This window comes from Labeo rohita, chromosome 8 (genome assembly GCF_022985175.1).
Source record: "Labeo rohita strain BAU-BD-2019 chromosome 8, IGBB_LRoh.1.0, whole genome shotgun sequence".
NCBI lineage: Eukaryota > Metazoa > Chordata > Actinopteri > Cypriniformes > Cyprinidae > Labeo > Labeo rohita.
The window spans coordinates 35,905,633-36,043,427 of record NC_066876.1 but is presented as its reverse complement, the minus strand read 5'-3'; the positions used below and the strand labels follow the sequence as shown (position 1 = coordinate 36,043,427).

The 137,795-nt window shown below is 33.5% G+C and overlaps 3 protein-coding genes across 3 annotated transcripts in view; 1 reads left to right on the top strand and 2 right to left on the bottom strand.

Annotated features, from left to right (window-relative positions):
* Nucleotides 1-16,630: 16,630 nt before the first annotated feature.
* On the top strand, nucleotides 16,631-104,007 carry dock5 (dedicator of cytokinesis 5). Its single transcript, XM_051117137.1, has 51 exons — nucleotides 16,631-16,764; nucleotides 24,528-24,611; nucleotides 30,695-30,735; nucleotides 30,855-30,910; nucleotides 33,811-33,907; nucleotides 34,078-34,226; nucleotides 34,467-34,602; nucleotides 36,521-36,678; nucleotides 36,922-37,003; nucleotides 37,557-37,686; nucleotides 42,250-42,322; nucleotides 42,520-42,662; nucleotides 44,835-44,960; nucleotides 45,165-45,289; nucleotides 46,071-46,169; nucleotides 49,173-49,245; nucleotides 49,629-49,732; nucleotides 51,547-51,727; nucleotides 52,086-52,183; nucleotides 52,267-52,356; nucleotides 54,659-54,759; nucleotides 54,995-55,129; nucleotides 57,677-57,792; nucleotides 58,132-58,198; nucleotides 58,744-58,850; nucleotides 58,956-59,092; nucleotides 61,356-61,451; nucleotides 61,733-61,831; nucleotides 62,165-62,335; nucleotides 66,184-66,284; nucleotides 66,395-66,453; nucleotides 66,722-66,876; nucleotides 68,865-68,950; nucleotides 75,102-75,258; nucleotides 75,430-75,470; nucleotides 75,561-75,651; nucleotides 76,171-76,290; nucleotides 77,341-77,430; nucleotides 80,757-80,861; nucleotides 81,406-81,547; nucleotides 83,625-83,706; nucleotides 83,783-83,867; nucleotides 84,640-84,726; nucleotides 86,539-86,715; nucleotides 86,944-87,027; nucleotides 89,297-89,434; nucleotides 92,827-92,993; nucleotides 98,156-98,300; nucleotides 98,503-98,653; nucleotides 102,151-102,272; nucleotides 102,429-104,007. The coding sequence occupies exons 1-51, from the start codon at nucleotides 16,722-16,724 to the stop codon at nucleotides 102,528-102,530; spliced, it is 5,604 nt and encodes a 1,867-aa protein (XP_050973094.1). The 5' UTR covers nucleotides 16,631-16,721; the 3' UTR covers nucleotides 102,531-104,007.
* A 9,810-nt stretch (nucleotides 104,008-113,817) lies between these two features.
* On the bottom strand, nucleotides 113,818-114,886 carry LOC127169642 (uncharacterized). The gene is given in 1 exon segment (XM_051117152.1): nucleotides 113,818-114,886. A coding segment is annotated over 1 exon segment (1,023 nt). The 3' UTR covers nucleotides 113,818-113,863.
* Nucleotides 114,887-122,038: 7,152 nt separating this feature from the next.
* vsig8b (V-set and immunoglobulin domain containing 8b) overlaps nucleotides 122,039-137,795 on the bottom strand; it is a 16,793-nt gene continuing 1,036 nt past the window's right edge. Inside the window, exons 2-8 of the mRNA XM_051117149.1 lie at nucleotides 137,681-137,786; nucleotides 132,662-132,831; nucleotides 130,548-130,749; nucleotides 128,416-128,565; nucleotides 128,048-128,170; nucleotides 125,425-125,563; nucleotides 122,039-123,533 (exon numbers count right to left, since the gene is read on the bottom strand). Of these exons, the coding sequence (XP_050973106.1) occupies nucleotides 123,287-123,533; nucleotides 125,425-125,563; nucleotides 128,048-128,170; nucleotides 128,416-128,565; nucleotides 130,548-130,749; nucleotides 132,662-132,831; nucleotides 137,681-137,756 (1,107 nt within the window). The 5' untranslated portion in view covers nucleotides 137,757-137,786 and the 3' untranslated portion in view covers nucleotides 122,039-123,286. The remainder of the gene's footprint in view (nucleotides 123,534-125,424; nucleotides 125,564-128,047; nucleotides 128,171-128,415; nucleotides 128,566-130,547; nucleotides 130,750-132,661; nucleotides 132,832-137,680; nucleotides 137,787-137,795) is intronic.

Below are 137,795 nucleotides of genomic sequence, written 5' to 3'. Positions count from 1 at the left end.
CATTTGACAAATTTTAAGTTGCTGTAACTAATTGCAGCAACATTTTTACAGTGCGCATGCATTAACAATTTTTATTGTAAATATTCATGTTTGATTTTTAAATTACAAATATTCCATGTTAGAATGCGTGGCGTATTTGCTTGAATATTGCACTTATATAATATTTTGAGCTAACTGTTTGTGCATCACATCTAGTACCTCATCCGTCTTATAAACTGTACATAGTATGTGTAATATGTATAATATGTTGATCTAGCTGTTTGTGCAAAATCTCCAGTGTCTTATACGTCTCATATATCCCTGTTGATTTCGTGATAGGGAATCGCCTGCCGCAGTGGAACACTAGAAGCTCGGATGTAATTGTAAGGCCCAACAAAGTTGCTTTTTGCCGGTTCTAAAATTGCACAGTCATGCTTTTGGGTGCTTAGACAGTGCGCCGTTGATGCTTCAACTCAGGCTGCGAGCCAACAGCAGGCTGCAGAGATGCTGAGTCAGCGCCAGAAAGACTGGAGCGACCGATACAAGGAACACAGCACAGCTCGATTACTGGAGCAAAGAAACGCGAATGTAAGACAGATAGTACTACACGATATTTAAGTATCTGTTTGTGTGTTTTCTACGCTGCAAAACAGTATACTGATACTAGAAAGATGCTTGCATTTTTGGTTTGCTATCTTTGTGTTCGTGAACTTCTGGAATGGTGATTTGAGTATTGCATTTCTCACTCAAACCCAAAGGAAGCGAACAGAGTCTTCACCCGGCCGTCAGCATCTCTCTCCTCCCGTCTGGCTGACAGCACTGCTTTTCCTGCAGACTCACACGCGCGTTCTTCCTTCAGGTCGTCTACACATTGCTGGGTGTAAATCACAGGCTCATAAAGCTCCGCCCCTCTGCAGCACACGATTGCACGAGGCTCAATACTCACCGACCACAAAAGTAAGGCCGATGTCTCATTTACACAGCCTGACAGGCTCGAAACCCTGTGTATGTCAGTGTAAGAAAGATAGTATTACAAAACACACATTTGTTTTTTTCTGCAATGTTTTTATACTAAGCTAATGATATTTTATACCCTCTAACACTAAAGTTGCTGCATTTTTAGATTTTCATCAGCACATTACTGAAGCTGTTTAATAAGCAGTTTTTCTCGTGAGGCCCGTTAGCTGCTTATCACTGTGGGTGATTTCAGATTTTACTAGTCTTCCAGGGAAATGTGCTCACAATAATGAAGGCAAAACAGAATGTTCTTGTTTTGTACCTATGCATAATAAATTACAAACTACAGGGTAATAAAATGGGCAAAGATGCCTCCTTTAAAAACAATGTGCATTTACTTAAATTGTAACATGTAAGTTTAGCATGTGCAGGATGGTTATACATGAGGTTATGTGAAATGCAAACATTTCCTGATTAAGGATTTTTTGGGATTTGATTTAGGATTTGATCCAAAATACAGCAAAAGCAGTAATATTGTGATTTTTTTTACTATTTAAAATAACTGCTTTCTGTTTTAATATGTTTTAAAAAGTAATTTATTTCTGTGATCAAAGCTGAATTTTCAGCATCATTACTCCAGTCTTCAGTGTCACAGGATCCTTCAGAAATCATTCTAACATGCTGATTTGCTTTGCAAGAAACATTTGTCATCATTATTATTATTTAAAACAGTTGAGTACATTTTTTCAGGATTCACTGATGAATAGAAAGATCCAAAGAACAGCATTTATCTGAAATAAAAAGCTTTATGCACTATTACGCACTAAGAAATGATAGAAATTAGTACTTTTATCTAGCAAGGATTCTTTAAATTGATCAAAAGTGATGATAAACACATTTACAATTTTACAAAAGATTTCTATTACAAATAAATGCTGTTCTTCTGAACTTTCTATTCATCAACGAAACCTGAAAAAATATACTCATCTGTTTTCAACATAATTAGAATTAGAATGATTTCTGAAGGATCGTGTGACTGGAGTAATGCTGCTAAAATTCAGCTTTGAAATCACAAGAATAAATTATTTTTGAAAATATATTCAAATAGAAAACAGTTATTTTAAATAGTAAAAATATTTCAAAATTGTACTGTTTTGCTGTACTTTGGATCAAATAAATTCAGGCTTGGTGAGCAGAAGAGACTTCTATTAAAACATTAAAAACTGGTATGTGTATATATATATATACATATATACATATATAATCCTGAATAATAATAAAGACAGTAGTAACTAAGAACTTTAGACAGTGCTGCAGTTCCATTTAAATACAGACTGTGGGTTTACTGTCATATTCAATATAATGTTTAACTGCCCCATGCTTGAAAAACAGCTGCTCCACATCTTCACAATCTGTGCTGAAATGTTCCTCTCTCACTCAGATCAGACTGAAATGATCTGGAGCAGAAGCAACACAATTTTTTGACAGATTTACTCTTACTGTTAGGTTTTGTGCTGCTGATAATCCTTTTCATCCTTATTGCATGACTGTGCACAGTTGGCCATATGGGCCATATTTTTGAGCACAGAACAGTTAACGCTAATGTGGACAGGCATGTGTTGATGTTTTTGCTGGTCTGACATCAGGAAGTTGCAGAAGTTCAGAATGAGACATTTTTGCAACTTTGCAGCTTGGATATAGATGAAGCATACAGTATGTTTTCATACAAAAAAATGGTATTTTAGATTGAGGAAACTATAATTCCTCATATTATGGTCATTGCATATTGATCTTTACACACTCACCTATGCAAACTCAAATCACTAGCAACCTAATGAACTATTAACACTGTCACTAACAATACATCACTACCAAGAGACAAAATCAATATCTGATATCGTTACTGTGGATGTTCCTTGTGTTTTTATGATCTTCTGTAATCAAATGTCTCCTCAAAAGAACAGACCTTGAAACAAGCATTTGAAGAGAATCTTTTTTTGTGTCTGTCCTTTGTGTCTCGCTGTCCGTCTGTAGTGTGTATGTATACAGCGCCCCCTATTGGTATAATTGCATGAATCGGAATGCATTACTGTACTAACGCAGGATTCACAAACATCAAGTTTTCAAAGCATTTCTCTTTTTGTTAACTGTTTAATATGTCATTAATTAATTGTAATTCATTGTTTTTCACACACACACACACACACACACACACACATGTTTGTTTTTGTGAATTGTGGGGACTTTCCATAGACTTCTATAGATTTTGTACTGACCAAACGATATTGTCTATCCCCTAACCCAACCCTAACCCTAAACCTAGCCCTCACAGAAAACATGTTTGCATCGTTACACTTTCAGATAAACATCATTTACTATTTTTAATCATTTTTTAACATTGTGGGGACCGCAGGCCGGTCCCCACAATGTCAAAAATTTCAGGTTTTACTATCATTGTGGGGACATTTGGTCCCCACTATGTAGCAAAAACAAGTACACACACACACACACACACACACACACACACACACATGTCTGGTTTATTATCCTTGCGGGGACTCTCCATAAGTTTTTTATACTCTCCACACTGTATTTTCTATGCCCTTACCCTAACCCTACCCCTAAACCTAACCCTTACAGAAAACTTTCTGCATTTTTACTTTCTCAAAAAAACTCATTCTGTATGATTTACAAGCTTTTGTACCCATGGGGACCTCAATTCAGGTCCCCACGGTGACACTAGTCCCCATGAGTCTGTGTGTATTCAGGTTTAGGTTCCCACAAGGATATAAAAACAAGTCCACACACACACATGTTGTGTTTCCATGTTTTATGGGGACATTCCATAGGCGTAATGGTTTTTATACTGTACAAACCATATTTTCTATCACCCTACACCGACCCTATACCTAAACCTAGCCCTCACAGGAGACTGTGCACACTTTTACTTTCTCAAAAAAGCTCATTCTGCATGATTTATAAGCCTGTTTCCTCTTGGGGACCTGAAAAATGTCCCCACAAGGTCAAAATTTACTGGTATTACTATCCTTGAGGGGACATTTGGTCCCCATAACGTGATAAATAACAGGTGCACACACACACAGATACACACACACACTCACTCATGTTGTGTTTCCATGTTTTATGGGGACATTCCATAGGCGTAATGGTTTTTATACTGTACGAACCGTATATATATATATATATATATATATATATATATATATATAATGCTTTCTGGATCTGGACTTGGTTATTATGCATAATAATAATAATAATAATAATAATAATAATAATAATAATAATAGGACTATTACTATTGTGTATTGTAATAATAATAATAATAATAATAGGACTATTACTATTGTGTATTGTAATAATAATAATAATAATAATAACATAAAAGGGCTAACTATTACTATTACTGTTATAAATAATTATAAAATTTGATTTCTTCACATTTTATAGGTACACTACCAGTCAAAAGTTTTTGAACAGTAAGATTTTTATTGTTTTTTAAAGTCTTCTCTTCTGCTCACCAAGCCTGCATTTATTGGATCTAAAATACAGCAAAAGCAGTAATATTGTGACATATTTTTACTATTTAAAATAACTGCTTTTTATATATATATTAAAATGCAATTTATTCCTGCATTTATTCCTCCTAAATTTTCTAATATGCTGATTTGCTGTTCAAGAAACAATTATTTTTATTATTATTATCAATATTTAAAACAGTTGAGTACATTTTTTCAGAATTCTTTGATGAATAGAAAGATCCATCAATCCGTTCTTTGATTGATCCAAAGATCAGCATTTATCTGAAATAAAAAGCTTTTGTAACATTATACACTATACCATTCAAAAGCTTGGAGTGAGTGGAAATAAATGATAGAAATTAATACTTTTATTTAGCAAGGATGCTTTAAATTGATCAAAAGTGATAATAAAGACATTTATAATGTTACAAAAGATTTCTGTTTCAGATAAATGCTGTTCTTCTGAACTTTCTATTTATCAAAGAAACCTGAAAAATCTACTTAGCTGTTTTCAACATAATAATAATAATAATAATAAAATGTTTTTTAAGCAGCAAATCAGAATATTGGAATGATTTCTGAAGGATCATGTGACTGGAGTAATGATGCTAAAAATTTAGCTTTGAAATCACAGAAATAAATTACATTTTTAAATATATTCAAATAGAAAACGGTTATTTTAAATAGTAAAAATATTTCAAAAGTTTACTGTTTTTGCTGTACTTTGGATCACATAATTTTTTTAAAAAACATTAAAAAAACGTACAGTTCAAAACGTTTGACTTGTAATGTATTTTTGCGCTTTCTGGATCTGATCCTGGTCTCTTTTGAAAAACTGTTTTTTTTTTTTTTTTTCCTCAATGTGACTAACATAGTTAAATATAAGTATAATAAACACTTAATACTACCACCACTACTACTAGTACTAATAATAAAGGGACTAATTTGGCTAAACCAAGACAAACTACTACTATTACACATAATAATAATTATGTTTGTATTATTATTATGTAACTAGATTTGCTCACAGTTTAGTGTTTTAATGCTTTAATATATTATACAATTATCCTGGTCTCTTTGAGAAACAGATCTTGATGGGACATCAATATAAATATTAAATGTGTAATAATAATAATCATAAATATTTAGTAATCATTTATTTTTGCTTGCCACCACTTAAACATCCTAATTCAGTCATGAATTAGCTAACATTTGGATATATTTTGGGAAATTGCATGTGCACAATAATATACACAGGAAGATTTAATAACAAAAACACGCTTTTTGTTTTTACACATTTAGGAAGCAAAACACACAATAAATAATGGGCAGTGTCACTTTGCGCATATGATATGTATCATGAGGCGGAGGTGTCTGGGGTAAAGCTGTACTATCGTCCTGCTGCAGAGCTCTTATGAGGTATTTAATGCTTCTGCCAAAGAACAGAGCGAGTGTAACTTCATTACTGCAGTGGATATAAATCTCCCACAAATGCGCGTGTGGCCGCCTCTAGCACACGCGCACACACACAAGGAGAGCTACGTCTAAGACCATTGAGCCCTGATGATTAATAACCTCTACATCTGCTCCAGCTTTCATTGTAATTTCCATTATACGGCTGTATCGGGACACCTGTCTCACTCGCTCCTTATTATTGCTGCTTCACTGAAACTTGTAAAAACAGGATAACCTTGGGTTGCATGTGAATTATTTACCATGCATTTGGTGCAAAAGATGCTGCATTCTGTCTAGCTCCACCACTGTCACCTGACCTTTACCCTCTATCCAGGACCTGAAAGGCAACACCCAGAATCTGCAGTGTTTTCCTCCTCTCTCTCCCTCTCTGTCTCAGTGCGATATTGGCAAGCGCAGTTACAGATGAGGAGAGGTGGTCCCACTTGTGACGTGGATCTGTCCAGCACTGCATTGCACCCAGACCACACCCCACAACACAAGAGCGGCCACAGCCACACCGCGCACACCTTCAGACGGGCGCTGATGAATCGCTGCCTATATTTGAGCCAGTTGTGCTGCAATGCTGCTTTGGAGCGGATTGGCACGGCTCACTAAGTTCACGAAGTTCAGTTGGTTTATTCTGCCAAGCTCCTGTGTCATCTGATCTGGGTGCTGAAATGCTCAATAATGCACAGTGGTTGTCGCTGAACGAAGACAGCATTTATAGGGTGGTGTTAAAAGCAGTAAAATGCATTAAAGTAACAATGAGCTACTGCTAGGAATGGGCTGACGAAGACAATATTATAACAAAGCATGAGCTTGTCATGCATAAACACACACAAACTTTGTGTGTGTTGAGGTTAGATTAAGTTTCAAACTTTTTTTTTTTTTAATAATAAATGATCTAAGAAGCAATAATGCACTGAAAAATGTTTGTGCAGGAATTACTTTAAAACTGTTTTTGCTCAGAAATTGCAAGTAAATTGCACAATTGCAAAGAAATTACAAGTAACAACTTGAATGAATTATTTCATTTTTTTTTTTTTAAAAAACGGAAATAATATGTTTTTTTTTTATAAAAAAATGTACTCAAACTATGGAAAAATCACTTTTTTTAACAGTGTACTAGTAAGTGCACACCTTTTATCCCTACTCTGGTGCATTATTTGTTCTGCACTGTTTGTGCCATGGACTTGAATCATGTGATTTTTTTTTTTTTTTTTAAAGAGGCATGCTCTAGGCAAATAGACTAGTTGTAAGTATTTTGGAGTATGTTTTACAATGAAACACTATTTGTGATCATGGACCACAAAACCAGTCATAAGTAGCACGGATATATTTGTAGCAATAGCCAACAATACATTGTATGGGTCAAAATTATCGTTTTTTTTAAATTCCAAAAATCATTTGGATATTAAGTAAAGATCATGTTCCGTGAAGATATTTTGTAAATTTCCTACCGTAAATATATCAAAACTTAATTTTTGATTAGTAATTTCCATTGCTAAGAACTTCATTTGGACAACTTTAAAGGCGATTTTCTCAATATTTTGATTTTTTTCCCACCCTCAAATTCCAGATTTTCAAATATTGTCCTATCCTAACAAATCATACATCAATGGAAAGCTTATTTATTCAGCTTTCATGTGATGTATAAATCTCAATTTAAAAAAATTGACCATTATGTTTTGTGGTCAAGGGTCACATTTCAGTCTTTCTACTTCAGTGATTCAGTTACTTGTCAATTCTGTGTATTATTTATAAAACTTATAGCAATTTCTCAGTAAAAATGTTTTCTACACCAACTTTTTTCAGCATACAGAGTACTTACTGAAAAACAACGTTGTAGAATTCACTCAGAAACAATTTTCACTCAGTAATTGCTAGTGCATTTCACAAAGAATTACAAAGAAAAACTATGGCAAGTAACACATTGAATTAAATGTGTAGTTTTTAAATTTGTAACAGAAAGACTGAAAAAACAGCTTTGAAAATCATTTTTACAGTACAGTGCAAGTTTTGCACTAACATTTATGTATTTGATAGACACTTTTTCAGTAGTGTCTTTCCAGGGAATAAAATCCATAACCTTTGATGAACTTTGCAATGTTAACCATTTTTGAACTGAACTGAATTAACATTGAACTAAATTGAACTGAATAATGATTCAGTTCAGTTCTGTTTATAACTAGAACTGAGTTTCATTAGATTTAATTTTCATTCATCAAGTTATGGTAACATTAAGTTCTGGAGGTTGGAAACATAAAAAATGTAAAAACTAGGGCTGTCAGTCGATTAAAATTTTTAATCGAATGAATTACATGATGTGTCGATTAATTAATCTAATTAATCGCAAAAATAAATTTGACTGAAAATTCCCACATAAGATTATATAAAGCTATTTTTGTGTTAAATAAGAAAGTATGAAGTAGACATTAAAAATTGTAGCTTTAGAAAGAAATATTTTGTTGATGCCACAATATTTATAGCACATGAACATTTAGGCTGTAAACTATGGAACATATGAGAAGATAATTTGAGAAACATCTCAGTATTTTTGTTCATATAATGAAAGTCATGGTTTTGTTGCCAACAGTCTTCAAAATACTTTCTTTTATGTTCCACAAAAGAAAGGTTTGAAACGACATAAGGGTGAGTAAATGATGACAGAATTTCTTTTTTGGGGGGTGAAGCATCCCTTTAATGTTCTGATACTTTAAAAAAGAAACTACATCTGCCAACAGGTGGCAGTAAATGTTTTTATGAGTCATTCACTCAGTCGATTCAATTCGTTGAAACAATTAATTCAGGAATTAAGTAAATGGCTCTATTTTTGAATAGGCCGATTCATTCAGAAACCAAACACCACTCGGAGACCCGCAACAATTCTGCTATGGCTTCAAAGGCAATATGTTATCTGTAAAAATGAGCAAAGATACATAATATAATGCTTGAAATATAACACAATATCAATTTATTTTTTGCTGAACTGTTGTGTAAAATCACATTTAAGCTCGTTGTAGATCGGGACAAAATCAGCACTCTTGCTGCCAGTGTGATGTTGTGATATGTAATATATATATATATGAGACAAAACACACAAAGGGGCATTTTTTGCAACAGTATCTTGAATTTTAGGGCATAACTGCATTTGTGGAGTTGTTGCCTTGCATCATATTTGTCAACTATATTAAAATAATAGAAGATGATGTACAGGTCTGGGGGTGGGGTCAGCGTGTTAACTGCATTAAAATATTTTAATCATGTTATTTTTTTTTATAACTATTTAATTAAGTTAACATGTTAAACTGACAGCCCTAGTAAAAACATTTTTTCCTTGGTTATGTGAATGAATATTAAGGGAATGTTCAATGCAATAATTTTGCAAACATTATAGAATGTTACATTTGAATGTTCTTTGAACATTCTAAAATAAATACATAGTAACAGAAAAACAAAAGAATATCTAATATGTTTCATTAACACTGCATTATAAAGAATGTAATTAAAGACTACATATAACTTTAAATGAACATTCTATTAAAGTTACTTGAAGAACGTTCATCAAACATCTTGCCAGAACATTAGGCAAGTTCTGAGAATGTTCCCTGTTAGCTGGAAAGTGCTATATAAATAAATGACTTGAATTGGCATTGCTAACACCAACACTGTGTGTAACTGCCATTCACAGCTTTTGCAGAAAATGTAAAAACAGAGGGGATTTGCCCTTGACTAAACGCACAGAAACACTAGACTCAGGCGCAGACGAAAGAGACACGAGAATCAATACTGAACAATGTAATTTAGCATTCCGCAGTGTAAATGTCATTTCATAAATGGATGGAATGTGAAATTTTAATCAATCCCAGTTTTGGATTCCAAAAGCAGACGGTTGCCATCGTTTTGAAGGAGTTAGAGGTAGAGCGGTCACATCCATGGAACCGGATCAACCCCATCAGCACTTCCGAGCCCAGAAACGCTGCATTTCCTTGACAAGATTTAAGGTCGAAGTGCTGAGCCTTTGACTTCCACTGAGATGTTTTAGCAGAAAGATGCTGCTCTGGCCGAAAGCACCGGCCTCGGTCACGCAAGCACTTACGGATTGGATGTGCCCGGCACTGCTGATCAATTCAGTTTAATGGCAGGGAAAGCGAGGTGGGGGGGCCTGGAGGAGAGGAGAATTTCAATTAGAAACTGTGCATGTCCTTTACTTTTGTAAAGACATCCTGTATGCTTGCTTTCTTTTTTCTTTTTGTTAAACTCGATTGTCAAAACAGCACTTGAAAAAGCAGATTGCATGAAACCTGAACTTTGCTTATGCTTTATGCACTTTTACAAGCAGATGAAAGGCAGTACTTGCTTTAATTCAAAGCTTTCGCTGAGCTTTAATGGCACACTTCATCAGATGTACTTCACATGCACCTTCATTCTCTTCATTTTTGATAAGTATATTCTTGCTTTGATCCAGCCCATATCACCACTGTCCATCTTATCGTAAGATAGAAAACCTCTCGCAATGAGAGAAATGGGATAGAAAAAGGCAATGAGAATGATAAGAAAATCCCAGTTATTGTTTTCAGATTTGCAAAGAAATTTGAGCATGAATTCAAACATTTCTCATCAGATTCATTTTATAGCTCTGCATACTATTAATTCATGTTTGTTTACTTAAATTGTTTTTAACACTTTACAAGGCCCAATTAATTTACATTAACCAACAATGAGAAATACGTTTGTTACATTATCTTATGTTATCTCTTGTTCATGTTATCTCAATTTTATTTCAAAATTGTATGAGTATATGTTGAAATTAACATTAATGAATGTTTTGTTAAAGGGATAGTTCACCCAAAAATGAAATTGGAAAATGTTTACATTTCTTTATTTTGCTGAATACAAAAGAAGATATTTTGCAGAATGTTTGTAACCAAATATTTGCTGGCTCCCACTGACATCCATACTATGTTGTTTCCCCATACTATGGAAGTCAGTGGGGACTAGCAACTGTTTGGTTACAAACATTCTCCAAAATATCTTCTTTTGTGTTCAGTGGAAGAAAGAAACTCATACAGGTTTGAAACAACTTGAGGGTGAGTAAATTATGGGTGAATTATCTTTTTAACTAATGCAGTCAACCCAGAGCTGCCAACTTGTAAGTTCAGCTTGGAGTGAGATTTTTTATTTTTTTTGGTTTTGGAGGGGGGTTTTGGATACTTTTTTTTTTTAGCACCATTTTAAACTTGGTTCAGTATATTCAGTAAATTCAGTATTTGCTTGCATTTATTGTGTGTACTTATACAAGTATCATTAAAAAAGGATGTAAGTTATTAACCTTTTAATTTTCACATTTAAAAATATAGTGTTTAATCATTTCTAAATATTTATTGAAATGAAAAACTTAACAATAAGTAAGCAGGTATGACCTGCAATATTTTAGATACATGTATATTCAGTAAAGAGCCATACAGGTACCTAGTGGGTAAACCATGGCATTACAAATGAAAAATGATATAATTTGCCTCTTTGCATTGGAATTTAAAACCCTTGTCTCTATTTAACCTTAAATACTACACTAATTTTAATATATATATATATTTATTTATTTTTTATTATTACCATTTGTATAACCATCGTTTTTTTTTTTTTTTTACAAATACTATGGTTAAACTATATGGTTAGTGTAGCAAGACCATGGTCAAATTGTGGTTACCATGGTTTAACTACAGTAACCATGGTTTTTTGGGTTTATTTGTAATAAAACCATATTTAATTTTCATAAGGGTTGCCTCTCCATCACTCTCCAGAATAAAATTATACTGTAAATGTCATTGACGTAAAAATCAGTGCATAACATGCTGTAATGTTTACCACAAATTGCTGCAAATACCTGTGTACCCTGGTGAAAAAAACAGCATATGCTGGTACACTGTAAAAAACAATTTGTTGAGTCAACTTAAAATAATTTGTAACCTGGCTGCCTTAAAATTTTAAGTTCAGTCAACTCAGAAAAAGTTTATTCAACTTGAAATGTTAAATTATACTAAGTGACAGCTTAGATATTTGAGTTGAATCAACTTAAAATTTTAAGGCAGCTGGGTTACTTACCCATCTGTTAAGTTTAGCAAACACAAATATCTAAGTTGTTACTTAGTACAACTTAACATTTCAAGTTGACTAAACTTGTTTTAGTTGACTGAACTTAAAATTTTAAGGCAGCAGGGTAACAAATTATTTTAAGCTGACTCAACAAATTGTGATTTTTGTTTTTTACAGTGTAGGTATGTTTTGATGCTGGCATAAACCAGCTAAAGACCATCTTAAACCAGCAACAAAACATACCTAACCAGCATATGCTGTTTTTTTCACCACGGTAGTGAAGCTGTCGTCTCTATCCCACTTAAACAAATTTAAGTTTACTGTCAACGCTGGTTTGTTTTGAAAGCTTCGTAAATCACGTGACCGCGTGGCGGCGACGCCGGCGAGATCAAAGCTTGTCGCAGCTCTGTTTTGTTTAATGGCTCTGGCGTTAACAGAAGCGATACATTTTACGATTTACGCCACATTACGTGCGCCAAAACGGTGTTTATCGTTTGAACTTAGTATTAAAAGTTACAACATTTGAAAGCTGAAACTTTGTGTAAAATCGCAAGCAGCGTTGCCGATTTTGCATGAGATTTACAAAGGCAGATGTGAGAGTTGGCAACCCTAACCAATGTTAACAAATGTTAACAAATGGAACCTTACAGTAAAGAGTTACAATATTGTTTCTATTATTGCATTATTTATTTACATTTTAGGAGAAGCATCCAAAACTGATTCTTACAGTAAAGGTATCACAACTCAGAGCTCCAGTAAAGTCACCTATTGAGGTAGGCTACAAAAGAGCAACTGAGCAATATTTTTTTCCCCTTGCTATAAAATAAATAATCTGCGTAAGGAAAGATCGACACTTGACTGAAAATATCTGTTGAATGTGCTATAAATACTAACACCGAGGGGGAACAAACCTTGATGACCCAATAGAAAAATGAGGAGCAAGCACTTGATTCTGCTGAGGAAACACAGGCCATTGATTGCCGAGAAAACTGATTTTTTTTCCCCTTCTTTTTTTGTAACCAGCACAGGCTGACGAGAAGATTGCTGAAGAGGTCGAGACAAAACCAGTGCGTGAGTTGGACTAGAAATATTAACATAAATATGTGACAGGAATAATGTGATTGTAAACAGTTATTTGGCAGTGGCAGGAAACATCCAAATCCTGAAAATCTTGAACAATGGGCTGATTTCCACTTAATTGTTGTATCAGTCAGTCAAGTATCCAAAACCTTAAGTATTTTCATACCTTTAGCCTCTCTTTTGATGAAAGCTTTATCGCTTAACCTTATCTCTGTAGCATATAAAAATGATCCTTCTGCAGATGTTGAGTACAATAACTCCCCCTACTGGACACTGGCAGCACTGCTTTAAGTCAAAATTGTCATACCAACGTATTACCAGAGACATACAGGAGACATTTTGTATTGTTTAAATATTTACATATTTTTGTCCACAGAAATGTCAATATATAAATACAAAATGTAAAAGTTTGTTTTCTTTCTAAAGGGTGTTTGTGCAATACCAGTAAACCATGACCAGTGATTTGTAAACAGATCTGGATTAGATAATGCAGTTTTGCCTATTTTTCCCCTTTATAATGCAGTTAATAATACTTGTTAAGAAATTAAAACAATCTAAATATATATATATATATATATTTTTTTTTAATAGACAAAAAAATCTTCTACTTCTACACTAACTAGACTAGTTTCTTGTCCAGTCCTTACATTATTTTTTTTTCTTAGGAGTTCACAGATATCTTCCTCTGCTAACTGTGTTTGTCATCTGTACTTTAGGCTACTTTGGGTTTGACTCTGTGAATGAGTCTGAAGGTTTTGTGCGATGACTAAAGGCCACATTCCTCACTGATTAGTCAGTTAATGACTAAAGAGGTAAAAATAAAAAAAATAAAAAAAGAAAGAAAGAAAAGGAAAGTAAAAAGTAAACCAGTACAAAGTACCTTTTTTTTGTTTTGTTTTACAATTTAACACACAATTGGAAACATATATATATATATGCATTCTGTGATGTTGACAGGTCATGACCATCAGATTCATTTTATGCTGTTTGTGACTCCAGAAGAGCATCCAGGTATTATCTTTAACCTTCAAAGTAAAATAAAATTAAATAAAAATCATACTACTAATCAACTATTCATTTTTTTTTTTTTTTTTACAATTTAAAATTAGGCATAAATGGTTAAAATATATAAATGAAATGTTTTCTAGGTGGCATGACCTTCTGATTCAATTCATGGTGTTTATGATCCAGAGACTGGAAGTTCAAGTATTGTTAAAGTATTGACTCGCAGAAAACACTAGATGGCGCTCTGTCCCTGTCAAAAACAAAGACTAACAATACTTGAGCCCTTTGGGGGCCTGTGTGAAATGACTCTTAATTTGACATTTTGTCATTGTGCCTGATTCATTCTGTATTTCAGTTCTCCTCTTTACATCTAGAGTTATTTGACATTTGTCACTGATATGTTGACATATAAAGGGCACGGAAGCAAAACATAAAATATTCAGAGCATTTTTATCTTGTTTTAAACTACCTTTTAACCTTAAAAAAATAAATAAAAAACAAATATACCATGACTGTTTGGTGGAGTTTGTAAGATTCAACCAAAGGATGAGTAGCCAAATTTAACTACACAATAAACACCAGTACTATCATTTAAAGGAATTATAGCCTAGGCCTATTGACCAAATGTGCTTCACTCGCAGGCGTTTGCTGAATCATCCAAACCTTGAATTGGTACAAAATTGAAGGCAGAACAATAAGCCAGAACAGAATGACAGAATGTTCTCTCAACACATTTTGTTGGCAACAGAAGGTCTGTGTGTTTGCAGAAGGATCATGGAATTTGTTTTGTCCAAATAATCCGGAGACACAGAAGTGGCAATCATATGAGGTGGGTAGTTAGTTAAATCCTCACTTAAACAGCTGGGGTCCTGTAGAAACCGGGGGGGATGGGGAAGCCGGCCCTCCTCCCTGTTACAGCACTTACTGTAACTGTGTTTTTTCTGTTCTCTTGCATAAAACTATACAGAACCTGACACGTCATGGAATGTTTTTGGTGTCAAATCCTTGTTATGCCTATAAACTTACACACGACTACACAAACACATGCACTCACAGAGAGACAGACAGAGAGATGTAGCAGTTGCTGTAACAATAGAAGATTCCAAACATTCCTTCCCATCTCGACTCATTCTGGCGCAGTTCACCGTCTGTGAAAATATTCCAGTAATAATTAAAGCCTTGTACTACATGCAAAGTAATATTGAAAAAAGAAGACAGCAGTTTTTCAAAGTAATACATTTGTTGGATAATCTGAGGGAACTGTACACAGAAAATAAAATATAAAATAGATAATAAATAATAAATAGAGACATAAAAAAATGCCTAATCAAATGTTTAAGGAATGCATTTATTTATGCATATTTAAGTCAGTCTTAATGTATTGTTATTGTTTCATACATTCATTCATTGCAGGACCAAGTGAAAACAACAAACAAAAAAGATGTAGTTTCCCAGGAAACCTTGACACAAACATTGTGAAAAGCACTTTTTAAAAGAGGAATGTTGCAGACAGTAAACATGATAGAAAATAAATACAGACTACATACGTTAGACAAAGTAAAAATAAATCAGTTATGCAACATCCTGTAATAAAACAAATTAATGAAATTGAAGTGCCACAACTTAGGTAATAATATAATATAGCGTAATATAATATAATATAATATAATATATGCATGTATTAAATCTAGAAATAACTATCTATCACTCTGTAATCCTGTAATAAAACAGATAAATTAAATTTCAGTGCTACAAATTAGGTAATAATATAATATAATATAATATAATATAATATAATATAATGCACGTATTACATCTTTAAAAAGCAAACAATTACAAATATTCAAACGTTTAATTAATATCTATTTAAAGAAACAAAATATAATATAATTAATATAATATATGCATGTATTAAATCTAGAAATATATTCCCAATATATGCTAACATAACAGTTCTATCTATCTATCTATCTATCTGTCGCTCTGTAATCCTGTAATAAAACAAACAAATGAAATTTAAGTGCTACAAATTAGGTAATATAATATAATATAATACAATACAATACAATACAATATAATATAATATAATATAATATAATATAATATAATATAATATAATACAATATAATATAATATAATATAATAATTATAAGAGAAATATGTTATTTATGTGCAAAATATTTTTATTTATATATAATATAAATTATATAAAAATTATAAAAAATACATATACTTGTCTATCTATCTATCAAATAAATTATTGAATATTTGTAACTATTTGTTTATAGGCCCTATTAGTTAAACGGAACCGTTGCGTAATGTTAACGTTAAGTATTTAAGTATTTCGTATTTTTAGTATTTAAAAAAGAAAATGAATACTTTTAGTTTTCAAATAAATAAATTTCCCATGATCACAGACTTTACGGCCTCTGTGTGTGTGTGTGTGTTTGAGAGAGTGCGCGCGAGCCCGAGGGCGCGTCACACACGCGCGCAGCGAGCGGTTCTTTGCGTAACACCGGAACTGTGATGTGCGGACCGCTGCAGCCCTACAACTCCACAACACTATTACTGTTCATATGATTTATTTCACTTCACTCAAGTGTTCCTGCCATGACGCGCTGGATTCCCACTAAAAGAGAGAAATATGGAGTGGGTGAGTGACTTTCAACGCGCTTTTGTTAGTTTTTACTCAGTGTTTCACTCTGGAAACTTGCGTTGGAGTTTGAGGAGCGTTCAGCCGCACCTTTACCTGGACACACACAACACGCGCTTCTGATACCTGTATGAAAACTTGCCCGTTTTTATACATAAACTACTCAGACGCTTTAACACATTAACAGGATATAGATTTGTTGACATATTTTGTAAGAGAAGTTTGGATGGGTGTCACATTGCACTTTCGGGTCACCAAACAACACATTTGTTTCACTATACTTTGTTTATAAGTACACAGTAGAGTCAATGTTGTTCCTGCAGGTTTGACAGAACAATACAATTACAATAAATACAGCAACAGAGCCGCCGGTGTTTCAGTGATCTCAGCCATAAACAGCATTTCCCTTCCAGTCACTTTAATCTGTGCACATGAGCTCAGGTTAACACACCCATAAAATCAAACAGAATGAACTCTTCTATCTCACATTGCAGCTCACTGGCTGGGTTGTTTTGCAAATGTACTTTATTATTGTTTGTGGATTGATAAGGGCATTTCGATACTGTACATTTGTGGTTAGTTGACATGCTGCTTCCAATCGCAACTATCCAATTTATGTCACATGCTTCAGTTGAATTTACTGAATTCTCAAGACAATTATAGTGTTTGCCTGTCAAATGAAATCAACTTTATATGCACAAGATATCATAACACAGTAAACGCTCTGCTGGTCTCAAGCAATTTTTAAGTCCTTGTTTTCTTCATGTTCTTTTTTTCACACACACACAAAACAGAAAACCCTTGCCTTTGAAATAACAATTATAGAGACTAATTATAGAGCAAATCTGACAGCTGTCAGCTTATACATATGTGTACATGCATATGTCTATATATCTACACTACCAAAGTGTACTAAGGGTTTTTTTTTTTTTTTAAAGAATTGTCTTCCGCTCATCAAGGCTGCATTTATTTGATCCAAAATACAGCAAAAACAGTACCTTTTGAAATATTTAAAATAACTGTTTTCTATTTGATTATATTTTAAAATGTAATATATTCCTGTGATTTCAAAGCTCATTCCTCCAGTCACATAAGGCTTCTAATAATGTTCTGATTTGCAGCTCAAAAAACATTATTATTGTTATTATGTTGAAAACAAGTTTCTTTGATGAATAGAGCGTTCAGAAGAACAGCATTCATCTGAAATGGAAATCTTTTGTAACATTAAAAATATCCTTATCATCACTTTTGAACAGTTTAAAGCATCCTTGCTAAATAAAAGAAAACAAATGTAAAAACCGGTTTAAATATTAATAATAAAAATGTTTCTTGAACAGCAAATCAGCATATTAGAGTGATTTCTGAAGTATCATGTGAAGATCACTGAAGAGTGGAGTAATGAAAATGTAGCTTTGATCGCAGGAATAAATTATATTTTAAAAATATATTCAAATAGAAAACAGTTATTTAAAATAGTAAGATTATTTCAAATTTGCACTGTTTTTGCTGTACTTTGGATCAAATAAATGCAGACTTGGTGAGCAGAAGAGACTTCCTTAAAAAAAACCCATTAAAAATCTTATACTGATAGTGTATACCTATTTTTCTCTTGATTTTAAAATGTATTATTTATTATTTTATTTATTAGTTACTGGACAGTCAGTGTATAAAAATATAAATAAATGCTGGACTAAATAATTATGAAAAAAACTGCTAGAAAGTTTAGCAAGATTTTGTTCACCTGACAGGCCTAGAATATAGCATTATGTCATACTGTGCATGTTAGATAACAAACTGAGAACACATTTTAATATTTGGACCACATTTGTTGACCTTTCTGGCCTGAGCGCTGCTTCATTTCTGATCCTGGCTCTTGCACATGTATTTATTCTGTTGCTGTGGTGCAATACTGTACTTACTATTCATGCCAAGAGCGGTCAGCTGGCCAGTTTAACGCACACAGGGACGATTGTTGTGGTGGAGTGTTCTTAAGGGATATGTAATCTGTTGGTCAGACATCAAGCGGTCTGGTTCCTACTGGGCTGATTTTCCCACCCCTGAAAACTTTGACATACATTTGAGGAATTTGAATTAAAGCTGCTTTTTGCGTCCGATGAGGAATTGGTAATAAAAACATCTTTTTTGTGCATTGTTTGGTATTGCATTTCTACAGTTAGCAATATATTTTGTAAAGGATTTTAATTTTAATTTTAAAGTTAATGTATGTTTATCACACTATACTTTGAGTTATGTCACTCTGACATTAAATTACAGAAAACTAGTTAATGCTGAAGCCAGTGTAATCAACCTTTCTGTATTTTTTGCTTATTTATAAGGTCATAGAAATGCTGTCATGGATTTTACTTTCACTATTGGAGCAAATAGGAACACAAGTATTATATTTCTCGTAATTTCCATTCACTACTCTAGAAGTGCACCCGACAACTTCCACTTCTGAGAATATTTTTTTTTGCGCCTGAACTCTTGATCGCACACATTTGTGTTGTTTTTGCACCATAATGTGCATGTCACTATAACCACAAGGCATTAGTTACACTGTGCGATCTCAGATCTGTTCTCTGAAATTGCCTGGTTCATCGTTGCACTTGAGCAAAGCGTATGAAAACGCTCATGGCAACATGACAAGTGGCAGTGTGCTAGTGTGTGGCCTGCCTGTCAGTGATGTCATAGAGAAGTGTATACAAAGGCCGGTCAGAATGAAGCCTGTTAGCACAGCCCACATCCCAGCATGCACTAGGCCTCAGCACTGTGACACCTCTATGGCCCATTTGGCCGAGAAAACAAATCACACGCTCAAATGGTGCCTAGTGTGTGAACTGAATCATTGTCTGTGATGCCTGGACTGTGATAAAAGTCTTAATATGGCATTTTTGCCTTAATGACATGCATTTCTTAGCTGAGCATTTTAAATGTAGCCAGGGGTGATGAAATTCTTTGTTTGACACTCCTTCGTGAGGCCTGGATTTGTTTGGGTGTGGACAGGAAGTTTCATGCACCTGTATTATAAATGATTAATCTGAGCGAACGAGACCGAAGTTTATGGGCTGATTTTACGAGTTGTGGAAGTTATGAGATATGGTGGCGTTTTTTTTTTTTCTTCACTGTGGCAGATTGTAATGAGCTTGTTTTGTGGAGACTTAGCTGCAGATTAAACGGAAATGGAAAGTTGCTTCATACTTTTTTTGCCGTGAAAAAGAAGCGGACGGATTTATCAGTTGAGTGTGTTTGAGATCTGCAGTGCACTAGTGGAAGCATGTTGTGAAACGTGGCCTCAAGCTTTTCGGTTTATCTACGAGTCTTTATTTGAACTGAACAATATGCATGCCTGAACAAGGCCTGAACCATTTTCCCTTGGGCTGAGTGTCAGCACGCTGCAGATAGCGTGGCATTGAAAAATCTCATTCTTTTTTAGCCGTAGTTTATCTTTTTTATTGTTTAATGCGTCAGCTGGAGGTGGGAGATTTAAGTGAAAAAACACAATGTGGACACTATGGTTCAGAAACCTCTTATTTATTAGAGCAAAATTACAATAAAATCAGTAAAATTGTGAAATATTATTAAAAGTTAAAGTAATTGTTTTATGTTTGAAATTTATGGCTAAAATGTATTTATTTCTGTGATGCAAAGCTGCATTTTCAGCATCATTGTTTCAGTGTCACATGATCCTTCAGAAATCATTCTAATATGCTGATTTGCTCAATAAATATTTTTTATTAATATCAGTGTTGAAAACACTTGTGCTGCTTAATATTTTATGGAGACCAGACTATGTATTTGTATTTTTCAGGATTTCAGTATGTCATTAATTTGAATTTTTTTTACTGCCCCTTATGATAAATTTATTGCATTCTTGCTGTATAAAAGTAATTTCTGTGATCATTAATTGCAACATGACAATCACAGTCAGTGTATAAACATACAGAAATAAATGGTTTCTGGATTCTGAAGTTGTGAAAGATTTGGATATACTGGACTAAATTTATAATTCTCATAATTAAAAATAAAATATAAACTAAAATCTATAATTTTGTCAGTGTTAAATCAATTCTGCTATGCTTAAGTGAGTTTAGGCATCTCAAAATGATATTATGATACACTGCTGTTTAAGGTTTTTAGTCTCTTTGCTCATCAAGGCTTTATTTATTTGATCAAAAATACAGAAAAAAACAGTAATGTTGTGAAATATTATTGCAATTTCTAATATTGGTTTCTTATTTGAATCTACTTTAAACTATAATTTATGTCTGTGACACAGCTGTGAATTTTCATCAGCCATTACTCCAGTCTTCAGTGTCACATGATCCTTTTAATATTTTTCAGAAGCTTTTTTGAAAAGTTTACTTTAAATTTTTGATAAATAAAAAGTAAAAAAGAACAACATTTCAAAATAGAAATCTTTTCTAACAATATAAGTCTTTACTATCACTTTGCTATCACTTTTTTTCCATTTATCACTTGCTGAATAAAAGCATTCTTTTCTTTAAAAAAGAAATGTACTGACCCCGAACTTTTGAATAGAAGTGTATATTATAACACAAAATTTCTATTTTGAATGAACACTGTTCCTTTTAACTTTTTATTTATCAAAGAATCATGAAAAAAAGTATTGCAGGTGCCAGAAAATATTAAGCAGCACTGATAATAAATCAACATTTTATAAGGATTTCTGAAAGATCATGTGAAGGTGAAAATTCTGCTTTGCTTCACAGGAATAAATTATATTTTAAAGTATGTTAAAATAGAAAACTGTTGCTTTTAAATTGCAATAATATTTCACAAAAATAACATTTATTTTCTGTTTTTTTTTAATCAAATACACACAGCCTTGATGAGCATAAGAAACCTCTTTGAAAACAATAAAACATTAAACTTACTGATCCTAAACTTTTGAACAGCAGTGTATATTTAGATTTTTTTTTATTTGCTCTCAAAAGGTTAAATGTTCGCTGTACTCTTCTGTTTCCTTTTTAGCTAGCTAATTGCAGAAGTAATCTGACGTCTCAAAAATAGATTGACATTAGCATCCACAATTAAATTTCCTATAAAAATAACCAATGTAGTCCTGATATATTGTGTAGCCCTAGTTAATCTACATCTTTGGAACTGCTTTTATTTTTACGGTTATTCACTCAATTGCATAATTATAAATGTCTTTACTGTCACTTTTGGGGGCAGGGCTTAGTGACAGGTTTTAAAGTGACCGGTGTGTATTGCATTCTTGCATTGATATATGATACTGGGAAGTTATTTTAAATAGGTTGAGGTTTATCACCCACCTCCAGTAGCAGCCATGCATGTTTCAGTGATTGCATCTGTATCTGAATCTAACATGTATTAGGAATAAGGATATTACTGTGCTTAGCTTTCCTAGATTGCATCTTTGTTCGCACATACGCAGTTTTTTTTGTTTGTATTCAGCAGATGGAAAGCAGTGTGGAGGCAGATGCATGGCACAAGGAAATCTTGCACTCCCACTAAGTGTCCTTCAGCACTGAAGAGGGAGGGGAAACTCAGGCCTTCAGTCTTGTAGTGTAGACATGCACTCTCAAGTTCATCTGCAGTTCAACAGCCCCAAAAATGTTGCTACTAGTAAGAGGAAAGCACTCAGCACCTCTCAGTACATTCACACACTACGAATCAGCACTTGCAGAGTGTCCATGTCAGAAGCTGTTTGTGCAAGCCGATATTTCATCCAAGTACAGCACAGACTCTACTATTGTCTGGTGTAACCCTTACAGTATGGTGAAACTGACTCTGATATTTTTTAAGAGGTGTTTGCCAAGGCAAGCATTGCTATTACTATTGCTGGCTCTATCTTTATTAAATTATAGACTACAGACTTAATATGGGCTCTTCTGAATTAGGCCAGCACGATGAATCAAAATGAAACCAAATTCCTGATATGGCACATTTGTTAAATAGAAAAGGCTGTGATTTAACTAAATAACTATGCAGTATGCATCTGCTTTTGAGGTTGTGTTGCTTTTATGTGCATTTAAGAATGCAACTTGCACCAACCACCTTCCCATACTTGCAAATGAGAGGTGCTTATCAACAAAAGAGAAGCTTTAAGAGCTTTGTGTTTTTTTTTTTTTTTTTTTTTTTTCCTGTCAATGGTTTGATGGTTTATCATTGAAAATTAACAAATTAAGACTGTCATAAATCATAGAATTGTAATTTTACAGTTGTAGTATAAATAAAAATATTATTTTTAATGATTTCTTGTTTTTATTTTACAGTAGTTATACTAATTATTTTAATTATTGTGTAGTTAATTTTGTATTTAGTAATTTTTTTAGTACAAATAATACAATATACTATACAAATAATACAATATATACAAAAATATACAAATCAAAATATACAAATAATAATAATCAGGGTTCATACAAGGTGCTTTTGTCACAGCACATATCTTTTCACGCAACATTCAAAAAAATACCTTTTTTGTTTATTTCAGTTAATGTCAGAATTGAGCTAAGCATGCAGTAGTACTGACAGTGTCTTGTAAACATGGCTGAAGATTTTGCGTCGCAAAATAATTCACTATTTCAAAGCGCTCCAATCGGATCGTATATCGTAAATCATTTGTTTCAGATCGGGACTTTAAATTATGCAATTTAGATTGGAACTTTGCGTATCATGAATCATTTGATTTAGATCGGAACAGGTTTGTGAATCATTTAGCGAATTGAATGATTCAAATGAAATGATTCGCAGTACACAATTTGAAGTCCCAATCTAAATCAAATTCAGAGCATGTATCGCAAATCAGTTGATATAGATCTGAACTTCGGAGCAGGTTTGTAAATCTTTTGCTTTAGATCGAAACTTTGTATTGCGTATTGCAAATCATTTGATTCAGAATGGAATTTTGGTGCGGGTTTGCAAATCTTTTGCTTTAGATCAAAACCTTGGAGCGTGCATCGCAAATCATGTGATTTAGATGGGAACTTCAGAGTTCGGATTGAGAATCATTTGTTGTAGATCAGAACTTCGGATCAGGTTCACGAATCTTTTCATGAATCTTTTTGCTGATATTTTATATACGTATATCTTTTTTCTTAAACGGTTGAAAACATCAAACCATTAATACAGTACAGTTACAAAAACCAACCAAAAAAAACAAAACAAAACACAAATGCACAGACACATATCCCTTTGTAATACTTTAGTATTAATAGCTCACACATGCTTCACTTTATTTTTGCCTTTTTAATTAGTATTTCTCTTTTTTTAGAATTTGAAATGGAACACATTGTTCGATAAGTGAGATCTCTGATCGAAGTCCTTGAAAAAGTAGTTCTTGAAAGTCCTGGAATTTCATTTTTTATTGCAACCACAGTTTATGTCAGAAAATTCGCTATTAGATTTTTTTCCCCAAAGCATGCACACCCTAGCAACTACATAGCAGTGCCATTGCATTGGCTTGTTTTCCAGGGGAAAAATCAACTCACATTATCTTCTGAAAATCTTTTTTTTTATTGTAATCTCATTGGGAGTTTGTTTTGCATTTGGCTGTTAGTTTTGAAGATTTGAGTCATACCGATAGACGTCAGACATGTCAACTGGCTGTTTCCCTGCAGAACTTGAGAACTTTCTACTCAAGAACTTGTTCAACAGTTGGTGCGCTGTCATTTTTTTTCTCTCTTTCACAGGACAGACAGCAGCCTTGTTGTTTTTTATTTTTTGGTTTCTCTTTGCTCTCTGCAGTCTGTGACACCCTTTTGTCTCAATTTCAGCTATCTATAACTATGATGCCAAAGGAGAGCCAGAGCTGAGTCTTCAGGTGGGGGACACGGTACACATACTTGAGACGTTTGAAGGTGAGTGTCGAGTTCCAGCGTGTCTTGACACGTCCACCCACACTTTCTTATAGCTTGTTCACACTTGCACTCAACATAATCTGGGGTATCCCAGTGTTCTGCTGAAGCTCTGAGGAAAGAATGTACTTCAAACTAAGATGATTTAGATGGTTTAAGGCGCTTATTTTTTATTTTACCTAGAGTCCAATGTTAAAATGTTAATGTTTTCCATGACCATTTTTTATCTTCTCTTTGACCTTCAAGCTCTGTTTACTATTGGTCTTAAAGGCATAGTTCACCCTAAAATAAAAATTCTAAATATTCAGAAGAAAGCAATCAGTATAGGTTTGCAACAACTTGAGAGTTTAGTGACAGAATTTTCATTTTTGGGTGATCAATCGTAAGTGCTGAATGCTCATGTACAGTACCAGTGAAAAGTTTGGGTAGATTTTAAGGCTGAATTTATTTAATGAAAATCAGTAAAATATTATAATTTTAAGGGGACCTATTATGCAAAATACACTTTTGTAAGGTGTTTGAACACTGGTGTGTGTAAACAACCAGCCTGTAATGATAAAAACCCACCCACTACTTTTTTTAATCATCTGTGTAAATCAGAAGCAGTGTCTGAAAATGCTGTTTCAGATATCCCCCTTTTGTGACATCACAGTGGGAATAAGCGCCGCCCATGACTAGTGATGATTTGCCTTATTCGCATTGACCCCGCTCTGATTGAACTGCACATAATCCGTAAAAAAAGTTCAAAGTATCATTGCTATAGCTCCTATTTGCACACTGTCTGCACTAGGGATGGGCGATGTCTTATCGTTTTCAATACACCGGTAATAATAATGAGTCTACAGTAGCACGTGTGCAGTACAGTTTTGCATATGAGCCTGTTTACTAACCTGTTTTCCAATAAAGGTGTCATTTATTGATGTGTTTTTTCTCTAAATTAACTTCATAACATAGTCGAGTGTTTGAAATAACCTCTTGCTATCAGCCGATGCAATCCGTCGGGATTTGGACAGAAATCATGTCCATGTATGAGCGAATGTATTAAACACTTATTAAGGTCATTGTAGTATGAAGCAGGGTGGGGGTGAAAGTCATAGAAGTGAAACGAGGACGCTGGAGGATTGCAAATAAAGCACGAGCACAATACACAACTCAAAAGCAGTGGAGCTTTTATTATGCCACCGTCGACCGCTTCCGCTTCTTCCGGTCATGCGTATGTAGGAAAAAGCAGCTCTGTTTACTTCTCAATTCTCAATATAATATTGAACCATTCGGTACGACATCCACGGTTCAATACGCGCTTGTGAATTGCGTTTTTTTTATAACTTCCTTGTTTTATTTCTCTCGGAATTGCTGTATATTTGCCCGTGATTTCACGTGCTGAAATGAGGAAATGCTTCCCCGTTTATATCTGAAAAAGCAACACACGCCGAGCATCTTTCATTCTAATGACATGCAATGATAAGCCTTTCTAAACCTGTTGTCCAACAAAAGAGTTATAAAAACAAAAACTATTATAACTTGTTTTTATTTCACAACATCAGTTAAGTGTTTGAAATAACTTCCTTATGTGATCTGATGTGGATTCGTATCTCAGAATGAGACAGACAATAAATTCTATACTCATATTCTGTGTGTAGATTAGCAATGGCTTATGAAAATACACAAGATGGCTTGAAGAACACAGATAAACCATATATTATTGCAGACAAGTGTTTAGTGTCCTTACATTTCATCATTCAAAACGTTTAATGTTATATCTTGTTTTATTCAGTAAAAGCAATAGACCAATTATCTCTTTGTAAACATTCGGGATGCGCACGCAGCATGGTTGCAGGAAACCCCTTTACGGCTAGAGAATTACATGGATATGGTATAAATGACTGATTTAAAAAGAATATAGGTTATAATGATTAGATGTCATTTTCAAAATGTTATTTGCATATTACAAGGGCTTGTCACCCAGCGATAAGCACTGTTATTCCACGAAATTGACGTTAGATAGTGGAGTAGTCTTACAGATCCGAAACAGGGATGTTTCTTTTGTGGGTGGTTCAAGTGGCAGTCTGTGGAGCCTTGGAAGAATAAAAAAAAGGTTAATTTAACTTTATATTTCAAAATTCTGACTTTATTTTCTTAATTCCGAGATTATATCTCACAACTCTAGAGGAAAAACAACTCGTCATTCTCTCTTTTCCTTTTGGCTCAGAGTTTATATCCCACACTTCTGGCTCCCCCCCCCCAACAGAATTAACAAACTCACGAGTTATAAAGTCTGAATTAGGAGATGTAAACTTGCATTTGTGAGAAAAAAGGTCAGAATTGTAAGATAAAATAAAAAATGTTATGTAAAAATGTTAATAGTAATAGTTTTAAATAATATTTCATGCTGTAACTGTAGGGCTAATACAGTACATCCCCTATGATCAGCATATGTGAATATTATGTAGACCTATTGTTTAAATCAAATTAATGCTTTAAAAGCAGAGTAATCATAGCAGTTTTCATCCATAGTATGTCTGCTTAAACATCTGGGTTTAGTTTCAAATGGCGTCTTTGACTACAGTATTCTATAAAAATGACTTGCATTCTGATTTTGACATCAAAAGGCACAAAAATATTTTTTTTTCTCTTATTCCATGGATTTTACCCATTTATCTCCACTTGTTACCAGTGTTTTTCTGCAACCACTATGTGCGTGAAGCTGCAAATGACGTCACTGTGACGTCTACTCAAAATTGGTCTTTAGCGGTGCCTTTATCCATATTAGAGAAGCTGGAATGGAACGTTATCAGTGATTTGTGGATTTTCTGCACGAGGGCGCCCTCTGGTGTCCAGTATGGATGAAACCCATTCTATTTTGCGTAAAAATTAAAAAATAATACCTCTCTCAAAAGAAAAACTAAGCAGATATATACTAAACCACGCTTTTTCCAGTGTACAGAGGTTTACGGGAGTATTTTGTTAATTTGTTGCAAAAAAAAAAACACACTGAAGTGGCAAGATATCAGAACCGAACCGAACTGAAAACCGTGGTTAAAAACCGAGGTACGTCTTGAACCGTGTACTAACTGTATTGTTGCATCCCTAGTTGATAGTACTGTTATAATGCTATTCTGTGCGTCCGTCACCTGTTTAATAAAATGCATAACATTAAAGTGTCTTTGGGGTTTCCATGTTTTCTACAACAGGGCTCTAGACTAAAGTTTTGCACTGGTTGCACTGGTGTGCCTAACTTTTTTTCTTAGGTGCACCAGCACATAAGTTAGGTGCAACCAAATTTTCAACCGCATCGTATTTAATAGCTATTTACAATTATTCTAATTCTTATTTTTGCATGATGAATAGATGGTTCATTTTTAACAGCAAATTCAGCTGATCTCTACATCCCTGCACACTTATATAAGCTTATAATCACTTGTGCTTTTAAGCCAAATCCACGCTTAAAAGAATAGCGTTAACTGACATCTGGACGTGACTCTCCACAATCTCTGATGAAATCAGTTGGCTGTTTGAACGCCTACTGGATTATTGGACAAAAGTTTACAGGGGTTCACTCAGTTTAAGAAATTTCTGATCGTAAAAATCTAATTATTTACATTTTAATGTATTGATTTTGTTAAAATGTACTGATTCAAATTAGTAATCAATAATAATTCTTATTTTAATACTTGGCGTGGCTCCCTTGACATGCTCTCGCGTATGAACAGGCAGCAAATCCGGTGCGGGCGCATCAGGCGCAATCATCAAACATATTTCAAAAGAAGCTGGCGCCACGGTCCTTATCGTCTTTACTGGGTGATTTGAGCGAATATTTGCATTTTTTCACATAAGATTTAATTAGAAATGGTGGCCTGTCATGATTTTGGCTAATGCAGGACACTACTGAATGATGCGCATCAGAGGGGATTTAGAAGTGGGTATACGCAAAGCCGACTGATAAAGAAATGGGTATACGCAGGTTCTGCACTGCATTGCATATTACCCTACTCAATAACATTAACACAGGCGTAACTCGCTTTAAACTTTATCTGGAATGTCACCTTTTCTGTCACGACTTTTCAAACAGACACACACATACACACAAATGAAATTGTTTGCCTGATGAAAAAATCCACCCGCGACCCACCCGCAAATAATCAGAATGCATTTTTTATTACCCGACCCACCCGACCTGCGGATTATCCGCAGTGCCCGCGGATATAACCACCATCCGCGCATCACGAATTGCCGGCCATGGTCTTCCTACACTCCCTTCACTTTCTCTGATTGGTTTAGATCACGATACGGGCCTAATGTGTGTCTGTTGAACCACAGTCGTGGAGACTTTTTTTTTTTGTTTTTTTTTTTTGCCCTCGAACGGCTGGTTGCAGCGGTGCGACCTCAGATTTTTTTGTAGTCGCACAATTGAGAAATTAGGTTGCACGTGTGACCAAATTGGTTGCACGTGCAACCAAATTGGTCGCACGTGCAACCAAATTGGTCGCACTCTAGAACCCTGTACAAAATAACACCGGAAAATCGAGGGTGTATGACATCATTGGCAGGCGACGTAATGACACGGTCCATTGCACTAGTTAAAATGGTTTATATCCAGAGAAATAAGCATTCTTTGAAACATTTGGGATGATGTAAGTACAAGTCAGCAAAATATATAACACTGTTCTAGTGGTTTTTGGATATTTTAAATAAAAAAAAAAAACTTGCATATTGTGCCTTTAAAGGTATGCACACAAAAAACGTTTTTTTTTTTTTGTTTTATGCTCACACCCAAAGAATAGCAAATTTGACATGTTATAGTAAAAGATCTGTGGGGTATTTTGAGCTGAAACTTCACAGACACATTCTGTGGACACACAAGAGACTTTTATTGTGCATTGTAAAAAGGGGCATAATAGGTCCCCCTTTAAAATAACTGTGTTGTGTTTTAATATATATAATATATAAATTTTATTCCCATTATACAAAGCTGAATTTTCAGCATCATTACTCCAGTCTTCAGTGTCACATGATCCTTGAGAAATCATTGTACTATGCTGATTTGATGCACAAGAAACATGTGCTGCTTAATATTTTTCTTTAAACCATAGTACTTTTAGGATTATATGATGAATAGAAAGTTCCAAAAGATCAGCATTTATTTGAAATAGTAATGTTTTATAAAGTTTCACTTATAAAGTGTCACTTTTGATCAGTTTAATGAATAAAAGTGTTAGTTTCTTTTTAAAAAATCCCACTGACCCCAAACTTTTGAATGGTAGCCTGAACACCATTCAAAAAGCTTTGTGATCACTCAAACTATTCTTGGGTGTAAGAAGAAATGTATGTAACTAGATTGCATTTATAGTGTAAATGAAATTACATCCTGATGAGACAATAGAAAACAATGATGGACCGCCTACTCACCTGTCAATCAAGCATTGTGTTAAATCAAGTGTTTTTAATGTTGTTGTCCACATGCAGCTTTAAAAGAAAGCAACCATCTGATCTCAGAATTTCAGTCCTTCTGAGAAGGACTTTGAAAATTAAAATTGTATGACGTGCATGATTTTTTTTTTTCTAACCGAGTAACAAAATGAGTAGCAAAAGAGCATTCTTGTACTGCAAAAGAGAATGGTGGGAAGTGTAATTAAAGTCTCGCTAAATTAATATTTTCTGGCAGGCTTTATAGCTTTTTTTCTTTAACAGCATACAAAATGCACACAAGCTAAATTGTACAGTCAACATTTACTAAGAAATTATTATTTTTACTGGTATCAGTCAGCTTCCACCATAATTTTTTTTTTTTTTTAACTTACACGCCATGAACTCAAAAAGTCATATCTTAAAGACAATACAGAATGTCTAGCTGTTAATTATGACATTGTAGTGCTTCCATTCATGTCTCACATCTTGTAAATATTTTCCATTTCCTTTTTCAAGAATGGAAAAATCTGATTTTGCTGCTTATGACTACCCAAGTTTCTCTAGTGATTTTGCTAACGCTGAACAAACAGAACATCTGCCTTATTCTGTTACATAAATAATATAGAACGACATCTGCCATGTGGCTTCATCTGTCTTTTTTCTCTCTCTCCTTCTCCCAGGGTGGTACCGAGGATACACACTACGACAGAAATCACAAAAGGTGTTGGGATAATTATCATCCTACTGATAAACTGACAATCTAATCATTACCTGACATTCTGCAGCAGGCGGAATGAATTGCGTGGGTTCTCACAAATGCTTCTTTGTCTTATTTCAAAGGGCATTTTCCCTGCCAGCTATATTCATCTGAAAGAAGCGAAAGTTGAGGGAACAGGGTAAGAGGCAGATCATGTGTTAATTATGCTTTATAATTCATTAATGGCAAATTGTCAATCACTTAATTAAGCGTGTGCTGTCAGAGGAATCCACAGTGACCGTCATCTGCCGTTGGCTTGTGGTTTTGCTTATTTACCCTCGGAGATCCACCGTAGCACAATTGTAGCACTTGTTCAAAGCATTTAAATTATGCATAATCCATAAATATGGGTTAAAATACTCTGAAATGTATCATAGCAACACATTTGGCAAGAAAATATAGTCTGAATCTTCCAGCATGCCAAAGTCACACAACATGGTCACTGCATTGCTAACACAATTGCTAAGTGTTTTGGATCAAATTTAGCAGTCTTCTATGTAAGTGTTTGACCGGAAATATTTTTTCCCACTTCTCAACATGTTTAGTGATAGAAGATTAGTGTTGTTCCAATATGTGTATATATATATATATATATATATATATATATATATATATATATCAACCTGTGTAAATAAGAGGCAGCTTGTTGCAGAAATGTGGACTGAGTATATTTAGTCAATAATATATAAATTATTCCAAATGTTTTTGATGTAGCCTAATGAAAGTTTATAGAGCGTATGATGGGTGTGCTGAGATGAGCATACCTAAGTTTACTAGGAAGTCTCATATAGAGGTCAGTGAAACTGCTCTAGGCCTCTAACTGTGCATTTTGAGGTAGTTTATGGAAGGTTGGTGAGGTGTATGAATATTCAGGGCTCATGAAATTTTACAGAGATGAACATAGTTATAGCATCCTAGCTTTCTGAGATACCTATGCTGTATGTTTGTATAAAGCAATTGAATAAAACCTAACTTGCATGCCCTGAAATTCTCACACAGTAGTGAATGTTACAGGAATAATTTGGTTACACTTTACAGTAAGATCTCATTTGTTAACATTAGTTAATACATTAACTAACATGAACTAACTGTGAGCAATATGTATTTTTACAGCTTTTATTAAAGTAATAATTCACCCAAAAATGAAAATTACCCCGTGATTTACTCAGCTTCAAGCCATCCTAGATGTATATGACTTTCTTCTTTCAGGCGAGTACAATTGGAGTTATATTAAAAAATGTCCTGGCTCTTTCAAGGTTTATAATGGCAGTAAATGGCTGTTAAGATTCTGAAGTCCAATGAAGTGCATCCATCCATCATAAAAATACTCCACACAACTCCAGGGGTTTAATAAAAGCCTCCCAAAGAGAATCAATGCGTTTGTGTAAGAAAACCAGTCTTTTCTTTGCTTATATCAAAATTCTCCTACGTTTTTATTCACAAATATATTTGGCAGAGATACATTTGAAAATCTGGAATCTGAGGGTGCAAGAAAATCTAAATATTGAGAAAATCACCTTTAAAGTTGTCCAAATGAAGTTCTAAGAAATGCATATTACTAATCAAAAAATAAGTTTTGATATATTTATGGTAGGAAATATTTAATATCCTAATTGTTTTTGGCATAAAAGGAAAATTGATCATTTTGACCCATACAATGTCTTGCTGGCTATTGCTACAAATATACCCATGCTACTTAAGACTTGTTGGTTTTGTGGTCCAGGGTCACATTTCTCTTACACAAATGCATCAGATTGCTTCAGAACGCCTTTATTAACCCCCCGGAGCTGTGTGAAGCACTTTTTATCGTGAATGGATGTACTTTATTGGACTTCAAATTCTCAACACCCATTCACTGCTATTATAAAGCTTGGAAGAGCCAGGACATTTTTTAATGTAACTCCGATTGTATCTGTCTGACAAAAGAAAGTCATATACACCTAGGATGGCTTGAGGGTGAGAAAATCATTTTTGGGTGAACTACTTCTTTTAACCTAAAAATAGTAAATTTTAGTTCACAGTGCATTAACTAATATTAACAGATATAACTTGATCTTAAAAATATGTTAGTATATATGTGACCCCGGACCACAAAACCAGTCATAAGGGTTATATTTGGTCAAGATACAACTATTTGAAAATCTGAGGGTGCAAAAAAAAAAAAAAAAAAAAAAAAAAAAAAAAATTGAGAAAATCACCTTTAAAGTTGTCCAAATGAAGTTCTTAGCAATGCATATTACTAATCAAAAATTAAGTATACATATATTAACGGTATGAAATTTACAAAATATCTTTATGGAACATGATCTTTACTTAATATCCTATTGACTTTTGGCTAAAAGAAAAATATTATAAAAAAATAAAGAATAATTTTTAACCATACGATGTATTTTAGTTAGACTAGTTTTGTGGTCCAGGGTCACATACTGAGAATAACTTTAATAAAAAAATAATAAGATGCAGAAGCATTGTTAATTAATTCATGTCAACTAATATAAAAAGTTAACAAATGAAATCTTATTGTAAAGTGTTACCGATTAAATTTTTTTCAGCGGTTTTAAAAGTATTTTGGCCTTGTTGATATAAAAAATATATATTTTATATATAATTTTTATACATTTTAATATGTATTTTTTTTATTTTCATTATACAATTGTAATTATAATTATAACACGTTACATATGAAATATACTTTTTCAAAAGATATCAATATTTGTTACATGATCAAGTAGTGAAGCCTCTCAGCTTTTTGTGACTATCCTTACTAAAATATTTATTATTATTTATTATGCTGAATTGTTGTGAATTCAAAAATACTGTTGTACTTTCACAAAATACTGTTGTAATTATAGTCCTAAATGTCCAGTGCTGCAATTTTGCAAATTATTCCTCAATGCGAATTTTGCAAATGAAATTTTTTTTTTGTTCCTAAAGAAATTTTAAAAGATAATAGGTACTATTAAGAACTGCGAATGATCTTTTTATACCTGAGAGCCTAATTGAATCATGTTTTTCTTCTAACTTTCTGTTGATGTGTAGGAAACAAGAGACTGTCGTACCTACAGATTTGCCCTTGGTCCAGGAGCTGGGCACCACGTTACGAGAATGGACACAAATATGGCACAAGCTCTACGTGGTACGTGAACCCAACTGTGTCACATTTGCGGTTTGTTTGAGGTCACCAAACCACCGTTTCAGCTCGACACAGAGCTTCCCACGATGTGTTTGATCAACAAAGACAAATCCCATCCGTAGTGTTTTGTAAGCCGTGATATCGTTGTAATCACCTGTTCGTCTGCACACCAGAGCAACAAGACCACGCTGTTCCGGAACGTTCAGCAGATGGCCTACAGCCTGATCGAGTATCGCTCGCAGATTGTGTCCGGCACGCTTCCCAACGACGACCTTGTCGAGCTCAAGAAGAAAGTCACAGCAAAAATCGATTATGGGAACAGGTGCAATTTTGCTTCCTGTGCTTCCTCATGTTTTTTCACCAAGCAGATATTTAAATAACTTTTCATTTGAGAGGTCTGATTGTCTGAATATGTGATTCACTGATACCATGAAGCATATATTTTGAGTTTACCCAATTTAAGTTGCTGGAATGCATTAAAACTGTATATTATTGATTATTATAATACGGTAGGGATGTGTTAGTATTCCTGTGTTGTAGAATTTGTCTGTCTGTCGCACAGGATCCTGGGGCTTGATTTAGTGGTGCGCGATGAAGCAGGAAACACATTAGACCCTGAACGCACCAGCACGGTCAGTCTATTCAGGGCTCATGAGTCAGCATCACACAGTATTGATGAGAGGATACAGGAGGAGAAGGTAAAAGATTTGTTTTTGCTCCGTGCATTATCAAACTGGTACTAGGTATCAGCATACTGTATATGCTGGTACTAGGAAAATGTTTTCTTTTTAGTTGCATGTTGAAGCCCGGGTCCAGGATTAGCACATGGCTATTGCCAAATTGGATTTGATGAGTAGTTAAAATAGTTGGCTCTTAACTATATAAATGCATTGTTCGAATTGCAGTGTAAAAACGGCAGGAATCGCTGATTGAATCAAAGTGATGCAGACGGTCTGCTAAAGGAAAAAGTTATTTACTGGTTGAGTGAAAAGTTATTTTGCTGTTTTGAGGTTTGAGAAATATAAATGCGTGTGTGTGTGTGTGTATATATATATTGCACAAAACTACCATAGGCCACAAAAATGAAGATAAACAGATGCATAACAAACAATTCTTTATTGTTAACAAACCTTTAACATAATAATAACAAACCTTGCATGAGAGCTTTTTTAATGCATTTATTTATAATAATTTTTTTTTTTCAAAATTAATCAACATTAATTCAGTTCACTGTATTGGTGTGTTGTTAAAACCTTGTTTTCTAAATATTAAATATCATTTATATATAATATATCTTTGGTTTGTTGCAAAATTGGTCTCAAAATCTTTTTTAAATCCTTACTCTTTTGTGTAAAAACTACAATAAATTAAGTTTTAATAAATTTCCTTTAATTTCCTTCCGTTAAAGCAGCACTCACAGACTTTTACTTCCAAGTGTTGTTTTTTTTTTTTACTTTTTAAAGTTCATGCATTTGGCAGATGCTTTCATTCAAAGGAACTTGCATTGCATTTAGGTTATACGTTTTTTTTTAGTTCATGCATTCTCTTTGAATTAGCACATGGCTATTGCCAAATTGGCTTTGAGTAATTAATATGCAGTAGTTGGCTGGTAACTGTATAAATGCATGGTTCGAATTGCAATGTAGAAATGACAGGAATTGCTGACTGAATCAAAGTTATGCAAACGATTTGCTATATGTATGTACGTATAACTTTTTATTGCTTAAAACTACTATAGTCCACAAAAAAATGAAGATAAACAGATGCATAACAATTCTCAGAAAATAACTGATGATAAATACTCTCTGCGAAGTTGCATTTAGAGAAGCTGCAAATATAAATTGAAAAACTATTAAAGTTATAAATGTAAAAAAAAAAAAATCTAAATAAACTTGTCAGTATCACTAAAAAACTAGCCGGCTGGTAAATGACTAGTAGAGCACAGTAATAAAAACAAACAAAAAAACAAAATAATAATGCAAAAGACGTCCCATGGCTGGTAAGAAATAATTATGGCTGTTTTTTTTCTTTAACAACTAAACTTAAAACTGAAAGGTGGGGCAAAAAGTTATTTTTTGACCTTCCATGAGAACTTTCTTTATACATTTCTTTTTTATTAAATAATTAATCTCAAAATTAATCAACATTACTTCAGTTCACTATATTGGTGTGGTGTTAACTATGTTTTCTAAACATTGAATTTATTTATATAAAAGAAATCTTTAGTTTGTTGCAAAATGGAATCAAAATCTTTTTAAATCCTTATTCTTTTGCGTAAAAAGTGCAATTTTTTGCAAAAACTTAATGAAACGAAATAAATTTCCTTTCAACTTTAAAACAACACTCACAGACTTTTTTCTCCCAAGTGTCGTTAAAGGTTACATTTAATTAAAGGTTTATGGATTTAGCAATGTTTTTTTCATTCAAAGGAACTTACATTGCAGGCTATACATTTCATGGATTCTCTGCGAATTTAACCCATAACCTTGGCATTGTTAGTGCCATTCTCTTCCGTTTCAGCACTGTTTCAGTTTGTTTTGAAGATGTACAGATCTTCAGTCAAACGATTCACACCTTGTCTCGAATCATAAATTTAGCTGTCTTTTTTATCGGTAGATGCGGCTTCAGAACCTGGAGAAACGACGTCAGACGCTATTCAGCGGCGTGCACACGTTCAGCCTTCTGATAAATCTCAGAAACTTTGTATGCAACATCGGCGAGGACGCTGAGCTCTTCATGTCATTATACGATCCTGACAAATCTGAATTTATTAGGTGAGTCAGTCTCTTTCTTCTGATTTTTTTTTTTTCTTCTCTTTGTTGTTTTTTAAAAAGCAGAAGGAGAATATTGTATTATACACGCTACGTATGAATTCCTGACAAGAAGTGTATGTGAATACTTATTTCTTTGAAAGCAGAAGTATATCGGTATACATCACAATGAGCAGCTAGTGAGCTTCTGTCAGTTTCAGTGGGGAAAAGGTAGTTTTTGTGACACGCTTTGTCTTTTCCTATAAGTGAAAACTTCCTGGTACGGTGGGACAGCACTGGCATGCCGAAAGAGATAGAAAAACTCAACAACCTCCCTGCACTCTTCACGGTAACAAAGATCAAAAGAATACTTTTTCTCAGGTTTTTACAGTCCCATATACTAGCATTCAACAGTTTGGGTTCAGTAAGATTTTTGAAAAAGTCTCTTATGCATACCCAGGCTGCGTTTATTTGTTCAAAATACAGTAAAAACACTTATATTGTGAAATATTATTACAATTTAAAAAACTTTTTTTCTGAATATGTTTTAAAATGTCATTTATTCCTGTGATGCAAAGCTGAAATTTTACCATCATTACTCCAGTCTTCAGTGTCACATGACCCTCATCCAAACTCATTTAATGTGCATTTCTTTTCAGGATTCTTTGATGAACAGGAGGTTCAAAAGAACATCTTTTATTTGAAATAGAAACCTTTTATAACATTGTAAAAGCCTTCGATTCACTTTTGATCAATTTAAAATGTCATTGCTGAATAAAAGTATTAAAAAAGGTTTTGAACCCAAACTTTTGAATGGCAGATCTAAAAATGAGGGGGAAAAAAGCATTGAGTTTCTTTTTTTGTGCTAATGAAACAATTTTCTGTGGCATCTCTGTGTTTAGGATCTGAGCAGCAGTGACCTCATCAGACAGCGTCTCTTCCTGGTGTGTCAGATCATTCGTGTGGGCTGCATGGAGCTGAAGGAGGGAAAGAAGCACACAGGAGGACTGAGAAGGCCGTTTGGAGTAGCAGGTTCTGGACTTAGAAATAGATTCTTTATTGTTAGTACAGTTAGTATAACTGTAGACGGTCTAGAGGTTTTACTAGATCACATTTCATATGTGTTATTTGTTTACAAACGCCAACCAACCTTGAAGGTAAAGTAATTTTTACGCCACTAGCTTAGTGTTGCAAAATTGCACAGAGTATTTTTCAGGCAGATTTTCCAAACACTGACCCTCACCGACTCGCCCTCAGGCTGCCCAAGTTGTAAATGAGTTTGTTTCCTCATCTGAACAGATTCTGATAACTATAGCATTACATCACTCACCAATGGATAATCTGCAGTGAATGGGTGCCGTCAGAATGAGAGTCCGAACAGCTGATAAAAACGTCACAATAATCCACAAGTAATCTACACCACTTCAGTCCATCAGTTAATGTCTTGTGAAGTAAAAAACTACATGTTTCATTACAGGGTTTTAACTTCAAACCATTGCTTCTGGCCATAATCCATAATAACGCTTTCTCCAGTGGAAAAAGTCCATCCCCTGTTGTCCTCTCACATCAAAATCCACCCATGTATTTGTTTAGGAGTGTTTTGGATTTTGTTTGTAATCGGTGCTTGATCTGTGCACATTTCTCTTCTCTTTTTTAACTGGAGAAAGCAACATTAGGGACTCATATTTTAGCCAGAATCAACATTTAAAAATGAAATAAAAAAGGTCTTGATGGATTTGTTCTCTACAAACATGCAGCTTTTCATTTCACAAGACTAATTGATGGACAGGAGTGGTGTGGATACTTATTTGGACTCTCATTCTGACGGCACCCATTCACTGCAGAGGATCCATTGGTGAGCGAATGATGTAATGCTAAACTTCTCCAAATCTGTTCCCGATGAACAAACAAACTTGGAAGGCCTGAGGGTAAATTTTTAATTTAAAAGTTCTTCCACCTCAAAATAACAATTCAGACAGCTTTACAGCTCAAATAACACGCATTTTGTTCTACTGACGAATGCATCTAAGTGCTTTAAGAACAACAACACCACAAATATTTCAGCTTTTAAGCGGTTCAGCTGTCTTGGCTCTTGGGCTTCAATTCTAAGTGCATTACTACAAATGCATTTTTGGTCCGTTTTCACGACCTTGAGGGATGAGTCAACTTTGTTTTGTGTGGTGTTAGATCTTAACCCTACAGATGACATGTGTGTGAACAATAGTTTAATTGCATCAAGAGAGTCACACCACACTACTTCTCTGGTATTTTGATAACAGCACTTTTACTCTTGTTCTTTCAGCACTACCTCGCATTGTCAAATAACTGAGCAGAAGACGTTATTTATCCATATTGCCAATTTTCTGTCGAAGAGAATGACATTTTCCGAGTCAAGCGCACACATGTGTTGCACATATCACTTTTTCTTCTGTTTGTCCTGTTATTATATATCAGTTAAAAATAGTTTTCAGCCCTGCCAGTAGCTGAAAGGCCCAACGTTACTATTGTTGTCTTTCCTTGTTGGGTGAGCTCCAAAACGTCATATGAAATAGTTACATTGTCAGTAGATGTTTGTATCAAACCTACAGGCCACCTGCATTTGCTGAAAATAGTGTTGCTTTTTTGTTTCAAAAGGATGTTGTGTCAAATGGTTTGACCCTTTTTTGCTGCTGAGTCACTTTACGCAATAACGTCAGGTTGAATGCCTGCATTGTATTTTTCAAGATGAAAAAAGACGTTTTTTACCATAAGTTTTAAAGACACATTGCATTATGTTCAGCCTGTGGCTTTCTTAAACCTGAGCGTAGACAACAACTGATTTACCTTGTTGTCCATTTTTCATGGTTGAAGGTATGCAGTTAAAGAGCTAAAAGACATTGCACAAGGAAACCAATGAAAATTTGCTGAAAATGTACTCAAGAGGTAGATTAGTTTGTTTCTTGATCAGAATAGATTTGGAGAAATGTAGCATTACATCACTTGCTCACCAATGGATCCTCTGTAGTGAATGGGTGCCGTCAGTATTTTAACTTTAAACCTATATTCTGTAATCCATAATAATGCTTCCTCCAGTGAAAAACGCTATCCCCTGTCCTCTTACATCAAACTGTACAGATAGTGCTTGATCTGCATATTTCTCTCCAGATTCAGATTAGATGACTTTTTCACTGAAGAAAGTAATATTATGGATGGAGGATTCATATTTTAGTTAATTCTCTTAATGATGGATTTGTTTTTTCAAACATGTAGCTTTTTGCTTCACAGGTCATTAATTGATGGAGTGGTGTGGGTGTGGGTTTCTTGTACAATTGAGGTCAAAAGTTTACATCCCCCTATCAGAATCATTAAAAATGTTCATTCATTTACCAAGATAAGAGGGATCATACAAAATGCATGTTTTTTTTTTTTTTTTTATTTAGTGCTGACCTGAATAAGATATTTTACATAAAAGATGTCTACATATAGTCCACAAGAAAAAGTAATAGTTGAATTTATAAAAATTACCCAGTTCAAAAGTTTACATCCCCTTGATTCGTAAAAGGGTCATCGGATGCTTATTTTCAAGTTGATATGATTCTTTAAGGGTCTTAATGAAAAGTCTATAACATGCTTTGGTTAAAATTTCTCAATGGTAGTGTAAATAACACCGTTTTTACCATGCCAAAATCAACTCTGCAAAAATCATCCTGTTTTGGTCAAGGTTGCTTTAAATGTTAATGAGCTCTGCTCACCCCACTCCTCTCTTTTCTTTGTGGAGTGACGAGCCTGTTTACTTCAGCTGCATTTAGCTGCGTTTAGCTGCTAAACTTGCTAACTAGAATGTTATTAGGAAAGGCGATCGCAAAGATTCATACAAAAAACTTTAGCTGTAAGTGAAGCTGGATCACGAATGATTCGCATGAACATAGACGCATATGTAGGTCGGTAGGCGCATTCCCTTCACAAACAAATGTAATCCACTGCATCTTTAGCGGCTCAGATGTCGGGAGTAAATGACGACCACTATGTTCATTATTACATCCACAACACAACACCTCAATCGGAGATATTCTTGTCTAACTTACATCCCTGCTCTGGCATCGAAACAATGGAGGTCAGACTGTTACAGCTGATCTGAGGCAAGACGCTCATGTCAATCAACTATCGTGGGAGCGGCCTCTGTCAGTGTGACATCCGAGAATGGCTCGATTTTAAAAAAAAAAAAAAAAAAGGGGATATTATTTTTACAGTTTAATTAAAAACTACTACATGGATTTTTATCATTTTAGGGTAGATGTGTACAGACACTGCCAACACGCATTAATGTTCAAACAGCATGTAAAAGTGAACTTTGCAATGCATTACGAGTCGGCGGGTTAAACTATTAGAATTTGAAGATCAGGGTAAATTTAACTTATTTTATCTTCTGGAAAAGATGTAACTATCTTCTGTAACCTCTGAAGGGCAGTACTAAATGAAAAAATTGATATTTAGGCAAAATAAAAAAATAAAAAGTACACATCTACAATCTGTTCAAAAGTTTTCACCCCCGGCTCTTAATGCATCATGTTTCTATCTGAAGCATCAGTGAGTGTTTGAACTTTCTGTAATAGTTGCATATGAGTCCCTCAGTGTGAAAAGATGGATCTCAAATCATACAGTCATTGTTGGAAAGGGTTCAAATACACAAATATGCTGGAAAACCAAATAATTTTTGGGACCTGAAGGATTTTTCTGAAGAACAGTGAGCAGTTTAACTGTTCAGGACAAACAAGGAACTCATGAACAACTATCACTAAACAAAAAACTTTCAAGTAACAACACAGTAATAAGAATCAAGGGGATGTAAACTTTTGAATGGGGTCATTTTTATAAATTCATCTATTATTTTCTTTTGCGGACTATATGTAAACGTCTTTTATATGAAATCTTATTCAGGTCAGTCCTAAATAAGCAATGCATTTTGTGTGATCCCTCTTATTTTGGTGAAATAATTAACATTTGAATGATTCTGAAAGGGGGATGTAAACTTTTGACCTCATCTGTAGATTATTGTGATGTTTTTATCAGCTTTTTGGACTCATTCTGATGGCACCCATTCACTGCAGAGGATCCACTGGTGAGCAAGTGGTGTAATGCTAAAATTCTCAGAGTCTGTTCTGATGAACAAACAAACGTATCTACATCCTGATGGTGTTTACATTTTAAGCAGATTTTCATTTTATTAGTGAATTATTTTATTAATTTCGAACAAAAGCAGTTATTGGTAGCAAGCGTTTTCACAGAAAAGATGCTGTTTTCCTAGATTTAACAATGATGTTGAGTCTTTTCATTTGGTATACCAGCTTCTAAATCAAAAGCTGACATTGAGGTTCCTATAGACTCAAAATGAATCTCTTATCAACAATGAAACACATTCTAGGAATTATGAGAGGACAGAATGAGCGATTTGTGCCACATGTCTTACCTTCAAATACATCTGAGAACAAATACTTAAAAAATGTGAGATATTTGCTCTCCCTCTAAGGGAATGTGAACAATATTGAATGTAGTAATTAAATGTAATGTATCTGTAGTTTGGATCGGCACTAGCCTTATGTTTCTTTGTGTCTGCAGTTATGGATATCACAGATATTGCTCATGGGAAAATTGATGATGATGATAAGCAGTATTTCATCCCGTTTCAACAGTGAGTATGTCCTTTATGAGATTACAACATCCTTCATTTGCATGATTGTGGTTTCTCTTTTCATTTTTTTTTTTTGTTCTTTTCATGCATTATTGTTTATTTTGGGCAGAGTCCATCATACACTGTTACCCCTAGGCAATATTTAGCTTTTTTTTTGTTCAATTTCGTCCTCCTCCTCTTGGACTCTTTTTTCCTAGGATTGCCATGGAAACGTACATCCGTCAGAGACAGCTAATCATGTCTCCTCTCATCCCGTCTCGTGTCATCGGCGAGAACGAGCCACTCGCTGCCGTCTTCAACAAGGTCATCGCAACGCGAGAGGTCAACCACAAAGGACAGGGTAAATCCAGATCAATAGGGCAAAAAATTAATCTTTGCTCTTGTGTTTGGGGAGAAACGTGACCTTAAGAAAGATTCATGGTTGTTGTATGAAAGTTTGGAAAGTTTGAGAATGAAAACAGGATCACTTGATATAGTCAAACTGATTTGCATAGCAACCGAATGAGATGTGAAGATTCATGTCCTCCAGGATGTTTCAGCTGTGAATTTAAATATCATCCAATTTTTAAAATTCTGTCTTTTTTCAAAATGCCCTTTTCATACTGTATAAAATTGGTAAGATTACTATAGCTGTCACTAATGATTAATACCAACCCGACCAATTTATTAGTGTATGAAATTAGACTTTTTTCGGTCACATTTTGGGTAAACTTGGAATTTTATTAATTTATTTAATATTAATTTTATTAAAAAAAAAAAAAAAAAGTCCTAGAAAAGGTCATTGCTAAATCAGCCATGGAAATGCATTTTTTTTTCTTTTTTTTGCATAAAAATGGTTACAGTTGATTTTAAACTAAAATGCATTTTTTAAATAAGTATTTAAAAGTCCAATCATGTGTTAATTGTAAACGTGTAAAAGACAATAATATATTTCTATTTTAAAGTATTTTAGAAATATTTTGTAAAGCTATCCTGCATAGCAATTTCAGCATATGTGTACCTCTTTTTTTTTTTTTTTTTTTTTTTTTTTTTTCCTGATTATGCTTTTTCTCTCCTTTAACACATTTACAATAAGGTGTCATTTGTTAACATTAGTTAATGTATTAGCTAACATGAATGAACAGTGAACAATATATTTATTACACTATTAATTATTCTTTGCTGATGCTAGTTGATAAAAATACAGTTGTTCATTGTTTGTTCATGTTAGTTTGCAGTGCATTAACTTGTGTTAAACACAATGTGTGATTTTAATAATGCATTAATAAATGCTGAAATTAATATAAACTAGAAATGAACAATACTTCTACAGCATTTATAAATCTGAGTTAATGTTCTTTAATTTAGTTAACTAATGATAACTAATAAGCCTTATTGTAAAGTGAGTAATGTATTGCTTATCCACTATTTATAATAGTGAGAATGGTGCAATATTCAGACAGAATAATCTGGGACATTGTTTTGCATTTACTGTAAATTCACACATTTAGGTAATGTGTTTTATATTGAGTTCGTAACTGAGTTGAAACTTAAAGAAGTAGTTCACTTCCAGAGCAACAGTTTGCAGATAATGTACTCACCCCCTTGTCATCCATGATGTTCATGTCTGTCTTTCTTCAGTCGTAAAGAAATTATGTTTTTTGAGGAAAAGATTTAAGCATTTTTCTCCATATAATGGACTGATATGGTGCCATGATTTTGAACTTCCAAAATGCAGTTTAAATGCAGCTTCAAATGATCCCAAATGCGGTTGTAAACGATCCCAGCCGAGGAAGAAGAGTCTTATCCAGCGAAACGATCAATTATTTTCATCAAAAAAAATATAATTTAAATACTTTTTAATCTCAAACGCTCGTCTTGTCTTTTTCGACATACCCTAACTGTCATGAGCCAGAATACACAAGAACGATTTCTTTACGACTGAAGACAGAAAGACATGAACATCGTGGATAACAAGGGTGTGAGTACATTATCTGTAAATTGTTGTTCTGGTAGTGGAGTTCTCCATTTAATGCATTTTTTTTTTTTTTTCACTTTTTAATTTATTTTGTATTATTTTATATTTTAGTCATTGATTCTGTTTTATATTAAGTTGCAATGTTTTATATTGAGTTGAAATTCTTTTTAAAATATATTTTTATTTTATTTTATTTTTTAATTTACATTTTTTAAAATTTATTTAAAATTATTTTTTATTTTATATTTTAGTCATTGATTCTGTTTTATATTAAGTTGCAATGTTTTATATTGAGTTGAAACTTTTTAAAATGTGTATATATATATATATATATATATATATATATATATATATATATATATATATATATATATATATATATATATATTATTTTATTTTATTATTTTTAATTGATTTTAAATGATTTTTTATTTTAGATTTTAGTCAGTGATTCTGAAATGATTTAGTTTGTTTTAAGCAATTCGGCTCCCTCAGGGCTGGAGTTTGTCTGACGAGACCCGTCTGACCCTGTAGCGGCATGTTTTCTGCTTTCAGGTTTGTTTGTGACCCTAAAGCTGCTCCCTGGAGATGTGTTTCAGGTTCAAAAAGATTACCCTCATTTTGTGGATCGCACAACAGCTATAGTCAGAAAAATGGGCTTTCCTGAAATTATCCTGCCAGGTTGGTCTGCACATCTTTCAGATGGTAACATCTCCGCCTTAATAGCAGTGCTATTAAAGTTTTTTTTTGACCCACAAGGCCCTCTTTAGTAAATCCGCTTGCAGTTGTCTCTTCATCCTGTTCCTCTAATGACCATAACTAGTCAGTCTTTTTGTACAGTTGAAGAACAAACACACAGTTAATGCAACCATCATGTCTCTACAGGTTATGTGAGGAATGATATATATGTTACGCTGCTTCAAGGAGAATTCGATCGCGGCAAGAAGAAGACCCCTAAAAATGTAGAAGTTATAATGAGCGTGTTGGATGAAGAAGGAAATCCCATGGAGGTACAAAAACCCCGGAACATTAAATATTAACTAACATTAATATCCAGGCGCAATTAGGCGATTCCCACACCATCGCTTAATAAAGTGTACTTTCTTGTGGATCCGTTAAGTGAATCCTGATTTAATATAAATGTCACATAGCAAAAGCTTTAATTACATATCTTTGCGTCAGTAATTTGCAAGTGTACAAAAACCCACGGCTCAACTTTTTTAGGAAATACCACCAAGGTCATTTTAATATGAATTAACAACTAAAAAAAACCTTCTCTCATTCCATTGTCCTCAGTTCTTCTCGTTTATGTTGACTAACAGTTTTCACGTTTGCTATTTAGCATGCTGCGCTCATCCACCCCCTTTATCTCTGTGTTTTGACAGCAGAACTGTTGCTGGCATAAAAACAGCTCGCAGATCTTTCTCCTTTATGAAACGGCTGCCGTCTTTAAATGTCCAAACACACGACACAGAAAGCTTTTTGCAGCGCTGTTCTTGCCAAACGCTATTTTGAGATATAATGCACATTTAAGTGTGCCCTGTTTACACGGGAAAGTACAAGAAACTGAAATGCTTTTCCTAAAAAGATCTCTTGTCTTTCAGTCTTGTTGTTGTTTTATGTACTGCACATTATGCAACACACATTCCTTCAACTCAAGCTGTGTACTGCCAACTTATGGTCTTGTTAACTTTGAACTTTTACTGCTGCAAACCACTTACTGTACGAGGAAAGAAAAACTATTTTCTTGCAGTAGATGTTTTTTTTTTCACGTTCTCATTCTCTCTTCAGAAAGCCGTATTTCCTGGAGCTGGTTATGAAGGGATCACTGAATACAAGTCTGTCATCTACTATCAAGTAAAGCAGCCCTGCTGGAATGAGACGGTTAAGGTACAAACACTGAACAAAAATAAAAGCAAAGACATCTGGGTTTAGGTTTTTGATGTTTTGAAGCCAAAGTCCCTTTCATACGACTCTCACCAGACTTCTCTAATGCAAAGCGTCATTATACAGTGCAGATCTGTATTATGATGCAGATTTATCATATAGCGTGCAGGTCAAGCGCTGTAACCTGTTCAAGTTCAGCAATTTGACCTTTTGGAAGCACAGCCAAATAATAAACAAATGCAAAAGCGACTAATTCCACAGCCATGCATCCTAAAACAATTCTGTGGATTTGCCAAAAATATGATACATTTTTAGGTGTAATATTACATTATTACCTAATTTGATGATGGTGTTTAAAAAAAAAAAAAAAAAAAAAAAAAAAACATTAGTAAAAATTTTCCATCATGTACAGCTAAGCAAGAAAAAAAAAAAAAAAAAAAAAATATATATATATATATATATATACACACACACATTTTATAAATGCATTCAACTTTAATGCTTTTAACAAAATCAAAAGCAGTTTCTGTGTATATTTAACTGCAAAAGAGTGAAAATAATATGTTAACATACTCCATTTAATGTCAAAGAAATTCTTTCCCTTTTTCCATAAAATTTGTAGTTTTCTATCTGTTTAGATGTCGTAAAACACCCACAGATGTTTGCATTTTTTGTTTGCAGACTCATGTTTGCTTTTTTGTTTTCTGTCTCTAGCCATAATTCTAACTTTGAAGTCAGGATTAGGCATAAAATAATGACATACATTTGAAAATCAGATGAGAATTGAACAAATAGTTGTAATTGGCTCAAATCAATTAGATTTTTAATGTGTTTTTAAAGACGTCTTTTATGCTCATCAAGGCTGCGTTTATTTGATTAAAATACAGAAAAAAAAAACAGTAATATTGTGAAATATTACTGCAACTTAAAAGAGTTTTTTCTTTTTTAATATACTTTTAAATAGAATATATTCCTGTGATGCAAAGCTGACTTTTTAGCATCATTACGCCAGTCTTCAGTGTCACATCATCCTTCAGAAATCATTCTAACATGTTGATTTATTATTACAATTATTAATGTTGGAAACAGCTGTGCTGCTTAATAGTTTTTGGAACATGTGATACGTTTTTTTCAGGATTATTTTATGAATAAAACGTTAAAAAGAACAGCATTATTTAAAATAGAAATCTTTTCCAACAATGTACACTGACATTCAAATAATTTTTTTCTTTCTTTGAAAGAGATTAGTACTTTTATTCAGCAAGGATGTGTTACATTGATAAAAAGTGATAGTAAAGACGAGTATTGTTAGTAAAAATTTCAATTTTGATCAAATGCTGTTCCTTTAAACTTTTTATTTTTCAAAGAATCCTGAAAAAAGTATCACAGGTTCACAGAAAAAAAAACAAAAAAACGAAACCCAACATTGATAATAAATCATCATATTAGAGTGATTTCTGAAGGATCATGTGACAGAAGACTGGAGTAATGATGCTGAAATTTCAGCTTTGCATAACAGAAATAAATTGTTTTAAAGTATATTAAAATAGAAAAACGTTATTTTAAATTGCAGTAATATTAAATGGAACTTTGATGAGCATAAGAGGCTTCTTTAAAAAATAAAATAAAATCTGAAAATTAGACACAATTACAGGCTCTATTGGGGCATTTTATAATATCTGGCAGCCTTTCTTAAAGGGGTCCTATTATACTCTTTTACAAAGTCTTGATTTTGTTTTGGGGGTGTACTAGAACATGCTTTCATGCTTGGTGGTTCGAAAAACGCATTATTTTTAACATAATTTACATGATTACAATACATTTCTCCCAGCCTGGCATGTAAGGCTCGATTAGTTCCAAGTTTAATGAAGGCCCGCCTTCCAAAAAACAAAACGTGTTGTGATTGGTTAGCTGTGCCACTGCGTTGCGATTGGCGAGCAGCTTAGGCGGGGTTTCAGTACTGTGTTTAAAGTGATTAAAGTGATTCTTACATTTTAAATATGGATATTTTTCTTACAAAACCGCATCGATCATTGAGATTTGTAACTCTGTAGATCTTTTTTTTATGCCTAAAGATACACACCACACACTGACTAAAGTTCAAAAGGTGAAAAAGCATAATAGCACCCCTTTAACTTTTGTTTAGAAAATGGAAGCAGACAATATGGTAATGTAAAAGAAAGAAGGAGGAAATAAAGGAAGAAAAGGGGAACTTGTATTATATGTTTATTTTATACTTTTTTTTTTTCTTTACAGACGTTTGATTATGTATACTGTCTATATGTCTGGTATTTGAGGTGATGAGAGCTAGTTATTTGTGTGTGTGTGTGTGTGTGTGTGTGTGTTTTCTGTATAATGTGAAAACAAATAAAAAAAAAACATTAAAAAATTTTACTGATCCCAAACTTTTGAACTTGTAGTGTATTTTATCGGCTAGTAATTGGTTTACAAATGGTTGTCGAAAGCAAATATTCTACAAAATGCGTCATATTTTGTGAGAACTTGTGACACATAAGAGCAAGACAACCACTATTTTTGGAATTGGCACCCTAAAAAATAAATATATCCTTTAAATGTATCCTTTAAAAAATATAAAATTATTAAGATAAGTACTGGATTTTATTCAGCAAGCAAGATGCAGGGCAGCGTAATTTGTGCAACTAAAGTTGATTGACAATTTGAAATGCATGTTGTTAGAAAAAGTATGTACTCTTTAAGCTTTTTGTCATGTATTAAAGTAGTTGCCAGGATAGTGTCTTAATTCAAGCAAGAACAATATGTTCCGTCTTTCATTTGATTGCACTATTTTTACTCCGTACACCTGCCACTTTCATGCTGCCTGGCAAGAAAAATATCTTTCTGACAATGCTTTTCATGTCTGGGTCGATGTGACTCCTGACAGTTGTGTTAAGAGATGTGTTTAAGCCTTTTTGACGTGAGTCGTGTTAAAAAAGAACTTGAAGCTACACCGGTGTTCGTATTCACTTGTTCTCTTCTGTCCGTCAGGTGGCCATTCCCATTGAGGATGTATGTCGATGTCATCTGAGGCTCACCTTCAGACACAGATCTTCTCAAGATTGTGAGTCTCATACCTTATGACACTGAAGTACAGTAACTAGAACTGTGTATAGAATCTAAGGACTGTGATATTTGCTGTCTTTTGGGTTTCATTAATGCATTACTGCAGGGGTTCTCAACCTTTTCATGCAGGTCACTTTTGTAGAGTGCGTTGAACTTTTTAATGCACAAGAAAACCTGCATATTTTGTATGTAGGTCCAACATAGGGCAAACAATTATGCTTGAAAAAGTATTTTACAAATAAAGAATATATAAGCTGGAGTTCATACAGATCTCACTTGACCACATTAGTATTTTTGCTGACCCCACGCTGAGAACCTCTGCGCTATTGTGTATTCAGGCTTGTTTTTAATATGAATTTCTTTGTGCTTGTATTTCTGTAGCCAGAGATAAGTCAGAGAAGCCTTTTGGCATGGCGTTTGTTCGCCTTATGAAGTCGGATGGCACCACACTTCCAGATGGAAAACATGAACTCATTGTCTACAAGGTGGGCATCTTTAAGGAACGTTCTTGGTTCCGTGCAAATTGAGCTCAATTGACAGAATCTGTGGCATAGTATTGATTGTCAAAAATGTGTCATTTCTATGGTTGAAATATGAATCACTGCTACAGCATGCTTTAGTGAATGGTATTTTTAAAACATTTTTATCAGTTTTATGCAATTTACAGGAAAAATTTGTCTGCTTACTACATTTAAGCAGGCAACTCTGAAATTACAAAACAAGATCGTTAGAGATCATTATTTTACAAAACTCAAAATATATGCAAATACTTTGTTTTCGAACACTAATTACTGAGAACATCTAAAAAGAATGTTAAGCATTTTAAGAAAATCAATTTTTTTTTATTTTAATATAAATTGTGGTCGCACCACATGACAATTTTTTTTTAAGGCTATGGCATCAAGATGAAAAAACATTAAAATCACTTAATTTTACTTTTCAGAATGAATCTATGCTTAATGTTTGAACAATAACAACAAATGTCATTGTTTTTTGTATTTTAAAATTGGCCTGTCGAAAATCCTTATACGTCAGTGACCCATATATATTTAGTTTTTTGAAGAAAAAAAAAAATCAGGTGAAGCTATAGCCACAAAATGTAACAATTATGCAAGTTATCATGAATTTAGTGTGAAATAATTGCCTAATAACCTTTTCTGTGCAACATTATATCCAGTTTTGCATATTTCCAGTTTTACATCCAGTTTTACATATTTGATATCATGAAAAAATAATAATTAAAATGTTAAAGTGGCAAGAACAACTTTATAGCTCTTTAAGTTTTCTACAGGAAAATTGTGTACAATTATCAGCTTCACATTTTTGCTAATTGTTTTACATAAAACAATAAAAAAAAAAATATATATATATATATATATATATATATATATATATATATATATATATATATATATATATATATATATATATATATATATATATATATATATATATATGTATAATTTATTTATTTATTTCTTTTTTGTGGTTATCAGCATCATTTTTGTTTATTGAGCTTAACTTGCATAGATTTTAATTGAAACTTCTGTTATTTGCTCATTTATGATGTTTCAGATTTGCTATAAATGAAGCATTTTCTGTAAACTTACTGTTGTAAAAATGAATAAATTGTTGTTGGAAGAATAGTACTTTAAAGTACTTTTCAAAAGTTTGGGGTCGGTGTGATATTTTAAATATTTTTAAAGTTTCTTATACTTATTTGAAATATTTGAAAATTGTGAAACATTATTGCAATTTAAAATAACGGTTTTGTATTTGAATATATTTTAAAATGTAATTTATTCCTGTAATGCAAAGCTGAATTTTCAGCATCATTACTCCAGTCTTCAGTGTCACATGATCCTTCAGAAATCATTCTGATATGCTGGTTTGCTGCTTCAGAAACATTTATTATTATTATAAATGTTGAAAACAGTTGCTTAATATTTTTGCTAATATTTTTGTGTTAATATTTTTGCTAAGTACAGTAGCAACATTTATTTGAAATATAAATCATTTGTAACATTATAAATGTCTTCCTTAGTCATTTTTTCATTAATTTAATGCATTCTTGCTGAGTAAAATAATTTTAAAAATTAAAAAACGTTCTTTGCTGACAGCTTTTTGGTTGCTAAAACTCATCTTGACTATAACCTTTAGATCTCTTCAAACATTTCTGGACTTCCCTTTAGACTTGCAGTATCTGTTCTTGTTTCATTTGAGGTGGCCTTACTCTTCCACAGGACAGCAATGTATTAAACATGCAGTGCCACTTTAAATTCCTCTTCTGTTCCTACAGGTGGATGTGAAGAAAGCTGACGACGCCAAGACGTATTTGACTCTGCCTGGTTCATATGCTGAAGTGGAAGAGAAAGAGAGACAGACAGGGAAGTCCTTCCATCATGGCGGCATTATTCCCATCACCAAAGACAGCTTCCAGATCTCCACCCTCACCTGCTCTACAAAGCTTACACAAAACGGTAGGAGTCATGTCCAATAACAGTATTTTTCACCCAAAAATGACAATTTCTGTTATTTGTCCTCATGTCTTTGCAAACGCGGCATGTACCGACGTCTCCGCATATTGAACTTAGAATGGTAGATATAGTTTTTATACGCATTACCTTCAGATTTCAGTCTTTTCCTCATGTGGTGCTGTCGCACGGCTTCTGAAAATGTCTTTTTGAGTTTGAAGCAACAAGAGAGATGAAAGTAGATAATTACAAATGGTTTTTTTTGGCCTAAACTATCACTGTACAAGTCATATGTACCGTATGAGACAGCAAAGTTTGTGCAGAAGTTGGCCTTCTGTAACTTTTTTAATTTCCTCTGACTCAGTTGACCTTCTGGGGCTTCTCAACTGGAGATCAAACACTGAGAGACTTGAAGAAATTCTTCAGAAACTGATGGAAGTGGAAGGAGGGGAGATTATTAAAGTAAGGGTCTGAGAAAACACAACACTTGGCCTTCTATAAAATGCTGCTTTATGATCTAAAGTTTTTGTTGTATGTTCCTCTAGTTCCTGCAGGACACGCTGGACGCTCTCTTTAATATCATGATGGAGACCTCTGAGCAAGAAACCTACGATACACTAGTTTTCAATGCCTTGGCAAGTATTGATTATTTAACTCGCTCTACTGGAGTTTCTCCAGTAATGGAAAACCTGGATATATCAGGGAACCTATTAGAATGAATTTCATGTAAGCTTTTATTTAACTTTCTTGCAATGATTTTGTCCCAACAAGCTACTTGATTTTAAGTATTAAGTAAGTAAGAGCAACAGTGAAAGTGTTGCTTACTTAGAAAAAGCTTCCCACACCATGACTTTTCATCAGTGAATAATGTTTTTTTTATTTATTGCTTTTATTTATTGCTATAATTTATTGCTATTTATATAGGCTTTCTAATATTTTATTTTTATTAACACCCTTTTTTTTATAGAGAGATTCTTCTTTTTGTTTTTTTTTATTATTATTTATTTTATATTATATAAAAATGTATTTATAGAAAAAAATAAAAATTAATTTCTAATTATAAAAAAATGCATAATGATTATAAAAATATAGATTTGCTAATATTTTATCATTTTTCATTACTTTTTTTTTAGAGATTTTTTTAAATTATTGTTATTATTTTAGGACTGTTAATATGAATATGATTATTCATATTACTACTAATACTAGCATAAATATTAATATTTTATTTTGTTACTTTTGGAGATTTTATCATTGTCATTAATAACTATTTCATTAGTGAATAGTGATTGTTTTTGTTTTTTTTGGTTAATTTCTATTGCTAACTAGAAAAAATGCATACTGATTATAAAAATATAGATTTTCTAATATTTTATTATTTTTCATTACCTTTTATTATTATTATTATTATTATTATTATTATTATTATTATTATTATTATTATTATTATTATTATTATTATTATTATATAACTATTAATATGAATATGGTTATTTATATGAATACTAATACTAACATGAATATTAATATTTTATTTTGTTACTTTTTGAGATTTTATCATTGTCATTAATAATTATTTCATTTGTGAATAGAATTTTATTACTAACTAGAAAAAATGCATAATGATTATAAAATAGATTTTAATTTTAGAAATATAATTTTTTAGAGATTTTATTATTATTGTTACTGTTTTAGGTCTATTAATATGAATATGGTTATTTATATTAATACTGTTAATATTATCATGAACATTAAAAATTATGAATCTGAATAATTGTTAATTGCAATAATCACATTCATATCAAATAATGATGATGATCTCTAAAGAGTAAGATATACAAATATAAGTATACATTTTAATTATACTGTTAGTATAAACATTAATATCAAAAATCATATTCATATTAGTCATATTAGCTACTATTAATAATAATAAAATATAAAAAATAATAGAAATTAAAACTTTAATATTAATAATGCTATTAGTATTAGTATTAATATCAATAATCATGCTCATATTTATATTCACATCAGTTAATAATAGAAATAAAATTAATTAAAAAAAAATAAATTGATAATAAAAATAAAATTATAATAAAATCTGAAATCTTAAAAAGTAAAAAAAAATCTCTATTTCTATGTTCTGTATGTTTTATAAATTATTTATTTTTCGGTGCATTTTTTTAGTTAACTGTGAAATTTCATGCCTTGTGAACAATATTGTTTTCTTTTAAATCCTTATCCAGTAGTCACGAATGCAAAGGCATAGTGTGGGCATGTTATTCTGAGTGAGCAACACTTTTGCTGTTGCTTATGCTTGGGGTTTGGGATCTGAACGAGCATTAAACTTTGGTCTAACTTTTCTTATCGTGATACTCCAAATCACGTGGCTTTTTGGGACTAATTGATTGGATCTTCATTATCTGCATGAGTAACCTTAATGCCATAACGTGCCATATCGCCATCTGCATGTGGGATGTCTTCCCCCTCAAGAACATGCAGGTCAGATTATTCCTCCGTGTGATGCGTGCTTGATGTCTATGAAAACCGTTATTTATTTATGGTGATTTTCATTTATTTCAGCCACTTTTCAACCCCTGTCTTAGCAGCATTACATTTGGGATAAAGAGCGATGGGCCTAGTGATATCTGTGGCCCGTAGTGCTTTGTGGTTGTGCGTCATGTCGGAAAATGTAAAAATCAAGTTGGTTATAGTTACTTTTCTCTGTCCGCTCGATCTTGGTTGCAAATGATGGTTGCAAAGGCTGAGAGTTCAAATTGAAGAAATACAATTAAAATAGTTTTTCTTCTGATGAAATACTCATAATAGACACTTATTAGATTTCATATTGTTTTTAAACTTTATAAGTCATTATAAAGTTTTAAATTGGCTATAAGATGAAGAGCAAGACCTTGTATTTTTGCTTTATTTGTCCAGGTTTTTATCATCTCACTCATCGGTGACATAAAGTTTCAGCATTTCAACCCTGTTTTGGAGACGTACATTAGCAAACACTTCAGCGCTACTCTGGCATACCAGTAAGAGTTTCTGTCTTGTATGGATTTGTCTGTTCCTGGTGTCACAGTTCATGTGTTTTAATATAACTTGGTTATTTTTGTCCACATTTAATTCTCACCTTGCCATCTCACAGTAACACTCACTTGTTCTCTCACCTGTTCTCAATATACACCTGTCCAGTGGCACTCTTGGTTGTGACCTGTATTGAATTGCAAGCATGCCGTAATTGCCTCGGTTTGCCATGTCTGTTCGCAGGAAGTTGACCAAAGTGTTGAATTACTTTGTGGGCAATGCTGAGGACCCGGCTCATACGGAACGACTCTACGCCGCCTTGAAAGCCTTCAAGTATCTTTTTCGTTTCATTGTGCAGTCTCGGATTCTCTATTTGAGGTGGGTACCGATCCTTATTTGCTCTCAGATATAGCCTTCAAGAGAGCTTGATTGAACTTGTCCTTGATCTGACAATGCAAATGAAAAAGCAACTGCAACCAAAAAAAAAAAAGCACTTATATCTCTGCTCAAACACATGGGGCAGTTGGACTTCCATCTGAATCCCAGCAAAGGCAATTAAATCGAGAGCATTGGTTCAAAGACATTTTTGAATCCGTAAACCTTTCTAGAGAGCAGCCTGCTTTAATGTGATATTAGATCACATGCATCCATATGCAGCAAGTAGATAGATAGATATCTGGATGGATGGTTGGATAAATTAAGCAGCGGCTAGATGGAATGAAAGAAAGAGATGGTTGGAGGGATAGACAAACAGATGAATGGATGGATAGATAGATGGATGGATGACTGGATGAAAGATGGAACAAAAGAAAAAATAAATAGAGCAATGAATGAATGCAATGAAAGATGGATAGATAGAACGGTGATAAAAAATAGATAGATGTATAGATGGATGGATAGCACTATGGATATATGGACAGATAGAACTATAGAATGATGGATGTATGAATGATAGATGGATGGAGGGACAGACAGAAAGACAGAACAATGGATGAATGATAGACAGATAGAATGATGGATGGATGGATGGATGGATGGATGGATGGATAGGTAGATAGATATCTGGATGGATGGATGGATAGGTAGATAGATGGATATCTGGATGGATGGATAGATAGATAGATAAATAGATATCTGGATGGATGGATGGATGGATGGATAGATAGGTAGATAGATATCTGGATGGATGGATGGATGGATGGATAGATAGATAGATAGATAGATAGATAGATAGATAGATAGATAGATAGATAGATAGATAGATAGATAGATAGGATGAAAGATGGAACAATAGATGGATGGATAAATAGAACAATGGATGAATGCAATGAAGGATGGATAGATAGAACGGTGATAAAAAATAGATAGATGTATAGATGGATGGATAGCACTATGGATATATGGACAGATAGAACTATAGAATGATGGATGTGTGAATGATAGATGGATGGAGGGACAGACAGAAAGACAGAACAATGGATGAATGATAGACAGAATGATGAATGGATGAATGGATGGATAAATTAAACAATGGCTAGACAGAATGAAAGAAAGAGATGAATCGATGGATGGATAGACAGATAGATGATAAACAGAACAATAGATAGAGTGATGGTGAGAGCTAGAGTGATGTTAAATGATAGACAGATGTATAAATAGATGATGGACCCTATGAATTTAACTATGGATAGATGGACCGATAGAACAATGGATGGTTGGATGATAGATGGATGGAGGGATAGACAGGCAGAAAGACAGAACAATGAATGAATGACAGACAGACAGACAGACTGGATGGATGGATGATAAAGGCATAGACAGATATAACGATGTTAAAAATGATAGATGTATAGATGGATGTATAGCACTATGGATTGATGGACAGATGGATGATAGATGGATGGACGGATAGACAGAAGGACAGAACAATGGATGAATGACAGACAGACAGACTGGATGGATGGATGGATGGATGGATATGACAATGGCTGGATGGAATGAAAGAAGGATGATGGATGGATGGATGGATGACTGGATGAAAGATAGAACAATAGATGGATGGACAAATAGAACAATAGATGAATGGAATGAAAGATGAATAGATAGAATGATGATAAAAATGATAGATAGATGGATAGCATTATGGATAGAACGACGGATGGATGATGAATGATAGATTGGAGGGACAGACAGAAAGACAGAACAATGGATGAATGATAGACAGACACAGACAGAATGATGGATGGATAAATTAAACAATGGCTAGATGGAATGAAAGAAAGACAAAATGGATGGATGGATGGATGAATGGATGATAAGGGCATAGACAGATATAACGATGATAAAAATGATAGATGTATAGATGGATGTATAGCACTATGGATGGATGGATAGATAGATGATAGATGGATGGACAGATAAAGACAGAAAGACAACAATGGATGTATGACAGACAGACAGACAGGATGGATGGATGGATGGATAAATAAAGCAATAGACAGATTAATGATTGATAGGCAGGCAGACAGACAGACAGATGGATGGATGGATGGATGGATGGATAGAACTATAGAAAAATGGATGGATGGATGATAGAAAGACAGAACGATGGATGACAGACAGGATGGATGGATGGTGGGATAGACAGACAGATGGAAGATACAGTAAATAAAACAATGCACACAATCTTTGACACAATCTGTATTGTTAAATAAAGGTGACTTGAGTTCACTATTGGTGCTTTAAGGCAAACATCTCTATTATTATTGCTCATACTTAGGGTTATGGTGATGAATAAACGCCTAACTCATCCCACACTGTTATGAAATAATTTTTAACGCCCTGGCATCCACCTACAACACCCTACAATCATTGCACTGATGTTTCCACTCATATGTTACTTTTGTCCTTCTTGTTGTTTGTCAGGTTTTATGGGAAAAGTGAAGATGGAGGGCAGTTTCTCGACTCCATTCGGACTTTATTTCTTTCTATCAGCAATCTGATGGACAGACCTCTGGATGAAGGAGTTAAGATAAAGGCAGGTTTCTTTACATGGACACACAGTAGACATGTAGAAGAAATGTTTACAGATACTATTGGTGAATATAGAGATTTGTAAAAGAGTTACATTAATGTTTAAAGTAATTAATACTTGTATTCAGCAAAGATGCATTAAATTAGTCAAAAGTTACAGTAAATATATTTAGATAATTTAGATATTTCAAGCAAATCAGCATATTAGAATGAGCTTTGCATCACAGGAAATTTTTTTATTTTAAAATATATTGCAATAGAAACAGTTATTTTAAATTGTAAGAACTGTTTTCACTATATATGTAGTGAACTTTCTCTCTTTATTTGTCTGTTTTTCTCCCAGGGAGCAATCTTGAAATATCTTCCCACCATCATCAATGACTTGCAGACGGTCTTTGACGCTGTAGAGCTCAGGTAAAGTGAAAGATGCATTTCGCATTGCTGTGAAAACATAGCTTTTGCATCACCACCGATTTTTGGTTGGAAACAAATTTGCGGCATATGTTTAGCATAATAAGAAAAAAAATAATTCATCCAACTTTTTAGCACAAATCATGGTTACAGTAAAGCACTTATCATTACAAATTATTTGCACCAGTGTTCCTTATGGTTATAAAAACAGAAATGTTAAGCTTGTTTTTTTTTGTAACAACTTCTGTGAATAATTTAGTAAAAAAAAAACTTTATTTTTTGAGCTTTAGAATTGTATACTGCAGATGTCTTCCTGCCATCACCACTGACTTACAAAAGGTCTCTGGTGCTGTAGATCTTAGGTAAAGTGCTTGACATCTATAACAGGCCTGTAAACATCTACTATTTTTTGACCTGTATAGGGAGTGTAGTGTGTCTAAGATGTTCGCATTCAAGTTAAAAAATGTATGTCACTGCTTTCTGAACCATGTTATTAATTTATAGTTTCCACTTTGCTTTTTCTTGGAAAACCTTTCTTTCTTCCACAGTGTTCAGCTGGCTAAGTTCATTGAAAGCATCCCAGATTTTCAGATGGTGAGGCAGAAGCTAGGCTGTCTGGTGAAAATTGTTGAAAGCAACCTGTTCAAACAGCCAGGTAGGACTTGACAGTCGTTCGGGTCAACATATAATTTTTTCTCATCGACTCGCACTAAAAGCTGTGTGTCATCCACACCTCTCATATTCTTTCTTGTGCTTTTAGACTGCAGGGATGTTTTGTTGCCTCTGATCACAGATCAGTTGAGTGGGCAGCTGGACGATAACTCCAACAAACCTGATCTTGAGGCTTGTGTCCAGCTGCTGAGCACCGTACTGGACATGCTGGACTGCAAAGACGTGGTGAGTTTTAAACGGTTGAGGATGCCGAACAACTTCAGCCAGTTATGAGGAGCTTTATCTCAGCCTCAGACCATCTGATGAGCAAAACTGCAGGAACCAAACTAATTGGCTGGCTTTGTGCAATTTCCAGGAGTCAGGTGTACAGGCTTTATCAGTCCACTGGGAAACAGAGACGTGTTTACACGTTCCCAATAAATTATTCAGTCAGGGCTTAAAAATAAGGACTTTTTTTGTGTTGGCCCAGTCATTTTAACTTCCTCCGTGAACATTTTCACTGGCCCCATAACAAATGAGTGATGCATTTTTATTTTTTAGCAATGCATTTTTATATTTGCTAGAAATGTAATTTAGTTTTTGTAATATATTTAAAAAGCATATAATAGTACTGTTCAAATGTTTGGTTTCGGAAAGGTTTTTATAACATTTTATGCTCACAAAGAACAAAAATGGAAAAATATTACTATAAATAACTATTTTCTCTTTTAATATACTTTGAAATGTAATTTATTCCTGTGATGGCAAAGCTTTATAATATTAGATTAATAAATGTTTTTATTTATTTATTTATTATTAATGTTTTTTACTGTTTTGATCAGTTTAATGTATTAATATCTCTCAAAAATCTTACTGATCCCAAACCTTTAAGCAGAAGTATATACTTAATGTAATTTATATATAATGTAATATATATTTATATATTTGTTAGTCTATTATATTTAATAAGTGTTTTTAATTGATCTGTTTTCACATGTATGTTTTCTTTGCAAAAATAAAATTTGCAACAAGCTGGAAACTATAATACTAAAATATAAGTCCATGGAAGACTTTTTTTTGTAGCTAGAAACTGAAAAATGTAAAGTTATGCAAACCATTAATGATTGTTTTGTAGTTTTGGCATAACATTAATACTTTTCATTTTAAAAAAATACTGTGGTTGTCACATAAGTTCACATACACCTTGCAGAATCTGCAAAATGTTAATTATTTTACCAAAATAAGCGGGATCATACAAAATGCATGTTGTTGTTTTTTTAGTACTGACCTGAATAAGATATTTCACATAAATCCTTCAGGTCCCACAAATTATTTGGTTTTTCAGCATCTTTTCACACTGAGGACAACTGAGGGACTCATATGCAACTATTACAACTTCAGAAGGAAACACAATGCATTAAGAGCCTTCAAACTTTTTGAATCTGAAGATCAGGATAAATGTAACGTATTTTATCCTCTGCGAAACATGGAAGTATCTTCTGTAGCTTCTAAACGGCAGTGCAATATGAAAAAATATGATATTTAGGCAAAATAAGAAAAATTTACACATCTTCATTCTGTTCAAAAGTTTTCACCCCCTGCTCTTAATGCATCGTGTTTCCTTCTGGAGCATCAGTGAGTGTTTGAACTTTCTGTAATAGTTGTATATTAGTTCCTATATTAGTTATTAGTGTGAAAAGATGGATCTCAAAATCATACAGTAGGGTTCAAATACACAAAAATGCTGGAAAACCAAATAATTTGTGGGACATGATGGATTTTTTTTTTAGAGAACAGCAGGCAGTTTAACTATTCAGGACAAACAAGGGACTCATGAACAACTATCACTAAACAAAAAACACAGCTGTGAATCATTCAGGTAACAACACAGTATTAATTTTTGAAAAGGACAATTTTATAAATTCAGCTATTATTTTCTCTCTGTGGACTACATGTAAACCTTTTTTATGTGAAATATCTTATTCAAGTCAGTACTATTACAGTTTTTTGTATGATCCCTCTTATTTTGGTAAAATAATCAACATTTTGCATAGTTTTGACTTCAACTGTATTTGCATTTAAATTGTAAGAATATTTCACAGTATTTCTGTTCTTGCTCTGTTTTTGAGCAAATAAATGCTTCCTTGGTGAGCAAAAGAGACTTTCTGGTGAAATGTCTGGCTACAAGAGACTATAAATGATTTTTTGTATGAATACAGACAGGCTGATTTTTCAACCATGAGGCATTTCGCTGGCTTTTTGATATGACAGCGCATTCAAGATTGGTTGACATTTCGGTTGATATGTATTGAGACAGGCAGACATTTCAGGTCAAACTCTTGCGACTTGTGAGCATCTCTTTGCTGGAGCAGTTATGTTGCATTTCCAAAATAAGGTCATTTTAAGCCACAACCGCTGTTTGTTTATGAGACGAAGTCCTTTCTGGGTTCATCCACCATGCATTCAAGCATACTTCAATGCATCTCATTCACCTTTTTTATGCTTTTAGGGTCTCACATCCGGTCATGTGAAGTTAATTGTGGACCGCCTCTTGCGGAGGGTCAACCGTACGGTCATCAACCTGAGTTTGGACTCTCCCTTTATAGTAAGACACTGGCATGCCACAAAATGGAGCGTTGTGGAAAGATTTAGCAGAGCTAAATCAGCTTACCTTCCTGCCAAAACTGGTGTTATTTTGACCTCACAGCAGCGAAGCGCACACACACACACACACACACACCTGCTGAATCTCATAACAACAACAGTCTGGACCACTGAACTTGACTTGTTTATTTCTTTGCCCAGGCCCCTGGCTATGAGTTTTCTCAGAGGTGTGGGCAGCACATGTAAAGTTATTGATTATTTCTTCTCTTCCTTTGGACACAGGGCCACTACCTGGCATGCATGACCGCTATCCTGAAACAAATGGAGGACGCACATTACGCACAATACATCAGCACCTTCAAAACCAGACAGGACATTATCGTAAGTCTCCCGCTCTCTCCGCAGGCCCCATCCATCATCGCAGAGCCTTCCGTGCTCTGAGAGTTAAGTTATAAATAATCCACCTTTTGCACATCTGACTGATGCGACGCATGTGGCTCTGTTCCCTGTCGTCTGTCGAAGTGAGTCAGGGTTTAATAGCAGAACGAGATAAGCGCCGCTTCAAATTAGCATCTGTTTTTCCTGCTTAGTGGTATCTGTGCGTAACACAAATGTCATTTGCTGGTCTGCATCTAATCGGTGTTTTCCTCTGTGTGTGCAACACGCATGCTCTTAACAACAAGAATCCATGTTTTTTTGTTGTCTTCCAACTAGGACTTTCTGATGGAGACTTTCATCATGTTTAAAAACCTGATGGGCAACGTGTTTCCGCCTGACTGGATGATTATGAATCTCCACCAAATGAAAGTCTTTCTGCGGGCGATTGACCAGTACTCTGATGTTCTCAACAAATACTTCCTGGACTCCACTCACTTCCACTTGCAGGTCAGTTGAACGAGGACTGTAAAGAGGTTTGAAGTACACAATTACGCTTCAGGCAAGACTGAGATTATATTGCCGGAAATACAGTCATGCTTCTATATTGGCCAAGCCACCGTGCCTGAAAAAGCACTGCAAATATTAGAGTGAATCATCTTTCCCACTGGAAGATGTTTGGTGGCCAGTGTTGTTTGATGACTCTTATGAATTGTTCTTTTACTCTACCGTTCAAAAGTTTGGAGTCAGTAAAATAAATTAATCCTTTTATTCAGTATATGATGACATTAAGATGCATTAATGTGATAAGAAGTGACAGTAAAGGCATTTGTAATGTTTCTTTTTTTAAGTTTCCATTTATCTAGGAATCCTGAAAACAAATATATCACAGTTTCCACAATAATATTAATCTGTATTCGTTTCATTGATAATATAAAAGTATAAAATGCTTTTTAAGCAGCAAATCAGCATATTAGAATGATTTGTAAATGATTATGTGACACTGTTGCCTGGAGTAATGATGCTGAAAATTCAGCTTTGCATCACAGGAATAAATTGCACTTTAAAACATACTCCTATAGAAAACAGTTATTTGAAATGGTAATAATATTTCATAATTTTACTGTATTTTTAATCAAATCAAAACATTCTTTCAATGCTAAAAGTCTTCTTTCAAAAAGATTTCAAACTCTTACAGACCCCAAACATGCAATACATCCAGTGTAATTTGTGTAAAGACTCTTAAAAAATAACAACTACAAAAAAAGTGTAGTTAGTTACTGTATGGTTGTTTGTAGGTCCAAGGCTCTACGCTTACTTACTTTCAAAATTTAGGAGCACAGTCAAAATTTTAGGAGCACCTTCTAATCAGTAATCAAAAAATTGGATAAAAAAATTAGCCTTCCCATTACGAGGTGATATTTGTCTCATTAAAGTGAATTAAATGGGAATTTTGTTTTTACCTTTGTAATGGCATTTTTCTAACTTTATTAAGCGTAAGCCATCTTTTATGTTTTATGTTTTAAAAAATTATATTTTGATAAGCTTTTTAAAATGTCTAATTAAAACAACAGAATAAGAACAAGTAGAATAAGTTACCAGTCAAATGAAATCAATATTAACAAAATTAATTTGTACTACAGAGGTGGCACAGAAGAACACAAAAGTGTTTAATGAGGCTCAGAGGTGGCATGCGTGCAAATTCATAAATTCACCTTGAGATTAATTTTTTAAATATACAATTTTGAATATTTAAATATTAAAAGATTTAAATAACTGAAAAGATACTTTAAAAATGAAACTAAATCTGCCAGTAGGTGCCGGCAAGTCGCTGATTTAAATAGTGAATCAATCATTCATTTGATTCGTTCAAACAGCTGATTCATTCAGGAATAAAGCAAGGGACTGTCTTTATGAATGGGTAATTGAATCGACTCACTAGATTCGTTTAAAAACGCATGTTCATTTCTAAACGAAACACTACTGTGTTTGAATGGAGATGCAAATCAGGTAAGTGTTATAGTCAGACAATGTAAGTCACTTAATATTAACGTCTTGTTTATTTAACTGTTGTATTAAATCAGTATCTCATTTACCAACTCCCTTAATAATCATTAAAATCTGTTACTCATCTTAGTTCATTGCGATCTCGGTTCCATTATAATCAACAAAGCTCTCTACACTGCAAAATAAATCTCTTATTTACACTCTCTCTACACTTTGTTTATGAAAGGTGAGTGTGACGAATGGGGCGAGGCCAAGCGCCCTGGGAATGGAACGAGGCCGGTGGAGTATAATGATACTGAGCGACACCTGTGCCACTCACCGGTCTCGAGTCCCGTGGCTCTCGGCCCCGCCCCACTCATCACAGTGAGATATGATATGTTATACATTACTCAGTGTTGCAAAAACACATAGAAACCTTTGAATCTCCCCTCAGCGCAGACACATGCTGATCGGGTGCTCCTAAGTATTTTTTCATAGCTGAGCGCAGTATTTTTTTTTTTTTGGTCTAAAATGGTCGCACTGTAGAGCCCTGATGTCAACATGGGTTAAAGATGCTGTTTTCTCAGTGGCATTTTTAAAAAATTAATTAATATGTTGCTGCTTTTTTGTTCTTTAATATACAGTTATAACCAATTAGAATGAGAAATAAAGACTTTGGAAAAAAATATTGTTTGTTCATGTTAATTTACAGTGCATTAACTAATGTTCACAAGCACAACTTTTGATTTCAATAATGCATTAGTACATTTTGAAATGCTGTAGCATTGTTCATTCTTAATTAATGCTGAAGTTGTTAGCTAATGAACCGTACTGTAAAGTGTTACCAAATTATAAAAAGAATTGTTAATGGAACCATTTAAGAACCACGCTAGTGTGTTGGATAGGAAAAGAATGAATGTTGTCTGTATTTAAAACGCCGACTGTTTTCCTTGATCTTCACAGAGAAAAGACTTCATTATACTAGCCATACTGTAATTATCAGAACTTGTGTTTCCGCCCCAATCCTAAAATCAGCACTGCTGAATGCTTAATTTGAAGAACGCTGCTTTCACAAGCAGTAAATTGAGGCAGGAAGGCATTAAGACACGTCCAGATCCAATGTTTGCTCAACATCCTGCCTGCTAAGACCCGTCTATACTTCATTCGGTGGACTGTTGAAGGCGGCATAGATCCTTCAGAGATGATGATACCCCACAATCCTGAGTTTCGTTGTTGTAATCAAAATGGCATGTGACAGAGCGGCTAGAGCGAAGTAAATAAACGTGTAATTGTGTGCGTTGGATAAAAGTGCGTGCTGAAAGCGTAAATATAAACCTGTGGTTCTGTTTCTACCAGAAATTAAGCATCATAGTCATCTCTAAATCTGGTTGTAGATCATTAAACATGACATGCATTGCCAAAATCAGTAGCTAAAATTAATTTAATTAGATCTCTGGTCATTTCAGTGTAAACCTTGACAGATTCAGCATGGATTTTGTCACCATGTAATAACAAACCCACAACCACAACATGTGTAAGTGCAGCAAAGCACGGTTTCCCATTTATTATGGAAACAGGGAATTAATATCCTTTTTAAAGTGTCTGAAAGATTGTAGAAAATGGTCACGAAAGCCTAACTTATGGTGCAAAAAAATTGTCAAATGTTATAACAAGACCTCAGAGATAATAATTGATGATAAACTCCAGAGAATAATGTTAAGGCATTTCTGTGAAGCGCATGAACGCTTTCTATTGCATGCTCTTATATAACATGTTTTTGTGATGCTCATTTGTGGTGATCTTTTGGGGAAGCGTATGGATTTTGCACCCACTGGAAGCCTCCTGCACTTTAGGCATTTGGGAAATATCAAATACACACTGCTTTTGAAAAAATATCCAGCTGCTAAACTTTCTGTTGCTTGGTTACCATTTATTCAACACCCTGTGCCTCTGAAATATTTCACCCATGAGACCTCAGTCAATTAAAAAAGCAATTGCATTACAGTATATCAATACAACCTAACTGTCTAAATAATCAAAGCAAGGCTGTGCCGTACTCATCTGTAATTATGTAACCCAAAACGCAATAATTTAAAAGCATCTGCCACTATTTATGACAGAAATCCAAGTGAATTTCTATCTGTGCTGCAGTAATAGAACAAGGACATTTCTGTTTTTGAAAGAATGAAGCGTAAATACTGATTTCCCTCATGAAATCTTAAACTTAACTTGCGTGTCGTCTGTGCAGTACTTGGATTGTATGCTATTTGGATATGCATATTACCGTTTTGTTGACATGCTGTACCATAGGATATTTTGTGCTTGAGAAATTGTTGTGTCCTGACGATCTCCTGTTGTTTTTTCCCTAATAGCTTTGGAACAACTATTTTCACTTGATTGTTGCCTTCCTTACCCACAAGTCCTTGCAGCTGGAGTCTTTCTCGCTCGAGAAACGTAACAAGATTCTCAGCAAGTGAGTGAGAGACCTGCGGGTGCATTGTTGTTCTAGTGTTCAAATGTTGGTTTTGTTCATTTTATTTGAAAGGCCGACATCTTAAATTGAGTTTCTTAAAATGTAAACAGGTACGGAGACATGCGGAAAAGCATCGGCTTCAAGCTGAGAGATATGTGGTACAATCTTGGTAAAAGCTTTTTCCTGTGCTTCTTATCCGTTAGAGACAGTGACCACAATTACAAAAGTGGCCGAATGTAGAGAGGAATTTTTACGGAATGTCCTAAGGACATTCTTTTTGTTCAAATGGCTTTTTATAGAGTGTAAAATCACTACTGTAGTGTTCATTTTTAAAGGCTCAGACAGTGTGCATGTTTAAGTTTTTTTTTTTTTTTTTTAATGTTCTGAAGGAATTTGGGCTATTTCGTGACATCATTGGATGTTTGTGTCACTTCCAGGCCAGCAAAAGATGAAGTTCATTCCTGCAATGGTGGGGCCGATCCTGGAAGCCACGTTAGTGCCTGAGCCTGAGCTGAGGAAAGCCACCATCCCCATATTCTTTGACATGATGCAGTGTGAACACAATTTCAGCGCCAGTCGCACCTTTCAGAAGGTGAGGGTTGTTTCTGTGTCAGCTGTTGTAAAACCTACAGAAGTTGACTAAGCAACATATTTAGGCATCATAGGCACACTTGACAATGATGCTGTCGACATCCAACTAATGCTTCCTGGTGCAGTGGTGCAGGTGTTTTGGTCAAAAATGAAGAATACATTGAGACAGGTTTTTCAAAATTTTAAAAAATATTTGTAAAATATTTTATCCATCACAGAAATATTTATTTATTAAAAACAGATTCATTTTTAAATTATTTATTTATTTATTTATTTATTTTTTTTTTTTACACCAAATTACACATTTTTTTCTGTTTTCTTTTTTTACATTTTAGGTTACATTTTAGGCTGATTATTTGTAAATTTGCCAATTTGTTCAGAATACATTGTTGTTATACAACTTGTAATGATGTAAAAGTTTTGTTCATTATTTAATATTAGTTACTCTATTGGCTAATAGATTTAATTTAATTAGATCATTTAACCTTATTTTAAAATGTTGCCAAAATTGTGTGGTATTATTTTCAATTTGCATGTTTTATATGCCTATGAATATAATTTAGATGCAGTATGCTCATCTGAGGTACACACCGATGTCTCATCACAATTCTATCTGATAGTAATTTTCAGTTGTAACACTTTACAATAAGATTCATTATTTAACATTAATTAACTACTTTAGTTAACATGAACTAAATAGCAAATTACTACTTTTTCCTTTTTTACATTTTAGGTTAAGTGTTAGGGTAATTATTTTTAAATATGCTCATTTGTTCATAATACATTGTTTTATGTTATACAACTGAAAATACTGTAAAAGTATTGTTGTATTTAATATTGTCCATTCTGGCTATTGGTAACACTTCGTTATGAAAAAGGTTCATTAGTTAACTACTTTAGTTAACATGAACTAAGAATGAACAATACTTCTACAGCATTTATTAATCATAGTTAATATTAATTTCAACATTTACTAATGCATGGTCAAAATCAAAAGTTTAGCATTTTTAACAAGTTTAACATTAGTTAATGCATTGTGAACTAACATAAAGTAATGTTAAAGATTAATAAATAGTGTAATAAATGTATTGTTCATTGTTTGTTCATGTTAGTTAGTTAGTAATTATTAACTAATGTTAACAAATGACTGTTGTAAAGTGTCAGCTGATTTACTTAGCCAGCAATATATTTACTTTTACATCAGAACATACTGCGATACAATTATGATTTGATTAGATTCAGGGGCCTACGATTAACGTATCCGGACATTTTTATTAACTCACAAATGCAACCAAAATATAACAAGAACATTTAACTCTATCACAATTGGGAAATACACAACAAAAAATACACTTCAGTTTTATGAACACTAAAAAAATAAAACTAAAAAAGAAAAAATAACAAAAAAATAAAAATCAAGCTGTTCATTCATCTGATGACAGCACATCATTTGCTTGTGCAGTGAGAAAAGCAATGACAGCAGTCAAAAAAGTCTTTTGTGCTCTCTAAAATGTGCAAATCTTGTATCCCCAGTAGGACATGTGCAACAAAGTGCAACAAAATAAGAAGTTTTGCTGAAAAATAAATATATATATATATAAAAAAGAAAATTCAAAAATAAAGTTAACAGATCAAATATTTGATGACAGCTCAATGACAGTTTGACATCTTTTTATAACAGTCAGACAAGTCTCTAGTGGTCTCTTTGAGAGTTTTTTTATTTTTAATAAATAAAGGGGATGCATTATAAATAAAGGTGCATACTAGTTAAATATACAGTATATGGCAATTTGATTTATGTTTATGCATCATTTCATATCGAATTATCATTAAACCCTTAATGCTAATGTCAGTTTCTGTTTTAATCAACTGTGAGTGTTCACTGTTTGTGCATGAGTGGCCATTGAGTTGTCAGTGTCTGTTAAGATGTTGGCTATGTAGGCCTCTACATGATGGACAGAGTTTGATAAGCATTTATGTTCTTTGCAGTTTGAGAATGAGCTAATAACAAAACTGGACCAGGAAGTTGAAGGAGGCCGCGGTGATGAACAATACAAGATTTTACTGGAGAAAACGTGAGATTTTCCTCTCCTCTTACCATGTGCTTAGAAAAGTAACTAATGCTGAATTTTATTATTGATTATTAAAAATAACATTAAGATGACTTTCAGTGTTCTGAAAACTACATCTGCTGTAAAAGAGGCAAGCTGTTTATGCCTATTTAAATGCCTGAATGTGGACATATATTTGCATTTGTATTACTGTCTATATGTTATTTAAGGTAAAGTTATGTTTTGTATGTTATTTGTTATTATTAAACCTGCTACATTTATATAAATAGTCAAAATTCAAAAGTAAACAATCAAAATATGGTGATTTAAACATAAACAATGTTGGTTGAGTGAAAAGTTCCTTAGCGTTCATTAGGTTAATCAAGTTTGTCCTTTGAATTTAAAAAAGAATGCAATATTTGACAGCACCCTAAGCATTAATCATTTTTATTTAGATATTTTCATCAGCATACAGGTGATGGTGGGAGATGAAATCTCTCATTTATCTGCCTGTCACTTTAATAAGTGCCACAAGCACTTCAGGGTGTCGTCAAAGATGCAAGAGTGGAAATAAAGACACATTTGTTATTTATAGGCTTTAGGCTACACATAATTAGTATAATGTTAATTAGAAAGCCAAGAAAAACTCAAGCATCAGAGATGATTTTAACATGTTAGGGCATTTTACACACTATGTGGCACCGTTAAAGGAGAAGTCCACTTCCAGATCAACAATTCACAAATAATTTACTCACCCCCTTGTAATCCAAGTTGTTCATGTCTTTCTGTCTTCAGTCGTAAAGAAATTGTTTTTTGAGGAAAACATTTCAGGATTTTTCTGCATATAATGGACTTCATTGGTGCCCAGATTTTGAACTTCCAAAATGTAGTTTAAATGCAGCTTCAAAGGCTCTAAATGATCTCAGCCGAGGCAGAAGGGTCTTATCTAGCGAAACGATTGGTTATTTTTTTCGGAAAATACATTTTTTATACTTTTTAAGCATAAAAGCTCGTGTAGCACAAGCTCTGGGATGCACATTCACGACGCTATGTACTATAGAATCACGTCGAAAGGTCACACCGAACTACAGACCCAGTGTTTACAAAGCGAAAAGACTAAGGAAGTACAAGTTGTAAACGCTATTTACAAACAAAAAGGTACAACAATGTCCTCCTCTCAAGCTGTAGGAGAAAATAAGGTGGAGTTTTTCGCCATACTCAGTACACAGATGATGAACTTACACGTGATTCATAGGACTTCATAGAAGTTTGGATCATTTTACTGACTCGGACCTTTGAGTCTCGTTCAGCAAAATGAACGAATCTTTTTTCAAGTCATTTCGTTCATTTTAGCAAAATATAATTCAAATGTTACGTGTTACTTCCCTAACACATTGTAAACGTGCATTCCAGAGCCTGTGCTACAGGAGCTTTTGTGCTAAAAAAGTATAAAAATGTGTATTTTTCCAAAAAAAATGACCGACTGTTTTGGTAGATAAGACCCTCGGATCCTCAATCCTCAGCTGGGATCGTTTAGAGCCATTTAAACTACATTTTGGAAGTTCAAAATCGGGGCACCAATGAAGTCCATTATATGGAGAAAAATGTTGAAATGCTTTCCTCAAAAAACACAATTTCTTCACGACCGAAGACAGAAAGACATGAACATCTTGGATGACAAGGGGGTGAGTAAATTATTTGTAAATTGTTTTTCTGGAAGTGGACTTCTCCTTTAATCTGTTAATTTTCAGAGATGGGAAGTAACGAAGTACAAATACTTTGTTACTGTGCTTAAGTAGATTTTTTTCTGATATCAGTACTTTACTTCACTGTTTATTTTTCTGACCACTTTTTACTTTTACTCCTTACATTTTTACACAAATATCTGTACTTTCTAGTTCTTATATTTTTAAACCAGGCTCGTTACTTTAGTTTTAATCAGCATTTGGTGGATCACCATTCGATAACAAATCTCTAATAAATCACGGATCGGTTAGTCTTGACTGGCAACGTGATTCGGCTCGCACACGCTCCGCGTCTAAGCCAAACGGTTTCTATCAGAGTAATCATTGCAAGTGACTCGAGAATTGAGTGAAAGCGCCCGGGTGGATCAAAGACACAAAACTACTGACCTGTTCAGGACTTCAAGTCCAGGTCAGTTTTATCTGTAAACAGGCTGCTAAGAGCTGCTAGCAGTTTAATACTTAACTAAGTAAACAAAGACAAAACTACAGCAGTAGTACTATAAACGAAAACGGAACTAAATTTATATCATCATCACTCAAAATACTCTATGCTAAAGGACGTCATTATTATCTGCTGTAAAGTTGCAGTAGTAATTTAGCAAACAAATGGTATAAAACATTGTTTTGTAATACATTTAGAAGGAGCTAGGCCAGATAACAACAAAACCCTTATGAAAATCCATGGTTACTATAGTTAAACCATGGTAACCACAAATGAACCATGGTTTTGCTACGCTAACCATAGTCTAACCATGATATGTGTGGTAAAACTATTTAGTTAATTTAAAACAGTCTATAATTAATCTGCCTAATAAAACAAAAACAAACAAGCTAACAAAAAAACATGGTTACTATACTTTACTGTAATAAACCATGGTTAATTTTGGTAAGAGAAAAATATGACTCATGATAATGCAATAACATGTTCATAGGATTTTTCTGTAAAGATACTGTCATGATGTAATCATTTTTGGACTAATTTTGACATTTAGGCAATTTAGAAAATGTTGTTACTGCGAATAGAATATAATGAGGTGGTTGTTTTTCAACAAGTTAGAGACAGTTCTGCTCAGTACAGTAAATGGCTGATGGGAAAAGTGACAGCTACAAGAAAATTAGCACACAAATTGAGATGCAGAGAGATATCATGGAAAATGAAGAGACTGAAAAGGAAAATGGAAGTAAAGGTGCAGTTCAAGATAGAGCCTTTTTCTTATTTTGCACGGCCCCAGTCTAAGTTTTTAAACATATATTTAAATGTGATGGCCATACAAAAAATAAAAAATAAAAAATAAAAATAGGGTTGTCCATGGTTTCATAATGTGTTGTGGGTGTATGGATGAGTGTGATTTTTGTTTTTTTGTTTTTTTTTTCCTGCTCTCAGTCCGGTCCTTTTCTACATGGTGATTGTTTAGCCTTCATGCATTCATTAGCTAACAAATTTTACATGTAAGTCATTTTGTATTAGGGTACTTTTTACTTAAGTACATGTCTGAGCCCATACTTCTTTACTTTAACTTAAGTAAAAAGCGGTAGTCAGTACTTCTACTTTTACCAGAGTATTTTTGATCATGAGTATCTGTTCTTCTACTTGAGTGAAGGATGTGTGTACTTTTGCCATCTCTGTTAATTTTCATTGAGAGAGAGACGAAACGAAAATGAATGAAATGAATTTCTCTCATGTTAAACACTGCAGTGTCAGTGATTAATTAAAAGCGATTCCACTCTCAATAAATATAAAAATAAGTTGTCACCACCGAAATCGTGTAGCATTGGCACAACTCACACCGCCATCCATAAGGCTGTTGTCCAGCTACCGCGTATGTGTCACATGCCCCTCCACCATCTACAAATGATCTTAAAAGACATTTTAAAATCTTCTAATGACAAATACAATTTTTTTTTAACCTCTACACATCAAAGATATCCCCCAATGATGAAAAGCTGAAGTGTGAGGATACTTGAGCTCTTGAAAAGAATAGCGGCTCATGAAGTGACGCAAGCAGCAAAGTGATTGGCTGATAGTTAACACACATGTGACCCTGGACCACAAAACCAGTCTTAAGTATCACGGGTATATTTGTAGTAATAGCCAATAATACATTGCATGGGTCAAAATTCTAATTTTTTCTTTTATGCCAAAAATCATTAGGATATTAAGTAAAGATCATGTTCCATGAAAATATTTTGCAAATCTCCTATTGTAAATGCATCACAACTTAATTATTGATTAGTAATATGCATTGCTAAGAACTTCATTTGGACAACTTTAAAGGTGATTTTCTCAGTATTTTCATTTTTTGTACCCTCAGGTTCCAGATGTTCAAATAGTTGTATCTCAAGCAGATATTGTTATATCCTGTGCTATGTCCTGGCTGGTTTTGTGGTCCAGTGTCACATATTGTCTTGGACACAGATTTTTTTCTATTTCTTTTTAACACACATTTAACACAAAATTACACAAAACATGTTAAAGTAGTCATAACACAAAAATGAACGCAATTAACACATGCATAGCATTCCTTTTACAATGGTAAAGTATTTTTGCCCCATGTGGCGTTTGTACATTGTATTTTAATACCTTCTTGGCATGTTTTCCTCATTTTTAAAATTCTACATGCTAACTTGGTTGCGCACTTAAATTATCTGTAACTTAAATTGATATTTTATTATTTTAAAGTTTCATGTTTTGATAGAATATAATAGCTTTTGGTAAAAAAAAAATGGTTTGCTTATTTGCAGATTAATGCATATTAAATGTCTGCACTAAACTTATTAGTGCCGACTAGTTCAGAAATCAGTACTTTTTAAAATCAAGTGCTTTTGTACTTTTTCACTGAAGTAAAAATGAAAATGTAGTTATTAATACTTTTACTGGAGTAGTGTTGCATGATATACCGGTACTTAAAAAGTATTGTGATACCCCACGGTACAATTCCGCATTTTACTAGTACCGGTACTTTAAGAATGTATTATAATAAGAGCCGTATTTCTGCGTGTCTGTGTTAGTGAATGGCGCAGACGCGCAGTTTTGTTTACTAACATTACACACATACGTGTGCCGCTCGCTATGTTTTCAGCCTCTGCCGCCTCAATAAATGAGTACATGAACACATGAACAATCTCTAGAACTGCTCTGAGAGTCACTTCATGAGCATTTTACTGGTTCTTTTGCGGAAAACTGTCGTTATATAAAGAAGATCCTGAAGGTCTTCACAGCACCCTGTCAAAATAAAAGTTTGGTTTAACTTGATAGTCAGAAATATATTAACATGTTACCTAATGTAAAGATAGTACTACTACTAATAATAAAAATATTATTCAAACAATGTTTAAGGAATATTTACCAGAAAAAAAAATACTTACCAGAATTGATTTACCAGAAAATTGTAAATACACAACACAGTATTTCTGAAAAAAAAAAGAAGAAATAAATATCCTATAATAAATTAATTCTTTATCAAATCTAATTGTCCTTTATAAATTCATTAGACATTCTTTAGATTATTAAAATGTAATAAAACCATTAAAATAGAATCCAGAAAAATAATGGAAAACAGAGACTCAAACAAAACTGAATTTGAGAAAAATAATAAAACATATTTGATAGGGCCTTAAAAACATATAATAAAAAAAAAAATAATAAACTTTAAATATTTTAATAAATTGCTATTAAATTCTGCAAGCTTCATGATTTCAATTAATTAGACATGCTTTTTGATTTAAAAAAAAAAAATAAATAAAAAAAATGATGTAACCTTTAAAATAGTCTAGAACAGGGGTGGCGAACGTCGCTCCTGGAGAGCCACAGCCCTGCATAGTTTTGCTTCAACCCTAATCAAACGCACCTGAACAAGCTAATCAAGGTCTGAAGGGTTACTAGAAAGCAACAGGCAGGTAATTTTTAATTAGGGTTGGAGCTGAACTCTGCAGGGCTGCGGCTCTCCAGGACCGGAGTTTGCCACCCCTGGTCTAGAAAAATTAAAATGGAATTTGAGAAAAAATAAAACAGATTTCAAAGGGCCCTCTTTATTTCATTTGTGTCTTTCTTTTATTGTAGTTGTCCTTTAATTTGTTGCATCTAGGTTCTTATTATTAATAACAAAGATAAAATAACGACAAATGACTATGTCATGATATAAATTGTTGTTGTGAAATAAATTACTATATAGTGAAATAAGATTTGGCTTTATTATTTTATTTTGTTTTATTTTTTTTAAAGGGGGAGTGCTTTGCTTTAATAGATTAAAAAAATAAAAATCTATTATTCAATTACTTATTCAAAATCCTGGTGTTCTATTTTTTTTTTTTTCGTAGTACCGGTGCAGTATTAGTATGATATTTTAGTCTGGTATAGTATTGAAGTCAAAATTTAAATTTAGTAATTAATTTGTGTGCTTTGTTCACCACTCTCTCTATGTTATGTCCAGGTTGTTGGAGCACTGTCGACGGCACCGGTATCTTTCTCAGCCCGGTGAGGTGTTGACTCTTCTCTTAAGTAGTCTGCTGGAGAATCTGTTGGCTTACCGCACCATCACCCATGATGAGAGCCCCGAGCTCCGCATGAGCTGCACCGTCAATGTCCTGGTGAGAACCAGACCCTGTGAACTCAAACACAGCTGCAGTATTTATAAATATTCCTTATTATGTGCTCAACCTGCTGAAAAGACCAGTGAGGATCCAATCAGGAATGAAAGTTGCTTAGAGACTTTTATAAAGTCTGTGTCCGTCTCAGTATCTTCTCTCTCACATCCACAGAACTTTTACAAAGAGAAGAAAAGGGAGGATATTTATATCCGGTAAGTGTTTTAGACCATGGAAAGCTCTTTTCTTGTTGATGGCACAAGAATGGGATGCATGAATCTGTGCGTCTTGTGATCTTTCATTAGGTATTTGTACAAGTTACGTGATCTACATCTGGACTGTGAGAACTACACAGAGGCTGCCTACACCCTGCTGCTCCACGCTGAACTGTTGGAGGTTTGGACGTGCTGTTATTAACTGCAGATATAGCATGTAATACACTAACACTCAGAACTGTAGACACGGATACTCTTTACAGTTGTTTCTCCATTTGTTAAGAAACTGTCAAACTAGTAATAACACAATGGGAGTTTGATAGGTATGTGGTGAGCAAAAAAATAGGGCATTTAAAACTTAGATTTGATCTTTTTACTTGTACATTTACATGTATTCACAATTTGCTCCATTGACAAGGACATTAGTAGATTTTTTTTTCTGACCAAGCAGGTTCGGTCATTTTCAAAAACTAATGAAAGTCAGTTGTTATCCTCCAAATCTTCATAAAAGCCACACATTAAGCTTGTCAGTCCTCAAAATCGTATTATTCTGTTTAAAGTTTACTTAGTCTGTTCGCATTTGAATATCTGCACTGAAATACTTGTTGCCCTTGCAGCATGTGGCTTCATGTTGCGACATAGTTTGGTGATTATGAGATCAGTGAGATTAGCATGAGTGAGTTTTGCAATCTCTTTCTAGTGGTCCGAAAAGCCGTGCGCGCCCCACCTGATCCCGTGGGACGGAACTCAGGGGTGTACGCAACAAGAGCTGAAGGAAAGACTTTTTCAGGAAATAATGTGCAATCTGGACAAGGGCAAAGTATGTATGGATGTACATCTACATTCAATGTAAAGACATTTACATGCCATTTACACACGGTTCTTAGGGCTGTACAACTGTAAGGAACAGAAATGTTGCTATTTAAGTACAATAACATTCAAAAGTTTGGGGTTGGTAAGATAATTTAAGATTTTTAAAAGAAGGCTGCATTTATTTGGTTAAATGAAATAAGAGTAAAATTGCTAAATATTATTACAAATTTATACTATTTTTTATTTTAATTTAAGTTAATAAGTAAGTAATTTATTCCTGTGTTTTGCAAAGCTGAATTTTCAGCATAATTTCTCCAGTCTTCGGTGTCACACGATCCTTCAGAAACCATTCTAATATGCAGATCAGTGTTATTTTAGTATCATTGAGATCCTACTATTTTTTTTATTGATATTAAATTAATTTTTGTTAATTTATGTACAGTGTTTATACATTTTAATTTTTTTAGTACTTCAGGTTAACCTAATAAAAAATAAGAAATACTGCCTTGGCAACTAGGTGAAATAATATTAATAATAAAAAAAAAAATATATATATTTTCTTTTTATATTTTCTTTTGTTTTAGATAATGTTTATTTTTTTAGTAACAGAAAATATTATTATTATTGTTATTATTATTATTTTAATGCTGGTTTTAGTTTTCTACTAACTGTAATAACCCTGATGCTGATTTGGTGCTCAAGAAAAATTCATTTATATATTTATTTATTTATTTATTTATTCATACATTATTTTATGAATGGAAAGTTTTAAAAGAAAAGCATTTATTTTTAAATACAAATCATTTGTAACATTGTAAGTGTCTTTACTGTCATTTGCGATTAATTTTTCAAAGTAAAAAATACATAAATGAATTTAAACAAACCTTGTGAAATATTACACCTAAAAAGAAAACTTTATTCTTTTATAAAGAAAAAAAAGTCATACTATAAAGGAAACTCAATGCAATAATTAATAATAATTAATTTGTTGCTATCAACAGGCTTTCTCATTCATTAGGCAGACTCTGAGCTTGTTCGTTTGTTCTTTTGTCCACAGATGTGGGAGAAGGCCATCGAGATGGCCAAACAGCTTGTTAAACTGCACGAAAACCAAATGTTTGACTTCATAGAGCTCAGCCAACTGCTGGTAAGACAGACGTGTCAGAATTCCCTATTGTTTCTTTGTTAGTGTGATCTGAAGGTAATGCCACAGACAAACCTCCGCTGAGCTTCTGCCAGAACAGGAGATGCTCTGTGATGTACAGACATTTTAGCGAGACGAACCTTGAGCTCGTCTCATTTCACGCGCTTCATCTTTATTGGCGTTTTGGGCTGGTAACTCATAACCCTGTCTGCTGGGTAGCAGCCGTCACTCTGCACAGGAAATAAACATAGCAATTTGCAAGCAAGAGGAGGAAGGAAATTCTGGTGTGATAACAGCTCCTGTAGCAGTTACACACTCTCCTCTCAGTTCTGCCCTCGGCTCTGTGAAGTTCTCACTCGGCAGCTGACTTCAATTAGATCGGAAAAATTTGCTGTTGGTGCTGATGAATTGGGTGGACAACAGCTTTCAACTTTTCCTCATCCTGTGGTTCTTAATGTGCTGTACATTTCCTTATTACTTCACTGATTTGAAATTGTTGTATAGCAAAAAGGGAATGTGCAGTAAAAAAAAAAAAAAAAAACATAATTTAAAGGAATAGTTCACACAAAAATGGAAATACTGTCATTTATTAACCCTCACATATTTTGAAGATTGTTGGTAACAAAACAGTTTCTGTTCCCATTGACTTTCATTGTTTTTTTCCTCCATAAAATCTTCACAATGTCTTTTATGTTCCACTACGGAAATGGGTGGACTGTCGCTTTAAGTATGTTTTAAAGGAACAGAACATTTAAAAAAACATTTAATTCTGTCATCATTTACTCAGCCCCTATGTTTTTTAAGTGGTTTTAGTTTCAACTAACTATAACAATCCTGATGCTGTTTTGGTGCACAAACATTTTATTTATTTAGTATTAATACAAAGTTTTAAAAGAACAGCATTTATTTTGAATACAAATCTTTTATAATGTTTTAGTGTCTTTAGAAAACTAATCCTAAGTAGTTTATTTTGTCTTTTTTGACGGTGCAAAAATAAGATATTTATTATAATGTTCAGGCTGCAAAAGTATTTCCATACATTTAAAGTCAACTGGGATGCTGTCAGACTCCATAAATGACAAAAAAAATCAGCATAAAACCATAAATGTAGTAAGAGTTGTTTGAGTATTATTTACAGTATTTATTATTATTACTTATTTTTAATAATATTTGTTAATATAAATATTTTATTTGTTTGATATCTGTTTTTATCTGCATAATTTCTCCAGTCTTCGGTATCACATGATCCTTCAGAAACCATTAGTGTGTTATTTTAGTATCATTGAGGTCATATTTTAGTTTTTATTAATATTAAATTGTATTTTTTGTCATTTCTATACAGTTTTTATTCATTTTTGCTTTAGTTTTTCCAGTACTTCAGGTTAACCTGAAGAAAAATAAGAAATACTGCCTTAGGAACTAGATAAAATAAAATTCATAATAAAAATAATACAAAAATATATATTTTTTAAATATTTTATTTTGTTTGAGATAATGATTATTTTATTACAAAAAAAAATATTGTTTTTTTTAAATAAATTATTTTATTTATTTATTTAACTGGTTTTAGTTTCAGCTAACTACAATAACCCTATTGCTGATTTGCCGCACAAACATTTTATTTATTTATTTATATTTATTTTTCTTCTTAGTGCTTTAGGTTAACCTGAAGAAAAATAAAATATAATAAATAAATAAATATAAAAAATAAGAAATGCTACCTTGGGAACTAGATTAAATTAATAATAAAAATAATAAAAAATAAAGTTTTTATATTTTATTTTGTTTTAGATAATGTTTATTTTATTTCAAGTAACAAATGATTTTATTTATTTATTTTTTTGAACTGGTTTTAGTTTCAACTATATATACTGACCATGATGCTGATTTGGTGAACAAACATTTTATGCAAAAATAAGCTATTTATTTTTAGGCTGCAAAAGTATTTCCATACATTTAAAGTCAACTGGGATGCTGTCAAACTCCATAAATGACAAAAACAGCATAAAACAATAAATGTAGTAAGAGTTGTTTGAGTATTATTTACAGTATTTATTAACATTTATTTTTTATTAATATTAATATTTTATTTTGTTTGATGCCGGATTTTATTTTTAATTTGATAGTTTTTATATTTTCATTTTTCATTTTAAGTTCAATTTTAAGTTTTTGAAGTTTTGTTATATGCTCATGTCATTTTTATTAGTTTTTGTTTCATAAAGCTTAAATTTATTTGTATTTCAGTTGTAGTCATTTTAGTACTTTAGTACTTGTGTTTAACTATTAGCATTTCTAATCCTTTAACATTTTCAAAGGGTACATTTTTCATTTTATAAAACTGTTATTCATTTCACTAATACTATAAAACATCTTTTCAGTAATTAAAATCTGGAAAAAAAGATTTAATTAAGAGTTAATTAAGTTAATTATCAAAAGCAGCACTGTAGTGCATACAAACTTCTATGTTATATTGTAAGAGCGAAATAAACCCTCAACGTTATCTCTGTATCTCTCGGTAGTCAAGAAATCACAATTGCAGTGCCACATATAACAACAAAAAAAGCCACACGGTTTGTGAGAGCCACATTTACACAGAAGCGTTCTGGGAACTGAAGGTTAATCATCTCCTTTTATGACTAATACATAGGTCTAAATTACAGGCTCTTGTGTGATCTAGAAATGGGTGAAATGATTCACAGAATCTCAAGAACATTCAAAATTATTGCAGTAATTGCGATTCTTCAGGGTTGCCACAATTAAAAGCGTTACATCATATCGAAAACAATTAATACCACAATTTCGCGATTTGAACATTTTTCTTAATGACTACTAAGACCTTGATTATTATTAACCTCTTAAAATAAGCTACTAAAAGGACCATAATTGTTGGTCTTTCCAAGTGAAGAAGCAGGGGTTAAGTGCTTTGATCAAAGGCGCTACGGGGGCAGATAACAGTAATTGAAGTTGACTAAAGCTTTTGTGTTTGCAGGATTATGTGCATTAGGGGTCAACGCAAGCTATGCATTGTGAATTTCTTAATAGAAATAGATGAATATTGGCGGATAATGGTGGATATTTAGATTTTCCTCACTTGAATGACTTCATTAGAATTGCAGTGCAGTTCACAGCCATCCCCGATTCACCTAAATAAGAGCGTCGCGAACACACATAAACTTCTCATTTTTTGTCGTACGGGTTTGAAATGACATGAGGGTGAGCAAATGATGACAGTGTTTTCATTTTCAGCTGTACTGTTCCTTTTATGCTTGACTTTTAAATGCCTCAACTGCAAATTCAAATGTGAAAACACCAGTTGTTTTTGTACACAGAAACAGCAGGCGCAGTATTATGAGAACATCATGCACGCAATGAGACCCCAGCCGGAATATTTCGCAGTGGGGTACTATGGACAGGGTTTCCCGACTTTCCTCAGGGTGAGTAATTTAGCATTTTTTAATGGCTTTAAAGAGGGACATGAATTTTAAACGACAACTTGGAAAGTTTTTCCTCCATTTGGTGCACAAGTGTCTAATTTTCTGTTGTTTACGTGGTGTGAAATCTGTAAACTGTGGATTAAATGGTGACACAAACATGCTGGCAGGGTCGGCTCGATGTTTGGCATTTCAGCATCAAGCGTTGCCAGTGGAAAACAGATATTTTGATTACAGCTTTCCCCAAAGAGCTCTCGGAGTAATTGGGTTTTAACAAGAAAATAATACTTTTGTTTTCACAGTCAGGGGTTTGGAAACCCTGGTGCTACACTTTTACAGATACGAGAGCTCCTTAGACGTCTAATGAAATGAATGAAAGACTCTCTGCATTTGTTATTGGTTGTGCATGCCAGATATCAAGCCATGGATATCACTCGAGTAGAGGAGGAAGCTAGTATGTTAATAACTAAAAGTTTCAGGAAACCATGTGGCCATTCATACTGTCTTCATCAGTTTTTACTTAATTTACACTGCTTGTTTCCAACAGAACAAAATGTTCATTTACCGTGGTAAAGAGTATGAGTGGCTGGAGGACTTCAGCTTGAAGTTGTTGTCTCAGTTTCCCAACGCAGTGAGGATGACCAGCACATCGCCCCCTGGTGACAACATCTGTAACTCAACCGGTCAACGTATCCTTGACCCTTAACCCAGCTAAATACTGATATTGTAGGCCAAATTGAGTAGAATATTTTTTATTTATTTGTCTTATTTATCTTATTTGAAATTATTTTTATATATTTTTTTATTTGTATTTAAAATGGTTGTTAAATGAAATACTGTAATGTTCAAAAGTTTAGGGTCAAACTAAGAAACTAATGTTTTTATTCTGAAAGGATGCATTAAATTGATCAAAAGTGACGTTAAAGACATTTAAAATAAAATTATTGGATTTTGAACTTATTTTTCTACATAAATATTGAGCTGCACAACTGTTTTCAACATAGATATTGTTTCTTGAGCAGCAAATCAGCATATCGGAACGATTTTTGAAGGATCATGTGACACTGAAGACTACTGAGGCTGAAAATTCAGCTTTGAGTCACAGGAATAAATACAATTTTGAAGTATATTAAAACAGAACACAGCTATTTAAAGTTGTAATAATATTTCTAATATTGTCATTTTAACTATATTTTGATCAAATAAATGCAGCCTTGGTGAGCTTATAAGATACTTCTTTCAAAAACACCAAACCTTTAAATGGTACTGTATATTTACATGCAGTATTTATGTTAATTATTTTACCAAAATAGGAGGGATCATACAAAATGCATGTTATTGTTTATTTGGTACTGATCTGATATTTCACGTAAAAGATGTTTACATATAGTCCATGAGAGAAAATTGAATTTATAAAAATTACCTGGGACAGGGACAGGGACAGGACTGGTTCAAAAGTTTATATCCCCTTGATTCTTAATACTGCTTTCTTACCTGAATAAGCCACAGCTGTGTTTTTTTGTTTAGTGATAATTGTTCATGAGTTCCTTGTTTGTCCTGAACAGTTAAACTGACTGCTGATCTTTAGAAAAATCCTTCAGGTCCCAGAAACTATTACAGAAGGTTCAAACACTCACTGACGCTCCAGAAGGAAAAACGATTCAGCTGGGGGGTGAAAACTTTTGAAATTTGAAGATCAGGGTAAATTTAACTTATTTTGTCTTCTGGGAAACATGTAATCATCTTCTACATCTTCTGTAGCCTCTGAAGGGCAGTACTAAATGAAAAAAATATGATGTTTACGCAAATTAAGAAAATGTACACATCTTCATTCTGTTTAAAAGTTTTCACCCCCAGCTCTTAATGCATGGTTTTTCCTTCTGGAGCATCAGTGAGTGTTTGAACCTTCTGTAATAGTTGCATATGAGTCCTTTAGTTGTCCTCAGTGTGAAAAGATGGATCTCAAAATCATACAGTCATTGTTGGAAAGGGTTCAAAACACAAAAATGCTGGAAAACCAAAGAATTTGTGGGACCTGAAGGATTTTTTGAAGAACAGCAGGTGGTTTAACTGTTCACGACAAACAAGGAACTCACAAGCAACTGCCACTAAACAAAAAAACACAGCTGTGGATCATTCAGGAACAACACAGTATTAAGAATCAAGTGTATGTAAACTTTTGAACGGGGTCATTTTTATAAATTCAGATATTAATCAATTGTTTTCTTTTGTAGACTATATGTCAACATCTTTTGTGTGAAACATCTTGTTCAGGTCAGTACTACATAAACTTCCCTCTTATTTTGGTAAAATAACATTTTGCAGAATTTGAAAAGGGGATGTAAACTTTTGACCTCAACTGTACTTGTGACACCATTGAGTGTCATTGCATTAGATAAAAAAAAAAAAATCGAACGCTTTATTTTAAAGGCTAATAACACTTTTAAGCAAAACAGGAATGTTTAGTTGCTGCTTGGCTTGATATTTTATTGAATGCAGTGGCAGACATTTTTAGTTGTTACTCTTTAACCACTACATTTAAAATACTTTTTTCTGCAAACTTTAAGATTCAAAGGTCCAAAATGATGCAGAAGTTTTTGCATCCAGTGCTCATTAAAATGCTTGCTTTGGTTGACCTACCAACTGCAAACTTGTGAACGGTAGTGTTTGCTCTTTAAATTAAACAAGTTTTGTTTCTGAATGCTGTTTGGGGCCAAATTACACAGAAATATGAACAGTTTTCTACCCTTAATCAATTCTTCGCAGATATTCAGTGTTTCACGGTGAAGCCTGTCTTAAACTTACCTTCACAGTTCAAGGACAAGGAACTTCCTGAACAAATCCTCAAGTATGAATCCACACACTCGTCACCACTCAGATCTCTAATAAATAATGCTCTTGTAGATCTTCTGTTGTTTTCTCAGTTATTACAGGACAAACGAGGTGGAAAAGTTCCAGTATTCAAGACCGTTCAGGAAAGGAGCAAAAGATCCTGACAATGAGTTTGCTGTGAGTTATGATTTATATTGTTGGTGTTATCGAAGTTACTGAAGTGCAGCGGTTGAGCGATAAGGCAGATGAGGATAATTAGGGTGCGTGAAAAAGCTGATTTCAGATTAGACTTGGCTGTTGTTTTTCTTATGACATTGTTGACATTATATATGCGTTTTAGCAATCTTCAGTTTGAAGTGTCAGACTCAAACCCTCTGAGTAAATGGCTGATGGTTTTCTCCGAGATTATTTGTGACCTGCTGAGGAAATGAATGCAGGGATCCCAGTCATGACAAACCTGAAATTTGCATCTGAAAAACAGGTTATTTCCAAATTTTAAAGGAGTAATTCAAATGCATCACGGAGGTATTTTCTTTCAAACTGTGAAAAATTAAATAAAATCATATTACATATTACTCAATGTGCACTTTTCCACATACTGAATAGTGATTTGGTCGTCGTCCTTTTAGAGGTTTCTACAAATTTAAGAGGTAAATAACAAAGGACAAAGCAGTCATTTAAAATGTTCAGATTGTCACCCCCTGATGATAATGATGAATTCAATACCTAATAACACTTTTAAAAGAGAGTGGATGCTTGCTAACGTTAAAGAATTGCCTTTTTCGCCAGTAAAATTGAATGTTGTTCTGATTCATGGAACCATTTCGCTGGCTTTCTACATGGGAGCCTGTAATTCAACCCTGTATAATTATTCATAAATGGAGATGATTGACCTTTAGATCTTGGAACCCCTCTGTGTAAATGTGGCTTTCTGCCTTTGACCTCACAGACCATGTGGATCGAAAGGACTACCTATATAACGGCGTACCGCTTCCCGGGTATCCTCAAGTGGTTTGAAGTGAAATCCATGTCTGTGGTGAGTCACTAAAACTGAACTTTAAAACTGTGTTGAAGTGTCAAATGTGTATGAACTAAATACTTATTTTAAAGATTTCACAAAATGTACCTTATTGTGCTCATTTCATTAGTGCATTTTACTGTCTTTGTCTTTCATCATATATTTTATCAAATTGTAATGACTTTTTCTGCCTCTGCAATAATATTTCTGCTGATGTAACAATATTTCAGTCTTTAGATAATGCTGTTTTATGTCTTTCTTATAAATGTAAACTTTCAAAAGTTTGACTTTTTTTCTCCTTTTATTTACTAGAATTTTTATTATGAAAATTATATATAATAATAATTATTATTATTATTATTATTTATTTTTTTTACAAATATATATTAATTTTGGTTTTATCTATTATATACAGTATACACTGTTTGGGATCAGTAAGATTTGTGATGTTTTTTTAAAGAAGTTTCTTCTGCACATCATGGCTGCATTCATTGGATTAAAAATACAGAAATCAGTAATATTGTGAAATATTATTGCAGTTTAAAATTATGGTTTTCTATTTTAACATACTTTAAAATATAATTTATTTTTGTGATGCAAAGCTGAATTTTTAGCATCATTACTCCAGTCTTCAGCGTCACATGATCCTTCAGAAATCATTCTAATACGCTAATTTATTATTAATGTTGAAAACAGTTGTGATGCTTTTTATTTTTTTGGAACCTTTTTTCAGGATTCTTTGAATAAAAAGTTAAAAAGAACCGCATTAATTTAAAATAGAAATCTTTCGTAACAGTATACACTACTGTTCAAAACTTTGGACGCAGTACATTTTTTTTGTAAAAGAAATGAATACTTTCAGCAAGATGTGTTAAATTGATACAAAGTAAAGAAATTAAGTTTTAATTTTTTTTTTTGTTTTATTGCTGTGATTATTGTTTTTATGATCATTCTACTGCTTCTTTGTGAATTATTGTTTTTATTATTGTTTTCTTGACTATTCTGCTTCCTTTTATGTAAAGCACTTTGAATTACCTTTGTGTATGAAATGTGCTATATAAATAAACTTGCCTTGCCTAAATAATATTTTTTATTTTTAACAGCATAGCTGAATAAAATATTAATAATATTTGCATAAATTACAATTATCAGTAGTGTATTTAATAAATTATTATTTAGGTAATTGTTCAGCAAGGCTGCATTTATTTAATCGACAATACAGAAAAAAAACAGTAATATTATGAAATATATAGGGCCCTATAAAATCAGTTTTATTTTTTCCCAAATTCTGTTTTATTTTTTTTTTTCAGTTAAACCCCCCTTACTTATGAAATGTTTTTTTCCATGCAGGATTCATATATAATAAGTCTTTTGCGGCTTAATGATTACAGATAGTAGTCCATATCGCGATTTGAGTTGTGTAATGACCTACTTTTGATTAATTAGTCCAAACTTTTATCAATTCTGTGACATTCCGCATTAAACTGTAAATTCTGTTGTTATGACTGGATTACGCGATTCTGTCCGCATCACGGAAATCATAGGGCCCTAGAAATATTATAACAGTTGCTATTTGAATACATTTAAAAATGTAATTTATTCATGTTATTCCATTACTCCAGTCTTTAGTGTCACATGATCCTTCAGAAATCATTCTAATATGCTGATTTGCTGCTCAAGAAGCACACAGTAGAAGTTTCTTGTTACTTTTGATTAGTTTAATGCATCTTTGCTGAATAAAAGTATTAATTTCATTCCAAAAAAGTAGTAAATGGTATTATAATCAGGTTTTAAAATCATAATCTGTCTAACGGTGTAACTCGTTTGTAGGAAGAGATCAGCCCTTTGGACAACGCAATAGAAACCATGGAGCTGGCCAATGAGAAGCTGAGTAACCTGGTGCAGCAGCAGGGGTGTGACCGCTCTCTTCCCGTGCACCCCCTCTCCATGATGCTCAATGGAATCGTGGACCCGGCTGTCATGGGTGGCTTTTCCAACTATGAGAAGGTCAGACATTCTCTTCTTCTGCTGCTTCTGTTAATTTTTAACCAAAAGAAATCAAGCCAAAATCAAGCTATCCACCTGCTAATGCTCAGCTGAATCAGTCAGATGTGCTCCACAGTTGCTCTGTACCTTTTCTCCTGGTCAGATATGAAAAATTGATGCGTGCCTGGAGGCTTTAGGTCTGCTGGAGCACCGGCTGATATTAATTGAAATTTTTGTTTCACCCCTCAGGCGTTTTTCACAGAGGCCTACATGAAGAAGAACCCTGACCACCTGGAACGCATTGAAGTCTTAAAACACCTGATCGCATTGCAGGTGACACTTCTGCAGTTGTGTATTGTGTTGAAATGTTTACACAATAAACTATATATATATATATATATATATATATATATATATATATTTACTTGAATCTATTTCAAATATAATTTATTCCTTCGATGCAAAGCTGAATTTTAGCATCATTACTCCAGTCTTTAATGTGACATGATCCTTTAGAAATCATTCTGTGCTGATTTGCTCAAAAAACATTTCTGTTTCTTATAAATGTTAGTCTTCATATGTCTCAAAAATGCAGTAAAAACAGTACAAATTCTGAAATATTATTACAATTTAAAATAACTGTTTTCAATTTTAATATATTTTAAAATGTAATTTATTTGTGTGATGCAAAGCTGAATTTTCAGCATCATTACTTCAGTCTTCAGTGTCGCATGATCCTTCAGAAATCATTCTAATGCGCTGATTTCCTTTGCTGTTGTCGGTTTTGCAGACAGCTTTGCTTAATACTTTTGTGAAAGCCATTTTCCAGGGTTCTTTGATGAATAGAAAGTTCAAAAGGAAAAGCATTTATTTGAAATTAAAAATCTTTGGGGACATTTTTAATGTCTCTGCTGTCACTTTTGATCAATGTAATGCATCTGAAATAAGCATAAAAACTGACACCAAGATGTTGTTCAAAAATTTTGACACCAAATGCTCAAAAACATTTCTACTTCTTATTATCAATATTGAAAACAGTTGTGTTGCTTAATATTAGGCTTTGATGAATAGACAGTTTAAAAGAATAGTATGTATTTATATAAAGTAGCAGTCTTTGCTAGATAAAAGCATTCATTTAAATAAATAAATAAATAAATAAAAAATGTCCAGAAATCTTAGTACTTATGTAAAAAGTAGTACTTATTCCCAGATGAAAAAAGTGCACTAAAATACACTTTATTTCATCTACTTAAAGTGCTCTATTTTCACACACTAATTTTGTACTTAATATACTAAAAAATTATTCTTTAGTACTTCTTAAGATAATCTTAAGAACATCTAACTGTGTTATTTTGAGACACCATGAATATAAACTAAAATGTGATTTTAACATACTGTTTCTGTATTAAAAATTTGTGTATAATTACCACTTGTTGTACACTTGAACCCATCTTCCAGACACTTAAAAAATCATCATACATAGAAAATAGACTTATGAATTATTTAAAATATAAGAATAATATATAACAAATATATACAAAATGTATTTATAATGTATTTCCCACATATTTGTATACATTAAATGACTGTAAATTTAATGAATGTGCATGTAAACACCCACAGGGTTTTACTTTTAATACATTTCTTCTGTATTTTTCATGAAAGTCCATTCAAATAAAACTGAAAATATATATGAAAATCCATCATAGCTCACTTTTAAGCAATGCACTTATAAAACACTTTATTTTTGGCTTTCTACACTAAAAAAATCAATTCAAGTGTTGGTGCTAATTAGTGCATTTATATTAAGTGTACTTAAATACTACAGTTGGGAAAATGTACTTATAACTAGTACATTAGATATGTATTTTTTAATAAAATCAAATGAATTTAAACTTAGGATTACTATTTAAAAGTCTACTAAGATTGAACTCATTTTTAAAGCATTCAAAGACCACTTTTAAGAAACACAAATTAAACTTTATTTTTGAGGTAGTATGCTTTATTTCAATGCACTAAAAATATATTTAAGTATTAGTGTATTTAATATACTTTTTTAAGTGCACTTAAGCACTACTGAAGTGTATTTATAGTGTATAACTTTTGCAATTTTATTTAGCACAAAAAAATTTGAATGAACTACAAATGTACTTGCTTGTACTTGAGTATTTTTTTTAAGTGCATTTCAGTATACTTTATTTTTTACCTTGGTTAAATAACCCTGTTGTTTTGGTTATCTTTGGATTTGGATTTTTATTCTTTATTATTACTAGAAGCTTGTATGTACTAATGCAAAGCAAATTTAACCTTTAACACGTGACATCTGAAAATATAGTAGCCAACATTTGAAGTGGATCAAAAAAGTTCGTCAAAGTTGTCTTAAGACAAGAACAGGTTTTAGGACAACTTTGATGAAAGGTTTTTGATCCAGTTCAAATGCTGACTACTGTATGTCTATTTCAAAATCTCTTGCCACATTCATACCATTCTACTGTATGTTTTGTCATATTGAAATCAGATACTGTAAAAGCATCAAAGTCTTAAATTCATTGCATGTTGAATTTTTAATGTTGAAAATACTTTCATGTCTGTTCCATCTCAGGTTCCGCTGCTTGATGAGGGGATCCGGATCCACGGAGAGAAATCCACGGAGCAGCTCAAACCCCTTCACAACAGACTCGTCACCTGCTTCCAGGACCTGCGTGCTAAAGTGGAGAAACTCTACGGTGTCATTACTCTAGTGAGTCTGATGGATTTGACTCTAAAGGAGGGATTTGTGAGAAACAGACCTAGGGTTTGCAGTTTCTGGGTGGAAATCTTTTTAGATCTGAGGAAGTGATTCATACGGGATATTGTGCGACAGTTTCTTTGAAGGAGTTTTGAAATCAGCTAAGACAGTACAAGGTTTGGTTTTGTGAGACTGTAGACTACATGAGGGAGGACAGATCTGCTTTGATGAAGTGACTGTTGTCTGTGTGTGTCAGGTTTTTGCTATGCTTGCAGGTTGATTTGTTCCCCACAGATGTATTAAAACCCACAATTTTTAGTCGCTTCATTAGGAAGTTTTTTTGGTGTATGCCAGATGTTTGGTCCTCAAAAGTAGGAATATTTTAAAGGATTAGTTCACTTCCAGAACAAAGATTTACAGATAATGTACTCACCCCCTTGTCATCCGAGATGTTCATGTCTTTCTTTCTTCAGTCGTAAAGAAATTGTTTTTTTGAGGAAAACATTTGAGCATGTTCTCCATATAGTGGACTTCTATGGTGCACACGAGTTTGAAACAAAATGCAGTTTAATGCAGCTTCATATGGTCTAAATGATCCCAGCCGAGGAAGAAGGATCTTATCTAGTGAAATGATCAAGTATTTCAAAGAGTAGCGTCACGCAGTTTCAGCGTTATGGACGTGACATTCGCAGTCAAAACCTGAAACATAAATTCTCATAGAATGTATTCATTACCAATAACTTGTACCATCTATTTACATTTTTCTAAACCCCCCGAAAATAGTGTCCAGACATCAGAAAAGTATCAGTATAAAAGCAACAATATCTGCCGGATGGAGAAAGGTTGGCTTATCATAAAACATATATAGGCCTTTTTTTTCTTCAGTGAATTTGTTTGTTTCTGAGGAAAAAAAATCAATGTTACGGACGTGACAATTCCGAAAGCGGAATTTATCCAACTCCGGAAATTCGTATAAAATGCTTTAAAAATGGAGACGTCTAGGTTATTTAATAGGGCTTAACTAGTCGTTCATTTAAGAAATTATTAACTTATTGCATGTTTATATTAAAGCTAATAATCCAAAACGAATCTTAATATTTTCCGTGCTCAAGCACGCGCATTAAGTTTGCCACAAAGCACAGACAAATGTCGCCTAATGTTTATGAATGTGTAGGGAATAAAGGATATTTTAATTATTTATTCATAAACTAATGTTTATGTGTCCTTGTCGGCTGCAAAGATGAAATATACAATGCTAACTATCATCTCCAGAGTAGCCTACTGGACGCACTTTTAGAGAGAAATGCAACCTTCATACAGATTTCATAATCAGGGGGTATTTGATTTTGTTTTGAATTTGTTTGCTTAAAAGTAGACATTTTAAACTTTCTATAGATATATTTCTCATGTCTGTGATGCAGTCATACGATGAATTTTGGTTCTTTTTTGTGATGTGCTACAGAGACAGAGATGGCTGAAAGCACATCCTGTTAGTTCTCATTCGTCTACAAAAGCGACATTTGTTGTTGTTATGAGTTTACAGAAAGAGCTCATTTGCATTTAAAGAAACAACTCCTTAAAATGAGATGATTTTTGCAAAGCTTATTTTGACAAGGTAAAAAGGGTGTTGTTTTACAAAACCATTGAGAATTTTTAATCAAAGTATATTAGAAACCTTTCATTAAGACCCTAAAGAGTCATATCAACTTGTGGAAAATGGGCATCCGATGATCCCTTTAAAAAAAATGTAATGTTTTAATGACTAATTTATGGCTTAAATAATTAAGATAGGTACAAAATAGGTTAAGTAAAATGTGCTGAATATATTATATTGTACAAATGTTTCTAAAAATGACAAACATTATTTGCATCATGCAGTGATACGAAAGAAGATAAAACAAGATGTGTAATGAAGAAAAATATTTAGACAAAAATAAGAAAAAGAAAAAAATGAATTTCTTACGGCTTTCTTGAAAGCTGTATGATCGCAAACACATTTGAGAAACTGTTACACAAACGGATGTAAATTATTATTAATAACAATAATAATAATAATAGCACCTTGAAAATAAAAGCAGTGCGCTTGTATTGCGTGCACCTAATTACAACTATTTGCGATTGACTTTTGTCACCATTTACCTCACATGGGCCAGTCAAGGATAGCCAGAGGGCCGGATGTGGCCCAGGGGCCGTACGATGTCCAGATCTTAGTTAGGGTATGACGAAAAACTCCCATCTGATTTTCTCCTCCAACTTCAAAATCATCCTAATTCGCTATTTTACCTTTTTTTTTGTAAAGGGCGTTTGACCTTTTTTTGCACGTTCACTTTGTAAATACTGGGATGGTACTTTTGCAGCGATGTAGGACGATTTTGGAGGGGAGAGGATTAGATGGGAGTTTTTCAACATACACTAACTGTATTGAACCAGAGTGCACACTGTACACATGCACATTACAGAGCTAGACTAGACAAGTATTTGAGGTTAAAAAGTATATAAGTTGTAATTTTTCTTTGAAAATAAGCATTCGTTTCGTTGGGTGAATAAATTATCTGTAAATTTTTGTTCTCAAAGTGGACTAATCTTTTAAAGATGAATTTTGTAATTATTTTGATGTTAAAACACTTTCTCCCATCCCAGTGACAACTAAGCAGTTATAATTAGATGGCACATAGCCCATCCCTTAATTTGTGCCCTAAATGCAAGAATTAATATTAAAATCTTATTTGTTGTGCAGACGCGTGCTATTGCTTATTACTTTAAGCAATTTTTACTAAGCAAAAATCCCACATGCCTACATTACAGTTCAAATGTTTAACGTTAAGATTTTTTTAAAATTTTGCATTAATGGTGCTTTTATGTAATTAAAAATCTAGCAAAAACAGTAATACTGTGAAATATTATTGCAATTTAAAATAACCATTTTCCATTGTAATATATTTTAAAATGCAAATTATTTCTGTGATGCAAAGCTGAATTTTCAGTATCATTACTTCAGCCTTCAGTGTCACATGATCCTTCAGAAATCATTCCATTATGCTGTTTTGCTGATCAGGAATCATGTGTTATTATTATTATCAATGTTAAAACAGTTGTGCTGTTAATATTTTTGTGGAAACTGTGATATTGAACAAGACAGGTCTTTTGTGGCATTGTAAATGTCTTTGACAATTTATGAATTTGATGCATCCTTGTTGAATATAAAAGTATTATTCTTACTAGGGGTGGGGCAGAAATTACATACTTCATCTTTAATGGGGAGACGAAGTAGTGCCAAACTTGCATTTATAAATGCTAAAAGTTAAGATTTTGGTTGATCTGTTTGAACTGAATTGCAGTAGAACTCGGTGAGATCCACATATGCTCTAAAAAGAGACCTGTTTGTTGTGCTCGTGTATTTCCAGCCCTGCTCTCTGACAGAGAAGAAGAAGAGTCGCGTGGGGTCGGTGGTGATGCCGTACATCATGTCCTCCACGCTCAGACGGATGTCCACCATCTCCAACGCCTCCTCTGGACACTCCAGCGGCTCGGGCTCCTCCGACGGAAACTCCTCCAGACCTGCTTCCCAGGAGTCAGTATCCACTGTGTCCTGTTGTCTCATTCCTAGAAATACATTCGCTCATTTTCAGCACCGCAATGAGGGCTAATTTGCCACAGTACAGAGATCCCGTGGTCATGGAAAGGTCACGGACTGATTCCGTTTCCCATGTAATTACGCTTTCTGCTAGTGGACAAACATGACATTAATCCATTTAACCTCTGTATTTAATTGGCTCTTGTAGGTGCTGGATAAGTGGGTTCTCGTTAAACAAGTCCTTAATTACCATTAACTCCCCAACAATTTAGATAACCTATTAAAAAAAGATAAAAAATTCAGAAAACCTAAGCTCAAATCTGAAAAAAAGTAAACGTAGAGAAAAAGAGTAAATGACAACCTTAACCAGTTCTCACTGATCAGCCTGTTTCCCCTTGAGTATTTGCAGATGAAATGATCCCAAATTAGTCATTCGTAACTGGTCAGAACACTTGCATTATAGTTTTTTTGCTGCAAAGTCATTATTGTGATTGAATGATGCCTAGTGGGAAAGAACGTGAAAAGTGCAGTTTCCATTTTTCTTTCTTTTGTGCCTGATTTGACGTCATCAGAGTCTGTGCTTTTATTGCTGAGAAAATATTCTTGGTAATTAATTCTTAATTACTATGACTAAATTCTTTTAATTTTTAATTAAGCCATAATATAGTTTATGTATGGCCATTTCCCTCGCTGAGATGGAAAATGGAAAAGTCAGAAGGGGAAAAATTAAGAGAAAGTAAAATTAAAAGAAAATTAGGAGGGAAAATTAGGTATTTTCATTACAGCCTCTTTACATCTAACATTAATGTGTGTGTGTATGTTTGTGTGTGTGTGTGTGTGAGTATCTAGCTATGTTTTGCATTATTTACATATTGCATGAGTTTCTGTTGTAGTAACATGACAAACATTTCTGTTAAAGATGCAAATTTGAATATCTATTGAATATATATATATATGTGTGTGTGTGTGTATAACAATAACTTAAACTATGGAACATACTGTAAAAGGAGATCATTTCCACAAGAAAAGTTTGAAATGACATGAGGTTGAGTAAATGATGACAGAATTAATTTTTTGGTGAACTATCCTTTTAATATTTTTATATTTTTTTTTTTTTTTTTTTATGAAATGATACTCTAAATAAGAAACAAAATCTGCCAGCAGGTGGTGGTAAATGTCTTAAAGAGTCATTGATTTAATCATCTGATTCGTTCAAATGGCTTTAATTCTTTAATTTAAAAATCATTCAGGCATTAATTCTTTATGAATGGGCTTTTGAATCATTGGTTCACACGATTCATTCAAAACATGGATTTATTCGGAAACTAAACACTGCTGTGTTTTTCGGAGAAGCGCAACAATTCTGCTATGGCTTCAAAAGTAATATGTTGTCTGCAAAATTGAGCAAAAATACATAATATTGTGTTTAAATTGTAACACAGTATCAACTTCTTTACTGAACTGTTGTATAAAATCACATCATCACATCTATCACAGCTTGTCAGCAAATCAGCACTCATGTCATATGGCTCTTGCTGCCCGTGTGATATCATACGATATATATATATATATATATATATATATATATATAAATAAAATAAATAAATATAAATATATATAAATATAAATATGAGACAAAATACAGGGACATTTATATATATATATATATATGCTGATGTTTATTTAATGTACATATAATTTTGTTTATATAATAATAATAGTACTATTATTTTTTTTTCCCAATTCATTTTTTTTTCATATTTATTTACATTTTTTATATATATATATATATATATATATATATATATATAAAGTGCCAGATTTATAAAACAGTCACAGCTAAAATGGGATGCTTAGACTGTTACAGACTGACATAATTGGAGAGTTTTAGAATAAACATTATTTAAATAAATTAAAAAAAATGTGTTCATGTCCTTGAGAAGAGTTTAGAAAATCTTATTGTTTCCTTCTTTGCATTATAAAACTTCAGGATTAAATTTAAAACAATGGTAACAATAGTTTGTACTTTTCTATTGTGACTGTATTATGAGAGTCGGAAGCAGCTGGACTCAATGCATATCTCTTCTAATTGTAATGTTTCCAGTTATGTTTGAAAAACCTCTTTTGTTCACTGACCTTCATTTTATATGAGTGCTTTTAAAGTTAACATTTCTGTTTTTAGCATATGTGTTCTTAAATGCCAATCAAGTGTGTATATCATATAAATAAGTATTAATTACCAAGACAGGCAGCTGAGAGAATAAGACACAGATCTCAGAAGAATCTTTCAAGAATAATTGTGTATATATATATTAGGGTTGTGCAACAGCGGTCGAGTACTCGAGTACTCTGCCGTGACAGCGATGATCAGTCATGATAACGATGATCGTGAAACTTTTTTTTTTTTTTTTCTCCTGATTGGTTGGAGCAGCACTTTGGGTGGCACCCTGAGCTCTAATTGTTTAGCATGCAGTCCAAAATATTGACGTGAGAAAAGAGAGAGATGCATGGCTTCGAAGTCACGTAGTGATGTGTGGGTTCGCTACATGCATATCTGCTTAATCTATTAGAATGCGTTGGAATATTAACATTTAACATGCTGAATGTGCTGCATATTACCATATTGCAAATTGCATATTAATTATAATTTTTTTTTTTTTTTTTTTTTTAATACTGATTTAATGTTAAAGTAATGCAGCAGTGCTTTTTTAAATCATATTTGTTCAACAGTATGCATACTACAATTTCAGTTGTTTTTGGAATACGTAGGGGTATGAAAGCGCATCACAGAGCTCGCTTGCTCTCTCTCTCTCTCTCTCTTGCTATAGCGCGTAACTTAAACTTCACTGGCATTTCATGAACACAGCATTCTAATTAGAACTTTACAGAATGTGAAATCTACAGTAAATTATGTCTGATTTCATTGCAGTTCACTGTCATGAAAGGGCAACATGGAGCTCTAAAGCATGAAACAAAGTTCACTGGCATTGTTTGTGCAGATAGTTGTAATGTTACGTCTATGCTATGTATTGAAGTTATCTGATTAATATCATAGTATGTGTCAGAACAGACTTAAGTTGGTATTAAGTCACTCTTGGGATGTGTTGGGATATTAACATTTATTACATGCTGAATGTGCTGCATATTGGTTTCATGCTCAAATGCTGTGCCCAGTATTGACTGAGTTTTTTATGATGGTCATATTGCTTTTAGAGATGTTTTTGTTTTTTGTTTTTTTTGTTTTTTTTAATACTGATGTTATAATTAGAGGTTGACCGATGTATCGGTTTTGCCGAGTTGATTGGCGGTACTATCGGTTATCAGCAAAAATCCATCTGATAGTTTTTCCGGGTTGGGTCCGTTGCTGGAACGGCTGAGAAGGTCGTCATTATACAGCGAAGTCCCTATAGTCTTTGTTATACAGCATGAGAGTGTGGCGGAAATCACTGACAGCACGTGCCGTTTGTTTAGACACGTGACACTGCGCTTAAAACATTGACAACGAAACGGTGTGTACAGTATACTGTAGTGCATGTTTTCATGTCATTACTAAGCGATGAATTTGTTGACTAGATGCTGCATTAGTGGAGAAAGGACAGCAGTATACTTTTGCCGTTTGGTGATCAAATAAAGTCTTGTAGACGCCGCTTGAATTGAACGCGACGTGTCCAGTGTGTGCGATACCGGATAGCTGCGAGTTCTTCTTGACACTGCGCTGCACTTTTCCCGTTGTGTGACTAACATATTTTTATATTTTGATTAAATAACCACAAATGTTCTAGAATAGAAGCAGTTAAATTGTGAAAGTACACAATATCCATATGTATGCCATTTCAATACTGTGGCCTTTATTTAAAGATGGTCATCTTTAGCTTGATTGTTGATGTAATGGTTACACTTTACAATATCCATTTGAGTCCATTTGTAACATTAAGATTGATAAAAGCTGTAGAATAGAAGTATTGTTACTTGTTAGAGTTTGATAATTTCAGCATTTACAGATATATTTAAACATTTTTAGTTGCTTTTGTTAACATTAATGAACAATGAACTAACTGTAATGATCTATATATATATAATTAGTATTAATATTTTTATTCATTTACAAAGTATGGTTCTGTAGGCAATTTTTTTTTAATAGTAGAGCACTATTCATTTTCTGTTCAGTATCCATTTTAAAAACTATCGGTCGATTAATCGTTATCGGCCAGTGTGGACCAACCTAGTCATCGGTATTGCTAAAATCCAATATCGGTCGACCTCTAGACCTCTAGCAGTGTTTTTTCCGTCATATTTGTTCAACAATAGGCATAATTCAATTTGTATGGTTTCGAAAATGCGCAGGTGATTTATGGAATCACTTAATGATGTAGATGAAACTATAGCACAAATCTGCCATGAACATTTATAATGGTTAACTGTATGGAAATCTATAGAAATTCTGTCCTTGCCCATGTTTCAGCACACTGTTATAAAAGTGCATCATGGCGGGAGCTCACTCGTTCACTCTCTCTCTCTAGCGCGTAACTTAAAGTTCGCTAGTTTTTGCATTCTTTTGTGCAAATACAAGTTGTAATGTTACCAAGTTCATAGAATGGGCTTCAGTTTATTGGCATAAAGTCACTCTTCACCTCAGGCAGCTATTACTTTTTATTTGCTTCTTTATTAATAACATTGCTGCATCATAATCATAATCTAACAGTGTCCTAATCATGTTTTCATAGACAGGTTTTCACGTCATATTATTTTTAACACTCATTTTCTTAACAGTCTTCAGAGTTTTTTTTTTTTTTCATTATATCCATTATGACCATGCCCCGCCCCTGATTACTCGATTAATCGCTTTTGAAACCTATCGATAATCAAAATGAGAAATTTCCTAAAATGCCCATCCCTAACATATATTGAAGTGTCATTTCCGGTTGCTATTTGGAGGCTTCCACTTCTGCATCACTCAACCCACAAGTGGCTTACTTATAGTCTCTGCGCATTAAAATGAGATAGGAAAAAATACAAAAAATGTGTTGTTAGAGCAGATTACAAAGCTAATACACAACCAGGATGTTGTTGTACAGAGGCGTAATACATGGAAAGACATGCTCAGAGGATTTGTATAGGTGTGCAAAAGGTTTTCATCTGATTGTCTCTTTTTCTCTCAGTTCGCTGCTCTCCCGTGTGAGCGACAGCAGGGCTTCGGTTCTGTCTCGCTCGGAGGAAGATAATCGGATAAGTAAAAAGAACAGGAAAGAATGGAGCATGAGCAAGTCTCAGGTCTTACTGGAGCGACCCGCTGACAAAGACGAGGTGCTTTTGTGTTTTTTTCCTCTGTTCTTGGCTGTCATTGAGCTGTTCATAACAGTGACCGTTCTCTGATGTTGATATGTGTCATTTCATAGTGAAATTGGAGAATTGAGTTGAATAAATCGGAGGAAAGAATATATTTAAAGTGGTCAAATTTAATATTTGGAGATATGATTCATTTTATATGCTGTCTGTGTGGTGGCAGATTCCTCCAGAGAAGCAGCCGAGGCCTAAAAGTCTGACGATAGGAGACCGGAGACTCACACTGTCGCTGTTTCATGGAGAATCATCCAGTTTGAGTTTACACAACCCTCTCAGCCCTCTGCCTGCCTCGCCACACACACCACGCAGCTCCAGTGAGTGCACAACCACACATCTGACACCAACCGAGATGATTGTATTTTTTTTTTTTTGAGCTATGGTTTTTCTTTACCATGGTGCATGAAAAGGGTAATGCTACCATCAGTGTACCATGGTGCTGCAGTACTTTTTCTTTAAAATAGTTTTCAGTATACGCTGCTTTTAAGTTTGGGTATGATGTTGGAAAGAAGTCTCTTACAAGGGTGCATTTGTTTAATAAAAAGTACAGTGCGAATATTATACTTTTTATTACTCTTATATTTTTATTATGTATGCTATTATATAATATTATAATATTGTGAAATATTATAAATAACTTTTTTCTATTTGGAAACATTTACAATGTTTTAATTTACAAATGTAATTTATTCCTGTGATAGAAGCTGAATTTTAGCATCATTATTCCAGTCTTCAGTGTTACATTATCCTTCAGAAATCATTCAGAATCATTTGCTGCACAAGTAACATTTCTTATTATTATCAGCATTGAAATCAGTTGTGCTGCTTCATATTTTTGTGGGAATATATGTTCACACTACCGCTCAAAAGTCTGGGATCAGTAAGACTTGTAATGTTTTTAAAAGAAGTCTCTCATGCTAATCAAGACTGCATTTATTTGATCAAAAATACAGAAAAAAACAGGAATATTGCCAAATGTTTTTACAACATAAAATAATGTTTTTTATTTAAATATACTTTAAAACAGATTTTATTCTTGTGATGCAAAGCTGAATTTTTCATCAGCTGTTTCTCCAGTCTTAAGTGTCACATGATCCTTCAGAAATCATTCTAATATGCAGATTTATTATTAGAATTATCAATGTTGGAAACAGTTGTGCTGCCAAATATATTTTGGACCTGTGATTCTTTTTTTTAAGATTTCTTTGATGAATAACATGTTAAAAAGAACAGCATTTATTCAAAATATAAATATTTTCTAACAAAGTGAATCTGTGCTATCACTTTTTATTATTTTAACACATCCTTGTTGAATAAAAGTATTCTAATAAAAATGGACTGACTTTTAAACAGTAGTGTAAATTATTAGAAAATATTTCTATTTTAAATAAATGCTGTTCTTTTTAACTTTTTATTTATCAAAGAATCCAGAAAAAAGTACCACAGGTTCCAAAAAAATATTAAGCAACACAACCGTTTCCAGCACTGATAATAAATCAGCATATTAGAATGATTTCTGAAGGATCATGATTTTAGAAGTATATTAAAAAAATATTTAATATACAATATTTTATATTGTAATAACATTTTTCAGTATTATTCTTTCTTTTTTTTGATCAAATAAACATGTATATGTATATGTATATGTATATGTGTATGTATATATATATATATATATATATATATATATATATATATATATATATATATATATATATATATGTGTGTGTGTGTGTGTGTGTGTGTGTGTGTGTGTGTATATATATATACACACACACACACACACACACACACAGATATATACATACATACACACACACACACATCTTTATCTTTTCCGAATTTCCGAAGACAATCATCATGATTAGCTGTTCTGTAATAAGTGACAAGAGTGAATTAAATAATAGGATACAAATGGGCTGATTAGGTCAGAGCAGTGTGCTGGCCAGCTTGTCCCTAGACACAGCTGTAATAACTTTTACCTCAGAAGATATTGCTGCTTAATTTAGAGAAGATTAACTTTTCCCTTATTTTTTCTTTATAACCTGAGAATGTGGTGACACATACCTGGGGTTACGCTGCCTAAACAGTGCAGTGAAGTATAGTTTAAAAGGTTGCGGTTTGGCTGTACGCATACACTGAGCCTCTTCAGACAGCTCAGACAGTAGTGCTTCAACGGACGAAAACACAAACAATTATGTCAAAATGCATGGTTTTGGCAAGTTACCTCGTAAACATAGTCCTAAATGAGTTATAAGGTCTTAAATAACCGTAAAGAGTTCGGAGAAAATATGACATGTGTCAGTTCCGCATCGTGCATCAGGTTTTAAAGAGACAAGTGCTGAAGTGAAACCTACTTAAGACTGTCATTGATGGAAATAAAAAGAACAAAAGAAAACAAAAGCATATACAATTTATAGTTTATGTGCAAATTGTTTTAAAATCGCTTAAATTAAACTTTAACTTATAGCATTTATACATAAAATGCTTTCTATATATATATATAAAGAGTACAGATGCAAAACCAGCTAAAAGCCATCTGAGATAATGATACTGAGTGAATGCTCCTGACACAATGAATATGTCCATCAAATACTTTTACTTCAAACTCGCTACATTCCAGCCTCAGCCTGATCCGAAGTACCAGTACTTACATAGGAACCTATACAAAGTAGCCAAAAAGAAATGCTCATTTTAAAGAAATACATCAGATGGATTTAGAGGCTTTTGCATCTGAACTCTTCCCATTACGAGGCGATATTTGACTCCTTAAAGTGAATTACAGGGGAATTTTGTTTTTACCTTTGTAATGGCATTTTTTAACTTTATTAAAAGTATGTCATCTTTTGTCAATTTTTTTAAAATAGATTTTATAAGCTTTTTTAAAATGCTTAATTAAAACAACAGAATAAGAACAAGTTACCAATCAGATGAAATCAGTATTAACCAAATTAATTTGTACTACAGAGGTGGCACAGAACAACACAAAAGTGGCTTGTAGGTGTATTTTCATTTGTTTAATGAGGCTCAGAGGTGGAAGAAGATACTTTAAAAATTAAACTAAAACTGCCAGTAGGTGGTGGTTTTAATTACTGAATCATATTCATTTGTTTCCTTCGAACGGCTGATTCATTCAGGAATAAAGCAAGTGACTGTCTTTATGAATGGGTAATTGATTAATTGATCCACTAGATCCATTTAAAAACACACCTTAATTCATAAAGGAAACACAGCTGTGTTTGAATGGAGATGCGCAGTAGCTCAGTTGTGACTTTGTTTCTACGAAATAGAGCAAAATCAGGCAATAGTGTTGTAGTCAGACAATGTTAATCACTTAATATTAACTTCCTGTTTATTTAACTGTTGTATTAAATCAGTATCTCATTTACAAACTCCCTTAAAATCATTAAAAGCTGTCGCTCATCTTAGTTCATCGCGTTCTCATGAAGTTCCATTATAATCAACGAAGCTCTCTACACTGCACAGTGAATCTCTTATTTACACTCTCACTACACTTTGTTTATGAAAGGATTCTCAGATATGTCTGTGATACATTACTCAATGTTGAAAACTAGGATGCGGGGTGTATTCAAAGTGCCGCCTTTACTGTTTATAGTGCATGAAATGGTGCGCTGTGATTGGCTGAGCAGATGCATCGCATTTTGCAGAGAAGGGAGACTGCCGTTTGGCGGTTTGGAAAAATACGTATGCACTAATATAAATAAATACACAGAAGATCATGCAGAACACTAATCCTGCTAATGACACATCTGTATAAACATTATGAAACCTCAAATTGATTATTGTCCTATAGGTTACACGTGTCTCCCGAGCGAGAGTGACTACAGCACACCGGACATCACGAACACCCCTCCACCAATGCCACCCAAAAAACACCCTCACGAGAGCGAGAGCATCTATAACTCCACCTTTGACGTAAGACACAGCATGCACAGTCTGCACTTGGAAAACAGTTTACATATTAGCAGTACATTTACACTTTCTTTTGTACATTTGTGTTTTGAGCTGAAGACAAAAGTGTAAATTGTATAGGATGCTAAAATGCTTTTTCTTTTTTTATCTCACCCGTAGTTCACACCTCCTTTACCCACAAAAGTTGAAAACAAGCCTCCACCGCCTCCACCCAAAACACGCAAGTCCATGTTTCCCACCTATGAGAGCAATCCACAGTAGACACACTCCGGTTCTCCTGAATCCAGAAGCAGACGCCCGCGGTACTGTGTCTCAGATAATTGCGTGCTGTGAAAAACACTTCTAAACGGTACTCGTTCATCTTTTTAAAAAATTCAAAGCTGAGAGATTATTTGTCATGGTTATCTGATTAAACCTGTTTATAATTCATTTTGGTAGCAAAAGAGCAGTCTCATCCTGATAAAACATTTTTTTTTTTTGGAAATGGACCTCTAGTGTGTATTTATTCATAACTGCTGGGCAGGATCGTGACCAAAGGTTGGTTGGTTGGTTGGCTCAGCCTCACATCCACTGAATTTGTTTTTCTCGACCTCTATCTATGCTATATAAATAGAGATATTTAAAGTTAATGAAGATCTGTGCACATATTCACTTTGCACATTGCTCGTAATTGTCAGGTTGCGCGTTCATGCAATTAAAACTTTTGTAGTTGGACCTCTTGCACCCGCAGCACAGTTTGCATTACTTTCTCCCTTAAGCAAGAAAAAATGCTCTTAATGCGATTGAGCTACATTTATACAGAAAATCCCAAACATTTACTGCAAAAAGCCTATGATCCAAATTTAATTGTAGAGAAATGCAGATGCAGTATTAAAAAATTCAGGCATTATGAAATGATTTAAAATGTCGACTTAGTTCTGTCATGATTGCAGATACGCAGATCAAATGTCTTTGTAATTCAGGAATGCTACCTAATGTGTTAATATTCAAGCAGTAATTCACCACAAAATGAAGATTTGCTGAAAATGTACTCACCCTCAGGTCATTCAAGACATAGATGAGTTTGTTTTGTCATTTGAAAAGATTTGGAGATGTAGCATTACATCATTTGCTCATCGATGGATCCTCTGCAGTGAATGGGTGGCGTCAGTACTTGACCTCTGTGCATATTTCTCTCCTGATTCAGACTAGATAAGATTTTCACTGGAGAAAGCAGTAATATGGAATATGGACTTTTAGCCAGGAGGTTTTAAGTTAAAAACATTTAAATAATGGATTTGTTTCCTACAAAACACAGCTTTTCAAGTCACAAGACATTCATTTATGGATTGGAGTGGTGTATATTATTATGATGGTTTTTATCAGCTGTTTGGACTTTCATTCTAACGGCACCCATTCACTGTAGAGGATTCATTGGTGGGCAAGGGATGTAATGCTACATTTCTCCAAATCTCTTCTGATGAACAAACAAACTCATCTGGATGAGCTGAGGGTAAGTACATTTTCAGCAAATTTGTATTTTTGCATGAGCTTTCCCTTTAAAGCACGGTACATTTTTAGTTTGGAGCAACATATATAGCTTAGTGCAGAGAATCAGGGCTTTAGGTTTTAGGGCTTGCTTCTTTATTTACCTCAAGTCAAAATATCACATTTATGTAGTACATGCACTGTATTTGTATTTGTACACTGTAATTTTTCTCATGATGTTTTTTATTTCTTTATATGATTTTTTTTTTTTCATTTGTGATTCAAAATTGGTCTTCATTCATTATGACAGAATGCAACTGCAACTTTGGATGTTTTAATTTATTCATTGTCATGTTGTTGAATGCAGCGCTCCAGTTATGAAATTGTTTGTTATTACATAAAGATATCAGAATAACAGGATTCTTATATATTCACTGGTTAAAAACTACACTGGGTCTGTCGGCATTAATATTTTTTTCTTGTAATGGGTTCTTATAATAAGGTAATTTTCAAGGTTTTGTACTTTAAGAGTTTTTTGCAAATATGGTAATATTTAATTGATGTGCGCATGGAAAATTCTTTTTCTGCATGAAATGTTTTGTACATTCTGTATTAAATTGCACAATTATCAGAACAAATGTGATAGAAATTTCACAAAATTCCAGGGAAAACCAGAACGATGTTTTTTTAAAGGGATTGTAGGTGTAAATATAGATTTATTTTCTTTACAGGATTATTTAAACTTGAAACTGTAATTTAAATGAGATTTGAATGAATGAAAGTGTTTTTTTTATTTTAATTTGTTTCATTCTGAACAAAAATACAAACCAAGGGTATTCTGGCCTACACGGATCATTTCAACATCCAAATACCCTTTCAGTATAGTAAATGTGTGTGTTTTTAAAGCAATTATTTATATTTTTTTCTGTCAAAGTGGACTGTTTTTGCCACATACAGGCAGAAACCCATGAAAATCAATGGAAAACAACCAATCATAACTGTTATTTGAGGATTTTTGCACTCCAGTTTGAATAAAAGTGCCAAAAGAAATCTTGAATCAAACTGTTTACTAGTTTTTCACTTAAGGAGTTTTATAGTTAATACGTCAAATTACCTTTCAATGTAAATAAATCATTTTCTTTTTAAACCTGTCAGTCGAGATTTGATGCAACTTATTCTATTAACATGTTAAGAAACTGCTGGTGAAACTGAAATTAGACAAATGAATGCTTCCAAATAACCACATTGTGTATTTCTGAAAATTGTTTTTCTTTTTTTTTCTTTCTATTATAAAAAAAAAGATGATTTCCTAGGGAAAACATGTTTGTTCTAACCACTTTCACCACTTGATTTATACAAGAAACCTGCTGAGAAAAATCAGTTTATCAATGCAGTAATCATCACATCTATGCCTAGTTTTGTTTTGGTATTTACAGTGGCCCTGAATGTATTTGGATCCGCTTCATATATTTAAAATCATTTTAAATGATTATGTTTTGATTATACATACACTTTTATGACCTCATATTGTTAAGTTTTATATTCATTAGGTGCATCAATGAACTAGTAAAGCCTAAAAGGTGATTTAACACAATGTCAAATACTTCTTGGTCAAATATGCTGTGTTTGTGCTTGATTGAAGAGTAACTTGTCACAGTGATCTTATTTAAATTGTTATGTTCTTCGTGAGTCATCCAGAGCCCTGACCGTAATAACTGGCCATCTCCTGAGTTTATGATGCCCCAGGATGACATTATACTCTTGACATCTGTTCTCTCTCAGCGGGCAGAAATGAAGGTGGTGGGTGAGAGTCAACGCAGCAGCAGATCAAAGCTCTTTCCCTTCCCTCAGGCTGGAGATTACAGACTGAATAATCTCGGCTGTGAAGGTGTTGCTCTTTTTTTTTTTTTTTTCCTTGAAATGGATACTACTCTGTGTTGTGCTGAACGATATGAGGCACACAAAGTCAAGTATCGTCTAGATTGACATTCGTTGCTGGAAATCATTTATGTGGCTTTTATATCCACATTTCTTTTTTTTACATTGGAATTTTGGATGCTGACAACGATTTCCTGTTGTTCGTTTTGTTTGATGCCAGTCCGAAATAGATCATAATGTGTATGTGCGGTCCTCTTCTTCACAGGTCTCCTGCTGGAAAGTGGTTGTTACGTGACGCTTGAAACATCATAGTCTCTGTATAAGCCTGTAAAATGACTGACTGCTAAATAGCCTTTAATCTTACATGCGCTGATGGATATCTCCATGGTAACACCACTTTAAACTTGCCTTTACAACTGGAGATCCTCAGTTAAACCTGTGGACTGAGAAAAAATAGACCAGTCTATAACCCAACCTTTATATATTTCTATCATTAGCTTAATGCTGAATTTGAATCAAGTGTTTACTGTTAAAAACTGAATTCCAATTGTAAAATAGCCTAGTTTGCTCAAAAAAAGATAGATTTGTTTAGAAGGCTCCAGAACCTTCCCTTTTTCAAAATTAATTAAAAGTGCCCCTCTAAACAATAAACACTAAAATTGTGGTCAGTAAAAGAAATGCATTTGAATTATAATTAATATGGCAATATGTGTACAAAACACTAATGAATCCTCAAAAGTCGGAAAATTACCGTATGTTTTTGTGTATTTAGCGCTGTTTGTGTAGCACCAGAGATGGCCAATCAAATCTGAGTAGGCGGGGTTTACCATTCACAGAGCGCGAAACCGCGAATTTCAGCGGAAGCTTCTGTTTAAACGTTGAAAGAGAGCGAGGTAAGAAGTAGCGACACATTTGATATTTGACAACTGTTTTACGATAGAAATGTTAATATCTAATATAATATTCCATGGTGCAAACTATTCGACTTTTTTCTTTAAATAATACCGTGATACCTGATTCACGGAACTTAATGGATCCTTTTCACAAGCCTGTGATGACGCGTTTCAACGGTCTTTATCATCATAAATCCTTTAAAGTTTTTTATGTTTTGATTTTTAAAAATATGTATGTATATTCATAACACTATACTTTGCGTTATATCACCTTTTCATCAAGTTACCAAAAAAAAAAAAAAAAAAAAAAAAAAAAAAACTAATTAACTCTAGTGCCGCGTCTATGGAGGGACGGTAAATTTGACATTGTTCTCTCTTCTGACTGCCGATGTCAGTCTAGCTCAATTTTTTTTTCCTTTGGAAAAAGTCGTGAAAACACTATCGTGTAGTTTTTCTTTTGCTATTTGAGCAAATGGGAATGCAAAAAATATATTTATTATTATTATTATTATTATTATTATTATTATTATTATTATTATTATTATTATTTATTGTGGTACTCTCCCATTCACTGCTCTCCGATTTTACCCAACTACGACGACTTTTGCTATGAGAAACCCAAACTAAATGGGAGAAGATGGGAAAGACATGGGAGAAGACATGAAACGTTATGACATTTTTTGCATATTAGGCATACACATAAGAATAGGTGTGTGTATCCACACGTTTCCGGGGGGCGTTACTGTAAAAAAGAACGTGGGTACAACTTCCGGTAAGGTGGCGGTATACCAATGGTATTTTGTGTGCTAAAAGTGTTTTTTAGACCATTGTTTACTTTGTAAAGATGCACACCTTTATGAAAGATGCCATTACGTTCTTATGGACAACATATGTTTTTCGAATTTGTGTTATTAGAAGTTTGGACCGCAAAATCTTGAATGACTGTCAACTAGTGAAATGATATTTGAACCGAAAATTCAGAGCTTGTGTTAAAGGGCATGCCAGATGAAGCCTCGATTCGAGGCTTGTTAACGTAGAAATCACTTTGGTAAAAGCCTCACTTTCTGTCCAGTCATGTGCGCGATTCGCTCATGTCGTAATGTTCAACCCCCAGATCTTACTTTGCGAGTACATTTTCATTGGGACCTATTTAATAATTACATTTTTAAATTCCCAGTCATACAGGTAATATGAAGAATACAAATTATTTCAGGAAAATTAAATATATGACATATGCAATTAATATATGTGTACATTATTCTTATATTACATCATATTGATATTCGTACTGGCATATAATGGCACTATTCAATGGGTAAATAAATTTATCAGAAATTCAACAAACAAACACACACACACACACACACACACACTGTTAGACTTTTATTTGTGCATATAATATGGACCGATCTATGGAAATTATGACCCTGGATCACAAAACCAGTCATAATGGTCAATTTTTCAAAATTGAGATTTATACATCATCTGAAAGTGAATGCGTCTTCCGACGGAGCTTTAGTCTTTTGGCTGCTTTATTTTTTACTAACCACCAGATCGCGCTGTTTTCGACACTCTCTAAGCTTTGAATCTTTTCCCGAAACAGTCAGAGGAAAGTCTCGGTGCTTCACGACGTTTCATTTGCCCGTCACTCTTGTCAACTGCTGAATTAATGAGTGTCACGTCCCGCTTGTTTACTTTGAACCGGAAGACGCTCCCACTTTTGACGCAAGGCCTCATGGGGTGTAGGAAACTTGTGGATATTTAAAATATTGTTTTAAAATGATTACTTCCCAACTAGAATTAGAGCTACAGTTTCCTTCACCATTCTATTTCTTTAAAAAAGAGCCCACAGTGTTGCACTAAAATGTTGTTTTTATACACTGTTTTAATAAAATGCAGATTGTTTTTTTTTCTTTCAGAAGTAGGCATACCAAGTGTCATTTGTTTAGTTCATACGTTTATTATATTCATTCAAATAGTTGATTTTGCCATGTTAAATACCACCGGAGTTGCACAAACAGGGTCAAGTTGGGCAATTTCGGTCGAAAATTACGTAGCTACTGTCTGTTTTTTTTTTAATAAACATGAAATGTCTAAAATAAAGAAGATGACAAATATTGTTTCATTTTACAAATCGAATTAACTGACTACAAAATGATAAAATCATGCAGCAGAAGACGTCACGTTAGTTGTAAGTATTGTTCCGTTTACTCTTATGTACATACTATATACGTTTACCATTTGATGAAACTATTAATGTTGGTTAAATATAACTCAAGTGTCACCTACAGGCATATTATGTGAAGTGTAGGCTGTTGGGTCAAAATATGCGAAATACTGGCACGAAAAGGCTTCAGTACAATACCACTTTTGCACAGCCCTGCTTTTCTGAAATGTGGGCTGTTGAGCTCCAGAAATTTCAAAATGCCATTAAAAGGTGCCACATATTCAGATGTGGCCCATCATTAAGGGTCGAACCTAGTGTGATGTCAACAGTAGAGATGGAAGCATTGCCTTCTGTCAAAGAGTTTTTTTTTTGTTGGGCAAATATAGTTTGGCTCTGTTTTCTAATGTTTTTGAGTTTCTTTTGATCTTTCCTCTCATTTCTGTCTGCATCAGGAAGTGTTCTCCATGTCTGCTGGCTCCAAATAGATACATACTTATATTCACGCTACCATTCAAATGTTTGAGGTCAGTATGATTTATTATTATTATTTTTTTTATAGAAATTAGCAAGCAAAGGTGCATTACATTGATTGAAAGTGACCTAGAATGTTGCGGAGGATTTGTATGTCAAATAAATACTATTCTTTTGATCTTTCTATTCATAAAAAATTTTGAAATAAATTAATTATGGTTTCCACAAAAAATATGAAGCGTCATAAATGTTTCTTGAGCAGCAAATCAACATATTAGAATGATCATGTGACAATGAAGACTGGAGGAGTAATGATTCAAATATATTCAAATATGTGACCCTGGACCACAAAACCAGTCTTAAGTCGCTGGGGTACATTTGTAGCAATAGTCAAAAATACATTGTATGGGTCAGAATTATCGATTTTTCTTTTATGGCAAAAATCATTAGGAAATTAAGTAAAGATCATGTTCCATGAAGACATTTTGTAAAATTCCTACTGTAAATATATGAAAACTTAATTTTTGATTAGAAATATACATTGTTAAGAACTTCATTTGGACAACTTTAAAGGCAATTTTCTCAATATTTTGATTTGTTTGCACCCTCAGATTCCAGGATTTAAAATAGTTGTATCTCGACCAAATATATCCTATCCTAACAAACAATACATCAATGGAAAGCTTATTTATTCAGCTTTCAGATGATGTATAAATCTCAATTTTGAAAAATTGACCATTATGACTGGTTTTGTGAACCAGGGTCATATATATTAAAATAGAAAATAGCTATTTTAAATTGTAAAATGTATCAATATTGCTTACTGTGTTTTGATCAAATAAATGCAAATATTTATAAATGTTACATTTATGATCGATAGAATGGATAAAGATTTAGTATAGCTTTTATTTGAAAGTTTTTAACCACTTAGGCCACTCTTGAAATATCTAAATGTCAATGCATTAGATGAAAAAATATCCAAGTGGCCTTTATTTTAAAGAATAATAGCACTTTTAGGCAAAACGTTTCACAGACATGTTTAGTTGCTTTGATGTTGTTATTTAATGCAGTGACTTTCAGACATTTTGAATTGTTTTGTCTACTTTTTATATCCATGTACATATAAAATCACCTTTTCTACAAACAGTTTTAAGATCCAAAGGTCCAAAATGATGCAGTGAAGTTTTCCATCCAGTACTTAATGCTTGGTTTGCTTGACAGAAATTAGTGTAATAATTATGAACCCACTCGAAAAATAATTTCTTAATGAATGAGGATAGTGAAACTGACCTAAGCAGAAAACATTTAATACTCAGTATAGATTAGTACCTGTTTTATGACCCAGATCTCCCTCAGACTACTAGTCTAGAAAAAAACGCTGATGAAAAGTCTTTCATTAATGTTTCTTTGCTTAATGAGCCTTGTGAATGAGTCTGTCAAACTACTGTAAGAACCACTGCGGTGCTTTATGCAAACATTTGCTGAAAGGTTTTGTATTACTTTTTAATAAATAAAAAAATCACGTTTGATGAACTGCGAGCATACGCTCGCACAAAAGATGTTACAGCATCTTTCAGCATACAAAGGAGTATCTTTACACAAAAGGCGAGGAACGAATGTTTTTATATTTTATTCATGTCAACCACTGACAAGTTGCGTTAACATGAACCTTCAAGGACTAGTAGAGCAGAATGATTGTGCAAACTTTCGTAACACAATGTGCAATAACATCTAACGTTCATGCCTGAAAGTCATAAAATAGCACTGTATCATCTCAGATGAAAAGAAATGTAAAATTGCGTTCTGTCTGGAAAAATAGCAAGAAGCTACAGTAGTAGCTAACTATATCATTTCTATCAAGCTGAACTCTGAATGCTTTTAAAGTATATTTAAGTTGATAGAATGTATAAAGATTAGTATACCTTTTATTTTTAAGTTTTTAAATATTTTAGCCACACTTAAAATGTCTGAATGCCATTAGATGAAAAACATAATGACGCGACTCAACTTTATTTTTAAGAAAAATAGCACTGTTAAAAAACCACCGTGATGTTCAGTTGCCACTTGTTTGCCTCTTTTTGCACCAAAATGGGTCGCTGTGAACAGAGCTGTTTTTGACAAGGTAAAAAGGGTGTTGTTTTACATGACCATTAAATGGTTTTAACCAAAGTATGTTACAGATATTTCATGAAGACCCTAAAGAATCATACCAACTTTTGGAAAATGGCCATCCGATGTTCTCTTTAAAGAAAAACAATACTTTTAAAGTTAGATATCTCAGAAAAGTTTAGTTGCCACTTGCTTTGATATTTTATTCAATGCAACGGCATTCAGACAACTGCAGTTGATTTTAAGATCAGATTCTCACTGAGTCTCTCTGAAGCGAAACTTAATAACTATATAATTTCTATCAAACTTGCAATCAAACTAAACTCTGTATTTTCTATTAAATAAATGTAAATATTTATAAATACTTTATACAGCTGAGGTCAAAAGATTACATACACTTTGCAGAATATACAAAATGTTTAATATTTTACCAAAATAAGAGTGATCATACAAAATGTGTTATTTTTTTTAGTGCTGACCTGAATAAGCAGGGCTCAACAGTAAGCCTTGACATGTGCTTGTCCTTCATTCACTTGTCCTAATAAAAAAATTACTTCTCCGGCGATTCTCAGCATTTCTTTTTTTTTTTTTTTTTTTTTTTTTTTTTTTTTGTAATCCATTTTGAAGCAATAGTCTTATCAATGCTCAATGAGGTCTTACTTTAATCAGCATATTTGTGATATTTGCCTTAAATTGATTTGTAGGACACTTTTTAACTTAATGAAGGGCAATATTTTCCTAACTATACTAAATGTACATGTCATCATTTATGTCAAAATCTTAAATTTTTTCAATACATTCAGTTAGAATAATTAGACTCTATGGTTGTAACCATTCAAATAAAACTGTATCAGCAAACTCCATCTTTCCATCTTTCCACACTGAAGCTGCACTGAAAGTGCCATTTAGATGCATTTACTCAGACTGTTTAATGAAGACAAGAGGTTCCATTAATGCATTTACACAGTAAAATTACAAATGCACTAATAATGTTATAAGATTTATGTTTTTCTTTTTTTAACATATAAATCTGAAATGTTGGAAAAATGCAGTACTTTTAAATACGAAACCAAGCCACCAGTAGGTAGGCACTCTTAATGAGTCACTGAACCAATTTGTTCAAACAGCTAATTCATTTAATAAATAAAGCAAATGACTGTCTTTATGAATGGCTCACTGAATCATTGACTCACTCGATTTGTTCAAAAATGCTTAATCATTCAGTAATGAAACACCACTGTGTGTTGCTAGAAGATGCGCGACTGTTCTGCTGTGGCTTTAGAAGTAACATTTTTGTTAGCAAAAACAGTCAATAAGGTGTCTAAAATGTAAGTTAATATTAACAACTTGTTTATTGAACTACTGTTATATAAAATCAATGTCACATTTGTAATCATGCTGGTGCTTGGTCGTGTGATTTTCTACCGCAGTGGGCCTATGTTTGTTCATGTTTGTTTCTGTGTGTGTGCTAGTGGGTTAGGATTACGCAACCTTGATACTGTCCGTTATCAAAAAAGAAAGTAATAAAATCAGAATCATTCTCACTAAAGTGTCGGTGATACCCTAGTTATTGTTTGTTATTGATGTTTTAATCAGGTTACCTTACCAGTCAGGCAAGTAAAATTCTCTTTGACTTGCCACTTCACAAAATCCACTTGTCCCGGACAAGCATTAATGTCGAGCCCTGATAATATTTATTTCATATAAAAGACTTTTACATATAGTCATATAACTCTTAATGCATCGTTTTTCTTTCTGAAGCATCAGTTAGTGTTCAAACCTTCTGTAATAGTTGCATATGAGTCCCTTAGTTGTCCTTAGTGTGAAAAGATGGATCTCAAAATGATCATGCAGCCATTGTTGGAAAGGGTTCAAATACACAAAAATGCTAAAAAAACAAAGAATTTGTGGGACATGAAGGCTTTTTCTAAAAAACTGTTCAGGACAAACAAAATACTTATGAACAACTATCACTAAACAAACAAACAACAACAACAACAAAAAAAAAAAACAGCTGTGGATCATTCAGGTAACAACACAGTATTAAGAATCGAGTGTATGTAAACTTTTGAACAGGGTCATTTTTATAAATTCATCTATTATTTTCTCTTGTGGACTATATGTACAGTATGTACTGTAAATGTATTTTATGTGAAATATCTTATTCAGGTCAGTACTAAATAAAAAATAACATGCATTTTGTATGATCCCTCTTATTTTGGTAAAATAATTAAAATTTTGCAGATTCTGCAAGGTGTATGTAAACTTTTGACCTTAGCTGTATTTATGACAGAAAGTAAAAAGATTAGGATAGTTGGAAAGTACTTGAACACTTGCACCACATTTAAAGTGTCTGAATGTCAATGCATTAGATGTACATATTTTGAAGCAACTGGTGTTTATTTGAAAGAAAAATAGTTTCTACTTGCTTTGACATTTAGTTGTTTAATGCAGTGACATTCAGATGTTTTCAGTTGTGTTGTGTCTATTGTACATTTAAAATCACTTTTTCTGCAGACCATTTTAAGATCTGATTTTAAAGACTTCTCATTGGGTCTCTCTAAAAAAAAATAGCAAGAAGCTACGCAACAATATCATTTCTGCCAAGCTTAGTGCCCATGGCTATGCTCATGCGGTTCTGTTTTGACCTCTTCCACCTTCATGCTGCTCAAACAAGGGTACTCGTCTAAAAAGAGGTTATACGTTGCAATCAGTTCCTTCCAGTAGCTTTTCTTCCCATAAACCAGCACAAATGCGCTGACCGTGGTGTAGATGCTGGCGAAGAGAATGGTTAGAGCCAGTGTGTTCTGCCTCTTGAGCACCACCGTCATCTGCGTGAAGATGTCCACGATCACAAAGATGACGAACACAACCACTAAACTGAGAGTCATCTTGATGACCCGCATCTGCGTGCCGAGCTTGGGCCCGTGGGCGCCGTTGGTGCTGGCCTTCATCTCCAGAAGATGTTTCGCCAGGTGGTATGAGATGGAAATGCTGCATTTGACCATTATGATTCCGGGAACGATGTCGGAGATGATCACGTAGTAGAAGACGTATGCGAGTCCGGTCGTGTCGGTGGGCATGATGGATCCGCAGTCACTCAAGCCACTGCTGGTACCGTTGTAGTAGGTCAACACGCTCAGCAATGGAACACAATTGGTGAAGCCGCTCACGACGATCACCGCCAGAACCGTGTGGACATGTTTGACGATGGCCTCCTGGATGCGTGTGTAGCAGTGGACGGGCTCCACCACCAGTTTAGTGCCGTAGTAGAAGGTCAGGAAGGCCGTGCTCCAGAATATGATGAACTTGACGCTGAAGATGAGCACCAGCAGGATGGCCCCCGCTAGGCTGATGCGGCACACGGTGTCGATCACATCCATTGTCTGCCAGAAGTACGTAAGAACCTGCAGAGAGATGCTGGCCACGGAGATGGCCGTGATGATGAAGTCGGCCGGGTTCAATCTGTGTTTGGCGCTCTTCCGGTAGTTCCTCTGGTTGATCAGAAGAAGGTACATGTTGAAGAAGATGGTGAGAATCGCCAAGAAGCCGGTCAGAACCCAGGCCGCGAGTTTGTCCACGGATGATAGCATGATCAATCACTGTCTGGATGAGTACAGTGGGCTCAACATAAACACAGAAAAGAAAAAAAGGAATTTAATAAGAGATAGCACTTAATTTTTTGATGCTTTTTTCAGGATTCTTTGATGAATAGAAAGTCAAAAAGAACAGCTTTTTTTAAAATAGATTTTTTTCTAACAATATATGAAGAGTTCAGATGCAAAAGCCTCTAAGTGCCATCTAAAATTTTCTTCTAAAATGAGCATTTTTATCAGGTTCCTATATTTATGTTTGGTAATTTCTCTTTGCTTAGAACAGGACCTATACAGTGCCATTAAAATTACTGAACCTATACATAGGGGCCTGATAAAAATGCTCATTTTGGATTAAAATTTCAGATGGCACTTAGAGGCTTTTTTTTTTTTTAAAGAAATTAATACTTTTATTTAGTAAGGATGTGTTAGGTGATAGTAGAGACTTATTTTTTTAGAAAAGATTTATATTTTGAATAAAGTGTATATTCTGAATAAAAGTTAAAAATATTATTTTTAACTTTTTATTCATCAAAGAAACCTGAAAAAAGTATTGGTACCAAAAAAAAAAAAAAAAAAAAATTTGGTAGCACAACTATTGCCAACATAGATAATTCAATAAATCGCAATATAATATATAAATGAATATGAACACATACATGTTCTCTGTAAACCAGTGTTATTGTTAACTAAAGCTATTAAAATACATAAAAAACAATACATGAAAACATTTAAACAACTAAAATTTTGTGAAAATGTTATTTCACATTAGTACTTATGGTGAAGTACTAAATTTACTAAAACTATTAAAAAATTAAAGCTAAAATGAAAATGAAAACTATGTTAAAAAAGACAAAATCACACAACAACATTACTTTAAAATAAAAATGAAAAAAAAAAAAACAAATCTAAAAAAAAAAAAAACTTAAAAGAACATTGTAAAGATACGAAGTCTGCATTCAAAGGTCAGAGCCCTCATTATCAACTTAAACATTTCTTATTAAAAAGATCAAATGTTTTGAGCTGCTAGACATTTCTTAATGAAAACTATTGACTCACATTTCTTCAAAGAAATTTTAGGAGAAACATTTGACACATCATACACTAAATGAATATGAATGCATACATTTTCCCTGTAAACATGCACGCATTAAAAAGAGTTATAATTCCTTCAAAAACAACATTTTAAGTACCTTGTTTTGGAGACCTCAAATATTTTCTCTCATGTTCACTGTGCTCAAGCTCCCTGTGCATTTACGAGATAAAAATGCCAGAAAATGATGTTCTGTCGTCATGGCGAAATGCATTTTTTAAGAAATAGTAAATGATAGGGAGAAAATTGAAGCTGAATTGCTATGGTTGGTGCTGAAAGCTCTCGACAATAGCCGACTGGCTTTTATATGCCAGCTATGAAGCCAGATCTGAAGGATGATTTCATACGCTGACCATAACCATATTTAAAGCAGCGTGTTTTATGGAATGACTAGTCATTTTAACCACCATCCAGACATTGTGGTTCAACTCAAATGGCAATCGGGGTGCTTGCAGTTTTGGGTTTCACACTCAGATGCACATCTATACGGGTGCACAAAATCAGTAAATACTGTTAAAGCGTGATTGAAAGGCTGGTGAAAAATACTGCAGTGTTCATTCAACCAGAGTCATTTGCTTTCTGATACAAAACTTTATGTTGTCAGACACAGTTTTACATTTACTGTTTCAATTTAATAAATAGGCATTATCCCATACGGATACGGATAGTTCTTTTTTTTTTTTTTTTTTTTTTGTAAATGTATTTTCGTGGAATTAATTGTATGGATGTTTTATATGTGAAAAAATGTAAGTGCTTTCAAATATATATTAATGTTTTTTAAAATATATTTTCAAACATACATTGTTTAAATATACATAATATATAAGTATTTATATATACATAATAATTACACAAAGTACACACACATATATTAGACAAACTGAAACTTTATTTTTTTATGCGATTAATCGCGATTAATCATTTGACAGCCTAATTTAAATATATGGATAATGTTGTATATATGAAAAAAAGTAAGTGCTTGTAATTTTGTAATATTTTTTGAAAATATATTTTCAACAATATTTAAAAAAAAGCCAACATTTTTTAAAGAAATTTATTTCGAAATATATGGAAAGTATACTTTTTAAATATATTATGTAAAAATGTATTTTTTTTTATCTATCTGATACAAAGCTTTATGTTGTCAGACACAGTTTTACATTTACTGTTTCAATTCAATAAATAGGCATTATCCCATGCGTATATATATATATATATATATATATATATATATATATATATATATATATTCATTCATTCATTCATTTATTTATTTATTTATTTATTTATTTGTTTATTTTGCAAATGTATTTTCTTGGATTTAAATATATGGATGTTTTATATGTGTAAAAATGTAAGTGCTTTGCATATATATATACATATTATTCCAGGACACAGTTTAGTATATGGCTAAATTATGTGACGGAAAATAAAAGAAATCGGCCTCTTTCACACCAAAAATAAATGATTGTTGAATATTTCAGACTTCAGGATGTAGAAGAACATTTATTAGAAACTGACCTTTAAACAAGGCTGTAGGCACATATTGAGGATTGCACAAAAAGAAACTGAGATTTTAATATGTATTAATCTTTGTTTCAATGCCATATGCTGAACGGCATCTGCTTAAACCTGCTGTTCTCATTATGAAATCATATTGTATAATTATTCAGATGTGCCCAATGTAAATCGAAGCCAAATTTTGTGGCGGTCAAACTGCTTTGCCTGCACCCGTCCTTCCTGTGCTAATGCACCCTGGATGTCCAGAGGTTTCATTTGACTAGCACACATACCACCGAAACACATAACGAGAATACAGAAAGACTCGCACCTCATTCACAAGAAAAAATGTAGCTCGCCTGACATTCACATGCACCGTGCGGCTTAATTGGAATATGGCTGTTTGACATGCAACGGATAACGTAGCCAACGTAAGTGCGTTGCTCTTGACGAACTTCGATGCTCTCTGTTAATTTTGTTGAAAACATTCGAACACCTCCAGCGGTCGTTGCCTTGAGCCAAACGTCTTCTCGTTTCCTTAGTAACCCAGCAGTCGGTTTCCTCTGATAGTGAGAATACTTACATGACCCTGACATTTTATCCACAGATCCGATGGATTAAAGCCTTGGATAATCAGGAGAACCTACAGTATTCTGTTTGTGAATCCAAACATCTCATAAACCATAAAAGCTGTTATGAGTATTAAATAATAAATCACAACGCATTTATATAGATCGATACAAAAGGGATTTAATTGGACGATACGGTTCCTTTTGAGTAAGATTAATGGTACATTTGCATGTCCTCATCATAGAATATCCTGAAATACTGGATAAAATATTCATTTGATTATTTTTAAAAGATGAAGCCATATAAATTAGTTTTCTTTCATCATAATTTCACTTTAAACTAAGAAAAGAGTGGATTATAAGTCTTTTCACGTGTGTGGATGTTCAATTCGAACATGAAAACAGGCTATTTATTAGGAAATACTTCAGTGTGATCATTTTCTATCTCTGCTCCAGCATATTTTTAATTCATTTATAGGTTTTCTTTGTATAAAATCCCTTTAATTTCAGAGGGACAAACTTCAGCAGCCCAAAATCAGTATTATCAATAGATTCTATGAAGTATGTACAATTTGTGGCATTAGCTGGTTTGTGCCTTTTTAAAACGGATAAAATAATAGAAATCATTATGATAATATCAAAATTTCAAGCTGATATCCACTGTCAGCCCTCTGTATCATCCTGTTCCTGTTCATTTTTCTACCACTGTGTTATAATCAAGACGTAATATTTCCTTAAAAACAACGCAAGCATATTCATTTTTAAGTTATAGAGTTCAAATGCTGCAGGAACAGGAATGAGCCATTAAAAAACAACAGATGAGCAGGTAAAACCTGATCTTTTATAGCAGAAATGATCTCATAAGACAATATCGTTTCTGTTAGGAAACCATTACTTTGGGCTTTTTGCTCTTATTGGATACAGTCACGCTTTACTAAATGCACTTAAGTGATTCTGCTGGATTGAAATCGGAAACAAAGTCTAGAAATTGTCTCAGTGACTCATTGCATACGCAAAACAAAGTTAATAACTCATCTCGCATCATTGGTGAATGATGACAGACTGTGTACTGTTGTTTTTAAAGCAATATGCACCATTTTGTTTTACTGGCATGCAATACGACAAAAATGCAATGGATGAATGTTTAAGAAACCTGAATATGAGGCTTGAAGGTGGCAACTACTTAGCAATGTGCTTCTAGACCCAGAACTCCTAAGAAACTGCATAACCATCTTGGCAACCACTCAGAATAGCAGGAGTTTGCACTCGTGTTTATTTCAGAAAATCAAGCTGGTGTAGAAATGATGGTTTGCGAGGAAAATCATTCTACTATTTCTTTCAAAACATTGGTTTCTTTGCATCACAATATTGATTTTTCGTGTCTAATGAACCTTGGCGAGGAAAATCGTGTTCGCATTGTGCAATTAAATGTGAATTCGTCTGCACTCAGTCAGTCAAAGACAATAACATTGCGTGTGTGTCCCTGAAACATGCGGTGTAAATGCGCTTAATTTCATTTCAAACATCTTTTCATGTCGTTCTCCCACACGCTTCTGATTTTCCATTCCTTAGTCCAGAACCATTTTCCCATAATCGGAGGTTATTATTCAAACAACTCTGTGAGAAAAGTGGAAAAGAAAACAAAAATTGATTGGAGCTGAACAGACCATTAGGAGGGCTAGCGACACTGCAGCCGGGGGGCGCTCTTGCACAACACTATCACTGCAATGCATTGATTGACCTGCCTATTAGAGACAGATGCAAATCAAACAGAGCAAACAATTTCCTTCCCATCATCTGCAAATCACACTGCTGATTTGAACCGAATGCTTGTCAATGCAGGTGCATCACAAGGGAAAAACAGTTAGTCAGCAACTAAAAAAATAACACATCTGAAATGGAGGGCTTTACAAATGCAGTCACCACCATGCAAAACTAAAACCATAAAGTTATTTTTGTTACATGAATTAAAATAAATATTAGCTCAAATAAAATGAGAAAAATTCTTTTATTTCAACTAGTCACCAAGGCAACATTTAAGTACTTTTCAAGTACTTTAGTACTTGATGTACTAAAATAACTAAAACTACCTGTAAATAAACTACAATAAATAAACACTAATAAGAACAATATAATATATTTCAGTTTTTTTTTAGACATTTAAATTAAAACGTGAACTAAAAGTCAAAACAGAAAATATAATAATAATAAAGTGCAATTAAAACAAAAAGATTTAATTTCAGTCACTTAATGCTGTGCTACATAAAACATTAAGACTGTTGTTGTCTTTTTTAAATCAAATTAAATCAACCAATTAAAGACCTTATTGCAGCAGATTAAACCAGTTGTTAAACCAAATGTTACAAAATTAGCTTCAGAAATCAGTATTTTCATATAATTAAACAGGTCCATCACTGGCAAACACTCCACAGAAATTCATTTGACAATCAAAGTTTGTTCTGTAAACTTCAGGCTGGAAGACACAACAATGACTTTTGGACAGATTTGCAGTCTGGACGAGTTTACGCTAGTTGCCAAAAGTCAGAGCCAGTTGGAGATTTTGGGGAGTCAGACTTGACAAACACACAGACAACTCATTTTGCTGTTTCAGACTTCATCCAGTCTGAGGATATCGAACGTTTAATATTCAGAGCTGATTTTAGGACGCATGTTGTTTTGATTTGTCATGTGTCTCATAGCAACACAAGATTGGACGGAGCAACTTGAAAGTCTGGTAATGTGTGACCCTCAAGGGTGTTTACGTCATCATTTTTAACTGCAAACTGAAAACTTCTTATGTGTTTTGGCTGTTCATTTAAACGATGTTTTGGGAGCATGTAAAGTGTAAGGATTTGCAAAAATCGTATTTCACGTAGTTTGTTGCCGTTCAGACTATAAATATAATCGGATTTGCTCAAAAATCGGATTTGGGTTGACAGTCTGAACGAGGCTTTGAAAAAAATTGTTAAAATGCTTAATGACTTCATGAGCATGCTTATTTCGTGTTCAGTCTATAGCTCTTGAGGGCCGCAGCCCTGCAGAGTTTAGATGCAACCCTAATTAAACACACCTGATCCAACTGTGTATGTGTGTTGGAGCATGGTTGGAACAAAACTCTGCAGGGCTGTGGCCCTCCAGGAACTGAGTTTGATACCCCTGGTCTATAGGCATTTGCAAATGTGTTCTGTTTGTGTGCAGGTGTGTAGTGTTTCTTAAAAAGTGACAACTACTGGCTTGGGCTATAAATTGATGCATCATGAATCGAGAAATGTTTGTGCATTGGATCTGAGATTTTCCGAATACATCGTGACTCTCTCTTGAATCGATTCTGAGCTTCAATATCAACAGCAGATACATGCTTTAGAAACAACCGTACTCTGCTTGCATCTAATAACTTATACCAGTCGTTCTCAATTCCAGTCCTCGGGGCCCACTGCTCTGCACATTTTGTATGTCTCCCTCATTTACCGCACCTGATTCAGATCATCAGCTCATTAGGAGAAAGATCTGTGTGTGTCAGATTCAGAAACATACAAAATGTGCAGAGCAGTGGGCCCTGAGGACGGGAGTTGAGAGCCACTGCCTTAGACACACAACTTAAATCTAAAATAATCATTTATGATGTTCTAAAAGGTTGAAGCGATTTTAGAGGGTGTTCGAAGTGGGGCTGTGTAATATTGCGTCCTAAAAACCGAGGTGCAAGTACATTTAACCACTTACATGCTGAACGCACAATCGCTCTTTTTCGTGTGCATTTGAGTGTGCGGTTAAAAATAAGCCTAGAGCATCATTTGCTGTTAAAAAATAAACTCCAGATTGATTCCAGAGAGAATCGCGATGCATTCTGAAAATGTCAGTACCGATCCATGAATCGTGACGCATCTATATGATTTGTTAAACCATTTCCGTTAACACTTGGCCACATAAATATGTCTCTGCAAAACGGATATAAATTCAGTCTTCAATTTCTGCGCTATATTGAGTTCACGTCAACGAAATCAACACATATGCACTGCATTTTATTATTTTATTATGTTATTTTATTCATCAACAGCTAATTTCAAAATCAAAGACCACAACAGGAGATAGCACAGCAAGTTTGAGCGATCAGATTTAACTGTTTCGAAAGCGTTTCGGAGGGCAGTTACACCTGGTCTTTTCACAATCGGATAGCTAGGCCCATTGTCATCTGTATGCGAATGTTTTTAAAAACACAAAGAAAAAACCTCAGCATTTTTAGTACAATCGTTGTTATGTAAACATACCCCTGTCGTGTAAACATACTCCTAGCGTTTAAAAATCTGTTCAGATTTTAAAAGTTGTATTTCAGCCTGTATGACAGTCTGTTTGCAATATTTTTCTTAAACGCTTAGTTTATATGTAAACTGATGTACAGCTTTGGGCCTCTTGCTGCTTTCACACCACAGGAACTGTTTTTAAGGATATTTTTATGGACGTTTTAGGATGGTGGAGAACTGACAGGAAAGTTAAGGTTGCTCCCAGGGTTTTTGCTTTTTCTCTACTCCTGACATCTTGTGAAGTTTTCCGTTCCTTGCCTTTGGCTCTCTCACTGGGGTTTACAGGAAAATATACTAAGACATCCTTTTCTTTTAATTGAACTTCCAAATGAGGGCCTTATGGAATTTGAAGCATTATTATTGCATGATTTTTCAGCAAAGTTGCTTTAAAACATTGTCCATTGTGTAAATAAAATTATCTTGAGGAGGAACGGGACATGTCATATCGCTTCACCGCATCTAGCTTTTTAAACTCAAAAAAGAAAAATAAAGTCCTGTGCAATCAGGTCCTTGAAACTGCTCTGATGATGGGATCATCTCTTAAAATCATCTTTAAAATGTAAATAAAAGCATTATTTTTTCTAATATAAATTGATATTTGTTATATAATCATCCTTGTAAACAACCACTCCAATGACACTATCACTATCAGTCTTAAAAGACTGAATTTATTGTTATAAAGAATTTAAAAGGCTTGTTAGTTTAATATATTCAAATTACCATCATAATGTGATAACATGCATCATTTTGACCACATTTCACCTAAATGCATATAAAACAATTATACAAAAATACATCAACAAAACTATACATATATATTAGCAGATCTCTATCCTGAACATTAGAAAAATTCACAAGTGTGAATATTCTTCTGTGCAGATTTAATGTCCTCCAATCTTGCCATGGTCTTGCACATTATTGCATCTTTCGACTGAGTTTAATATTTTCAATGCCATGTTCCCTGGCAGGGCGTCGGTGGTTATACTGGGTATCCGTATTTGCTGTCATATCTGAGCGGAGGCCTGTGATCAGACGCAAGCATGCTGGCTTCCCTTTGGACCCTGCTGCGTTCGGTGTGGGTACTGCTGCGACCGGATGCGGCCCGTGTGACATCGGCTTTACCAACAGAGCTGTAATGGATCCCAGGATGGACGCGGTAGTTCAGTACAGAACGGAAGCTGGAGTTGCGGCTTCCCGGGCGACTCTCCGGAGCTGCAGCGTCCTCCCTAAAAAACGGTAGATGAATGGAACATGTCGCTTGGTGTTAGCCAAATACATATTTATATTTAAAAACAGTAGAAATAAGGACACATTTGGGACTAATCCTGTTGAGATAATTATTATTGGGTGTGGTTGTTGAATAACAAGTATTGCTGACTAGTCAGCCAGAAATTTACCCATGACATTTGTTGTGAGCCATTTTGCAACTATGAGCTAAATATGTCCTTTTGTCGCTCAAGGGAAATGCTTGAGCATGTCATAAAACAGTATGGCAAAGTTGAGCCCATTAAAATTTTTGGCTCAGGTTTTTAAGCCAAATAGACTTTGAATGAAAAAAAAAAAAAATTACATTTGATAATTCTAGAGAGTTATTTTTTTAAATGAATTATATGGAATTCAGATTTTTAAAAATAATTTTAATGTAATTTAAGTTGAAATATAACAAGTTGATTAAATTTAAGGCTGCAACTGAACGTAAGTTTTTAGTTTTGACTTTTTTATGTTCTGTATTAATATTCTGTAAAAAAAATACAATTAAATAATAATAATAATAATAAAATGTATATATATTTTACCTCTCATGTGCAAAAAGTCCTTGGTTCTCTACGAGTTACCAAAGGGTGACAACTTTGGGGCACTATTTTTTTTTTATAGTATATTATAAAATTGTATAGTATTTCTTTTTATAGTGCCCCAAAGTTGACACCCTTTTAGGGTGTTTTATTTTTACCCTTTTTAAGCCAAAATATGCAATTTAGCCCATACAGAAGCAAGGATTTTTTTGCACATGAGTGGTAATTGTACAGTATTAATTTTAAATGTACAATATTAATTTGTCAACACAACACATTCAAAGAGTTTTTGCATTTAAGAAGGTATAGAATGTATATCCATTGAAACATCTTTTGTGAAAATTATGTTTCAGATTACTATTCTTATCTTATAAAAGTCATTCCACTTTACAGTTTTATTCATATCTATATTCTGAAGGCTTTCACAGAGGGGTTTGTTTATATTACATTGACCTGATTTTAAGTTATTTCTCAAAATATTGATGATTTTCTAAAAATAAGATCTCTTCTGTAAAAACCTTTGACTGTAATATGTCAACAAAATTAACATTTTAAATCTGAATTTATCCACTGTTCAGATATCTGTTATGCAAAATGTATGCAAAAGTGTGCATTTTTATTAAATAATGCATCATTTAAAAATAAGATTTCAGAAACTTGTGATACAAAATAGATGTCTTAATCTACTGTTAAAATTTGACCCTATTCATTTGTGGTGTCTTGCCTTAATATTCCGGGAATAGAGACAGCAAAAGCATTAATTATGCATGTTCTCACTTTGGCTCATAATTAAAAAGTATATATATAACTGGACCTTCTGGTGAAAACGACATCTAGCGACATAGACCAGACTTCTCCAATCATTCTCCAATCCGCTGTCCATGCAAACTTGTGGTTATCTGCCTCCATTTTTAAATGCAGCGACCAATGTATAGAATAAAGTCCCCAAATTTGTACAACATGCGGAAAATATATTTATCGTCACTACTAATTAAGAATTCCTTTCTATAATGTTAGAATTAACTTCCTTGTTTTATCAGTTCCTTCCCTCATTTTAGATCTAGCGTGGTGACACAAACAATTAGTTCGCACGTCTTATTAATTTGTTTCCTCGTCTTCATAAACAAATTGAATCAAAACAAGGAAACAAATTAGTAAAATAAGGCTCTGATGTACTAAAACGTAGGAACCAATTCGTACAACGTGGCTGCAATTTACAAAAACAAGGTAACATATTCTTAATTCTTCTAACAGAAATGATAGAACTTTAAGATTATTCTACCCATTTCATTTTTAAAAAAAATATAAAGCAGCAATATCGTACCTGATCTCATTAGCGATCTCTTTTTCATAGCGCCGCTTGTTGCAGCAGCAAATCAGGAGCCAGATTAGCAAAAGGAGGAGGAGCAGCAACAGCAATGCACCAATCACAGCTCCCATAATCACTCCCACTTTATTGGTTGCTAGAGATGAAAAAGATTCAGATAAAAGACAGCAGATTATGCAGAGAAGTGGTTCACTCTTAACCCAAGAAACAATTAATCTGAAAGTGCAGCTGAGGTTTAACAAAATCATCAGTCTTACGAAATCATCTGGAGAATAAATGAGTTTATGAAAATAATATGTTGGCACAAAATCCTCTACTGAGTGAGTGTGCATATTTCATTCAAGGACACATACTGCATAATGGCTTTTATAAACACTGCAGTTACCCTGAGTATGAACACTGAACAGAATTGTGCTGGATGCCCAGGAGAATTCTAGATTTAAGATGATTGGCATCTATCTCAAAGAGGCTTTTTCTTACAAATGACTTATGTTTAAGTATTCAGACACTTAAACCACTTAATATAATAGGAAAAAAAAAAAAAAAAACAACAACATCGAGTTGGCATTAAACAAAGTGGCATCTGCGCATCTTAAGTGCTTTGGGATCTTTTCTTTTTACCAACTTTTGCAAAAATGTCACAATTAAACAAAATCTGTTACAGGTGTCACCAGTAAAGTGAAAATGTGAAGTGTTGATTGCGGCTTTTAAATTTCTTTTTAGGCATTTTTACAGCGTTGCGCATTATAACCAAGCATACACAATTTTGTTGCGCTCATGAATGCAACAACCAATCAGAGTTGTGTGATTGTACAGCGTGTGCACTCGCTGACAGAATTCTGCTCTCTCGTAAATTCTCTCATCATAAATAAAAGGCAAATGTAAATAAGAAATTCATTTCAGTGTAGACAGCATCATTAATTATAACGGGAGTTTGTTTTTTTGTTTGTTTTTTTTTGTGAGTGATGTAACTTGTACTAACAAAGTGCAAGTTGCTGAAGTCTATGGAGGCATGTTTCGGTGTTTTTTTTTTTTTAACACAATTGTGGGTTTATATCTTGCAGTTCTGAGAAAAAAAAGCAAGAATTGCCTGTTTATATCTTGAAATTCGGACTTAATTTCTCAGAAGTGCAAGTTTGTATCATGCAATTCCAAGAAACTCACAATTCCAAAAAAAAAGGTCAAAACTGTGAGATACAAACACACAAATCTGAGAAAAAAAAGTCAAATTGTGAGATACAAACGCGCTATTCAAAAGGAAAAATGTCAGAATTGTGAGATTTTTTTTTTTCTTAGAATTGCGTGTTTCTTGCAATTGCAAGTTTATTGCAAGTTTATATCTCACACTTCTGCACTAAACTTGGACTAAACTTTTCTTGCAATTATGAATTTATCTCACAATTCTGACTTTTTTTCTCGGAATTGCATGATACAAACTTGTAATTTGACTTGCAATTGTGAGTAATAAAGTCAGAATTGCAAGGTATAAACAGACAATTCTGTCTTTTCTCAAAATTGTGATATAAACTCACAGTTGTGAGTTAAAGTCAGAAGTGAGAAAAAAAAAGCCAGAATTAATATAAACTCACAATTCTGACTTTTTTCTCAGAACTGCATGTTTGAAAAAAACAAAAAACTTTTTTTTATATATTTTGTTTTTTTATGATATGTTTTGAATATGTCACAATTCTGATTTTTGTTTTTGTTTTTGTTTTTTTTTTTTTTTTTTTTACAAAATTGAGAGATGTAAACTCACAAGTGTGAGTAATAAAATCCAGTTCTGAGGGGGAAAAAAAGACTGATATTTTCTCAGAATTGCGAGTTTATATCTCTCAATCCTGACTTAATAACTTGCAATTGTATGTTCTAAAGTCAGAATTGCAAGATTTAAATTCGCAGTTCTGAAAAAAAAAGTCACAATTGCGAGATACAAACTAAATAATAGAACAATAAATAATACATTGTAAATTTTTTCTCAGAATTGCAAGTTTATATCTTGCGATTCTGACTTTATGACTCACAATTACGAGTTTGTATCACACAATTCTGAGAAAAAAATCAGAATTGCGAGACGTAACTAGCAATTGAAAGAAAAAAGTCAGAATTGTGAGATAAAAAGTCCCTTTTTTAAATTTTTTATTCAGCAGCAGGAATGGGCTTCCATAAGAGTCAGTAACGTTTGATAATGTAAATGTTTGTGGCTCGCTTTCTGTACAGTATATACTGTAATTCATTTGGTGTTTCTAATGAAAGCATCAGAATTAGAAACTTAAAATAGTTTTATTAAACTGTGATCACATTAAATACAAATTCAGTCGTATTAAAAAGTATTTTATGACATGACACCCATATGTGGTACGTAAAGACTAAAAAGATGGTTTTATGGTGTAATTACGCAAACATTAGGCTGCGTTAGCCCTACCCTGGACTTGGGTTACTCTCTACCTTTGACCACAGTTGTTTTACCTTTTTGATACTTTGTCTTTTTGTGAAACGTCTGTGCCATCTTTCTGTCAGATGCACAACACTTGTTTTGACATGTTTTTGTGTGATGCACTGACATTCAGTCGTTAAACGAAGCTTAGGTGTGCAAATACATTCCGGGCCCACCCATACTTACGGTTATATGCTTGAAGGGCGTATGTGCATTGCTCAGCTCCTACTTCATTGCTGACCTCACAGAGGTACCTCCCTGTGTAGCTCTCGCTGTGGTTTCTGATTAGCAGCTCTCCTGTCTGGGGATCTTCAAACAAAAGAGTCATTCAGAATGTGCAGCCATTGCGAAAGGCCCTGCGGGGTCGTTTACAGCGATTGCACACAGAAAAACTTGTTTGGTTGCTACGAGGCTCAAAAAATGTTTTTGTTTTTATCTGCAGCAGCTGTATTTGGCTTGACAATGCACAGGCCTGAAGCTACAGGCTATTCAAGCGGTACCAAATATTAAACTTTCGCTTGAAGTATTTGCTGAGTAGTGTTGCGGGAACTCACTCGGTGTCGCGGTTGGTGGCAGGTTTCCGCTTTCTTTCTTCCATGCATATTTTAGAGGAGATGAACCCTGGGAAGATTTGCAGCGGAGCGAAACGGTTCCGCCCTTCTCCTCGCTACCTTCCACCCAGCATTTCGGGGGCGAAGGTCGTACTGAAAGAAAGCAAAAGAAAAACAATAAGACGTCATAGATAAAATCGTAACGCTGATGCATGGAGCAAACTGATTTGTTTCGAATCTCCAACATCAGTAATAATTAAACTAAGGCTGGACAATATAGATAATCATTTTATCTCAATTTTTGAGTCTTATTTTTTTATTTTTTATTTTTTGGCATTTGACATACATGCTTTAACTTCACATCAGATGTTTACATTTTTTCTTCATAGATAAAATCAAGCCTGACTTTTTTTTCGCCTCATATCCAGTTTCATTTCAGTTAGAAATGCATCACATTTAAGGAAGTGCTTTCATGCTGACATTCTCATATCTGCAAGTAGCGAGACAAGGAAGGACCGTGAAATTTGTCTCATGCCGTTTAGAAAACTGAATAGTTAAATAAAAATGCATTATAAACACTTCAATATTCACAACACTGCCAAATTTTACATTGTTGGCAAAATCATAAATATATTGTAAATATGTAATATATTGTTCAGGCTTAGGCAGATTTAACTAACTAAACCATTTAACTAAAACCATTTAAACAAAAAAAAAAAAAACTTCTTTAGTTGAAATGAAATAAATGTTAACATAAATAAATAAAAACTGTTTTAATACTTTATTAACTTTATTCTGGTTGCTGCCGAGGCAACATTTAATTTCCATTTGGTTTAGTTTTATGAACTGAAGTAAAAACTAATTTTTTAAATTAATAACAAATACATACAATAAAAAAAAAAAAAAAAAAAAAAAAAAAAAACTACTTCTAAATATTACTTAAATGTATAATAGTATTTCAGTAATACTAAAATATCACTGGCCCTGTAGGGTTGTTAATATTAATATTATTATTGTTGTTGTTGTTGACTGGAATTTAAAAAAAAAAAAAATCTATCTAGTAAGAGAAATTTAAAATACATTGGCTCTGAAATTCTTAATTAAAAATAATTATTATTTTAAATTAATTATTAATTTAGTTTTGGATTAGAACACTAAACATCTCTAAAATAAGTACAAAAGTACAAAAACGTTAATAAAAAATAAAAATAAAAAATCATTACATAATTTTAGCATCGTTACTCCAGTCACATGATCCTTCAGAAATCATTCTTAAATTTTGATTTGCTGCTCAAAAAACATTTATTATTATGATGTTGAAAACAACTGAGTAGAAATTTGTCAGGTTTCTTTGATGAATAGAAAGGTCAGAAGAACAGCATTTATCTAAAATGGAAATCTTTTGCAACATTATAAAATGTCTTTAACATCATTTTTGATCAATTTAAAGCATCCTTGCTAAATAAAAGTATTAATTTCTATAATTTCTTTCCAACAAGGAAAACAATGTGTGTGTGCGTATGTATATATATACATATATATATATATACCGACTCGAAAGCTTTTGAATGGTAGTGTATAATGTTACAAAAGCTTTTTATATATTGTCTCAACTGTTTTAAATATTGATAATAATAACAAATGTTTCTAAAGCAGCAAATCAGCAAATTTGAATGATTTCTGAAGGATCATGTGACACTGAAGACTGGAGTAATGATGCTGAAAATTCAGCTTTGATCACAGGAATAAATGAAATTTGAAATCTTACTGTTCAAAAACTTTTGACTGGAAATTGAAAAAAAACCCAAACAAAAACAAACTGAAACGAGCTCATGTAAAAAAAAATCTAAAACTATAATTATACTGGACTCTTAAAGGCTTACAGCACTGAGGCAGAGTTTTCCAGGAGGGTGGAAATCATTGAGTCTCTAGACAGACGAGGTGGTGGGGTTGGGCCATGGTTACCAGAGGAAAACAAAAAGCGTTCACCCCACCTACTATTCCAGTCATGTCATCATGAGCGACTGGATGAAAGGGGCAGGCTAGGGTGGAGAGAACCGGTAAAACAGAAACCCGGCAGCTTGATAAGGGTGTCAGAACCGGTCAGCAAAGAAACAGAATGTGCACATCCTCACCCAGCACTACTAAAGTGACTTTCCTCGAATCGATGCCGGGTGTCTTCTTCACTTTGCACTGGTACGTGGCCGTGTCCGAGGCCTTGAGGCTGGAAAAGCTGACCGTGGCGTCGCCGCGGCTCGGGTCGGTAACAAACTTCAAGCGACTCATCAGGTCTGGGCTTCCTAGCTGGTACTGTTTCCCTCCAGTGTAGGATAAGATCTGTCAGACAGAGAAACCCAGCTCACTGAGTCTTATCTAATAAAACAGGTCTAACCACCTGCCGTCATTAAAACGGAGCCTTACGCACAAATTTCTCTGAATCTCCACACGCATTCCCTGAAAAGCCTGAGGTTAAGCAGTTTGGACAAGGTAGAAATGGGAGGAAATTACAAAATCCATCAAGATGATACGATTGATGAGGTCAAGACTGTGATCTCCGTGGAACTAGGAAAACATTCCTACACATTCCTACAAACATTTTTGTCTTATCAAAAACACCAGATGTTACGTAAAGAAAAGCTGCACAGCATGCTTTCTTTGCACCTTTCTTCCTTTATAGTTCATTTTAAATGGTCATGCAGCGTGACAGATATTCCTCTCTCAATTAATATCAGTTATTTTAGTGCCATTACCATTTAGTACCAGTCAGTTTTATTTTAGTATGATTAAGATGCTATTATAGTTTTTTTTATTAATATAAATATTTGTTTTATTTTAACTTTAAAGTTAGCATGAAATGGGAATTCACCCTATTTTCTAAAAGAAATTACTTTTTTTTTTATATAAATTTCAATAATTTTGTGTTGCACTTTGTCATTTTATTGCTTTTTTTTTTAAAAATGTCTATAGCCCATGTATTTCCTAAAAAAAGAATTTATTTTTTATATTTTAAATTTTAATTATATTTAAAATGTTAATTTTGCTGCGTTTTGTCATTTTAGTTTTTTTTTTTTTTTTTTTTACATGTCTATGTGTTATCTATTTAAAAAAAAAAAAGAAAATAATTTGTTTTGTTGCATTTTGTTTTTTTATTTGTTTAATGTTTAATGTTTGTTTAATGTCTATATGCCTATATATTTAAAAAAAACAATATATTTTTATATTTAAAATTTTAATTCTAGTTAAAATTAATAATTTTGTTGCATTTGGTCATTTTGTGTTTTTTTTATTTTTTTATTTTAACTTTACAGTTAGAATGAAATGGGAATTCACCCTATTTTCTAAAAGAAATTACCTTTTTTTTAATTTAAATTTCAGTAATTTTGTTGCATTTTGTCATTTTATTGCTTTTTTTAAATGTCTATAGCCCATGTATTTTAAAAAATAGAATTTATTTTTTATATTTTAAAATTTTTAATTCTAATTAAAATTTTAGTATTTTTGTTGTTTTGTAATTTTAAATGTTTATATAGTTTTAATCATTTTAATTTCAGTTTTATTTAGTTTTTTTTTAGTATATGAAGTTACTAAGTTAAACTAAATGAAAATGAGAAATGTTACTCTGCCAAGTAGCAGAAGCACAATAAAATAAATATAAGTTTCATTATGTTTTATTTTAATTCATTTACGTTTATTTTTTTAAAGTATTGTTCTAGTTTTAGTTAACTGAAATTCGTTTTTGTTTTTATAATTTATTGTGTGCTGCACTTTTGTCATTTGTGTTATATATAAAACAATTATATATAATTATAAATTATGTGTTTATAATTGTATAATTATATATAATTTCAGCTAACTGCCTTTGCAGCTAGCTGAAATACATTTTATTTTATTATTTTGTTTTATTTTAGTTGGCCATTATTTTATTTTTGTCATTATTTATTTACTTGTTTTTAGTTCAAGTTTTAGTTCATTTTGGTTTTAGTTGAAAATAATGAAAATAACCCTGACATGAGCACATTAAAGCTCTTTAATAACACTATTTAAATAGATGTCGCTCCACATTGCCAATTACTCCTGTGCCTTCTGAGAAACATCTCAAGAAGTGTATTTCAAGCATATTCTAGTGCTTTTGAAAATGACAGACCTATTTTCATTTTTCTTTAAGGTGCTAGTTATAAGCCCAAGTATCAATACAAAGTGTGCTTGAATGTGCTTTAATCTCTATTCTGTATTCTCAGCACTCTCTCACCAGCTCATCTTTCTGGGTCATGTCTTGACTGACGCGTGTCCACTCAATGTCCAGGTCTCCGACATCTGAGGCATCCAAGGAGTATGTGCAACCCAGAGTAACACTCTCCCCCTGGGCTTTCTTGATTGTCTGCGGTCCTGAGGATGTCACCTGTACGGCCAAAGTAAGAGCTTCACAGAGAGAGAGAGAGAGAGAGAGAGAGAGAGAATAATGGATTAATGATCATTCATTTTACAAACACCTGTCTCGTCCAACTCACAATATGTATCATATTGAATAGAATTTCTCTCTTTATACAATAATATAAATCAGTGGTTCTCAACTAGCTTGCTTCAAGCCAGTGAGCATTTTTATTGTGCTATCTTTACTACTCATGATTATATGGTTTGTTGCATTTTATTATTCGCATTCAAACACATTTTTACCTGTCGGAACTGATCTGTTACGCACCTGCTGTGAGCATTTTTGCACATTGATTTAAAAAACCCATATTCTATGCTTTGTTTGAAAGTCAAGGTTTCATGCACCAAAAACAGGCACAATTTTATTTTTAAGGCTGTTTTTGCAACTGGACATATAATATGGCTAACCTATTTGCATGAGAGATGAGTATCAACGAAACTTCCAAGTTGCTGAATACCGATTAGCCTTTTGATTTGGTGATCATGTGCTCATAGTTGTGATGCCATAACTGTGATGGTTTCTGATGAAACCATTTTTTGCAGCTTAATTTCAATAATTGGTCTGAGGAAGGAGTGGCATGACACCATTTATTTTTAAATAGTCCTGTTTTTCACAACATGCATTTTTAAAAACAGATCAAGAGGGGAATTTGCGATAATGAATCACGGTTGCTAACTGTGCCGTCTATTTGCACGTTCTGTTCTGTCTGTGACGGAAGATCTGCTAAGTGCAGTTTCCAATCTTGTGGGTTGGTTCTGAGTGTTAGGTTGTTGAAGATGATGCTTTACCATCCAAACTGCGACAGTCTGCATGCATCGCTTTACAACCATGATCCAGACACTATCCATTGGCTCTTTAAATGCTGAAAGTGCACTTGACTACATGCTGAATCTAGATATATGGCTGGTTGTAAAACTCTTCTCCATTATTTGATGAATTACCTGAGCCACGATCACTACATCATTTTTCACAGATGTAATAGCACAGCATTAACTGCACCAAGCGGAATAATGTAGTTCTCTATTAAGTCTAAGTTAGAAAAGAGGCATGTTTACTCTGAAAGCAAACTTATTACTAATGGTGCAATGCTAATTTTAGTGCATTTAGTGCTTGCGAATGCTGTACCATGTGTTGTTTGTGAATCCCACACACACTTTTTGTGCTGAACCTTGTCTAACAAAAACATGTTCCAAGAAGTTTTTATTAATGTTTCCATTTGGTTTATTTCTGAATTTTTTCTCAGTGTTCCAAATGTCCAGATTTTTATGAAATGTTTTAAAAATGTTTTGTTTATACAAAATGAATGAACATTCAATTTTATAATTTTGCAAACATTATGGGAATGTTACTTTTCAATATTCTCTGAACATTCTGAAATAAGTAACATTTAAAAAGTAGCTGCGATTCCATTAAAGATTTGCACAAAACTTTTGTCTTTTAAAAAAAAAACATTGTTTACGTTAAAGGAACACTCCACTTTTTTTGAAAATAGGCTTATTTTCCAACTCCCCTAGAGTTAAACAGTTGAGTTTTACCGTTTTTGAATCCATTCAGACCCGGAGATCGGCTGAATGGATCCGAAAACGGTAAACTCAACTGTTTAACTCTAGGGGAGTTGAACAATGAGCCTATTTTCAAAAAAAAGTGGAGTGTTCGTTTAACTGATTTTATGTGACTAAATTGTAAACTCCACACACATGCATTTTGTCAAAAAAGCCGGTACTGTCCACTTTCAAGGAATCGTGATTTTATCTTTTACTGCAGATGCCGACAAGCGCCCTTGTTGTTTGTGAACAGAAGCAGATAAGTCTAGCATGCTGTATTCAGGTCAGGTGACAAGGATGCCAGTCACTTGGAAAACGTGCTAGATGAGAGGAATTTTGTCAAAGCTGACTAAAAGTGTTTGAGCATGGATATGTTCGACGAACTTCATAAACCAGTGATATAAAAGCCAAAACTTTTTCATGGAACCTTGCAAATGCACGTTATAATGGCGAGGGAAAACTGCTTATAATCACAGCCATAGAGTCTATGATCACAACAATGTTTGTCAGGCGTATAAATTACGCACTTAGCTGATGAGATTACAAAGAGATTACAAAACAAGTTTTGTTCTGTTTTTTTTAAACACTGAAACTTGAAATGTGGAGTTATCTGCTTTTGCTATAAACAATCTTTTAATATATAAAGAAAACATACTTTTAATGAACTTTAATTTTGTAAATTACCTGTATTTGTTTAAGTTATTATTACTTAAAACAAGCCACCTGCAGTTTGATTAATATTATTTTGAAATACACAGTAAAAGAAAAAAAAAAAAAAGATTCCTGAAAATAAATAAAAATGGAGTTGTTTTTATAAATAAAATTCTTCAGATAATGTTTTTTTGCTAACATTTTGAGAACATTCCCACCCAACAAAATATGTTCCAAGAGCATTTTTTTCCTTTTTTTTTTATGTGAACGAGGGGAACATACAGAATCCTGTTTCTGCCACTGAATTAAAAAAATAAAAATAAATAATAATAATTGCGACTTTTCATCTCACAAATATTTTTCTCGCAATTGTGAGTTTACATCTCACAATTCTGACATTTTTCTCAGAATTACAAAACATAAAATTACAATTATGAATTTTATTCAGAATATAGATATTAACTTACAAATCAGACTTTTTTTCCTCAGAATTTCAAGTTTGTAATTTTTTCAGTTATTCTGAGTTAAGTCAGAATTGTGAGATATAAACTCATAATTCTGAGAATAGTCTCAAAATTGCAAGTTTATATCTCACATTTCTGATTAAAAAAAGTCAAAATTGCAAGAAAAAAGTCAGAAGAGCAAGATACAAACTTAGACTTTCAAATTATTTCTCAAACTCGGAAAATTATTTCTCAGTTTTAAGCTTGCATCTTGCAGTTCTGACTTTATTACTCATAACTGTGAGTTTGTATCATGCTATACTGAGAAGTGTGAAATGTGAGATGAAAAGTTGTAGTAACCTATTTTTTATTCAGTGGTGGAAATGGGCTTCCATTGGAACATTAAATTTTATCATTTTGCAAACAAACTTTTGTTATGTTCCCTGAACAAGTAGTAACATTTAAAATGCTTTTGATGAATGTCTAACTAAAATGTTTCAGGAAAAAATATTCCATTCTGTCCAAACAAAACTCTTTCCTGCCAGTGTTTTTGAAAAATTTTGCCAGCCACCGCCAGCATTTTTGATGATTTTCACCAAAATTTTCTGGCCCCCAGAATATTTTGTTTTATGGATATTTGAACATGCACCAAAATAAAGAACAGACCCTCTATTCTTAAACAACAACAACAAAATCTGTTTTATTCTAGCTTTAAGCATTCTTTGTTTATCAACACTTAGATATGTTTCATAAAAAAAAAAAAAAAAAGCAACATTCTGAGCAAAATTGCATCTGGATCATATTATTATCAAAGCAAAGATGCAGTATATTGCTTCCATCAGGACTCCCATATCTATGATGATCGCATTATTTTTCACATGCGTATGCCTAAATATGAGATCACTTGTTTCTGTGTCTTCCTCGTCTATGTTTTTGATCGGCACATTCTAGACCAGGGGTGCCCAACCCTGTTCCTGGAGATCTACCTACCTGCAGACTTTAGTTTCAGCTTTGCTCCAACACAGCTGTCTGTAATTATCAAGTGCTACCTAAGAGATTAATAATCTGGTTCAGGTGTATTTGATCAGGGTTGGAGCTGAACTTTGTAGGATGGTAGATCTCCAGGAACAGGGTTGGGCACCCTTGCTCTAGACTCATTCAGGAGATGCGTAATAGTGCCTTTTAGTGTATAATTCCGTGTCTCATGCATAGCAGAAAATTCTTTGCTTGGTGGGAAAAGAGTTAAAGACCAAATAACTTTGAACGAATGTTTTGTTAATGTTACTGGAAGTGTGTTTGTTTAGAATTTTGACCTTTAGAACCTTGCTAGAATGTTAGCTCAAGTTCTGAGAATGTTATGTATTTAAAATCTGACAAAAGGCCACAGCTGTCAAGGTCACACAAATGTTACCAAACAACAAGTGTTTACTGTCATCAGAAACTCACTGGCTGAATGAAAAGACATGATGCCTAAAACAGCAATTAGGTGATCTGTGCAATGTCCTCAGATACACCTGTCACAATCTTTGCATCTCAAAATCACCAAAAACTGCTTTGAATACAGATGAGCAGTCTTTGCTAAGGGCGCCAGTTATTTATTTTTTGGGGAGAAATGATACAGATTGTCGAGTTTGTCTTGTTCTTAGCACCACCAAAACAACAGAACATGTCAGACGACTGTCATTCCCATTAGTATCGCACATTCACACAAAACACAGGGAGTGTCTGTGTGATTTACGGATCGTCTCTCTCAGCTGGAATAAAGACAGTCCAAGCATGAATGTGTTTAGCAACCCTGTGAGAGTGTTGATGTATGGACAAAAAAAAAAATCATACATTTGCATGCTCTATAATTTCAGTGCATTTAATATGATGCGAATCACGCTCACAGATAATGAACGGCCTTATTGTTTTACGCAGACTACATCTGCTGCTTTTTAAATCTGAAATGCACATGCAAGTGCATCGAAGTGAATCTCAGAGCCAGTAATATTCAGTGCTAGAATTTGCATAAAGTAGAGTGGGAGGCCAGCACAACTTCTTAATATGCAGGGTTAATTTATGCATAACATGGTCACACTTAGACTGCCGTAGAAACTCGATACAGCCCACACAAAGTGAAGAGAAAAGTGACCTTTAACACAGAAAGCCCTCAAAGAGACTGTTAAATAAATAAATAAAAGTAGTATTTTACACACCTGCATGATTTAGACATACTGCAGTGATGTATAATGCAGCCAAAGGTAGGGAGAAGTTAAACCAGAACTTTCTCATAGCCAAATGTCAGCTTCTCTCACAGGAAACCTGGGGGGA

Coding starts and splice junctions, on each gene's coding strand:
- dock5 (XM_051117137.1), top strand. CDS start 16,722: ATGACGCGCTGGATTCCCACTAAAAGAGAGAAATATGGAGTGG. Junction 46,170..49,172: donor GCTGGAATGAGACGGTTAAG/GTACAAACACTG, acceptor TCTGTCCGTCAG/GTGGCCATTCCCATTGAGGA. Junction 54,760..54,994: donor AGCGCTACTCTGGCATACCA/GTAAGAGTTTCT, acceptor GTCTGTTCGCAG/GAAGTTGACCAAAGTGTTGA.